We start from the raw sequence: 128,184 nt of genomic DNA, 5'->3' as shown, positions 1-128,184 counted from the left end.
TTTTCAATGTTTTTACCTTTTCTTATGATTGGAATAATATCTCCCTCTATCATACACCAGCAATAATATAAATAGTAAGCAGTCGCAATGAGAAGCAGCAAACCGTTTATTAAATGCAGACGATTGATGCGCTGGAGAGTTAAAGGGTTTATCCAACCAGTATGAAGGTTGAAGGCGTACTGACTGTCCGCAACCATACTTACAAAATCGGCCTGCTCGCCACTGTTGGCTTCAGTCAAGTAAACTTGGCTCAGTCGGCGATGCAAAAGGGAAAGGCGTTGCCATTTGCGAGAGTGGCGGTTCTTAGCATTCCAGAAAAAATAGCGAAAATCGAGAGAAGTATCGTCCGCCTCGTTTACGCCATTGACCGCACTTTATTTAGCATATTATAGGAATACTTAAGAACAAAAAATAATTAACTGGACATCGTCTCACGTGGGTATAGCCTCTCAGTAAAGTTGTTAGCATTTTCGAACAACGCGAACTGCGTAAAAAAATATAAAAAGTGGTCACATGTAAATTATATGGGAGGCATGTTTTGGTACATTCTCTTTGCCTATTCTTTGAATTCCAGTTTTGTAATTTTGAAGTTGGTTGCGGTCCTTTTCAAAGTTGTTGGAGTTAACAAGCTTATATGAATGAATAACCGCTTACCTTTGTAAAGTAAGAAACCTTATTTAAGAAAGATGACCTCAGGTGGCGTGTGATATTGCTGTAAACCTTAGTAAAGCCGTACAAAAAGGTTAACAAAGAAAGTCAAGCAGGCAAAATGTACGTACTGAGGTGTAAAGCATTTCGTTGGCAGCTTTTGGACCTGCGCTGACACTGCTCTGCCGTAGAAAGAAAAGTTAACTTTTTAAAAGGATATTACAGACTGAGCAGTTACAAAAATCTTTATATTATGTTGACGGGGATGTAAAAAAATGTCTTTTTAAACTAACAAGAAATAAAGGAGCGGAGGGAAGCGGGGTGGGAATAATGGTCTCGTGCGCCAGTGGGGTTTCCAAAGTGCAGGTGGCGTTTGCTTTACTAGAAGGCGCTTCCAACTTTTTTTCCAAATACTTCTTTAATAGCTACATAACAATAAAAAAAAAAGACAGCCATAAAAAGGTGCTCATCCTTAATAAATATGCACACCCTGTTTGACCGGGTCTTGCAGTCGTCAAGGCACGTGCAATCCGGGCAATAAAACCTGATGGTGTTTGAGTTCACGATGAGATAATATAGAAAGAAATACGGAAATTCGGAGCTGATAAGAGATTGCTGTTCCCTGTCAATGTTAAGACACACGAAGTGCACCCATTTGCAACACTCCTCGCACTAGACAAAATATATTAGAACTAAATTTTTATAGACATTTATAATAACGACTAGCCTTGACCATCCCCAAGGTGCGGATCTCGTCATAGACACTGTCACACACGCAACAAACGTGCCCCATCCTTCGGTAATGAGCGCATTCCCGGCAAACGCCGTCACCTTTGTAGTAGCTGTGATTTGCCAGCACACTGCCAGGTAGGATCACATAACAGACACGTGGAGAGGAAAGCTACCTGTTTGGTTCCCGCTGGCCGCAGTCTACGCAGCTCCCCCGGCACCTCAGACAGTTCCAAGTGCTCAAGTCCGTAGCGCCTGCACATGACCTCAGACACGCTATATGGAAGACACGTTGACAAGTCCTGCAGGATATGGCAGGTGAGCCCTCTCCTTGGGGGGGTTCTCCTGCAAACTCAGTATTAACAGTTTATATTTTTTAAAGTTTATAAATGGTACTATGCTGCTCACTGATAGCATTGTCTACTGGTTTAGGGACATTTTCATCAGAGATCTTAAAGTTGTTTTGAGCATAAATACTCATCACCCCCTTTCTTACGTTTAAAGTGTTGAAGCATATTTCACAAGCCTGTGTAACAGCTAGTATTAACTAAAAGAATAATGTAAATGAGGCAGCATTAGACAAACTCACTTGGCAACTGTAACACCGCCATCCACAGAGTAAAACATCGGTGTGAGGTCTGCCAACGCACGCGATATGGAAACACTCGCCTGAAGGTCTTAGTGGCAAAGTTACAGGTAAATGACATTACAAGGATACCACATTGGATGCAATGTATATAATCTGCATCATTTCCTTCACTTATGCCACAAATATAACAAAATTCCTGGAAAAAAACTTTTCATGAGAATCGAAAGGGAGGCTATCGTTACACCTTACCACGGCAGTCAAATCTTCTTGAAAGAACAAAATCCGTGCAGCGCCCTCTAATAGTCTATTAACCGTCTTTTGAGCGGCAATAACTTTACTTTAAAATTAAGTAGCTTTTATATTAGTTGCGCATTACTTCTGTGGAAACAATATCCCTAGAGTGGTTCTTCCAACTGGGTATAGTGGAACAGAAAACCAACGCGTTATCCACAAACAACTGCCGCTTATAAGTTTCTGAAGGAGTATTTTTTTGCTGGAGATATAAGCTTTTTTAGATAAAAAAAAAAAAAGTTCTAGTAGACACCTTTGAGAGACAAGCAGGACTGGCACAGACCCAGGAATCTAATAGATAGTAGGATAACTTGGCTCGCAAAGGGTGGCTGTAGAATACAAACCAAAGGGGGTTTTCCCCTCGCCAGGGGATAAGCAGTAGGTATGATAACCCCGATCACACACACTGCACACAAACAGAAGTTCAGGGTCCGAACCCAAGCTGCAGAGTTATTATGGTTTCACAATCTACTAGAGTTAAAGTGAACTCAAAAAACAAACCAGCAAATTGCACATTTTTTGCAGCAAAAACAAGAGAAAGGACCAAAAACAGTTGTATTATCCACGGGAGGTTCCTATAAACTTTTAAAAGGATCGACTAAATCTAAAAGCAAAGAACAGGACCTGGCATTGGCCGTGCAAAAAAGTGTCGCACTCCGAGCAATAAAGCAAATCCTTTAAATTGCCCGCGCAGGAACATACCCTTTATTAAAAGCTAATGGAGCACAACGAACAGATACTTAACGATAAAAACCTGCAGCTTACGTGGTTATTCATATATTCTTGTATAACATCTACATGACTACTACAATAATAAATTTTGGACGATAGCTAAATAAAATGGAAACTTTATAAATAAATGTAAAACTACAAACTTTATATATTTTACTTGAAAAGCTCGACTTCCTTGTTCAAATAAACAAGGATAGTGGAACATACGGCCGCAAAGATAAAGAGCGCATGCGTAGGTTGCTCCAATTTGACAACAATTAAAACAAAGCTAGTAAAAAAAATAAAGAAATTCTACAGTTTATGTAATTTAAGGGTTGCTTAAAGCTTGTAACTCATGATATATAATAAATTTCCTAAAGATGTAGTAAAAGAACTAAAAGATACTCGTTAATACTTTATTAAAAACAAGGAAAAGAAAACGACTATTATAGTAATATTAATAAATAAAGTTACAAGTATAAAATTATGCGTTATAAAAAAAATATTACTTGCTTCTCGGCGCTTTGAATTCTTTTATTAATTTCATTTTGTGAGAGATCGAAGGTTTCCAAGTTTAGACAATTTTCATGAACCCAGCATAGCTCTTCAGAGTGATAAGATAACTTATTAAAACAGCTGAAACTGTCTCCTCAATATATAGAGAACTATCATTGCGTGGGAAGGGTATTAGTTTTCCCTTTTGAAAGTTGTTAGGCTCAAATCTATGGCAAAGGCTAAAAAGAGGAAGGTAAGTAGTAATTATAGAATTAAAATTAGAAGTTTTACAGGCACGCTCCAAATTCTGCTTTGTTTTTTGAAGTCCAATCAATACCAGCTTTTTTAATAATATTCATCTATATTTTAATAGGTAACTTGGGAGAGAGCCGTTAAACTGCAATAGTATGAGTGTATAGTCACTATTTCTTCCAGAAAAGTTAAAGTTTACTGAAAATATAAAATAAGTAAACCTATTTTTTATATAAAATTTTCATTTATGAAGGTAGTGGACAAAAATAAAGATAAGGAACAATAAAAAGAAAACAAATATAGCATTAAAGTCGCAAAAACAATTTTAAAGCAGTAAACGGCCCAGCTTTTCAACAGACACCCTCTTCTACGGTACCCCTCTCTTAGTTAACCAGCTATTTTTATAGGAGATCGGTGCAGGCTACAAGAGGTTAGTTAAATACGCGGAGGTCGTCTTTAGTTCGAGTGCGCCAGACATAGAAAATTAGTGTTAATAGAAATTACATAATATATCACAGTTGGTAAATTATGTAAAATAGATTGTATAAAGGTACAACACGACCCTAACGCCAAAAGGAAAGCATTATGAAAAGAATCTAATATAAAACTAACACAACCCCAAAAATTTATTAAAAAGGATACTAAAATAATACAGGTAAGAGTGATATAAATTATTAACATTTTTATTATACCTTGGGAAAAAATTAACATTCTTTCTTATGCACAGATAAGGTGGAATTCTATAATCTTTGATAGGGAGCTTCTTACATATATTGTATAAAATAGTAACTTCCAGTAAAGCCTACAAGTCCACATTAAGTTAAAACCTGCTTTGTAACTGGAAGCTAAGATGGATACCTCTATATTATTTCGAAAGCACACTAGAAAATTGGATGAAGCTTGGCCCTAGTTGCTACTCACGCAACTCAAGGCGTTCGTTCTATTTCTAGGATTAACAACTTAAACTTTTTTATAATGGGTTAATACGGTAGTCACTAATTACTCTCATCCGATAAAAAAGTATTTCATATAATGGATGATATATTATAATACATTTACAATTAATAGTGGCAAATATATGATTTATTGCCGTCTTTCATTTATTACGTTGGAAGATGTGAAAGTAAAAATTCCCACATAAAGTCTACCTTTTGTGATTAATATGAAATTAATTTTCAAGCTATACATACTCAGTAATTAGGGAACACTATCTATTCTATTTCTTTCATGTACACTATAACGGTTGATATCATTTGAGAAACGTTTTATGCTTCACAGCGACTACAGTAGCCACCAGCCTTTAGACTTGGTGTGGCTGATTTATTAATTCTAATGAATGTTTGACCCAGTCGTAACCCTTAAAGTTTGAAGGTAAGCAAGGTGAATGCCAGCTGCGTTTTTAAGAGTTTTCTTGTTCCAGCTTTTTTCTATATTCTTTTTTTTCCCTCACAATTTTAATACCTATATATTAATTTTTTAGTTATGTTTCGTAATCAGTACGACAGTGATGCAATAACATGGAGTCCTCAAGGAAGATTGCATCAGGTAGAGTACGCAATGGAAGCAGTAAAACAAGGTTCTTGCGCTGTTGGTTTAAAGTCCAGTACCCATGTTGTTTTGTTAGGTTTAAAGGTAGCTTATAAATTTTGCATGAATTATAGAATTTAATATAATGGTGTTTTGTTAGAGATCCGCCCACGAGCTCTCGACTCATCAGAAAAAGGTTTTATACATTGACGATCATATCGGTTGCGCTATTGCTGGTTTGACTTCTGATGCTAGGATGCTGAGGTAGCACTTTTTATTTTATATTAATTTTACTATACTTGAGATTATACTTATTGGCTCGCTTTGTTTCTGTAAAAGTAAGTTTATGAGAACAGAATGTTTGCATTCCAAGTTTGCTTTTGAAACGCCGATGCCTATACAAAGACTTGTAGCCAAGCTGGGGGATAGTTCGTATTTGTGATCTTCTACTCAATATTAGTTTGATTCGCTTCTTTTATAAGAGGCCCAAGTCACAACTCAACAGTATGGAGGACGACCGTATGGGGTTGGGCTACTCATAGGCGGCTTTGACGTTAAAATTATTATTGTTATTTTTATATATTTAAAAAAAAGAAACTATGCTTTATAGAAGATTGCAGGACCGAAACTTTATCAGTTCTGTCCTTCAGCCAACTTTTTTGATTGCCAGGCCATGGCTATTGGATCACGCTCACAATCTTCACGAACTTATCTGGAGAGAAACTTATCAAAGTTTTTAAACGGTTATTTTTAAAGATTATAATATTTTCTTGAAGAAAGTGCGTCTAATATTATAATAGCCAAGAGGGACGAACTGATTATTTACGGCCTTCACGCACTAAGGGATAGTCTGCCTAACAATTATGAGCTAACTGTTCACAACACTTCAGTTCTTGTTGTAAGCGCCAACGAAGTTTGTAAACTTATCGAAGAAGAGGAAATTGCTAAGCTTTTAAGCCAACTGGAAAGTCGATCGAAAAGGGAAGAAACTATAGAAGGCGAAGAGGTCGGTACGAAAAAAGATTCGGAACAAGAACAACATGAGCGCGATTTATCTATGCAACTTGACGAATAAAATAAATTATACTTAAGAAGAGTAATGTTATTTGTTAGTAATTAATAATTAATAATTTAAAATTCCTTAAAGTTTTTGTATAAATATTTATAGGTTACATAACATATACAAGTGTTCATAATTGAAAATAAGAAAGTAGTGACAGAAACTATAGTGCACCTTGTTTTATCAAATTCTTCGAATACTGAGCATTGCAAGCTGCCTTCCTTAAAATAGCTCAAGTTCTCTATAGCACTAACAGTGGACTTTTCTTGGTCGATTTACCCGTTCTTTGCCTCTTTCAAGTCTTGTTGAGCCTTACTCAATTGATTTACAATATTGATATTTATTTCACTTTCTCCATTACATAGAATCCTCCTTAGCTATTAAGTCAGTTAACTGTGTTTTATATGAACACCCTTAACCGTTGGTAAAACTAATTTGTTTGTATAAGAGCTTCAATAACCGTTACTGATTACAGATATAGTATTTTCTATTGTGTTGAATTTACAACACAAGTAATATAGTATAATATAAAAGTACATTCTAGGCTATAAGATGTAATATGAATTTAGTAAGTATTCAGGTTTAGAGACTCCTGGTAAGCTCGACAAAATTACCGAAATAAAAAAACATCTTACTCGAGTTAAGTTTATTTACATGGCGCTTTTCCAAATATCAAAACTTGGCTAGATGGGCCCATCTTCAGAGAAGAGCTCAAGAGTAGTAGTTTATCAATAATTATACTTGACGCCTATAATTACTAGGCAGGTTTTAACTAGTAATCCTTAACTGCTTAAATCTATCTTCCCTTCAAATTTTTTTTTAAACCCTAGAGCGCTAACAGGTATTATGTGTTAACTTGCTAATAGCTATGCAAACTTACTGCTAACGCCAAAGCGTTACAGTATTCATATGTGACGATAAATAATCTTCGGGATTACGCGAAAGTACATATGGCAGTAACTGCGGAATTAAAAAAAAATCGTGGGGGCTTAAAAAGTAGCTGGGGTACTGCCTAATCCCGATTAGTACTCTATGGTTAGTGGTATTTTCTGGTGCTCGCTAAAGTCAGAAAAAAAACATCAAATTTTAGGCTAGTGTTAAGGCAGTTTCAAGTGAACATCTCTTAATTCTACCTTTTTCTCCTAGTATAATTCCGAGGCCATTTCTCGGTGGATGATAGCGCGCGCCATTCCATGTTTCGCTCATCTGCCAGTGTTCGATTAATGTGCTTGTTCATACATGTTATCAGCACTGTATCCAAAATAGTGGCCAAGGACTCTATCCAAAAGTCGAGAGACTCCCGTTAAAAAACGTAGCAGTCAGGCACGTAAGCCATAAGTGGCAAGAAACGTAACACATATAAGCGTCCCTTGCTGTGCAACGAGAGATAGCTTTTGGCTAAAAGTAGGGGTGAAGATTAAGACAGTTCGCTTTGACCTTCTTCACGATTAAGTTCACGTGCAGTCGCCACGAGAGCTTATTATTAATAATAATTCCAGTTATTTCGCTTTTTCGCTTAAACGCAAAGGTATTATCCTCTCTTCGAAAGTTTGGCATAAATGGTTGTGTAGTAGGCTTATTCGTGATGAAAAGGGTTTTGCTCTAATCTGCGTTTATAATGATTTTCTAATGACACCTAATTAGCAGTTATAACTAAGTAACACTACAAACAAAGAATAAATCGCTGTATCACTCACATATAAAGCAATTCGCGCGTGGAGCTCCTCAGGGTGTAGTGCGTCGCGACTTAAAGTACGAAGAGTAAGGGTGATTAAAAAAAGCCTTGAGGGTCGCCAACTGTTTGTAGTTTTAAAATAAGTGCTTATCGCCTACACAAAGTATTAAAAATGAGGCCCATTTGTAAAAATCCGGTGGGGAGAGCTGTAGTGCGAGATTGTAAGGTAAGCTGCTTGTGTCAAGCTCGCTCAAAAGAATTTTTGGCAACAAGAAAGATCACGCCTGACGCCTACTTTAAATTAAAGGCACGGATCGTCATTCTGTCAAGCGAGTAGCTATTACGTCAGGGCTTGTCCTTGTTTAAATCCAAATTTAAACTTTTCCAAAGCATAACTTGCGTCAACTAACAGTTTTAAGCGGTGCATGGCTAATTCAGCTATGTTGGCAACGAATGATAAGAGGCTGATTTGCCTATTTTACCAACTAAAAAACAAGGGAAGTAGTCGTTAATTCACCTAAGCTTTTATTAAATAAAACAATTTATTACTTTGAGCCTCAGTAAATAATCTTGTTCATAAAGATAGAAAGTTTTTCCCTAATAGGCATTAGTTACAAAGTTTCTATGGTTTCCGATACTATTTATTAGCACTATTGTCCAGCATCGTTCTAAAGTGTACCATACTTCACATAGAACTATTAGAGACCAGACTCAAACTAGCATACACGTGGAGTTGATCCAAAACAGTAAATTTAGTATCACTCGTACAAGAACCTACACGATTTAGGCTTATGGGTGCACAAAAATCTACTCGAATTGTAGCAACATCGCCCCTAACATCAATGTCCACTTAGTTTTTAGGGATCTACTCGATCAATTAGATAACAAAATGAGTCAAGTATGTAATACAACTAATATATCAACAATAGCAGCAGCAGAGGAATGTACAACATAGTGCTATCAACTTTGAGTTTTAGCATTTTGAGGAGCAGTTCTTCCAAACCCGGCGTAAATTACCACTTTGAACTCTCCGCGACTTCCCTCTTCTCTTCGGTTTCGGTTTTGCCATGGTAGCACTCTTTTATTAGTTTTACTACTTAAAGGGTAATAATAGAGATCAAGTGGCTATTAGTTAATATAAAAAGTATACTAAAATCTCAAATATAAGTAATATTTGTTATCTATAAACCAATTTATTTTTGAAAATAAAAGTTTAAGTTATAGCTTTAATATAATATATTAAGTTATCAAACATTTTCTAGTACTAACTCAACTACTTACTCTTCGGTAATATTTAAACAATATTTAGCAGCAATTGTTATATTTATTTCTAGCCCTTAGTTTTAAATTAAGTGACCTTCCTGAGGCTATCCGTTACTTTTTAAGTAAACTTTGCATCTATCTGTCATGGTTATAACAGAACATATATTAGCCATAATCTTCTGGTATTAAAACTTTTAGAATTAAAGCAGCATTTTTTTTAATAAATTTTGGGGGAAATGCACGAGGACCGCTATTTAACTCAAAATTATTATACTTTAGCCTTTCGCTAATTTCTATATTCTAAATTCTTTAAGATGGAAAAAATTTAACGACAGTAGAAAAAGAAGTATTAAATATTATTATATATAATAAAAAGGGGATTGTGCACTGCTAATATTTGTTTAAAGAGGTATCATCGTAATAAAAAAAAGTTTTGCTGGAAGTGAAAGCAAATATTTCAATTCTTCAGGGGACTTAAAATGTTTCTACTGACATGCACTACGGAAATATTTTTGGTTTTAAGACTTTGGTGTAAGCTGACTTTTCACTGACCACCTAAAAATTAAAAAAAATTTCCAAGTTTTTTAACAGCCTTAAAATTTTAAGAAAAACGTAAAGGTAAAATATAGAAGTATTACCATTATGACGTTATCTTTAAGGTAAAAGGATAGGATTCCTTTGTGCAAGCATCGAACATAACCTTTATCATTCACGTAAATAGAGCAAGTTAAAAAATATTTACTGAAATTATTGCTCAATTAAAAAAATATAAGTGCAGAGAAAATAAAGTGAATCCCAAATGTTAGCATCAATAATTTTTCTAATTAAATTTTCTTCAACTTTTGTAAGAGATTCTAAAACAACAGCACCATAAATTATAATATTTCAAGGATTGTGACGAAATATGGAGGAAAATGAACCGCTTATCCCCAACCAACCAAGCAAAATTACTTTGAGGATACTCGGTAAAACTTTCAGCATACCAAACCATGCAAGTTTGGCCTAAAAAGTACATTTTTGTAGACTTTTAAAAAATACTTAACCTTTTTTATAATATATACAGTGATCAGTAAAAAATGAATGATTTAATATATTTTCATAACTTTAAACAAGCATTACTTCAGAATTACACAACTTTTTATTTATTTAAAAGTAGTTAAAAAGTAATATTTCTCTCTATAAATAAACATGTCTTAAAAATCCAACAACTGTTTTATGAAATTTTAACCTTAAAGAAAATAAGAACAATTGTATATTTAAGTAAAGATGAAACGTTCACTAAACAATTGGTCTTAAATTATTCAAATAGCACACTGTCCTAAAATAGGTATTTTAAGCTGTATAATATTTTTATAGTTAAACTAAAATTATTTTATGTTCTTAAAGTCTACAGTTTTCTCAATGGCTACACAGATTTAAAATTTTTAAACATTTTTAGTAAGTAAAATTGACTTTTACCTTTTTTAAGGGATTATCATCAAGTTATATTGATTTTCAAATTTTATTTAAAAGATCCACCGCATAATATTAAAATGAATTTATAAGTTAAAATGAAATAATCACTAAACAATTTTAATATAATATTCTATAATATTATTAAAAAGTTTTCGTGTTTAATATTTAATAGTTTAATACTATAAAACAAATTAAAAAATTATAATTGGACGAAAAATTTTTAACTACTTTATCCAATCTATTTTATTTGTAAAATATTTGTTAAAAAGCGGTCAAAAGCAATTAACAATGAGCCTTTTTGTACTTGGAATGTAATTTTTATAGCCCACAACACACGGAACGTTTGAGGAGGTAATGGATTTTGCTTTTTTAAATTCTTTTAGAGCTCCTGTTCAAATAATACTATTTCATATTTATTAAATAAATTTTAAGAAAAATAAAAAATTTAAAAAGTCGGGAAGGGAATGTGATTAGTTGTTATTTAAATTATACTGTTATAATAAATAAATTATTGGAAAATTATAGGCTACCTTATAAACATGAAAGCAATAAGCCAAACTTAAACAGAATTTGTCAAGAGGCTATTAGATTTTATAACTACCATATTATATAAAAAATAAGTATTCGTATAATCCTAGAAAAGTTGAAGAACTAACAAAACATTTAATTTTTTAAAGCAAAAGTAATACTCACTCATTCACGTTTATAGTGCGATGTTACCCTCGTCTAAAGAACCCTCATAGTGTATTACATAAAGAAAAATGTAAAAATTTGATTTATGAAACAACAAAAAAGTAGATAAAATATATGAAACACTGAGTTAAAAAAAAACCCCTTTTTTTACAAAACTGTAAGAAAAGTTTACTATTATAACGCAAAAAAAAATCCTTATTAGTTTATCCACATGTTTTATTTTCACGTTTGGAAGCGTGTTAAACCGGTGGTGAATATAGTTGTTATGATCATAACTACTCTATAAACTCCTATAAACTAAGAGGATTATCTTATACTTGAAAGTCATATAAACCTAAGAGGAAAATATATAAAGCGAGACTTTTTTTTGCCGTAGTGGAAAGTCCGTGAGAAAGCGGGAGTGAGGCATTCAAGATCCTTAGTTGAATAAAAATTTCTAAATTTAGGGTTGTCTTTTCTTGCGCACTCCGACCTTCGTTTTCCATATACTCTCTGAGCCACCAATCGAATCCGACCTGAGTATAAATAATTTTATCTTTTACTAATTCCCAAGTGCGCTTCGGTAATAGATAGCCCTTAAAGAAACAGTTAAAAATTTTGTGAATTCTTCCTAACTTATTAGTACACTTGAATTATTTTTTTTAATATAGTTTTAAGCTTGCAACATCCGATTCTACTTTCAGCTTATTACTTAGCACTTTTTAACAATTAATTGTTGAACTAAGCCGGTGAAGAAAGCAGTTAATAGGGGTGTGGGATCAGAAGTGGTGTGGATATATTCATTATCAGATCAAGCGGAAGCACAAAACAATGTGGGGCCCTAAAAAAGTTTAATCCTGAGTTGTGAAAAGTAGGAGAAAAAACCAGGAGAAACAAATAATTCATATTCTAGTACTAAGCAAGTTTAATAAACTCTTTGATATATATTTTAGAAATGACTTCTTTAAGAATAATTCCATACTGCAATGAACTGTCAAAGTCAAAAAACGCACGTGACGTACTGTGTTACCTATATAGAGAGTGGAACTATACGTAAAAGCTCCTCAGTGAGGGAGCGGAAACTTACTCGAGATCTGGGCCTTAAAGCTGCTTAATGGCGGGTGCTCGGCAAAAAAACACGCGTAAGTCTTATCAAATTTACGGAATAAACAATTGATTTTAACAAATAAAAGAAGAGAAAACCAAACATTGGAGAGATGAATAGCACGTCTTGGTAGAAGCCATCTGAAATAATATAGACATTTTCTAGCATGACTCCCTTACATTGTATGTTCCATTAATAAAGACCAAGCCCTCAAGTAGAACAAGGACTGCAGAGGTTCATTTCAAATTGCACAACAACGTAGTAAGTAGTCCGCGCACTTGTCAGCAATAACAACAACGGGAATATTAGCTAAGTTCTGATGCTCAATGTCATTTGACCAACGGCAGGTTTGGCGATGGAAGGATTCCGGCACACACATGCTTTTTGTGGTGAAAAGTTTACTAATAAGTGAAAGTATAACTAAAGTTGTAGTACGTGAATTTGGGTTGAAAAACAGAATACTGGCTACAAACTTTACATAAAGTTTGTTTGCTAACTCAGTTTGTAAAATAACACCATATAAAAAGTTCCAAGGACAGCAGTAACTGCTATCCCCATTTTGACAGACAGCGTCGGTGTCTGTAACAATTATTCGTACACTGACCTAGGGAGTTAATATATATAACCTTTGCCTTTAGAAATTCTTTTTACGGAGTGCTGAAGGTAACTCCTGGAGAGCCGATAATAAACACCCATGCTATATCGATAGCATACGCCAGGAGTATCTATAGTTCAATATCTTAAAACCTTATCGATTGTTAGGAGAGGAAGCAAAACCTTATAGCCCCCTAATTTGATTAAATCCAACTTCGTTTTATTATCTGTTAAACGCAAAGAAAACAATTCAACATCTACATAGAATCAAAAATAAATTTGATGAAAAATAACCATAACTATAAAAGTAAGAGAAGGAATTTTATATCGATTTATTATAGTTAGAAGCTCCTAGTTTCTTATACCTTTATGATATACTTTTTTAACACCTGGTTACCTAAAGGGAGTAGTGTTTTTTTGCACAACTACCATGTATATGCTGCAACCTTCATTAGAAAAATTCAAAAACGTGTTAATATCTTCAATTTTTGAATTGTCAATAACCTGCAAAAAAGAAGTGTCACAGAAAGCGTTAAGTAAAAAAGGGAATTTTAAGCCGAAACTACTTAGTAAAAATTGAAGGTAATTACCAAAGGAGTAGTAAAAATGTAGTTGTTAGATAAACAAACTAGTGTATCCTTCTTATGATCGATAGGCAACTGCCCTGATAAATACTTGGAAAAAGTTATTAAAATAAAAAATACCTACTAAATACAATTCATCTTTAGGATTTTATTATAATCTTCGATGTGTAATGGAAATGTTAGTTGATCGTAAGTAGTGTCATAAGAGGATTAATACACTTCTCATGAGGCCTCAAATAAAAATTTTAATACCGCAAAGAAAGCAGCATCACTAAAATAGGTTTTTAATTTAATTTTAACTCAAGAAATACAGTAGAAAATACTAACATACAAAAATTAAAGGAGAGTAGGGTTTCGTAAACATTCTTCTCATTTTTAATCAGCTTTTAAGTAAAGTTGGGTGAGTTGTAGAAAAACCAGTCTGTTGGTCTACACAAATGATACCCATACATAATACCGGTCTGCGAAAATAGTTTTTACCTTTCAGTTGCAATGAATATTTTGGGTAAACTGTGCCTTTTTTATAATTAGTTAGTTTTTTTTCTCTTCATATACTAATATTTCGAAAAATGTCAACCAATGAACTCCGAGATCTTGGCCAATGAGCTTCCTTGTTTTTGTAATTAATTTAATTAGTTTTTTTTTTACGAGAATTAATTTTTCTCATCCAATAATCTTGCTTGCTGTGGTCATTCTATATTTGGCAATTTGAATATTCATTTTTGTGTTTAAGTTCGCGTTTTGTATGGCTTAAATTTCTATTTTATCATTATCTAATAGGAGCGCACTAAGGAAACCTAGTTGCGCACATTACTAAATTTGTTAATTATTCGATGAACTTATTGTTAAACAGATAGCAACTCTTTGAGTGTGGTGATTAGTACACAAATATCGAAATCCATTGGTGATTTCTTTTTAAAAAACTTGACAATCTCAATGAAACCAACCAAACCATAAGCATCATCTCAAGATACTCTCCTGAATGCCGTTGGCATTCGGATAAAAAAAAAACGGGAGCTCTAGAGATTGATCAACAAAATAAAATATTGACCTCATTTTGAAAATGGGCTACTATAATATATATATCAAAAAGATCGTGAAAACATGGGAAGTGAGAGGCGTAGGCATACTTATTGAGACATATAAAGCACTCCTTAATAAATTTACCAAAATATGAAAATCTGGTAACTACCGGTGGATGCATCACTTTAAAAACCTGGTTCAGCGAATATTATTCCCGTGATTAGTCGCCTGGGAAAGAATTATTGAAGGAGTTAAATTATTTAACAATACTAAACCGGTCATTGTTTGTGGAGACCTAAATAGCAAGCATTCTTTATGGAACAGCAAAAAAAACAATCCGAATGGCAAGGTTCTAAAATATTGGGCGGGAAAAAAAGGTGATTTTTGTTCTAGTCCCCTTTGAACCACACATCGCTCAACCAGAGGCTTTTTTGGTATGTTAGATATAGCTTTTTTAAAAAACATTCCGGTTCCTGTGCACATTACTAACCTTTATGATTTATCATCATATTATGACCCGGTGTATCTAGAGAATGCATTCTCGCGCGAGATTGGGCTTTGCGGAATTCTGCAGGATTTCTCGAGTCAATCCCGCGGCATCAACAAAATTTACTAGTTTTGCTAGTTTTTGGAAGGCCTATAGAAAATTAACTACTATTTTGCTAATTTGAAGGTTCTCTTTATATTAGGCGATCTACAAGACGAAAAATTTGAAAAGAAAATTTTAGCGCTGAATGAGTCCTATCCTACTTAGACGCTTTCCATTCCTTACAAGGTAGCAACATTTCAGAAACCTTCACCAAGAAAAATTTTAAAAATTATTAATAGAAAGATAAAACGAAAAAAAAAAAAAAACGAAAGGTTAATTAATTTTTTTTTTTCAGCGTCAAATTAATGATTTACGGAAATAGATTTTATAGCAAATAACACATTAATTTCTTACAAAAGTTTTCTGCCGTTGAAAATGCTCGATCTGCCTCGGTGCTTGACGGTGGAATCGTAAAAAGGTATTGGTACACCATCTCTAAATTTTTCTTTCGCTGGTGGCCCTTCTCCCATAATATCCTTCTTTACGATTGCACCCAAAATTTTCGGATTGCTTTAATTATTTCTGGTTTAGAAAGATTTTGGGCAATAGTCATGTCAAGCTGTTCCTTGATCGACAAATTCTCCATTTGCGGGATTGGTCAATATCTTTCTTGAATTCCTTCTAGCATTCGGTGGACATTCGTCCTCAAAGGTTAAATGTCTAATTTCTCTATTGTTTTCGGATAATATATTGCGATGGAAAAGTAAAGACCATAGGGTCAAAGATATACTTTCAAACGCTTTCGGATTATGAAGAAAAATCAAGACCGGCGCCAGTACAGTCCTTTTTTCAGTTATTTATTTTTTTAATCGCTGTAGATTATTCACTGCTCAATTTATTCTTTTGTGGGCTCAATTTTTTTACTGAAAATTCCGGGGAGATTTTTCTGTTAATAAATTCGCTCCTGCATAGGCCGAGAACCTCGACGGCCGCTTTGACAGGCTATTGCGCGCTATGGATATTTTTGGAGTAATTACCATTCCGATCCACAAAAACTTACGCAGCTCTAACATTGCTAATGTAATGCAGGTCCTTAGCGAACTAAATGCTTTTTATAATACCCTTTCGGATATGAAGCTACGAACATTATATCCGTTTAACAATGTTGTATGGAAGAATGATCGATATATCGCTTTCGATTGGTAAAGGAGAAACTCCTAATTTCAATAAGGAAATAGCCAAACATTTGCAAACTTTCCCCTTAGCGCAATCCCTCCACTATCTTTAATAATACAAATGAATATTTCGTGCATAACTGAATACTATTTTACTTCCATAGAGACGCATCACCTATTGATCTCAGGTGTTTATGGGTGATAAGGAGATTCAAACTGAAATTGATAAATTTAATATAATAAAAATAGGGGCCTTGATGGTGTATTAAATCGAATTCTAAAAAAATCTTTCTCCAGTGGCTATTAAGTACCTTTCAAAACTAATTAATCCTATTCTTTATCAGGGTTAATTTCCTACAAGATAGAGACAATCAAAGTTATTCTTATACCAAAAGGTACCCGTACTAGCCACTATGCTAAAGATTATACCGCTGAATCCGTAATACTCTCCTGATGACAAAAATTGGAAAATTCTACAATTCTTCTCGCACACATCAATTTGGCTGTCGAATAGGACACTTACAACACAGCAAACTTTAAGGATCGTAGCGAACACAACAAAAGCCTTTACTTAAAAGAAATTAACGGTTATGGTATTCTAAGATATTAAAAAACCTTTTTAGAGTCTAGCAAGAAAGGCTTATCTATTAATTATTTGTATATACAGTTGTCAGAATACCTTATGCGCTTGCTGTATTTATTTCTTTGCCATAGATCATTTGTTGTACGAATAGCAGAAGACTTGGCAGTCCCCGGGAGCTTTGAAGCTGGAGCCCCTCAAAGCTCTCTACTGTCGCCTTTATTATTCTCCTAAGCAAGTCTTCCTAGATTTATATACTAACGCCCCTGCCATTTATTGTAGTTCAAACTATTAAATGTGTGCAGGCTTTTCTTTATACACTTGAAAAATGGTTTGCAAAGCGGAAATTTACGATAAACCCTATTAAAAGTCATGCGATAATCATCTCAAGAAATTGATAAAAGGGGGAAATTAAAGCTCTAGCGCTATCGAAGACTTCTCTTCCTTGGTGCAATTAAGTAAAATATCTTAGCTTTATTAAGGACTCTAGTCTTAACTGGGAGCCTTATATTAATTTTTGAAAAATTAAGAATATAACTTCTGCTTGTATCCTCATGCAAAAGAAGATGTTTGGGTTTTAAAAATAAACTTCTTATGTATTAAGCTGTAATCAGACCTATTATGAGTTTACGTATCTGTTTCATGGTTTTACTTCTCGACTTTGCATATAAACCTAAGTTAGCCTCATTAATAGAATCTCCTTAGAATGTTTACAGGCGCCCCTTAGTTTGGGCGAATTCCCAATTACATTATGAATGTGAAATTGAACCTCTATTGCGTCACCTTAAACTTCGGGATATAAAACCTTTTTCTCATATGAAGAACACGCAAAAAATTTGATAACTAATGCCTTGGACTATACTTCCGCACATCTTTTTATTTATATAAATGACCAAAACATTTTTTGAATCTATCTTGGAAAACCTGGTATTGAAACGGCTTTAGAACATTTATTAGATAATAATAATATTCTAAATTTTTGGGAAAATAAATGTTAAATGCTTCAATTGCAAAGGCATTGCTGTTTTCATGTGAGAAATAGCCCGAGAGGCCTTAAATTTGATAAAAGGCTACCCTTCTCGGACCTCTCCATAAAAAAATGAGGGAATTTAGCTTAAGCAGTTTAAGTTATAGCAGATATAACGCCTGTAGTATGTAAAAACCATAGTTAAGTAAATATATATATATAGACAAAATATGTAATGTAGAGATTAATTAGGCGCTTGCACTACCACCCATGCACCCACAGGACACGTAAGTAGATTAACTTTGCCAGATTTCCGTAAGGATTGAATGTGACACTATCATTTTATATTACTTATCCTTAGCAAATATAACATTAAAATATCGCGTTTTTCTCGGCTGCTTTCGTCAATATAATGCTATATACGCTACTTGTCGCCACGTTTTCATATAATTCTTAAGGAAGTAAGTATTTTAAAAATCTCCCAAAAATCCTTTAAACCTTATAGGCTCGAGGATAAAGCTAGGACAAAAATTATGAAAACAAAATTAGACCGTTGCAAATAGAGAAACATTCAGGCCTTTAAATTTTCGTCAAGTTTATTATGGCACGATGAAAAAACCTTATTGAAAACTAAAAAGTAAACCTTCGTTTTAATAGAATATATTTACATTACAAGCCGCTGGAGCTTGCTAAGTATCTTAAATTGTAATGTGCATAAGAATTCCCAGGGCTGAGCCTGGGTTACGAATATCGTTGACACGCGCCCAAGCGTCGGATGCGACGCTTACAACCATTATCTTTCGGCAGTTAAATGGTGGTGGTGATGCGAGTTGCCCTTTATAAATGGATTCACGAGGACATTGGCCTCCATCGAGACGTCTTGCGGTTTTATCATTATATTACTCATAGCGCTTATAAAAAGCAGTGGTGGTGACAGTTACACCATTTAATCAGCTAACTAGGACAGGCTGAAATGCCTGGTATTTTTAGGAGATAACTGAAGTCTGATAAATTTTAAAGTCTATAGCTAGTTCCAGTTTACACAGTTCATTAGAGTGTAAAGTTGAAGAGGAAGTTATAATTAATTTTTACAGTACTATCCTTCATATAAAAATTACTATAACCTGCTTTATAACGGCCTGAAAAAAGGGCTCTGTGAGCACTCAATTAAATCATCGAATGTTTTTTGTAGACTAAAATTTCGGTGGCGTACACCTATAACTTTTACTCTAAGAAGCAAAAATTATAGTATTAAAAATTTGCTATGCAGAAATAACAGTTTTGATCACCAACGCCCAAACCTTTTGCCTCGACCAAATATTCAATTAAGCACATTAAAGTATTATTTTTCACTTAATGATTATGTTTATAAAGTTCTTAGATTAGATTTATTTCTTTACCTTTGTGTTATCATTTCCAAATTAATAGTTAAGTTAGTTTTAAACGAACAATTTTAAAGCAACGGGAACCGCAGATTGTATTCTTCGGCGGCCCTTAGCGACAGCCAGAAGCTTAAAGGGTATTAAACCTCGTGAAACAAATGTATAGAGCTCAAAAGCAAACTGGAGTATGAATGTATGCCTGGCTTGGCAGATTTAAACTCGCTTCATAAGTAGTCCCTGTGCTACTTTATAATAATACCATATAATACTATTTAATACCCCTCAGAATGGTTCGTTTAATTATACACAACGTACCTATCGATTTTCCCTATGAACCATACCAGTGTCAACTAGTTTACATGGAAAAAGCAAGCTCTTATTTACTATCTACTCAAAAAAACTTTGTTATTTAAAATTTATTTAAGGTCATAATTTCTTTAGAGAACAAATGCTTTGCCCTTCTTGAAAGCCCCACCGGGACCGGTATATATTTAAATTATATATACTCTTATTTTACTCACTAAGTTACAAGGTAAGACTTTATGTCTACTATGCGCAACCTTAGCTTGGAGAGAATATAAAAAGCGACAAAAAATTGAACAAATTGACAAAGTTTATAGAGGTACTTTATATCGTATCAGATGTTTGTAAATTCTACTATTTATTGCACTTCGTATAGATATTCTACGGATTATATACACTTCTCGAACTCATGCGCAACTATCCCAGGCCGTTAAAGAATTCAAGTCTACGGCTTACAATTCGTGTTGTATTTAAGTTAAACTTTTAAAATAATCTTATTTTGATATTATTAAGGATTTGTATTTCTGTGAGAGGTTCAAGGAATCAACTATGTATTCACGAAGGCATAAAGAATATTAAAAATCCCTTTCTACAAGTTTTTTTGCTTAACCTTGACCGTTTTTTAATTATTTATATTTATTGGCCTTTTCAATTATGTAGAGAAAGAAATGCACACAACTCCTTTCGCAATCCGGCTGTCTTTATCGAAATAATATTGGTACTTTTCTTCCTTCTATATATTTATTCTTATAACTAAATACTAAATTATAGGCGAATTTTTTAAATAACTAATTTAAAAATAATAATTATCGTTATTTAACATTATATATTTACCTTATTATCATATAATAAACAGCGTCTTTCGTTTATAATATACTAGTATTCGTAGCTGGCGTATTTATTTATCCTGTAAAATCTTGACTATTTACTAAAGCTTCAAAGACGAAAGACTATAAAAACTTGTGTATGGATATTGAAGAACTTGCCTTTATGGGCAAGAAGGACAGGTTCTCTATTGTTATTATTTTTACTACTATAAGTATTTTTGTTATTATTATTACTTGAAAAGCGTGTGTCCCTATTATATGTCTAAAGAACTGAGTGACGAAAGCGAGATTATCTTCATGCCTTACAACTACGTTGTTGACGCCAACATACGAGCTCAGCAGTCGGTCGACATCGATAATAGCATTATTATTTTTGACGAAGCACACAATATTGTATGAATATTTCTTCTGTGCACATAACCGGCGGCTATTGTTATTATTTCAGGATAAGATCTGCGAGGACGCGTGTTCTGTTGAGCTTCCGCTTTCCACTTTTGCCGGTTTGCTCAACTCCGTAAAAGCAGCTGCGGTACTAGGTTTTCTTTTGTGCATTACTGCAGGCTAATTACCTTCGCGAAGCGTTATATTAAGCAGCACCCTGCTCCAGCCGATTCACACTTGATGTCGATATCGCTTGTTGGAAGTCCTCATTATATTATATTTATATGACGAAAAAAACTGTTACTGATGTTTACGTAGCATTTGCTCACAACTTTGAGCTAGCGCTAGAGCACATAACTTTGTTTGACCCGAAGGCGCCCACCTTTATGGACGGGTGCCAATGTGTATTATATGAACCGTTTACTTCTCGGTAAACTGGCCTGGCGTGGTGCAGAAGCTATTTGTATGAGCTACTGGACCGCAGTTGTGGCCTTCGTTATGACTCTGCGCGCGAGTTTCTTTCCAGCCTTGAGTGTGTTTTGTCTCTTCTGGAAGGTGCTATAATCTAAATAAACAAAAGTTGAATTTTTTTATTACAAAGCGCATCTCTGGTTAGGAAATCTTGAAGGAACCGCGGTTCTTTGCTCTCTTTTTTATCTTTTTGCAACAACACGTAACTTTTGCTCAGCAAAGAGACGGGTCAGCTCCTTTTGGCCCGGACAGCGGCAGACAGAGGCAATTCGATGCTCTCTTTCGCATTATGGACTTTATAGAAACTTTATTTTCGGAAAAGGCGCTTTATTATATAAATAAAATTTCTGCATTTTTGAGGTTATTTTCTTGACTTAATTGCTACGCAGATGAAAAATACGGAGGAAGTGGCCCTCAATTTTAAAGTATGTCTCTCATTTAGCTACATTCTTTGCCATCAGGGGTCATTCAGTGATCGATAAGGTTATTCTTCACGCGCAAGAAAAGGACGATCTTCTTGTCGGCGACCGTAGCAAATGTTCAAGTATATTTTTATAGTTGCAAAAAGAAGCGTGCATCATTCTCATTGCTTTTATCAATTGTTTTTATCTAGGGGTTCTTTCATTTCTTTGCTTAAACTCTAAATTTGCTTTAAAAGATATTTTGGGGACGTCCCACAATATTATTATGACTTCCGGTTACACTCGATGTCTTTTTTAATATTTAGAGGGCCTTATGTTTACTACAGGCACTCTTAGTCCGCTTGCTGCGTATACCACCGAGTTAAGTTTGTAAGTTCAAGGAAGGGGCTTCATTTCTGCTCGCTGCTCCGTATTCACCCTCCCCTTTTTTTGTAGGTCGGCCTTCCTCACTTTAGAGAACCCTCATATAATCCAAAAAGAACAGTTGTGGGTCGGAGCTTTCTCCTGCGGTTTAGTCGACGTCCATTTACTTGTGTAGTTGCTACTATATATCCATCAGGCCTTAAGGGCACCCTCCTGAAGAGCACCTTCCGGACAAGAGACGAGTAATTATTATCATTTAGAAAATCACGGAGTTGAATTATACTCATACTAAAGCTATTATTAGCGTACAATATGTGCGTGAACTTGGAGAGTCTATTGGTATTTTTTACTGCGTTACTGGTTTTCTTTGAAGTTGTTAAAAAGATATATTCTCAGTTTGTTTAGCAAATGAGATTCCAGCTGGACTTTTGATTTTTTTCCCAACATATGGAGTGATGAACAACTGCGTCCAGACGTGGAAAAAGAGTAGCGAAGTACAGTATGCATCTTTTCTGCTGCATCAGTGTTTATTACATTGCTGAGGGACTTAACATTTGGGAAGCGTTGAACATGATGAAGCCCGTTTTTGTTGAAAGCGAAATCCCTGCGGAATTTACTGCCGTAAGCTTTTAGGGCCTTAGTTCCGTGTATGTTGTATGTCCGTCATAAGGCGCTCAGATCCTACTTGCAAGCCGTGGAGTCCCGACGCAATGGCGCTTGCTTTCTTGGTGTCTTTCGCGGGAGGGTATTCTGCTTATAACTGTTGATCTTTTTGCCTTTCTTAGTATTTATATTCGCACGCGCAGCTCAGTGAAGGTCTCGATTTCACTAATAGCAGGGCGCGGGGCGTTATTATAGTCGGTCTCCCGTACCCTCCCGTTTACAGCTATAAGGTTTTCAATACTTTCCTTTGCTTTGTCATCCATTCCCTTTCCTGTATCTGCAGGTTCTCTGCAAGAGACGATACCTTGATCTATACCGTTCCGCTCGGGTATTATTCTCGTTTTTAGAAACTTATTAAGGCTTTAATGTTTAATATCGACAGGTATCTGGAAGTGAGTGGTACAATCTCGAGGCAATAAGGACAGTCAACCAAGCCATCGGTGCTACCCCTAACGTTTAGGGGGGCTAACTTAATGGGTGACTAGAGTTCTTACTTCCCAGGGAGGGTAATCAGGCACAAGACGGACTTCGGAGCTGTTGTTTTGCTGGACTCTAGGTTTTGTCTTTCCCCTGTCCTTAAGCGCATATAAGAAGTCCCAAATTAGGTATACAAGCGGCACAGTCATTGGTAAACTGTCCAAGTGGGTCAGACCCCACATTCGCGTACAACCGCCTTATCAGCAGCTATTTAAAATAGTGATTCTATTAATATTATAGTGCTTCAAGACTTTTGAGGGCGTGTCCGAGACCCTGCGGGGTTTTTTCAGCACGTTCCGGTGCGAGGTTTTGCTTCTGCTGTCGTTGTTACGGGCACATCTCAATATAGTACTGAATTTTATCAGGGATCGATGTATAAACTCAACGCGCTTCCTAATAACCTCAGCGGCTTGAACTCAAAAGGTCAAGACTTGAATTCACATAGGTAATGCGCACTGTAGACACCCCCTTTCATTTTCTAGTAGAAAACCCTATACCACGCCGGGCACGTTTTACTGGCAAAAGGCCAAAGCTCATTATACAAAAGGAGAACTACGGTAACTGCAACTATTTACAACTCCCTTAATTTTTTTTTAATGTTTTTTATTAGAATGCACATTATATAGAAACGAACATTTAAAAGCAGTGCACTACGCCAGTATGGACAGCAAGAGGAGTCTTTATGCCGATCTTACTGGAACGACCCAACTTGATCAGTGGAGCGGCAGGTCGTAAAGCTACTTGCTTAACATATTTATTTCTTCAAAGTTGAAAGAAGTGGTGTGGCTTTTCGTTAACGACGTAGCTTTTATTCCTGGTGGCTGTGATGAATTTCTTCTATTCAGCAGGTGTGCTTCCGCACGAAGCCTGCAACGGCTCAATAAACCGAGTTTTTCGCAGATGCTGCTGAATGAGGGTCCAGAAAGGGATCAGTGAATAAACCGCTTAATCCGCGAATTTACTTAGTCTGTCAGAATGTTTTGTTTTTAGCTTACTTTAATTGACAAGCTTTGAAAATTGATATAGCAAGGCCTAACCTGATTAGATTAGCAATGACCTAGAAACTCATTAAATGTTCTTCATGATTTCGTGAAGTACATAGGACAGACACATGTTCCTGGTAGCCTCTTGGTCAGCATTGAAAGTCAGAGCGTTTCCCTAAATTAGAATAAGCTAAACTGGGGCGGTATACAAAGTAATTTCAAGACACTACCACTTTCTGGAAGGGAAATCTTTGGACAGCTAAAGGCATTGGCTTATTTGTATTAGTCAAGTGGACGTTTTCCGGCTTCCGTGATCCCTTTTTTTGGCCTTATAAAATTACAAAAAAAAATTGTCCTTTACACACACAAACAGATCGTTTTTATACTCCTTAGCGGTTTTCCCGTGTAGTGCTCGTACAGCTCGTCAAAACTTTTACTCCGACCCACGACCCTATTAGGAAACACATGTACTTTTGTGTCGCCTCTCTGCGTCCGTGTGACTCACCTTCTTTTAGCAGTAATGGAGTGGATCTTGCAGGTAAGCGATCTCCGACACGTGAAAACAGCCGTCTCGCTGTCGCCTTCATGGCTCTGAAGTGGACGGATAACTTCTACACCGCAGCGAGCGTCCAGGCCTTATAGGATGGAGTTTACGTTAGTGCAACTTTACAATTATCGATTCAAGTCCGTGCTTAGGTCTAGGTTCCTGCGCCTGAAGTAATTATTATTATTGGATCTCTTAGCAATGCTTCCGGCCGAATTCTTACTTTCTCCTGATTTTAGACGTTCTAATTATTTTCTGCACTTCTGTACCAGTGCAATTGTTGCAGTTACCTGAAAAATGTCCATTTTTTTTCTCGATGCCCGCTTTTTTCTCCCGAGGAATACTCTGTTTGTTGGTATAAAGAAACGATTGACAAGGAAAAGGGATTAGGTGTACTGCCAGCTCTTTATCACTCCTTGCGCTTCCCGTCTTCTTTGCACACAAGCGTTTTTTTAGTTAGAATGACTGCAGAGGGAATATAAAAGTAATACAGAAAACGCTGTCGGGCAGCCCAGCTGCTTCTCACTATCTTCTATGACCTCTTCGATAACTCCTGAACACGCCCCGTAAACGGCGGCATATATAGCAAGATATAAACGAGGGCCTCAAGGAAAAACATTTTTAAAAACTAGCCGTTTACCTTCACTAAGTATTATTTTTCGAGTTCCTAATAAGTTAAAAATATAGGTTTTTAAAATAAAAGAAAAAGTGAGATAACCTTCATAAGTACCAGAATTAGAATGGTTACAGCTTTGTCCCAGCGAGCAAAATGCGTATTGCTCTCCTAAATTATTGCTATTTTTTTGCAGCAAGTCCATCCACAAAAAATTTATAAACAAGAGATAAATATATTACAATATTTTAGTTGCGCGCATAGTTACATTTTTCTCTGATTCCTCTAAATTTTATACAAATAAAAAGTTATTAAAAAACCATTGGTAACTGCAACAATCACTGCCTGTATTATTGCAGTTACCGGAATTAAAAGGTCTAGTACCTTTTTCATTATGATTTTGATTACTCCTTTCAAAGCGGTTTAATTCAAAAGGATGAAGTATTTCTACGTTAAAAAGTATTTTTACTATAAAGACAGCCCCCGGAAACCTCGACTGCTTTTTTATTTCTATTATTACTTAATAATCACTACTATAATACCCATGTGCTCCAAAAAAGCCGAATCTTTAACAACTGTTTGGCACAAGTTGCACTTGACGGTAATAAGTTGGTCATTAAGCGGATCTTTACCGTATATCTTCATATCGGCGTCAGTTAGTTTAATAAAGGGTTCTTCAAAACTTTTGGTGGGGCTTTCAAAAATTTCACTATCCTTATTTTCTGTATTAAAAAAATATGTAAATTCTTAAGCAGGATACCACGTACAGCTCGTCATAGATTAAAGGAAAAGAGCATAAGTACCTTCCAACAACTCTAAAGTTTCAAGTAAACAGTTATATTTTTTTTTGTAAAGTGACCAGACGTCAGAAGTGCTAGGAAACTTCGTAGGAGGGGTAATTCTCTTTAACGAATAACGCTGCAATATCATAAACGTAAGGGCTAACGTAAGTAGAATAAATCTATAAACAAAGACAGTAAAACAGAACCTTAGTTTCCGATAACTGATTTGAGTCAAACAAATCCAACTCTACACCTTCAGAAAGTAATTGCAACTGTGGAGGGAGAAGTTTAAGTTTTAAAGAAAGTTCTGTTAAGTTGTCAATAAATTCGATTCTATTGAGCTGAATGAGATTAAAAACTACCTTCTTTTATTTTTTTGATTTTATTTTTTTGTTCATCAATTTCAGCCGTGTTTGTCGTTGTTCTAATGTGTTTTAAGTAACGACGACCTTTATCTTTCTTATTCTTAACACTTGGAATCATTTTATTTTTATAGCTGCATACCAATAGCGAAATTATTAATAAGAGGGACTAATTTTATTTTGTTATTAACTTTAATGGCTTATACACTTAGAATTAAAAAGATGCATTAATATCTCAAGCGAACCTATTCACTAAAACTTAGTACTGAACTGTTTTACAATAATAAATTCATAAGTTTCTAAAATTGGGTGTACCTTGCTTAAGTTCCTCCTACCGCATGCAAGTAAACTTCCAATATAGATTCCTAAAAGTTATCTTATATACAGTATTTTAAAATTAAAAGTTAAGATCCTCTAAACTACGCTATCATTAAAAATTAAAAAATGAACGCTTTCCTCATTATAATTAGCAACTAAGTACAAACTTGAGTGTTCCTTCTAATATAACAGTTTTTATATGTATGCCTCATAAGAAACAGTAGTTCGCTCTTTAATTTAAGTGAACTTACTTTTTTTATATATGTTTTTATAAGTTAATAAAGGTTACCAATATATTTGTTACAGCTAGATCATGTTCGCTAAAATTTAATACCATAAAAAGTTAATCAAAACTCTTTTTAATAAATATGAAAAATTAAATATAAAGTTCTTATTTAGTATTAAGCACTCCATACGCCCTTTAAAAGAGACCGCCCCAAAGTAGGCAAGTAGGCATCAGTATTAAAATTTCTTAATGCTCTAGAATCCTCAGAGGTACCCCGGCTTAATACCTCTCACGAAACCAAATGCTATAGCTTCTAACTGGTGCATGACACTTTGCGTGATGGTCTGGGTACTCTCTAACTGTAACCTTGACAGTTCATCGGCGTAATTTTGGTAGAGACGTACTGGACTTCTTACATGCAATGGATAGGACCGCGCTACCTAGTAAACAAAAGCGCCTACTTCTTTTCACGCGGATAATAACTGTTTACACTGAGCATACTAAAACCGGATTAATCTAACCCAGTTAATGACCCCCTTCTAAAGTTGCGAATTAATTTCGCCCTATTGAGACACCAGTTGGCAATTGCAACAAGGTAACTCCTGCAGACGTCGGTTGGTAGTGTGGACAATTTTGAGTTAAAAGGACGAGACCTGTATAAATAAAATATAAATCAGAGATCGTAATAATATTTATTTTAACGAAAAATTTGTGGCTTGGAAATAAAGGACTAAACAAAATGTAGTTATTAAAAATACTCGTAAATAAATTACCCTGAGTGAATCACCGTGTTTGCAGCCAAGGAGTGCAGCATGAGTGTAAGAAAGTGAGGGTGGGGGGTCACTTTATCATCTAGCTTACATGGTGATTTTTTTATAGCAGGTAATATCATCTTCGTTCTCGTTTTATCAGATAATAGAAAGTGCCATTTAAGTAGCATTAGTGATTTTCCCAACTACGTTATGCAAAAAATCAAGTAAATATATTTTTTTCTCACTACTGTCAGACTTTCATCTTTTTTTCATTAATTATTAGTTATAAAAAAAGATTGTGCATTCTGTATTACCGCGCAAAGTTTAATAAGTAACTAGGAAATTTAAACGCCGAGAAGCCACTAAGATACCCTACTTTACGTTAAACAAGCATTGACAACGGCTGCCCTGAATTCGACATAAGCCTCTTCCACCTCCTGGCCTAAAGTTAAATTTTTTCCAGTTTTTTAGAAGTTTGTAGATGTGTGTTGACAGCTTGTTGGATATCCACCCTTCTGCCAGGGGGATGACTTATGCTGTAAGCTAGTAATTTAGCATTAGTTTCATTTTCTGGCAATGAATCTCTAAATCGTTTGTAATAATATTTGCGTTTTTTCTTGCTCTAAGCTATTCTTAGTTTTACCTTTCTAAATCTCTTTTTAATATATTCTTATCTCTCAAGAGTTCGATTGCAGACGCTTACTATCTTCAGAGGGCCCTGCGATCTTAGAGCATAAAAAGTATCTCACTTTTAAGCTATAGATAAACTTTCCCAATAATAGCATTTTACTCATATTTTTAAACTTCTGCTCTAATTTAGTTCCCATTTCAGTTTCTATTTAAATGCAGTAGTATGATAATAAAAATTATGTGGCCATTATAATAGGTTCAAGTGTACCTGCACGGTAAAAGATAACTCACGGTTCCCTAATATTTAATATGTGAAATTCACTGTCGGTAAAAGAATGGATGGGAATGAGCACATATTAACTTCACAATTTAATAATCACAAAAAAAAATAAACAGTAGTATATACATAAATTAAAAGATTATTAAAAGTTTAATTTTATAATATATAAAAATATATAAATAATAATATATATATAATTGTATCATATAAGTACGTTTTAAACACAATAATTAGCTGCCATAACTAATAAATAATTTACTTTCACAAGTACAACATTAAGGTATATAAGGCCGAAGTTCATTAAGAACGAGATCTAATTTTTCATCGAAAGTGTATTCGTACAGGCTCTTTATTCTGAGCTTTTTTTGTTTTAATGCGTTTTAGTTATTGTCTGTTCCACCTTCTGCTTCCGTCTCTTGCCTCCTTTTAGTGTTAAGTACTGTTCTCTTTACTCTGAATTCTTGTAAACCTATAAAATCTAATCATGCATTACTCCCGAGGCTAGTTGTAAAGTTATTTAACCTATTCTATTTTTTTTATCTGCTAGTCTTATAGAATATTACTATTTGATAATCGTAACACTTAAGGAAAAGACCAAGTGCCTATTAAATAGAGTGTATGAGTAGAGATAATAGGAATCTCGAAAAAATCTAGCCGTTTAAACTTGTTGCTTCTTTAAAGGCAATTTAGAGGGACGTGTGACGGTTGTTACGATCATAGATGGTAATGTTTGTATTAGCAAGGTATCTGAAAGGAACAGGTAATATAAAATGATATTAGAGTAGGACAAGTTAGTCTGACACTATGACGTTTGATAACATTAGTAAAGCTACCTTAGAATCGAAACATCAAAAGAATTTAGAACAAAGGTTAACTTTAAGGGTAGGCTAGGGATAAACACAATAAAGGCTAAAGTGCTCAAAAACTACGAGTACAAAGAGATATGCTAAAATTCAAATAAAATTATAACCATTTAAGAAAAGGAAGATAAACGATAAATTTTAAAGTTAAATAAAAATTTAGCAACAGTTTGTAACAAAGGTATAATGAGTTAATTTTTTTTTATTGGCGATCAAGCTAACTTTGAATTTCAAAATAAGTAAAGAGTATACTGATATATATAGCAAATTAAATACCGCACCCCTAAATACCACTCATTTATTTCCTTTTAAGAAAAAATGAAAATGTAATAAAAGCAAGCTCCTATCAAAACAAATATTACTAAATGAATAACCGCTAATAATGTAAAGGTGGCTACCTGAGTTTATGAAGAGGATAAAAGAAAATACCCATAGTTACTTTCAATAAAGAAATTGTAAGGATTATGATCTAAAGATAACTCACAACCGAAATAACTTTGCTAAAAGAAGAAATAAAGGATATCCCTAAAAATGTAAGAAAATTACTTTTTTTAACGCATGCAGATGTTCACTAAATAAAAATGTTTAACCCTCAACTCTTGACTGAAACTATAAACCGAACCCTAGTCATTTTCATAGGCTATTGGCCCTCGTGTATAGCATCTCTAATAAGAGAGGCAGATTACATAGTGGTAGGAATAAAGAATGGGCTATATGCAGTTTAAAGGCTTTAAATAAGTGAAGCTCTCTTCTGTAGGCATGTATCTTTTAATAAATACTTTTATAAAGGTTCAGCACGGCAAAGTGTATTGCTAATACCCTTCCAACATTCTTACTCCTCACTCGTTTTCTAGCTACTATAGTTGGTTAAAGGGCTTAGAACCTTGAAAAGTTAAAGTTTTTTACGGCTAAAAAAGTTTGGTTTTTTTTTAATTAATTTAATAATCACATCTTAAAAAAATTATGAAGTTAATACTTGTTTAAAACTTATACTCCTAAGTTTTTATGTAAAGTTGCTTATGTAGCTTTATTTATTGTATACATCTGTCCCACTAATATAGGATCTGTAAATATGTAAAGTGGTATATATATATAAACTTAAAAATCGTGTGTTAATAGCTAGATTCGTTATTTGAGCTCAACAAATCCCTTCTTTTTAACTTTTTGAAGCTTATACCCTTTTTTCGATGTAAACCTGCTTTTAGAAATAACTATTTTAACAGCATCGACTGATATACTTTAAATAATGATGAGTGTGGACAAGGCTACCCTTGATGAATTACTTTCAGCTTTAGTGGATGAGCATCCCAACCAAACCTCCCAGGTAACAAACCAAAGGAACACCGCTCTTGATTTAAATATATAACTTTATATATTTGACCATAGGATTTTTTAAAAGCTTTAGATCGTTACAAATACTTCTTAAAGTCACTAGTTTCCGAGTCTGTACCAGTTGGCTGTGGTACTTTTCCTTTTAAAGATAGTTTTTGTACTACTTCTTGCACTTATTTTTTTTTTAAAATATAGCTGACACACAGCAACTTTCTGGGCTCATTCCCACTCTTAAGTTGTTCAGTAGTGTCATTGAATCTATTCCTCAAGTATTTGAAGTTGATAAAAAGTGTTTTTGTCTTCAAAAGGGCTGCCCGGACCCTATTACTTTTTCCGAGTCTGCAGACCCTTCGAAAAAATTTTGTAGAGAGAGCGCTCAAGACTCGTCCGATTTATATATTTCTTTTTTATTATCTAAATTTGCTCCTTTGTTATGCGTTTGCGAGGTATTTTATTATTTTTTATTTGCCTTTTTGTTTCTAAACTTTATTAGGAAGAAGTCCAGAAGTTGACCCGAAAGCTCTACATTTCCTTACTTTGTTTGGCGAGAGTTTATTATCCGCTGTACTACAGTTATATGGTGGAACAATATTGCCAGCAGCTACTTGGTGAGTGGCTTCTTTTAGTATGACATGATTTTCTAATCACCTTTCTTTTGAGAAGATCTTGTGACAGTTGCCTCGAAATTTACAGCCACCACTTTTGATTCGACTGCCCAGGGAGAAGTTGTCTTTTCCTGGCGGCTGGTATTTTACATCTTTACCTTTGCTGTGTTTCCTACTTAAAATTATTTTGATTTACAAGGGGGAAGATCGATTACTGAATTTAAGCGAGTACGCCTCCTACCTTTGCCTTCTCAGTAATCTTCTCGTGATTCTAAGAAGAACTCTTGAACCGACAGGAGCTTATATCGCTGGAACGCATTATCATTTTTATTACGTTGTTATTGCATTGGTGGACTTGCCGTTGCCTACCTCCCTCCAGCTTCTTTCTGTGCATCGCGTATTTTGCTTTTCTCATTTGTTGTAGCATGCTAGGTAAGGCGGTTTGTTATTTTTACTTCTTCAGGCTGCTTGGGCGTTGTTGCTGGTACTTTTAGAGCATTTTGGGTGTGAACTACAGCCCGCCTTCTCTGGGCTATTCGGCGGTGTACTCGGTTGCGTACTTTCCCTCTATATTTATTTTGTGATTTTCCTTTCCTTACCTTTTATGTAGACTACCTGTCTGACCTAATATGCGTGGATGATGAGTCTATTCATATGCAACTTTCTGCTCTACTTGAAAAACTTTTGAAACATCCGCTTCTTCTAAGGTGTTCCTACTCCATTTTTTTCAAAGTTTCAAAAGCCCTTAGCGCTGTGTTAAAATATTCGAAGACGAATAACCTCAAAGTTTGTCTGCTCAAGTTTTATATATCGTTAAGAAATTATTAAACATTCTCTACAGGAACACATATGCTCAATTGCTTTTAATATTGCGAAATTTATTAAAGATCGTAAATTTATTGCACAAGTTGTCTATCTTTTCTGGGCGTATGCATACGAAGATTTCTTGGCCGAGCAGTTAATACAGCTCATCACGCGCTATGCTTCGGTCGCATGGATAAGCCTCGTGACTAGATTATTTAATTCTAAAGCTTCCTCTTTTTTGTTTATTTTTGTTTGCTCAGAATGCTCCTTCTGAATATCCGGGATTATCAATATTAACGTTAACCTTTTTAATGAAATTATCTGTTTGACCATTTAGCTTGCCTGCTTATAGCTCCGATAGTGAGCCGCTCTGCATACAAGTTGTGAACTTGGGGACTTTATTGCTAGAACGCCTAAAGATACCAACTGTTACTGGCGCACCTGTTTTAGTATGTTTTCATATTTTTTTGACGATTTAATATAAACATTGACTTCTTTAGAGCGAGAGAACTTTTTCTGATTTTAAAGTTCTTGGGCTCATTGCCTGCGCTTCTTTGCGCGTGATAGTTGAGCAGGGCATCGTAGAGCAGAAGTGGACTGAAGTACGTCTGTTTGTACAGTTTTCCCTTGTACACTTTTGTTTACTATACCACTCTTAAACAGAAAATTGTCGTTTTTATTACTTCTACTATTGAATTTTGGTTGAGCGCCTTGGCGGTGCATGGACGTGTAAATAAACAGGTTTAACCTCTTATTGAGTATAGCATGGTGTTGTTGAAGTTACTTTTTTTGTACAGCTGCTCAATATAATTATGGGGGCCATTTCAAAGTTCCCTTGCGTTTCTTGTAAGACTCTCTAGGCATGCGCAGTTGACTTTTATTTCTAATTGGCGTAGACAAGGAGGGCCTTATATCTTCGAAGACACTTGATTCGCTAGGCTGTATACTCGGTTGGATATGGTTGTCAAACCATTTCCTGCCTCTCTTTCAGTGCAAACACAGCGATGAGGCGAGCCTGCTGATGGTTGCGTCCAGCGCCTTGTATCGCGCAGAGGAACTTCTCTCTTCCGTTCTTCGCGAAGCAACAAAGTTTGAGTGGCCCAGCGTTAGAGTGAAGGCTCTTTTTAGTGTGGCCGAGCATGAACAGACTCAAATTTTCAGTTGCCCATTCTCCATTGACTTAAAACATAAATGCGTGTTTGGCCTGGGTCTCCTACCCGACCATTTTGTCAATATCAAGATATTTATAATAAATTCTTTTTTACTCGACTTAGTTTCATTAGAGAGGTCAGTTATCATTTATATTCATTGGATTTTATTGACAACAATTGGGTGCAGCCATAAGGAGTACACCTGCAAAGACGGATCATTCAGTCTTGAGGGCTTGTTTCATCTACTCCACCCCACATCAACATTCACTCAACGGATGGAATTCATATCCCGCATTATCCGGTCCTTGTGGTATGTGTTTTCTTTATATTCGTTGTAATTAACTCAAAGGTCGTTGTACTCGCCTCTCAGCTACTGCTTGGGCTTGGATTGGTGCGCCTGTCCTGTCTTGGAGCTCTTTTGCGGTCTCCCGTGCTTTTTGTTTGCCAAACACGACTCAGCAGCAGAGGCTTGTCTTTGCAGAGCCAAGAAAACTTCACAAGACTCCTCCGTTTGTTCTGAAAGCGCACACGCCGTCGTGGATCTTGCTGGACTCATTATCCATGCGGCCACCTCGGACACTTCGATCTTGTTATTGACGGGGGAGCATGCCAAGAGATTATTCATTCTCTTTCTCGACACTCTTTTCCGCCACCTCACAATTCACGACGTATTTACCCTCGACGCTGGACTTGCCCGCCACATCATCACCACATGCACGACTCTTCTCCGAGACAGCAGTCCGCGTGTGAGATATCTGATGGGGTATTTTTCCTATAGGCTTTTACGCACGCTCTTCTCAACAAGTTTAGCAATAAACTGGGCATTCTTGTTCACAATGAATGGCATCAAGCAGCGGTGGATCTGGATAGAATTACAGTACGCCCTTCACATTTTCGCTGGTGCAGCTTTTCCCTTTACCTTTTTCATTGTTATTAGAGTCCTGAAAACACGTTTTTAGTAGAAACTTTAAATTGCCTTGCGGAAGGAGACACTCACATTACTATTGAGTTACGAGAAACACTCATTATTGCTTTAAGCTCCGTCGCCAAGTTTTTTTTTTCTACAGTTTCCCTTTATTTGCTCTGTAATAATGGCGCTGCTTTGCCTTGAGGGTTGCGGAGGGGAAGTTACTGGCATTGTCACTCGTGTCGATTGCCCAGCTGCTGACTTCTGAAAACTCCAAGCTTCGGGCTCTTTCATTCGACCAGGTTTTACTAGTATTATCAGACTTGCGGTTTGGGGCCCTCTAGTGTCATTCCTCTCTCACACAGCTTCAGGAAGTGGCCTCCGAGAGAGGGGTCTCTGTTAGTACCCTTCTTCTTCCAGCAATGGACGGACTAGCCGCCATGCTCGTGGACTGTTTGGCCAAGGGCGAGGGAACACTCCAGATATATGGTTCCCATTTCCCGCTTTGTTAACACCTACATGGGCCACATGTATTGTTCCTCTGTCAGTCGAGCTTTTGGATTGCAAGAATGTTGGCGACCTGCTGAAGAAAACGATGAAGTTCACGCTGCCGTATATGGTTCGGGGAAAGTTGACTACTGTTCTCGTGGAAGCAGCTAGGCTGGTTGAGCAAGGTGTAAGGAGACTGTACCTTTGCGTGGAGTCACTGAACTGTTTTTTAGAAGACGTTCCGGAACTGCTAGTGGAGAATATGCATTACATTTTAGAATTTATATTTATGAAAAAGATTAGTGATACGGAGGTAGCAGATATAATGAACTTTATTACCCAGCAGCTTAATAATCACTCGAACAAAGACACAAGAAGGTACTTATCTTCTCCACTTTTAATATTCTCTTTCCTATTATCTACGCCACAGGGCCACCGTGCGCGATCTGCTAAATTGTCAGCTGAGAAACCTTTTGAAGTTGCTTTTTTTAAGGAAAAAAGAAGAGGTGCGCCCGTATTCTTAGAGGCGAGACTTCCATAAGCTCTTACTTTGGGACGGTCTGTAGGTTCGCTGGGTGTTTGACTATCTGTGCTCGAGCCTATCGACCGATGGAAAGCTCTCCACTTTCCTTCGAGATCACTTATTGGCCATAATGGCGTTTTTTGTAAGCTATGCGCCGTTCATTGCAACTGATCAGCGAGTTTATTTTTATAAGAACGCTCAGCTACTGCACACTACCCTCTCTGCCCACGAGAAGCAGAAGGTTATTGACTTTCTCTAGTAATTAACGCACTTCTGGTTACCACTACTGATTTCCTAAAGGTGCTGAATGGCTTGATATCGCTTATGGAGATGATCTCACCAGAGCATCTCTACGGGATTCGTGCGAAAGCCACTGCCATTCTCAGGCTCGCCATGCAGTCCTGCCCCTTGTCAAGGTCTTGATTCTGCCGTATTACCTACAATATCTTTAACGCGTGTATATTACTGCAAACAGAACCGCCTTGCAAGGTTGGGCCATACTTATAAGGAAGCTTCCGGCTAACCATCTTGGACCAATGTTGAGCAATCTTGTCTATGTCACTCTCGGTCAGCGCTCTATTAGCCGAACGTATTTTCAGTCTCTCTAAAGTTTTTTTTTCCTTAAAGGTTTGGTTGACGCGTTCCCACAAGAAGTCGTGGCTATCCTGCGCTATCTTATTGTTGAGAACGCTGAATTGTATATTATTTATTCCTTTTTTTTTTTTTGCAGTGTGCCATATTCCTCTTTTGTCATGCAGCTATCCAGAATATCTAAGGAATATATATTTTCTTCCGGAACTTCCTTGCCTGCAGGAGCTCAATGCTTACTTGCGTCAGCACCTACCTGCGCGCCCTTTTCAACAGGAGCTTGGAGACCTCGTTGAGGAAAATCGAGGCATTACGAACGAGAGGTCTACTGCCTTTGCCTGGGCCGTTCCTTCTTTTTCGATTGTTTAGTTTAGCCTTACTGTGAGAATTGCTGCTCTCCGGCATTTGAAGTCGCTTCTGCATCAACACGTGGACGAACTTAGCTATTTGGTTCGGGATGACAAGTACGCCACCGTCATCCGGTTTATTTTTTATACTCTGACGCAATCGTTTTCTTTAGAACCACCCATCTCGTCTCCACCGCAGTTAAGCGCCTTTTTGACTCCACGTTTGAAAAAGACAAGACAGCCAGACTCCTTGTGGCCGAATGCCTCGGCGAATTGGGGTGCGTGGGGGCTGTAGACAGGCATCTTCGGTGATATTAAACAATTGGTTCCTTCTTTCTTCAGGGCTATTGATCCGGCAAAGCTGAGCGATAGCGCCCCCTGCGACAGACGAATGCGTCTTAAATCCTGTAGATGTGCTTCTTAGATAACAAAACCCTCGTTCCTTGAGCATTTCAATATCCTTTGGCAGCACCCGAATGCACATCTTCTCCCTTGGAGGAGGCCCTTGAGAATGCTGTGGAGTTTGCCATGCGTTTAATCAGTGGTCGGGACAGCATTTAAACGTCCGCTACTGTATGTTTTTGATGGTCACCTGCACAGACTTTCTGGTGCCCTCGTTTCTGGCCGCGGAAGACACACAGAAGCAAGACCGTGCCGCATACGTTATTCAAGAGTTTCTGCGCTTCTGCGCTTTCAATCCCGAGCTTCCTCTGGAAGGGTTTTGTCTTCGCACAGATGATTATGCGGCAAAACTTTTACTATAATAGGCCCGTTGACGAATCGGTTTCGAGTGTTAACTGGATGAAGTTTTCTAAGGGGGTTCGAGAGATTATCCATCCATACCTCAAGTCGGAATACGGGTTTTTATTCTGTCTATTTTTATTTAATAACGTAAAAATTGGCCAATGTTTGAAGTTTTACCGGTTCAAAGAAAGCAGCTATTCCCGGAGTGGTGTTTAGAGGTAGCCTACTGGTTGAATCATACTATTGTCTTGTTCTATGACGCGTAACCATGTGCTAGTGGGGCTTAGTTTTGATCAATGGATATCCGCATGGACTGTGGGGTTGATTAGCCTGGTTACTGGAAGGTCGGACTCCGCCCCGTCCGTTGCCTACTTTTCGAGACGTGAACCTATTTGTTAAAGATTTCAAGCAATTCTGGATCCATGCAAGACAGTCGTGAAAGATGACGTAACGCTAGCCATCCACCTGCTCCCGCATGCCGTACTGAATATCCTCCTCCAGAAGGATGAGGCTCTAGCCGACCAAGTACTTAATGAGGTTCGGCTATAACCAACGAGATTATCATAAGGATTCGCACTAACCACATCGACAGGTTAATACGGTGCTTACGGCTGCCGAAGCATGCGCAACGTTGCCAGATATAGTTTATACAGTTTCCTCTTTGGCATCTGCCATTTTTTTTACTGCCGTCACTGCTTGAAGGTCTACAAAAGCTCGCTTACAGTGTTTTCGATGATTGACCAGCTCACCCATTGGCTAAGGCTCAAATTAAGTTAAATATAGCTCTTTACCCTTTTATTGAAGCTCTTTTTTAACTTTCATAAAGCTGCGAACTTCAAGTTATTGGAAACAGACGAAGCAGTAAAAAACTTTTCTGTAGCTTGCCTTTTGTATTACTCCCTCTTTCCCTCGCAGTTGCGTGGCGTGCACTCATTTTTGAAAGGGATCCCTAACAAACTGCTGGCTGATGTTGCCTTCCGGTGCAATGCCTTCGATCGCGCACTGTATTACTTTGGTTCGCCTTTGTTCGAGCCTTCGTTGGCTTACCTCTCTTATTCTCCAAAAGAATCCTTTCTCCGTCTCGAGAGAAAAACTTCTTCCGAAAGTACTACTACCGCAGGTTTGCCGTTAGTAAGTCCCGCCTTCGTCCTGTCATAGTTTCTTTAGAACTGTTCGACCAGCATTTGGCGTTTCTGCACAAGATCTACGGGTCCATTGGCTCTGCGGAAGGTTTTTATTCCACATATCATATAAGCCGGCTTTGACTAGCAACTCTCTAGCCATGGCTGGCGTTTCTGCCATCCGCCTTTCTTATAACGTGAATGATGAGATACTTGACCTTGAGGCCGCTAATCGCTGGTTTTTTTAAATATGGATGTATGTTGGTTGCCGTTGTTATGTGTTATCCAGGTCCTACGCTCTTTCTTTTTATTCTAAAGAAGCATTTGACAACCCTAACGCTTTGTCCGCCAGAAAAGGTACTTTTTTCTTCTATAAGCTGTCGAAATCTTTAATTTAACTTTTATAAAACGAGGGCTTCTTCGCTGTCACATCAACTTATCTAATTATGAGACCATCATTTCGTACGTTAATGATGTTGAGGTTCGGCAACCTGAACTTCTTGGCGCTTTGAACCATTTTAGAGTCCACGCAGGTGTCCTTCGGTTCGCTCCATTCTAAGTGTGGGCTTATATCTGTGTATATTAGCGTGGCGCTTGGGTGATTGGTCTGCGCTAGAGCGGTCTTTAGCTGCACCTTGCTGCGACAGTTTTGAGGTGTGGGGGTTTTTTTTTTTCACTGTACTTAATTAGCGTGGTATTAAAAAAAAAAAGGTCGACGTTGGCCGCATCTTGATGGCCGCGCGGCTTCAAGAGCATGATGCCTTCAACAAGGAGCTATGCAATGCGCGTAGCAAGATAATTCAAACGCTATCTGCTATAGCCATGGAAACAGGCACATGAACCATTGTCCTTTTTGCTTGCTACTGCTGAATGCATCCCTTTCAAGGGCGCTACGAGCGAGCATACGGGTCAGTTGTCCATCTACACATCCTGCAGGGGATAGAGAGCGTTGCGTCCAAGTTGTTATTTTTGGAACCGAAAAGTTTGATGAGGGAAATAAATAACAACTGGAAGAAGCTTGAGTTAACAAAGCGGTTCGTTCACTGGCTTTTGGGCCGTTTAAAAGAACCTACATACTTTTCGAAGCTCTTTCGAAGTTCGCGAATCACTTTTGACTGTGCATCGGGCCCTTCTACAACTCGTGCTTCTCCGCTTTAGCACGACTTCCTCTCTGGCTTCTGGTAGGTAACGCGTACGGTTGTTGAACATTCACTGTCGTTCACTTCAAAGTGAATAGATATAAATACAGAAGTAGCAGAAAATCTGACGAACTTGTGCGACGGCCAGCTTGGTAAAAGCCGTTCAGTCGTTCTTCTATTTTCTTTACTTCCCTTTGGGTGTTTCTTAGCAAAGAGCTGGATTCAGAACATGAAGCTTGCTCGTAAAGCAGGGGCCTACGAGACTGCGTTTAAGTGCTCTTTGCACAAAGAATTTTTGGTTAGCGGGAGTGTTGGCGATGAGGATGGTACTCTTACTGAGTTCCAGTGTCCATATTCATTAAATTGTATGTGGTAGAGCTCGAACTTGAGCTTGAGAAGGCCAAACTGCTGTGGTCCCAGGGGTACCAGAACGACGCCTTGCTAGAGCTGCTGCAGTTCCAGCGTCGATCCCAGACCGATACGCTTAACGTCTCTGACTCCACTGAGCCATGTTCCAACTCCATGCCGGGCACTATTGAGCCGCGCGAGCCTGCTGTTTGCTGCGATCATAAACAGGCCAATGAGATGAGAATGCAACTGCTCGTTGCCAAATGGATGGTGCAAACTGGTCACTACCAGAATCACGTGATTGATCAGTTCAAGGAGGTTATCTCTCAAAAGAGTTTTCTAAATGAAAAAGGTACGGACGGCTTTGTAAACCAATAATATTTCCTTTTTTCCCCCAATCTCTTCCATCAGTTTGGTTCAGATTTGGCAAATACTACGACTCAATGGGCGAACCTTATGTTCTTCACGTTGTGGAGGTCTTCATTATTTTCTTGCGGGGAAAAATAAGCTTCTTACTACCATTTATAGAATTTTGGACGCTCTTTGTTATATGGCATCAAGTACTTGTTTCAGACTTTGCCTAGACTTCTTACTTTGTGGCTGGACTATACGTACACTCCTAATTATTGTTATTATACATATTAAATAGTGTTAATTGTTATAATATTTCAGCAAAGGCTTTCCTAAGTCGCAGGAAAACATGAAAGCTAACAGCTCTGACGGGGCGCAGAAAGGTTGATCTACAAAAAAACCCTTTTAAGCTCGCTGGTTATATTTCATAGACAGAACTCTACGAGAGAGACGTCAACTCCCTTAATGCGTACATGAAGAAGTGGGTGAAGCAGATTCCTCCCTTCATATTCTACACTGCTTTTTCCCAGGTGTATTCTACGTACTTCCTGTCCTTCTTCTCTTCTAAACGTATGTACACGCTCCTTTAGTTACTCTCTCGCATTTGCCACACCAACAGCAAAGTTTACCAAATCATAGAGTCCATCATTCTCAAAGTGTTAATCTCTTATCCCGATCAGGCACCCCTATTTCAAAGTTGAAGCGTCCATGTTTGATTTCTCTTACCACTATGTCATTATTAGGGGTTGTGGGCCATATCTCACATGTCCGTGTCATCCATTCCTATTCGTCAGACTCGTTGCACAGCAATTTTAAACAAATTATGTACGTTTTACTTTGAGAGACTGCCGGTGCTGCTTACTGGCTAACAGGTCTTCGGGACAGCGGAAGGGACAGCGGGCTTAGTGAGCTGGTTAAGGAACACAAATCACTGAGGCTCCTGTTAGTAGAGCTCTGCAACCGCTCCATAGCGAAGAACGAAAGCAAAATTTCCATAGAAAAAGACTTCCGGTAATTTCTTTCTTGTGTGCGTGCTAGCTGGGGGGGGGGGGGTGCGTAGCGGGGTTCTACTGTTTTTTTCTAGCAAACTTCTCCGCATTACTCCACTGCGCGTGATAATTCCTCTTCAGCGGTTCCTCATCGGCACTTTGCCTCCTCCAACGTCGAGGTGTTGCTCCCCCTCACCTTGCCTCTTTAAACTTTCTAAGCATTTCCCCACTGAAGTGACTTCAAAGAGCACCACCCATTTCCTTTGAGCCCCCCCCGAATTTTCTCTTTTAAAGATTCCGTGGAAGTTTTGAATTCTCTTCAGGTGAGCTTTTATAATGGGTTTCCTATCGCCTTGAAAGCTCTGTATCACGGTTTCTATAGAGGCCCAAAAAGATTACCGTTATTGGGGACGATGGCATGGAATATGTTTTTCTATGCAAGCCCAAAGATGATTTACGCAAAGACCAAAGAATCATGGAGTTCTTCTCAACAGTCAACACAATACTAAACAAGTACTCAGAATCAAGGTAGCTCCAACCATTCGGACTTTTTTTCTTTATAATTTTCTCTTCTATCTTGATCTTTTTATTAAGATTACGTTGTTTGCGCATTCGTACTTATGCCGTTGTTGTTCTCAACGAAGAGTGCGGTATGTTAGAGTGGGTTCACCATACGGAGCGACTCCGCCAGGTTCTTACTATTAAAGGGACCATTATCGTTGTTGGCTTTTGTTTATTTAAGCAGATACTGAACAACATTTACGAGTCAAGGGATGCTACGTTTACTAGTAGAGTGCGTAAAGAAATCAAAACTTATTTTTCACTAAAATCTGAACAGCGACTCAGCGTAACCGTACTATATATACAATTCCACTTGTATTGCTTTCCTTTCTCTACTTGACACACTCATAAGACGATGCTTCCTTTTTTAACAAATCTGATAAAACTTCACTATCCCGCCTTGTTCGAGTGGTTCTTGCTCAAGGTAGAGCTAGCAGACCATATGCTCTGGAGTTCTTACTATTTCCTATACAGTTTCCGGACCCCTCCACGTGGTATGCCAGCCGTGTTGCCTACACGAACAGCGTCAGCCTGATGTCTATGGTTGGCTACGTTGTGGGGCTGGGCGATAGGTATTGACTTCAACAGGCTGCATCGATGGTAGTCTAGATCGCAAACCCCTCCCGTAGACATGGAGAAAACCTCCTTGTCGACTCGACTACCGGAGAATGCGTTCACGTGGATTTTAACTGCCTCTTTGAGAAAGGTTTACAATACTATTGTGAACGCTGCTTCTATTTAACTTTCTCGCATATAGGAAAGACTCTGCCTCTTCCCGAGAGGGTACCATTCCGCTTGACTCACAATATGATTGATGCGTTGGGTATAACCGGCTATGAAGGTTTTTCTCGTTTTTCTGAGCCAGAATTTTGGTGACTTTTCTTTACGGCAGGTCTCTTTCGGAAAACGTGCCAGCTCACACTAAAAGTCCTTAGAAATGAAAAAAGTTCTCTCGTCAATATGCTCGCTCCTTTTGTATACGATCCAGTTGGGGACTGCGACTGTAAACTCCTAATGAATGTCTTGAAAAAATACTTTTTACTCATTAGCAGCTTCTAAAATTATCAAAACCGTTGAAAATAAGCTCCAGGGGAAGCTGGCAGACAACGGTTTGCCCCTCTCTACCGAAGGACAGGTCACTCACTAGTTTAAGGTTGTTGCTAAAGGCGTAACAGATTGGCGCTTCAGGTCCACCGGCTTATACAGGAAGCTACAGATCTGAGGAACTTATGCATCATGTACATCGGCTGGGCAGCTTACATGTAAAAAAAAAGTTAAAAAAAAACCTTCCGGGTGGGGTTTTTTTGAAGGATCAAATTTTTGTCTTTTAATTTTAATTTTTAAGGGCTTTTTGCGCTTAACTTAAAAAGTTTTGTAATCTATTAGCTTTAGCCAAATAAATCGTACTTTTTGGATTGTAGTAGCTCGACTTAACCTTGTAGGTCTCCCGAACTGCTTGTTGTTTTCTACAGACTACTTATAACTTTTTGTATTGCATGAACGGTTTAATAAATCTAAATGTTTATATATTTATTTCTCTATTGCGAAACTTATTTTATTATAAAAAGTATTTTGATCACAACTATAAAGAGCTTTAGCGGAGTAAAAACTACCGTTCATGAAGTAATGGCGGAAAACTTTTTTTTGAATAACTTAAGGTATAGCACTTTTGGTCCTTGTTTTGGTCGTAGTATGTCGTGGAGCTTATTATATTTTTTTGTAAAAGAGGAGGGAAGATATAGTGGCGTTGGTAGCTGAAAATAGATCTGATATCACGCCTGCTTTTAACGTTGTACATATTTAAAAACAAGACATAATAGGAGAGGACACGCGCCTTACTTTCCTTTTAAATCCTAAAGAGAACTTACGAATTAAGTGAGAGTTAATAAAAAAAAAAAGGAGCGGATAACAAGTAAAACTTAGGAAAGTAATATTATGCGGAACCTCTCCTATTTATACCTTATAAGTTGAAAAAGAAATTTATAGTCGACGGAGGCACACTTTTTTCTTTATTCTTATTTTAGCTATAAATTGTGAACTGTTAAATAGGTGGCATTATACCCATTAGCTTGCTTTTGTTAAAGAATCCATAGCTTCGGTATCTCTTAGAAGATAAGTTTTTAGGACCATAGGGGATGACAACACTAGATACATTAATTCCTGGATGTAACAAAAGATATGTTTAATTCCTTAAGCTAACTAAATGTTAACATCACTCGACTTAACATACCAAAAGGAGAGAAGAAATCTGCGCCTAATAAATAAGGTAAGGCTAAGTTACGTGTATTTAGCAGATGTGAACTACTAATGAAAATCAGTTCCAAGCCTCGTATTCCACTTGTTCTTGTACCAAACAGAGCCTAGTTACAAGATGAGGCTTCCTTACAAGCTGTCTTAAATATATATCTCAATTATAAAAAGGTTAAATCCTTTCCCTTGTTACCAAAGCATATTGAAATATATACAAGCTTACTTCTTCAAATTGCTTATAAGCTAGTGGACGTATAGTTTAAAGCTACGAAAAACTAAGGATATAAAATTTTTATATAAATTAAGATAGCACCAGTAAGGGAAGTTACCACAATAAAGATTTGGTGTAAAGTAAATAAACTAAACTTTCCCGCCGAGGCAACTGACACCTAAACGCTGCTGGGGTTCAGCCCTTAGTATATGATAACCTGCTTCCTAGAAATCACGTTCTTTCGGGCTTGGAGGGAAATTCCGCGTGCAACCAATAAGCCAACAGTTTTAAACCACCAAAAGTGATAAAACTGTAACAGATTAAACACGTAAAACTCGAGTAGCAGAGTCCCAACGAATTCAGATGTCTTTATTTCTTCTGTGAGATGGTGCAACGGCCCAAGTTACAGTTTAAAAGCCCTGCTGAATTTTTTGCTAATAATAAAGCGATCGCGGGTAAAGTTCTTTTTATTTTATTAATAACCGTTTTTTTGACTTTGAATTTCTGGTCTATTGTTATATGCCTAACCTGGCATTATAATGACTACCAGGATTTGATAACGTAAGTTTTGTCTTTAAAATTGCTTTTTTTATTTAATTATAATTATATGAAAGCCTGGAAAGTCCCTGTATACTTCCATAAGAGAATTAGTAGAAAATTCCCTGGATGCTTCTGAATCCATAGGGAAACTTCCTGAAGTTAGCGTTGCAATGTCGGATCTTATTTATGCATTTTATAGTACGAAGACTTAACTAAAATTATAGTAAAGAAGTTGACAAAGCAAACTTTCGTTTGGTGAGCGGTTTTGATAAAGTTGTTCGGAAACACGAAGAAATATATAAATATAAAACTTCGAACCCAGTTGAAGAAGAGACTTATCCTGCTAAAAATAAAGAAAAAGATAAAAAAACTCTTTATTATCAGTTAACAGTTCGGGTTAGTTTTTATTAGATTTTTATTGAAGAAATAAAAAAGTGTCGCATTCTTTTGTGCTTTTCGTAAATTATACGTAACTACTTTAAATAATAGTATTTCTTTAAAATCAATTCTATTTTATACAAGTCACTTTTTATATTAAATATTGTAATATTGCAAGGATAACGGATGCGGTATGCCTCATGAAGACATACCAAACATGTTTGGAAGAGGTTAGTAAACTGTGGTGCGTAGCTTATCAGTAGATTCGCGCTTGAAGAATTCCAGTTGGTCTGTGTGCGCAAGTTTTGCTCATGTTATTTTTTGCGTTTTTGTTAAATATTAAGTTCGCATTAGTTCTCTCCGGAACAAAATACTGCGTTAGACAGAACCGCGGAAGATTCGGACTCGGCGCAAAGATGGTAAAGCGACGATCTCTTGTCTCTTATAGATTTTATCTAAGTAGAATTACGCTTCTTTTTTCATTGACAGTTTGAACTTATGCCAAGTTTTTACTAAGAGCGCTACAAAATAAATTCGTTATTAGTATAAACAAAGACTATTTAAGGCAGTGTGTTAAAAGACGGGCTCTAACGGCATGAAACTTCAAATCAGTGTTTGAATGCAGCCGTCCGTTTGACCTTGCGCTTTTTCTTGCAGGTTCTCATCTGGTCGAAGATGAGCACCTCGCAGCCCATCTGCATCTTGAGTTCCACTGGAGAGAACGAGCCGGTCTCCAAGTGTGTCCTCGATATCAATATTGTCCAGAACGTCCCCAACATTCTCGTCCACGAGAAACTCGAAAACCAGGCCGCGTGGCGTGGCTCGGAAATTACGGTCCTTATTGAAGGGAGCTGGACGCCGTATCGGGTGCGTATACAATAATACTAGCCAGCTCACATAGCCACTGCAGTGCTCATTGTCGCGTCAAAGTCTAAGGTTCTGGCCTATATGCGGCAACTGGCTGTCATTACGCCCTACGCGGAGTTCACCCTCTCATTCGACTCTGCATGTGATGAGTACTATTTTTGAGTGTTCGTACTGTCCAGGTCTAAACAATCTTTTTATCTTGAACTAGAAAAAAGTCATTTACGGTGCGGTATGCGAGAAGGACGGACTACATGCCGCCGCCGCCCCTGGAGGTCAAGCATCATCCCTCATCAATAAACTTGATTATTCTGAAGCAGCTCTTGGAGTATTATTATTATTATTATTACTATTACTTTTATTATTCCTTCTTTGTAGGCAGGTAAGCAACTCCACTTTAGTAAAAGCTCTGAGGACTCAATTTTCTTCAATTTCATCCGATTTAGCCTCAAAAATAATAAGTTTAATATTTCCGTATTCTGTTCAGCGAAAGCTAACGATATACTCTCGCCAATAGCTGTTCGCTTTTAATGTTGTTTACTTATTGTTTGTTAGGCGAGCTGGGACTGGACAGCCACTTCCAAGTTTCTTCACTGACCAAAGAGCATTACCTCCAGCTGCACAGCCTTTTTAAGGAGGTGAAGTTTCCAGATCCTTCGCCCGAGGTCCTCATTCCCCCCTCCAACTCGCCCCACATGCTCACGGGTGTGGTGTAGTGCCTGAGTCCCGCAGGAGAGTACAATTTGCGTCTGGGCGTCATCAAAGAACTCAAACCGGACATGGTAGCCACTTCCAGTGAGCCGTGCGCCTATATCTGACCTAGACATCGCTGATCATTCATGCTATTGCCTACACCGTAGAGCCGATGTGGTTGGTGGCCACCCGTTTATAGTCGAGGCTGCCGTCTCTCTGGGAGGCCGATCGGTGGAGACGGTACTTTCCCTGTTAATGAATACCACACTTTTTGATGCGGAGTATATGACTACCGGATAGGGCGTCAATATATACAGATTTGCCAATCGCATTCCACTCTTATTCGAGCCTGGCAGCGATATTATCCGCGTTGTGGCGTTAAACCAGATAAAGTGTCGTTCTCTTTCGTCTGCACTAAAACATATGGCATAAAAATATAACTGCACTGCTTTTTGGCAGGTGGAACTTGTACAAAATCAACCCAAATAGTGATAAAGTTGGAGTGTTTGTGTCCCTCGTTAGCACCAAAATACCGTTCAAGGGGACCGGAAAGGAGTACATCGGTGACGACGACGGCCGTATAGGAAGCGTCGTGAAGGTTTTTCATCCGGTTGTGCCGCATGTGTGTCAACCACAACTGCGCCTTCTAGCGGGCTATACAGCAGTGCTGCGCGCAGCTACGCACAAAGATCACGAGGAGACTGCTCACGATGGAGAAGCAGAACAGGAAAACGGCGCTCAGCGAGAACATTCCACCTGTTTCGAAAGCTCTGTTCTCCATTCTGAACAAAATAACCGTTCGTCTTTGTAGTGACCCGAATCTTCTCTTACGAGATATCTAAAAGGAAGTGAAGGAGCAAGCACTCTCTGCGACCTGGTGTGTGTCGTGCAGCGACGAGGCTAAGACGCGGTTGGCTCCTAGTGATTTGCTAAAGAGGGTATCGCGGGAAGAAATAACAGAGAAGACGCTGAAACGGAGACTCGCGGAATACGTTTCCAAGGTGCGGCAGTCATTTGCCCTCCTTTCCATTATAATTTTGGTGCAGTTAGAGGCCAGTGACTTGCTGGAGGGCCCGCAGGAAGAGGCGCAGCAGGAGAGACTGAAGCTCTACGTGGCATATTTTGACCTAGGAAGGGAGCCCATGCTGGAAATGCAGAGTGATAAATTCATTTTCTACGCGCCGAAATGGCTGTTCTCATAAAAGTGACATGCTGCCAATGTAGAGTAAAATTGCGCTTAATTATAAAAGCTCTTTAGCTCATAAAAATAGCGCTTCGCATTCCACAGGGGGTGAGTAATGGCATAATTACGCAGTCTATTGAATTTAGGAAACAGAGAAGCAAAACATTTATTCTGCCTGTTTATTACAGGTTTTGTCCGTCTATGCCTGTCCGAGGCACGAGAGATCGCTACTGTATATATAAACCGAGCCATTGGAAGCTCCTGCAACAAATAAGCCGAGAATTTGCAACAAAGTCGGTAATACGGCACCGGTAGCGACGAAGCGCCCGTCCAGGGATACCGCTAGACATTCCAAGCGGGCCTCTAAGGAGCGGCTAAAACGAGCATATGAGTCATGAAATATTACGAACTACCTTCTTCTGGTTCGAGAGTTTTAATCTTTGTGAAGGAGCCCATGTCCCTTGTCATCATTAGTTGGGGCCTTTAACGCCGCTATTAGTAACCTTACCAGACGTCCAACTGACCTAAGACTGTCCCTGCTATGACGGTTTGTCCGTCGTATTTAAGACAGCTATATTGTAAATATTATCAAAAGTGGTTAAAAAAGCGAAAATGTAAGCAAAGCTGCACACGTGTAACAGTGCAGAAGATGCACTTGGAAGAGCCTCAGACCTCCAGTGGTCCACGAGACAAACCTCAAGTCCTCTCCTGCGCTAATCATAGAACACATGCGCATTAAAATAAGCAGTGTTAGAGAAAACAACCAATGGAAACAAAGCCAGAAGACTCCTGAGTCAAAGCGAGCGAGTAGACAGCCCCTTAGGGTAATCGAACCTAAATAGGGCTAAAAGGGTAACATACTAAGTCAAAGGGCACCCGCATGAGCATTTTCGATGAGTGCAAGAGCCGTTGACGCGCTTTTTACATACACTGAAATGCTTCCTTCGCTGGTTCCCACCACAAACGTACTAGCCTCGTGGTCTGCTCAATAGGATTCAGAGCGCATAAAAAGGTCAACTTTTAAGAATGGAGACACCAAGGTCTATGCAAGTGACGGAGGAGTATTGGTCCCGGTAAGCGCCTCGGAAGCTCTTGACCATGTCCCCTTCGACTTCCACGTCTTCAAAAATCTTAAAAAAAAGAGACAGATTGAGAAGAGCAGTATCACAGAGGAATGCACCGACCTTGACGTCAGCATTGCAGGAGCCTGTCACGAGAGTTTGCATTCTTGCCCCACATGGTAAGTGCCAAAGAGGAAGGTCACATTGACTGCGTACCTGACTTCACAGCAACTCACTGCATCCTCATGGACCAACCACTTTCGTAATACTTTCCCGTTGGAAATGGAATAGAAATATCTTTCGGGCCAATGCGAGGAGAAAGTACGGAGCGGCCAAGTATAATTATATATTAATATCGTACAAATGGCCGTCCAGAGAACCAACAACGACTTCGTTTGTCTTTGCAATAACACTGACGGAGGAGAGAGCAGAACGGCAGATAACTATCCTGAAGGCAATAAACACATATAGGAGAGAAGATAATGTTTCAGCCTTCATTTTGTCGAAGGTCAAATGTAATAAGTACAACCTAAAAAATGGTTAATATTTTATGGAACGCACTATATAAATAATAAGGTAATCATTCTATAAAACCGTGCACTATGAAACTTAAAAAGCGATAGTAAGCTTCGCTAAGTGCAACCTTCGCAACTGAGCTTTATTTGTGGTGTTGAAAATGCAAAGGGTGCCGTCTTCAGAAACACTGAACCAATGAGCTCCTTTAAAAAAATGCATAGATCAGTACAGTTCACCAGCAAACAAAAGCGGATTCTCATAGGCTGACCAGTGGTGGAGAGGCACAGGCCCGTTAATTTTCTGCAAAAAACATCGGCAACCATAAAGTATAGAGACAAGACAAGTGAAAAAAAGAACCGTCGGTGGGCCCGCCGACTATAGAGAAAAGACAAGCGGCTAAAGTCCCACAGTATACGCTCGCGCAGGAAGCAGCATTCGTCGGAGGCTCGGAGGCCCGGGCGCAGGTCTCTTGCTTCAGAGATGGGCGGAGCGCCCACTGGGCCTGATGTTGTAATACTATTGGTTCTTACGGAAGTCTTCCTTTCAAAAGTGACATAGGAGAAGTTCAGACGTCTAACACTAAATAGGACGACCTCTAAACGGGGGGGATGCGGCCTGAAAAACAACTGTTTGGGTGTCTGGCCGAATTCAGAGATTTGCATTTCAAGAGCAGCTAGATAGCAATAACAAGTGTTTATTGTGGCATACACTTAAGAATAAACCTCGTTCTTCTGAACTTTTAATAGAGTCGAAATCTACGGCCCCTTCATAAGTTAAATAGTAGAAAACTAGTAATGATAAAGGCAGGCTATCAGTATTGACATAAGACAAAGCAAAAACCATTTCGAGCTGCAACAGAGGGCTCTCCGGTTTGTTTAAAGCCTAATAAAACATATATTTTTTCAGCAACGAATAAAATTTACATGTGAACCAAAAATAAGATCAATCCACTCATGGAGATGGCCGGACACGTGCTCTGATTCTAGGGCAGCTCGCATGGTCTTCACAAAGTCACTGGCGTCTTCACGAAGAGTAAACAAAAGTATAAAGGAGAGTAACCCGCGGACCTTTTGACCAAGGCGGAAGTACCACGTCGTCCACCAATGAGTGATCCTGGGTGACCCCGAAAAAGAGGTTCTGCGTGTTCACAAGGAAGTCGCCGGCCTTGCTAGTATCGTAGAACTCTGGTATCAGTTCTTTGACATCTTCTCGGGCAAACAGAATAGTTTTCATCCTTAAAAAGAAATGTCATAAATTACCGGTTGGACTTTTCAAGACGTTCTCCCAAGTCTTTTGCACGCTGCTAAAGAGCCTATCAGGATGGTCAAACTTTCCGTTTTGGAGACAAAGCATATATTCGGGAACTTCAGCGGTATGCGGATAAGCAGCAACAAGAATAATATAAAGAACGAAAATAACCTTTTCTTACTAAATAGTAAAGTACAAACCCAGGCGAGGAGTAGTGCGTACCATACAGAAACTTGGGCTCGCTCATGCTAAGATAACGCTCCTACGTTTAGGATTAGTAGATAGAACCATAAATGGAATCGATAGTAACCCATAGCAGCTGAAGACGTAGCTCATTAAGCGCTCCTATTGGCTTTGAGAGGTCCCGATAGACGGATGGATCGTCGAGATCTTGTTTATAATATAGTTAAAAAAAAAATTGATTACAAAGCAGCAATGAGACTCAAAACGGATGAAGTGTAGTCGGTGAGAATCCAGGGAAAGACGGGGTACTGCGTCAAATCGTTCAGCGATCTGAAATATCCAGTTTAATGCCATCCGCAGTAAAGGCTACCATCCCGTGCAGTGCCTGTCGGCAGCGCTGTTTAGGTACATCAGATACTCAAAGTTGTCGATCTCCTTTTCCTGCCATCTTCTCGTCATCTCCCGGAGCGGCTCTGCTCCCCCCACGCCTTTAAGACGAAATGTTTGGCCCTCAGTTGGCCTGTTCACTTATAGCTCTTTACTTACCAGCGACTTCGTCTATGACTTCTTTGAAAAGGTCTCTTTCCTTAGAGCTTCGGAAGGCATAAAACACGCTGTTCCCCGTAGAAAAGTACAGCTCAACGCCCTTCAAGGAGAGACGAGCAGGTAACAGGCATAAATAGCAATTTAGCCTTTTGAATCTACCAAGTCTTGCAGGAGATACCGTCGAAGAACAGCCCGAGAGATACTGCGAGTCTTGTACTTTGCGACTACTTCTGAATGCATGTTGCTTAATGGTTGAAAATAAATCGTCTTTGCCGTCAGCACAACTCGTCCGTGTGAAATCACAAAAGCGTCAACTTTACGTACTGACCAAAATATATTAAATGCTCAATATATTACAAAAGTATATTCTTTTTATAAACCAATAAACTTATTAATTTCAATTTCGTCAGCATCTTCAAACCTGAAAGATTTAAATAAATTAGTAATAAGAAAAATAGTTAACTTTACAACGTAGTACCATTTATAATCAAAACACACCTTTCCCTCCTTTTTTGCCAGAATACTATCATATACAAGCTTTATTGTTAAAGTTAAGCTTACTATAAGTAAAGAATTAATAATTCAATTTACGATAAAACCTTTTGTTCTGATAAAGGCAAACTGCAGCACTTATAGAGAGTTTCCAGAAGAGGAAGAAAGTATGATAAAGAAGTATAATTAAAGGTAAACTTGTATTCGGCAGTAGCCTGTAGGTAAAAAATAATTAAATATATATACGAAGTATAATATAAGCAAGACTCACTTCTAGAAACTTGAAAGGGGCTATAACATTCTTTTCTCTCATTTTAATTACTTTCTTAGATCTCACAAAAAGAACTTCGCCCTAATAATTTAGTTTTTTATAGTTTTAACAAGCGGTATATCTTTCTGTTTTAATTATGAAGGGAGCAGGTAGCACACTTTCTAGTATATCTTATAGAAGTATAATGGTTAAGCGAAGTTGGAAGGCATAACCTCAGCGCCAATCTCTGAGAGCAGGACTCTTTTTTTATCTAAAGTTTCCCACCGTTTAATTGTTAAACAAAAAACAAAAGGAATCCTAAGTATAGGACTTTTAAGTAATATGGTTACGTTAAAACCCAAGTAACTTTTAAAATTATTACTACTGCACTTCCTTGGGGTCGAAAACCAAAGATTTCGAACAGAATTTTAAGCGTCCGTATTGCCTTCTAAAAAAAATTGTGTAGAATTTATTAAAGTTTGTAACAGTTATTTATATTTACTACTTTTCATATGACTCTTGATCATTATCCATTTCAGGGTAATAATAAACACTAGCGTCGTCAACACAAAACTCATAAGGTTCGAGAAGCAAAGGTGAAAACCTTTCCTCTTTCATAAATTCACTATATAGCATTAGTTTAAAAATTTATTCCATAATTTAAAAAAATATATATAAGTACAAGTTTAAAAAAGCAGCTTGTTTATAAAAAAATTATGTTATAAAACTAGTAAAATTTTAATTTTTTATTTAACTTATAGTTATTTGCAAAGATAACTTAAGCTGTAAATGACAGTCTTATAGAAAGTCTAAACAGTTTCTACGCGAATGTGGCGGTTCCCAATAAGCGTGTAGGGTTAAAAAGTGATCGTTTCGGTAGATAAAATAGAGTTTTTACTTAGCAACTTTAATGTTTGATCATAACATAAATTGGTTAGCTATGTAACTTATATGTTAGTCCGTAGTTATAATATATAATAATCTTGTCATTAGAAAGTTATTATGTGCTTCCTTTTTTTGCTGCCGCCATCCTAATTCTCTCGATTAATGATTAATGTTTACCGCAGTAGATGCCTTACCCTCCTTTTGATATGAAATACATCTAATTTCATGTACCGCTAACCAAGAGTCCAATTGTTAGTAATTTTTTAATAACTTTCGACCAGTGCCAGATAGGGAGTTAAATATCACGGAATTACTCCGGTTATCCCTTGTTCTTTAAATGTCTGAAGACCTGATGTTTTTGTATACCTTATTAAAGCTAAACTTCCTTGAGAATTCTGCTGGGGACAACTTCTAACCCATAAATGTTTACGTCTAGCAGAATTTGTGAGGACGAGGTTATACACGCAACCTTCTTTACTTAACTAAGCAAAAGCATTATCAAGCAATAATATAAAGAGAGTCTATTCTGTTAGATATGGACTTTTTAATTTTAAGAAAAGGTTGTTTAGTAAAGACAAGCATAAATAAGTGTTCTGCTTGCACGTACAAGTTGAGTGAAGTAAGTCTTTATTCATAACAAAAAAGTTCACTCTACTTCACCCCATAGTAACTTTTTGATATTTTCGTGGTTCACATAAGCAAGATTCTGAAATTTTCCCATCATTTCTCTTCCTTTTTCATTTATGAATTGGAGTCTGTCTTCGCTTGTAACCTATAATTGTTCATAATATTACGCCATAAAAGAGAAGCTGCTTAGTAAGCAGCAAGTAAAACTTTTATACTCCATATTATGAACCAAAAATGCATATTTTACATGGGCGAAGAAAAGTAGTATACAAATTCTATTTTTCAATAAAAGTTACCTCTCTCATAAGCGAACCGCTGTCCTCTTGAAAACCGCAAGGATCGGGGCTTCCCAAGCATTCCTCTACAGAGAAAACGGTGTAGTCTTCAGATCTTGTGAGAGGAAGCGCCAGTTTCTCTTCCTGTAGACTTTTGTTATAAACCTCAATTTGTTCAAGAGGAATATGCAGTGAAGGAAGGAGCGTTTTAGGCTCTGCAATATATGCAGCGGCATCTCCGTCTTCTATTGGGGCTGACGCTTCGGGAATATTTTTACAAGCTAAATGTATAAAGAAGGGCCAACTGTAGTACTCTTCAACCAACAGGCGGTTTGCTAAACCTAATACTCCAAAGAGATTGCTAGTTTTCAGTAAGCAAACGTGAACGGTCCTCACAAGGAGACCATGTAATAGTTTGAGGTCGAACGGATCCACCTACGCAACTACCAACTGAGTGTAGTTAGTCGCAAGCAGCTAATAACTTGATTACGTGATCCAAAATCTTAGAAAGTGTCTTTTCAAGCTGAGTTTTGTCAGAATCAGAAAGCGCTGAGTCGGGAAAAAATTACGGGCGCGAAGCTGACGCAAGTCAAGGACAATCTTAACCTGCTTCTTCCTTTAGCGTCGCACTGGCAAATAAGAAATCTACATACATCTGAATGGCACCTGCATTGGTTAGTCAGTCCGCACACAGGAAAAAGAGAAAAAAAAGTTAAGCATTACTTTTCTCACTTATCTTATTGATCTTAAGAAAATTAGAATAATGAGAAGTATAGCCCTTAAGAATAGTGGTCTTTAGTCTTTGCAAGGTGATATCGTCCAAAGCGAATCCAAAGCTATTCTTTTATTATTATTTAGTAAAGTAAGCGATTATAAAAGTTAATAAGTTGCAAAGCTTCACTACAAAAGGCAGACACGAAAAGTAAATTATTCGCAACATCCAACATCCAAATAAACCTTCACTTGAATACAAATAGTTTGAAAGAGAGCGTACACAACAGGAGTGCACTATTAATAGACGATGGCTGATGAGAACACCGCAGTGAAGAGTTTATACAAGAATATGAGCAACGAACTTCTGTAGGCATTGAAAGAAGAGACTCCACTTGTCTTCCTTCTTCGTCTTCTTCAGTAACTTTAATAACTTTCCAAGTCTGAAGAGTTTAGAATATAGTTTGCCCCGTAGAACCCGCCTTCATGTATAATACGCTCGTAAAGCTTTCGGATAAATACAAACTCGTTAAACTGTTCAATGTGCTGAGCGTCATGTTTACTACTGCACTAGACCTACAACGGCGAAAACAAAGTCCATACTTGCATATGGCTTGGCAGCGGTAAATAAAGGGACCACGTGTCTAAACAGGTAAAAAAGCTCTCAGTTAGGATGCCGACGGCTTCTTTAAAGTCGCTGTGGTAGTCCTGCTCGAGGGCGGTCAAGTGTTTGTATCTAAAATGTGAAGCGCTTATGAACAGGATGACAGACGGCTCTAGTGGTATGTATGCACCTTAAAAATTCCCGTCGCGCCTCTGGTAGTTCTTCTATCTTAAAATTCGTTGTAAAACATTCTATGCAAAAAATTGGTTAGTTAAGGGTAGATTTATCATAATTTTCCATCATAAAAAATTACCGGGCAAAGCACATGAGTGCCTGGCAATTTCGTGGCAAACTCGCCCAATGAATATAACTCGGTTCATTTTGTTAGTTTCCTGGAGTTAATAATAGAATCATTTCTCTCATTCCAACCGTTAATCAAAAAAAAATGGTTTACTGCCGGAATTCCATCGTTTATTATTGGTATAAGCAAATCCTGCAATGACCGAAGCAGCTCTAAACACGCCTCCCGTACGAGGCTGGCGATGTGCGAGCTGCTTGCAATTGGCTCCTCCGGAGGGTTAGCATAGTCTTCTCCAGCGGATATGTCGAGAACATCAGCCAGAATAGGCATAAGGCGAGAGTCAAATAGAAGCAAAAGTCTTTGAAGGGGTGGGCTAAGGCCAAGCCCTAAAGGGTAAATCTTACAAGTAACTAAGAACTTATAACTACTAAAGTACTGAGCTACGAACGTTTTAAAGTGAGCGTAGAGAAGTTGCGAAGTTTGTAGTTGCTGGGAGAAGCAGAGTTTTCGAAGGGAAGCACGACTTCCAGGTCACTCCCATCTTCGCAACAGAAGCTGTCGAAGAGTTTTGCAGGCGACATAGGAAACGGAATAGGGGCTTTAAACCTTCCAACATCCCAACTGGAACTCCCACTCTCACGAAAGAGAAGCTCCAATTCTGATGAAATTGCTTGAGCCACCGCTGCAAACTTTTGATGAATTGAACAACTGTAGTCGAGTAGGCTCAAAAAAAAGGTTCAAGCACGTGTTCAGGTACCACCTTAAACGGTGCAGAAGATGAGGCCGGAAGAGCCGCAGCAGAATATCGAACTGAGAGCCAAGCACACAGTTGCAAATGTAATCCCAATCATACTGATACAACAGTTATATGATTGTAAAGAAGTTAGCAGCAATATGAACCTTTGCTTCGTCGTTTAATTCTAAAAAAAAATTTCCAATTTCACACCGTTCAAATTCTATTAAGTTTACCAAAAGTAAAAATACTTTCAAGCTCATATGTATTACCAACTGCAAGAGCCCAATATTCCGTTTGAAGACGTTTATTTATACGGTATAATTCACTACAGGAAGAAACAGTTTTCTAACAAAAATTTGATATAAATGGCATATAATAAAAATAAGGGGAGGGGGGGGACACAGGCGTCTGTACCAACATTTCGGGAACGAACTTATTCGCAAGCTTCACGCACTCAGAAAGCCATGTGTTTAGTAAGTGACGCGTCTCTTCGTCTCCCATGCGTCCACTGATGGTGAGTATACGCTACACAAGAGCAGACGTATCAGAAATAAAGAAAACTTGAGAATTTCTTTTTGAGTGCTGCCTAATAGAGCATTAACTCCTTCATCAAGCCACGGGGCCACACTACAAAGTTCTTCATAGTGCGTCGCATAAAGAGTGTCGGGAAAATGGCGAAGAAGCACTTCTCTCCTTGGCGTAGCCAATGCCTCTGTTAGTTTTGTGCGGTAGAAGCCCTGCAAACAAGCAAAATGGAGGTAGAAAGTGGCGACATGGGTCGCAGCAATACTTTGAAAAACATAAGAAAGGAATCCAGGACAGTATTAACAATACACCTTAAACACTGAGCCAACGCTGACGAGCCTGATGAAAACAGTATATAAAAAATAAACTCATAATTATGCTTAAAGTACTTGAATTATTAAGGACGACCTCCTGTAGAAATAGAAGACGGTTGCTTAATAGTGTTTGAAAGGTCTGCTTAAGCATAAACTGGTATCATAGAGTGTTTAAACGATACTAGTCTAACGATAACCTCCCGAGGGCCAGTCCCTTGTAGTAAAGCGAGCGCTACTAAAAAGTCGCAAGTTTTTGTAACACTACCTATAAAGAAGTTATAAAGTCGCTTACTCTGATTTTAAAAGTGGGGCAATTACAAACATAAATACCTATATATATAAAAAATCCATATAGAAAAATATAAACTACAGATTTTACTTAAGAATCACGAATAAATAACACAAAGTTAAGGTTATTATAACCTGACTCTCCCTTCACCAGCGAAGTACCTTTGTTGATGATAGCCTTTCCATACATATTATAGTAATAAAGTAAGCAGGATATTTCTTATATATAAAAAAATTAGTAAGCAGGCGCCACTCACCAATTTAACTGATGAGAGAGCATCGCATTGTAAAGGAATAAAAGGAAACCGTTTAAGTAAAGTTTCGTTATAGAGAGAACCGTCAAGTAAAAATTTAGCAATAGGAGTTTCCGTTAAAAACCTTAACAATAAGTTGTCCTAACTGTTAGTAGTTATAACTTCTCTATTCATAAAAAACAAACAATATCGCCGCTGCGGTTAAATTTTTCTGTTCGAGTGCTTCGGCGATAAGATCCGGAAGATCTAATAAATATTTCATTTCTAAGGCGGTGACAAACGATATTTCATCCTGGCCATCGATATCTTTATAATTAAACTTTATAAAAAGAAAAAATACAGTGCCTGAACAAGTAAACCACTATCAACTTTAAAGGCGTTAATAGGACCTGTCCCCTTACTTGATCTGGAGATTAATTAGAAATTATTCAATAATTAAAGATTAGAGATGGTGTTAGCGTTAAGACTCACTGCAAAGATGTAACAAAGTCAAGGTGGTTAGTGAACAGTCCCGAGGTAGTAGTCATCAATTCTTCTAGTTTTACTGAGATCTGAAAATGGTTAAAGAGGAAAAATATATTTTCTTAATTGAAAATTAGGAAACTTCTTCCATCCTAATTATGGAATCCGATGCCTCTATCAAGTCACGATAGCGCTCTCTAAAAGAGGCCAGAAGTTTTTTTTAAATAGTTTTGAATTATTAAGTTTACAACTAAAGTTTTTTCATACCCTACAAGTCTCCGAAGTTCACTTTTTTTTATCTTCAATTTTCCCTCTAAAGATTACGTAATTTAATATTTTTAATGTTTGTTTTTTTAAAATAGTATAAAGCGTACAATAACTTTTAAAATTCTACAACAGTTATAATAAAAATAAATATTTTTTTGTTAACCTTACTAGCTTTTCATATACATTTATCTCCCCTATAGATTTATTTTGGAACAAATCATCTAAAATATCCAGTTGTAAATTATTTCCCATTTTTAGGATACAGAAGCTCGGCTTGCAATTTACTTTAGATATATAACCCCATAAACAGTGGGTCAAAGTATGGACGCCTGCACTATTTTCGTGGAGGGCCGCATGCAATTAAGATAGCATTGGTTAAAAGGACGTTTTCTTTAATAACATTCACAGCACAACTATGTCAAATAAAAAAACTGAAGAGAGAAAAGAAAATTAGCTGAGTTAAAGATTGGGCTAATATAATAATTTAAAGATACTATTAAAAAAAGTTTGCTAACATTAATTTAAAATTTATAGAGGCCGAGAAAGGCTTGGCCAGTCAGTGCTGTTAGCTGACCATTTTTTTGTTTTTTAAATTTCGTACTTGCGGTTCCTTCTTTTCAAGCGGAAGGTTAGTTCAAGAGGACAGACACGGCACTAAAAAGTTATAGTTATATTCCTTGACTTTTATATCCCCAAATATAATTTTTGTATTATACAATATATATGTAGCTAAAATGGTATTAAACTTTGGTATAGCTGGTGTATAAGGGTGTCATCGCAGTTAAAAAAATTGCTTTAATTTATTTTCCTCATATGCAGGTGGGTATAGAATCGTCATATCACATTCTCTTATCACACTCGTTGTGAGTTTTTCTAAATTCTGTTTATTTGTATTTCGGATCTATCAAACTAATTAGTTTTGGTTTACATAATTTCTCTGGGGCAAAATGTTTTAATAACCCTGGTAAGACCTCCTTCAACCCATCTCTTACGTTAAATGTAATTATACCACCCACTTCTTAAGGCGTACCCAGTTCTGTTTACATTGTTGAAATGTGACCTCAGCAATTCAAGAATCAAGAATTTGCAATATAAACTTTGAATGCTTCTCTTATTAAGTTTATTTTAACCTTACTCACTATAGAGAATTTTCTCGTAATTTATTTAGCTTCTTGTGTCAAGTTTTTCCTAAAGAGCTGCTCTATGCCACTTGGCATATTAAGGCTCTCTCACTTAAGAGATAACGCCAATCTACCGGTGTCAAAGAAGAAATTTAGAAGAGGTTGAAGGGTGTGACCCTTCTGAGAATACTTTAACAACTTAAATCCAATTAATAAGGGAAATCAAGGAAGTTCAAAGATGCTTATAGGATAGCAAGGATAATGCTAAAAATGTTACCCTCAATAATAATTACTTCACTTATACCGCTGATAATATTAAGTAAAAATAATAGTAATAATAAAACCAGTTGTATAAATACTGACTCTAAAACATTAATTGAACTAGGAAGTCCAGTTATATAAACGCTATTAATGATTATATAGTTAATCAGACATAAAAACGCTCTTTCGTGATCAAAAAGATGGTGTAGATAAAAATACGGGTAGTGCTCCTATTAACGTTCTCAATCGTAAAAGACGCAGAACTATTGCAGCTTCTTCTTCGAGACTTCAAATGAGATAATTGTTATTTTTTGGTGTAAATAAGGTGTGCCTTGAATACTTGAAAGATGCGTATATGCAGTACAGCTGATATTTGTGGCAGGAATTTAGCTAATACACAAAATTGTAGGATAATTCTTAAATATAAAAACTTTTAAAGAGACCCTGAAAAGAATGAAATTGAACAGGAAACCTAATACCTCTTGCGTAATGAGTCAGCGAATTATTGAAAATGCTTGAACTAAATCTTAAGTAAAGCAAGTCAAATGAACTAATGAACTTCAATAGACTTAAAATATTCTAATCTTTCCTCAGCTGCCTAAATGACGACTAACTTTTTGGTAGCGGCAAGAACTTTAAATGTCTAGGGAAAAGCATCAAATTACCAAATTAAGATTTAATAGCTAGTTCCTTCATTATTCAATTAGGAATGTTTATTAATAAAGAAATAACCCTGTGGTAATCAAATTAATAACGTACTTGTTTTTGGTTTAAGTAAAAGGTTTGCATGAAAAAGAATGAACTCAGATTGTATTATGGCTAAGATAATGGAGAAAAAAATTTATAGAACTCCAATAAACAAAAAATCGGGGAAACCAAAGCTCGAAAATATCTATAATAAAAAATACGTAACAGTTCCGCTTTATAAATAATCAGAAGAGGCAAGCGTAAAAACATGCAAGAGATCTGAAAAGATCTTATCATGCCAATTCTAGCTTTTGTTAATCGATAACATTAGCCAAATAATTTTAGGTATAATACTTAATAATTATATAAAGACAAAATTATCTTGAGGTGAAATATTCTTGTTTACTAAGAAACATGAAATTTTTTTTTTTATCTGATTCTAGTGTATAACCTCACCCAAAGGCTATGATATCAAGTTTGTAAGTGTTAAGAAACTCGGCAAGAGAATGAATGTTAGCTGTTAGTCAGAAGTCATTGGAGTACTAAACAGGTCTCACTTTTTATTTACCAAAGAAGTACCTATTAATAAAAACACCTTAAAGCGTGTATAGTGGTACTAGTACAGTAGTTAGTAAATCTTTTACAATATAGATGGGTTGAAATGGATATGACAATTTAAACACTGCCATAAGTCTGGTTGTATAAAAAGCAAAATACCTTTGCAATTAATTGATGTCGTGCCCGAGAAGAGCTGCTTCAGCTTTATGCTTATGTAAAGCGCGACCAAAGCAGTCAAAGTAATATTTTACAACTCCTCTAGTCGTAGTGACCTTTTAAAAAGAAGGATTTAGTGGGAGCTACTTTGTAAAGAGTAACACAGGAAAACCAAGACTAGTTTTTAAAAGTCGTTCAAAGACGACCCAATTTACTTAAACATACGCTAGTTGAAATGTGATAGTTACTTTTGGGATTAAACTAATTTGATGTTAGAGCTTTAAAATTAAGTAAAGAAAGAAAAAATTGATTTTTTTAATAAAAGCTTATTGAAAGGATGATTTTCTACGATTTTAAAGTCTACGCTCATTATACTAAGTGCTATATATGCTTTGGGTGAATATTCAGGCAACTGAGAAGGTCTTTTTACTCTTATCAGTGAAAACCAGCGTAAAAAAAATGTATGGCACAAGGAAAGGAATCTAAACTCTACATCAAACTTAGCAATAAGCTTCGAGGTAGCGCACCTATTGAAGAGACAAATATGAAGCACTTAAACAAGGTTCAATAATCTTTCTCAAAAGAGTATATTGAAGGAACTGAATACAAGCTCGGAGCCTTTTAGAATTAAATTGGAAAATAAATCGGTAACTTAACTTGAGGCACTTGTTTAGTAATTATAAGGCACTAGTTTAAATCTAGTATTTGGCTAAGCAAACCAATTGTTTTATAGCAAGCATACTTATTAACGAATTAATTATGGGCTTATTGTGTGCTAAGAAATATTTTCAATTACTAAATACATTGCTTAGTGATGAGACAAGATTAAAAAAAAAAAATTGTGCACAAGTTGAGGGCAAACATACTATCAAGAGTGTCCTCTCTTACGAATCTAGTATTGCTGGTCATTTTTTATCACTCAAACGAGCAAGCATCCAAGCCTCAAAGCAAACAAGCAGTTTTAAAAATTATTGACTTTTTATTCTGCTAGTGACATTTTACTGGTTTACGGAGTATATTTGTATTGGTGTGTGTTTGTTTATTACAACATGAGGCATACCTCTATGCCCTTGAGGCTTTACTTGTTAATATATTTTATAACTCCTTTCAGCTTTAGCCCTATAGTTTATAGATTGGGGTCTTAAAAAACTACAGCAAATGACAAGAAAGTGCAATGCAAAACCGAACTGCTTCACCGACAATGGTATACAGATATATATATTATAAAGATAATAATGTCCAACAGCAAATTGCCTTCTTTTAAATTTGGCAGGATCTCAGAATATGTTACCGCAATAATAACTTAACCATTTTACAATAATAATGTAAGAAACATGGCTGTTTAGGCAGTGCAATCAGAAATTATCTGGCGATAACTTGAAATCAGGATTATTATCGTTCGTTTGGTTAAATGCAGCTATGATTGCGCTTTAGGGTTCATGAGATATGTGATGGTTCCTTGGCTACAGAAAGTGCCAGCTATTGTAACGGTTGGCTCTTTGGTTTCAACAAAGCTTGCCTTAAAGCGTAGCAATTCTTTCTACGCTACCTTCATAGTAAAGAAATTAAAGATTTTCAACTCTTGAAAGAAGCGTTGAAGAAACTAGAAGTGAACGCTGATAGAATTGTGATGATAGTGTTAAAAGTCATTATCGGTCTACTTAATCCTCTAGCAACCGTTGCGGTTACCTTAAACTTAGTTGCTCAATGAAAGTAGCTATAATTTCCGGGGTTAAGCTGATCTGAAAAAACAAGTCATGAAAGCATTCTGTACTGCCACTGGCACTCCCATTTAGACTGTTTTTTTTTTGTCATGCATTAGTGCCATTGTTGTGGCAAATAGGAAAGTTGATGCTTGCACAACTCCCTTCTGGCCTTCACAGGAGAATAACTTTTTTTCCATTAATTGATGATTGGATTGGCCTCTATCACCACTAGTGTTGTAAACCTGTATAAGAACGCCAAATAGGATCTTTCAGCCACAAAAGAGCATGTTTATGGCGTTTGCACTGGGCTCTCTCTGGGGCAAACTTAAGCGCACCATGCGATAGTTGAAGTTCTAATTAACAGAATTATCCTAGTCACTAATTAGAATGGAGGTCCTCTTTAAGTCTTCTGAGATAAAAGACCTATTTTATAAATATTCTAACTTCTCTACAGAGGTTGACAATTTAGTACCTTCTAATAAGGCTTGGGATTCAAATCACGCAGGAGTTAACGAGAATTTCGATCTTACTAAGGTCAGGTAACTAAATGATGTTCATAGCTCACACGGTAACGACAGAATTATGTTGCTTATAAAGCATGTGTTATGTTGCATGCGAACTAATAAAGAGGCGTCATTAAAGACATTAGGGCATGACGTATCTTCGAAAGTGAACTTAGAAAAAATTGACGGAAAAATTATGTTTCCTGAGGATGTGGCCGGTGCTAGTTGAACTTACATAGTCGACATGACCAACTACGAAATATTAAGATGTGAGCCTTCTTCTTCCCATAGTGAGCAAACTAGTGTCAAGAGCGCAAAGAGGGGTGCAAAAACCAAGGGAGAGATATAATTTCCAAGGACGTTTATCTATTTTTCACGCATCACCCAAAGTTGGATGATGAGCGAACAATTGCCTGCTTACCAGTTTAGAGTACTTCAGATTAGCAATGCTCTACCGATTAAGCTATGGAGGCCCTCATCCCGGGAGAACATAGCTTCCGAAGGCGATCTTATACACTAGCCGATAGCAACTTTGCCATTCTTAGGCTCTTGTATTTCTTCACTTTTTTCTTTACCTATAATATTTCCGTGGTCAAATATAACGGTGTATGTGACCTTCCATCTACAACTTGAGTATCCTGCACCACATCCAAGAACCACTTTGGTTTACACCCCTTGTTAGCAAAACCATGTAGTATATCTACTCTAAATCTTATTCAAAACTAGTTTCTATCTTCTTTGTGCTACTATTTTCGCAAGCGAAGCTCTGCCTCTTTCCTTCAGTAGGATCAAAAATTACTAATTTACCCTCGTCACACGGTTGTCCCACACTAACCAGGTTCTCCGACGCAGTAGGTACATGGAGAGCTTCATATTATAGAATTTTCCGACACCTAAGGCCGGTATATGACCTTTTATGCTCATGACTCTTTCATTCGTGGGTCTTATGTTGTTAAGTATGTGGCAACTCGCATCCGTATCCAAATAAATTTTACTTGAGTCAATATGAACTTGAGAGCTCCCCGCTTAAGAGGATTCTTTCAACCCCCGGCCCTGCACTGCCTTGGTATATGCCCAGCTTTTCCACACTTAAAACATTTTAATTTTTTCGTAAGCCTTGCCTTTGTAATATTGTCACTTGTCATACTATTGCTAGATCCTTCGTCCTTCTTCTCTATGGACAGCTTTGACAAGCTTGCGCTCAAGGTTGCACAGCCTAATGTATCAAATACTTCTCTTGAGATATGATCTCCCACGTAATAGCAGAGGCTACGACTCCCTCTTAGCTTAATTTAGATACAGAACAATTTCGGTTATTAATACCATCTACTTAAAGGAGGCCCCTACACCATCATGTGGTAGGGCTCCCGAAGTCTAATAAGCTTCATACTTTCCCTAATCCTTGCAACCTTGTCTTGAAATTCAATGCTGGGGCTTGAGACATTTATGCGGTCCAGTTAATTATCTGACGTCTTCTTCATCCATTTCTTTATGTTCACAAACACCTCTTCTAAAGTGAAAACCATGCCCTCTGTGACAACATAAAACTTGTACAAAAATTGAAAAATGGCTTCGTAAAACTACCCAACTGTCCAAGCTGCGTATCTCCGGACGATATTCATTAAACTCGGATTAATGCTTTAAATAATAGCGTGCCATGCCAATCCGAGTTTCCTCCTATCGCAATACTTAGTATCAATAACTGCTCCAATAGCATCTTAACTGATCAGCTAGGATTCTAAGTAAATACTCCACTTTGCCCAGTCCTTGACTAACTTCAATTTACTTACTACAGATGCGTAAGTGGCGCTTTGAAAGGACATAATTGTAAATAAAGCTTGGCTGGGAACCTATTAAGATAAAGGGGAGAATATATAAAAGAACAAATTGTACACGAAAAAAAAAAGACAAAAACCAAGAGAGCAAAAAATAAAACGAAAGAGGAGGGCATATTCAAAGATTTGTATTTGCTTTAAATATACATTTAATATGTTATCCAGCATTGTTTAAATTCTTTTACATTTTAAAAAATAACAAGGATGTCCATATTTAGGCTTTGCATTAGATTGTCCAAATCTAATTTTCACAAGATAGCTCGTAGTCCCGACGTGCGCCTGTATTGGTCACTTCTGCATCTGACGAATGGGCCATCTCGACAAAACTAGTTTTGCTTAGGTTACAGTCCAACCTCATACGGATTAAAATTGTAACTTTCAGATTTGGCGTTGTCTTAATGCCAGTGATCTTCTATGAGCCGAGGCTTCCTAGTATTGTGAGACGAGATAACATTGAATGCTAGAAGAGTACTGTGCTACAAATACCAACACCGGATATGAACTACGCATGATACATGTACTTAAACTTAAGGTCAGCAAAGGTGAACTATAATACGATGTAACCCCCAGATTGATAGACTTGCTCTCAGTAGTAGCAAAACCTTCATTGGCGATAGTATATTGAAAGGTGCTAGATGCCTTTTAAGAGGGGGAGTTTGCTTTACCCTTATAGTAGACAATGGCGTAGTTATACTTACGTTTCTATTCTATTAATTATACAGTTTGTCGTTGAACTGAGCTACTATTAATCTACCAGAATTATTGTCTGCCCCCCTGACATAGTAAATGCACCTGTGGTCTGGTAGACGCCCAAGACTAAAGATCTTGCTTATATGGACAGTCTTAGATATAAGTTACCTTTATACTATGTCAATAGTAAATAGTTACCAACAAAGGCTAGGGGTATCGTAGGGATAAATTGTTCTTTCAGATTCACATTTTATAAGTTGTGCTCCGAATTTTTTATATATTATTTTTACAATTTTTTGTTTGCCCAACTTAATAGGCACCTTAATAATATGCGAGCTAATTGGATGCACAGTTTTTAAATTTAATTTTGTGAATCTGGTTACGCGCTAACGCAAAAATACGGATATTAGATGAAATCAATATTAGCTTAAAATTATATATGGAAAAAAAAATGCAAAGATAGAGTTTTAAAGAGAAAGTGAATCTAATAACTATGGTCAATAATATGCTATTAATTAGTGTTAATTTGAATTAAACAGTAAAATGGAGCAACATGTATAACAAATACTGTCTCATTTAACGGAGAATTCCCGTCCCCCATCTCTTAAAGTGGTCACGAAACTTTGGAGGCTAGCCCTGGGCCGGCCATATAGTTTTGTAATAGCTTTTTAAGGGGATGCGTACTACCGCTATAGTTCTACAACTGGCGTTATTTTGTACTATTTTTTTCGGGTGAGATGCAAACTTTATTTTTCCTTTCTTTGGAGGCTCTCAAACGCAAAATACATATTTATATAAAGTCTGCTCTATTTTTTGACTATTCTTTTTTCATCTTACCTTTTTAACCCTACAAGTTTAAGCGCTCTTCCTGTTAAAGTAGCCAATCTTTTGTTTGAGAGCTTAGTTTCCACAATACAACTTTCTAACAATCTACTAAGGTCTAATTAAGTATATATTTTCTTAATATTATACAATAAATAGTATAAAAGGCTTTTGCTGTCACAAAATTTAAGGCTAACAGAAATTAAATGTATGAGCATTACTTCGCCTTGTATAGATTTGAAAATTGTCGGTGAGTTCCATGAGTTACGCCATCTGCAGTTATCTGGGTATGACTATATTAGCTGGGAAGAACTTTCTTTACTTAACCCGAACATAACTTTAATTAGGCCTAATACCGTGCTAAAAAACGTTACATCTTTTTTTACGAAGAAACGTTGTTTTGATACCCTTATTCTAGTAATTTGTTTTTATTCTGTAATTAATTAACATTTAATTCTGCTTAGAATAGTTTTAGACAATTAAATGATACCACCGCTAAATATCTCACAAACTTTGTAGATCTTAAGAAATTGGGTTTACTTTTTTTTTTGGTATAAAATGGTTGCCGTTGCTTTACCTTTTAAAATATTAAAGGCGTAAGAGGCTGGAGTATCACTGAGAACGGTACCTATAGGTTAAGCTCTCCCTTATTAGAAAGTTATCTGAATCGGCTGCCGCAGGTTTAAACTTCATATGTAGCATAGAAGGACTAGAAAGTTTGGACGCTAGCCTACTTAAATGTCGCATTCAAGTCACTCACTTGAAGAAGTTAAGGAATGTGGAAAGTCTTCAAATGAACTGGACGAGGCTAAAAGTTTTGGATTTATGGTGACACGCCTCTGTTGATACCTCTATGGATTTATTATAACGTATTATTATTATTTAAGTGTGTCTCTTCCTGAACTTAGCAATTTAAAGCATTTAGAAATTGACGGTTTAAATTTTTCTGATAAATATCTCAGAGTAATTCTTTCAAGGCATCCCACTTTGTTAACAAAATTTTAGCACTCGCTTAATAAATAATTGTTATTAGATTGCCCCACTTGAGACACTTTAGCAACGCCTTTAACATCAGCTTGTTAGACTTTACCGCGCTCAACGACACCACGCTTTTTTCTCTTAATCTTTCTAATACTTACTTCCCTCAAAAGGTTGCTTTTTTGTTTATTTTCTTTACTCGCACTACAACTACAAATTGTTATGATAGAATTGTTCCCTTCCCGTCACGTTAAAGTTTCTTGACTTGTCCTACACCAGAGTGGGGTCCTACTGTTTTTTTTTTGTTGGTGTTAGTACGCCAGCTTCTTATAACTCGTCCCTTTAGGAAGGACGACCTCTTTTCCATTTTAAAGCGGTGCGTCTCCCTAGAAAAAATTATCCTCTTCGGCACAGAAGTCGCCTCAGAGAGGTTGGACGCACTTTCGCAGACTTTCCACTTGGACATTGTCGTGAGCGAGAGATAAAAGTAGCGAATAGGAAGTTTATTGCCTAAATTAGCCAGTCACACTCTGAAGGAGACTGCTTGCCCGGTTACTGTGTCCACTATCAGTGCGTTGTTCAGGGGGTAGAACTGGCGGGTGAGAACTTTTATCCCCTCCTGTGCAGCGATGCCTGGTTGCACCCCTCCCATAAACCAGCTTATAAAAAAAGATAATGATAATATGTACGAAACCGCTGGCGCACGCTGCCACGCTGTGAATCTCGCTCGCTCCAAAGCGGCAACTATACGCCCAGAAAATTATTGGATCAACCTACAAATACTAAAAAACCAAACTTACAGTTCAATTAAGTATTCGTCTTCTATTTTTCTATTCGACTTCATTTCGTTCAAAACCTTCAAGCAGAGTTTAGTGAGTAGAATAAAAATGTTTATATTTCAACAGGACAAAAAATACACCTCCGCAAGACAACTCTTTAGGGTCAGCAAGTCGCCTAAATAATTGCTAGTCCCCGTTCCTTCAAAATTAAATGATAACTTTTGTTTTGTATAAACGCACCGGGCTGGCTGGTGTACCAGGAGAGTGCCCGTATCTACGCTGAAAGAAACGAGCCGCCTTTAGACAGAAGTACCAGGAAAAAACCTCTGCGGCTATCCTCAATAATAACAATTTACCTATAAAATTAGAAATTTCCGCTTTAAATAAACTTACGCTGTACATTAAAGTCGTCTAAACGAGCTTCTTCATGCTGAAGGGATGTACCTAACTAAGCTCGTTACTGTTGAAACCAAAGAGGAATGATAATGCGAGATACCTTCAAAACACTTTAAAGTGGCCGAGTTTTCGCAGATCGTTTTGATCTCCTCGTCATCAATATAGTCCTCTGGCTTCGTCTAAATATTAATATAACGACGGTGTCTTAAAGCGCTAACTTACGAGACCGCAGCGAAGCAGCAGGTTGTGAACCCTTGCGGAGACCATCGATGCGTGTTTAACTGCCTCTTGTTGGTATCTGAAGCGACCTTGAGTGGAGAAAGACTGAGCATGGTCAAATATACTGCAATGTACAGCAGTAGTAGCTGGCTGTAGTTGGCCGTTCCCGCCGTCATATCGGGCAGCACACCTCTGATGAAAAGTTATTTGTAGAGATCGAAGGACACTTCGCTTGAGCAACCTCAATGGTAAACGACCGTTGTTATCGTAGAAAGTGAAGTCCCTGACGGCCCGCGCTAGGAACCAAAATGTGTCGCTCTAATAACAGAAAAACAAGTTTTGGGCAGCCTTCCCTACTTTAATCTTTTACACGTGCGACACGTAAAAGCATCTAATATATTGCTGATTCCCATGAACAGCGTATAATTACACAATCTCCGCAGTAGGATACTTGATAATAGAAGCAAAGTTTTTACTTTTTTGGTTAGACTATCACAGCACGGATGCCTAAAAACCTCGAGAACGTTTGACGGGATCTTCGGAAGTAAAAGGTTCGTTGTAAATTGGGAAAAAACAAAAAAAGACTAGTTGTACTTCTGAACGACGCCAAGCGTAAAAAGCAAAGGAGAAGGCCTCCTCAAAATTCACTTCGTTGCCTTCAGAAAATTTCTTGCCACCTTTTCGAGTAAAATAACGTATTATAATAGAAGACTTTTTCAATCTTACATGATCAAGCAAACTATATAAACCTTCTTGAATAAGTTTTTTAAACTCATCTTTTTCTATTCTTGTTTCGGGAGGTCGACCGGAATGCTATTGCAAACGAGCCTTACATAACTTTGCAACTATTTTGATCTCACATTTTACCAATTCAAGCCATTTTTTTAAGTAAAACAAAATAATTAATAAATAAGGCACATCCCGAAGTTGCGTTGAGTCAAGCGAATCTTTTAAGTAAAAATAAGGACTTCGAGTTTGAAAATTACCCCCGAAAATGCCTGATACCGAGATCGGTAGTGGTAATTAATTTTTTCAGAGCCGGAAATGGGGCATCGCACTGAAAGTCGTGGGGAAGGTTATCCACATGCCCTTGGACCACTTATAAAAGTAATATAAAAATCTCAAACACTGCCCGAATGAATGCAGGAAAACCAGTGTGAAGAGCGTGGACTATACGGACGTAGGCGATCATCCCATAAGCAAAGACCAGTATAAGCGGAATGTTTTTGTCCCATAAATCTCTCCCAACGTATTGTAGAATTCTACTTATAATAAAAAGACATGTAGAGGAGATCTCGAGGAGCAGGGAGAACCTCTCTGTTAAGTTAGCACCAATTACCAAAGAAAATTTATCAAAAAAAGTTGGCTCGGTCTTTAAAATGGTTAAAACACCCTAATAAATCGAAGATCATCATAACAGAATTTAATAATAAGGCAACAATCGAAAAAAAACTTCGGAAATAAAGTTTCCAGTAACTTCGGGATTTAGCTCCTGCAATAACTCGTAAGTGCATTCGGCCCTAGAATGATCAAGCTTACCCTTTTAATATTTAAGTTGTACGGTTTGCCGATGTGGTAAATTTAATTTACCTCTGCTATGAAAAAATTGTTGCCGTAGTCAACTTCCTTAACTGTCGTGTCATCCACAATTGTAAAAGAACCAACTCCTTAATTTTTAACAAAAAATTTAAGCAACCGAATTTTTCAGTTTTAATTTAGAGTATATATTCTATTTAAATAAATAAAAATTGATCACACGTAGAAACCAAAAATTGATTCTTAAATTAAATATTAAAAAAAATATATGAAAGCTGTACTTTAAAATAAAAGTTTAACTGTAAAGTATTTAGCGGTTACTTTTATAAGAAACGTTTTAAAGAAAAGATGAATAAAATATAAACCTGCTAAAATTAAATTTTTGAGGGCTTCAGTTCCAGTTGCGTCGGCATTTATCAAGCAGACTTTAGAATTTCTAAGCGATGTTTGACCTTGAACGCCCCATAATCTTCAAATTACATAAAAAATCTTCAATTCATATTTGCTATAAGTAATAAGCTACTAATAATAATAACATTAACTATTTCAAAAGGCGCTCAGTTTATTAATTATTAAAATATAATTTTATTAAAATTTCTTAAAAGCTAAGGTAAGCCGTATGCTATACAGTGTGAAGGAAAAACAATAAGTATAAGGCAATACTGAATTTGTCTCTCGTAACGCTTTTCGGTGAGCCCATCCATTTTAATAATTATTTTTTACTTCGGTATGATAAACAAATATATATAAGTACTATTAATGGTATAGCTGTATCTAACATTATAGGAAGAATATACTAGTATCTAACTTACAAACTGATACGTGTTTAATATGGGCGAAAAGACAGCATCCTGGTGGACAGTGGTAATTTTAGCAGCCAATCAGGTAGAGTAATGTTCGTCTGGGTTGGTTGTTAAGAAACTGCTAGACGAAACTACCAGGGGAAGTGCCCTGCTGTTAATAGGTCCTTCCCGATTAGCTGTATCTATTCCATAGTTTCGCGTGTAAGGTGCCGTCTGGCCTTAATTATATAACTTCTTTACTTTTTGTATTGATTAAAATATTTCGAGGTGATGATAAACATAATAGTGGAATGTGAATTTCCTAGGGCAGCGCCCTTCTATTTGTTGATCATTAGGGACTTTCTAAAAGCGCCTGTCAACTTTTCTTGGAAAATCTTCAGTGGATAATCGCAATAGACTTTTGAAACTAGTTTACCATATTATTAATTAGGTGTTGTGTCGCAGCAGAACTATTATTTATGAGTGTTCGCTCTAATAATTTATCTTAGCTTACTTGGATGCTATGTTTGTGCACAACTTATGGGAAGATAAAGTACGTTTATTTTAGGGCGTTAGTTATATTTAACTGATATAGCGCACATTCATTAATATCCCTATACTGATGTAGTACTTGGAATGAACTACCAATGTCTATATGGCAAGATGGCAGTACCAAAGGTATGAAGAGCCTCCCGTATAATTGTTTATACAAGTTTTAAAGTTCTACTTTTAAGGGCGACAAAGATAATTACAACTAATAACGATAATAACCCGACGTCTCTAAAATTAATGACAGTAAAAATTTTAAACAGGCAGTATTGTAAAGAATATCAATATATAATGAGCATGAAGACAACTGTAACACTGATTCTATAAATAAATATAAGGACAAATTTGAACCATTTCGATTATTTGCTTTTCCAAAAATATATATTACAAGAGCGGTTAGCCCTGTTTAGGTACTTCTACTCTCTAACACTATATTTTAACCTTAAACGAATTGTCAAATTTCCTAACGTAAGTTTTTGTGAGACTAGGAATACACTAACTGAAAACAACTTAAATTAGAGTTCGAGATCCCATACGACTGGTACCTACTCCCCAGAATTTTAATTCCTGGAAAAATAAATATATAATACTTCTTTTTATTGTAACTAATCAACTTTAGGTGAACCCTCAAAATTATAGTTATATTTTCTAAAACTTTTGCTGCTGATAATAGATATATGGTCAACTGACTTTTATTTAATATTGCATTAAATGTGTTAATTATGACCTTAAAACACTAAAAACGGAAGAGAACTCAAAGTGTACAGTTTGCAGCGAAGAACATCCACTTTTGAGACTATTTTTTACCCGAAAAATGCTGGACACTCAACCGTCGCGACAAATATAATATTGTAAAAGGTAGTTTTTAAATTGCTGAATGGGATTAATCCCAAAAAAAAATTAAAATTTACTTTAGTAACCTTTATTCCTGCACGCCAAATACAATCAATTATACAAACCATCTTAACAACCCAATTTAAAAGATAATTGTATGTTACTGACACACATTATACAAAAGTGGTAAGTAGCCCTATTATGGAAAAAATGTCTAGGAGTCATTAAGACAGTAGCCTTCTATACAAAAGCTTACAAAATTGATGTAAAAAATAATCTTTCTAGAGTCTCGAACAAATAATTCCTACTAAAATTAATATAAACAGCCTTATCAACTCTTCCTACTTAAATGAAACAGGCAAAGAAAAAAAATGGCAAAACCTTAATTGTCACTATGACGCAACGTTTGAACAACTTTCTAAAGAGAGGATTAGTTTTATTCATTTACTAAAGAGCTAACTTATTCGCTTATAATTCTTAAACGCTCTTATGATCGATATGAAGATATTTATATATCCATTAAAAATACAAGAAGCTTCCTCTGAACACATTTCTTTGAAGAACTACTTAGATCAACTTACCTTTCTAAAAAAAATCAAAATTGCTGAAGAAAAAAACCTTTAACGATAAACTGTATAAGTCTACCAATGGGAGAAATCAATCAAGAAGAACCACAGTCAATATCGACCCATGGCACACTTATTATTAGACAAATAGCATTTTATGAAGCAACTTTATTTGTTAGAAGTCAAAAAAATTAATCACACAACCTATCAACTAATTTTTTTAATAAAATCGCAACTCTATATAAAGTTCTTAGAAGAGAAAACAAAGTTCTTGTAACATATGTAAACTCCTTGTGATCTTTTATAAATCCTCTTCAAGAACAGGTCAGACGCCCAACTGGTTTAACTGCACGTCCTTATATATAAAGAGGTGCTTGCGAGATTATATAGGAGAGCTTAAATAATTAAGCGAAAACTCACTTTCAAGCGAATAAAAAAGAATATAGATGTAACCATAAAACGTAAGAAAATTAAGCCAATCTCATTAGTCACATAAAAAAATTATACAGTATCATGTATTAAATAGCAATAAGGCTGAACCAAATCTTATACAAGACGTAACTTTTTCGGGCACCTATATACCAAGGAAACACTAATATCATTATGCAATAAATACAAGCGAAAAGTTTATCGGTGCATAAGCCGCTCTCGTGTTTTATAAATCACCCAGTACAAAAGGTATATAAATACTAAACACTTCAATAGGTCGCTTCTAAGGAGCCTCGACCAACCAATCTAATTACTTGCACTTGTAATTCTTATAAAGTACGTAAAAGTTTAAAAAATTTATAATGACAGAGAACTACAATTAATATATATAGCAATATCACCAATATTTCTCATTTCATATAAACAACTTCCAAAACGATCCACAATAATATATCACAAACATTATGTACCCATTAACAAGTGTAAAACCAATCATAGATGTGTATTTACTTTAAGTGATTTGTATAACCAATTTCTTCCATGCTTTCTCAATAAGCTGATATGCGACCTGCGAATAGACAGCAAAACGAAAAATACCGGGAAACGCAACAGCCTTTAAAAGAATTCCTATACTGCGCTACTTAGGTACAAAATTATAGCAAGCCCTTCTTAACTACGCATACTGCTAACCATCTCAAGTTCTAAAAGTTTTAAAGGATAGTAAATAGATACAAAAGCCTTAACCCTTATAAAAAAATTATTCACCACAAGCAATAATCACTAACAAAATTTTTCTTTATTTTTCTTTATTTAATAATAATAAAAAAAATAAATATCAACATAACGGAATTAAAAGACTATAAACTCAATTTTGATTATAAATTATAATTAGAAAGCACACTCGATGCATATATATACAAGTGGCGGAGAACAAAGATACTCAGCCCAAAGGCTATTCCTATGAATAAATAAAATAATTAGCTATAAAAGCAGACCAAACAAAAAGAAGCAAATAAAGTTTTAATTTATAGGCAACAAAAGTTAAATCCTTAAAGGGAGACGCGTTGTAGTTAATATGCTATTAATTTCCAAAATGAATTTTTATTCATAGCTTGCAGACTTTTTAATTAGTGGAAGTACCAACTACTAATTATCGCCTCACTTTATTAGTTTCTCACCAGCCCAGTGTTTTAACACATAACAGGCTGACTCTACAGCGTTGTAATTCATTGTGCAAAAAATGTTTAGCAAAATAATAATTATAACCAACGCATGAAAGCTTGTATAAAAGAAAATGAACTTAAAAAAATAATGAAAAAATATAAAGAAACTAAAAGGCTAGAGTTGCAGATAAATATAATAAGGTATCGAGGTAAAACTACGGAAAATATAGTAAATGCCAATAGGAGAAGACCTTGAGTGTGGCCAGCATGATCCGCTCCCCAATCAAAATCGGTGTTATGAAAAGTTATGCCAAACACTGAATACCTACAAACACCGAAAAGTAAATATAAAATAATTATATATAGAACGTAAAAAAGTAATAAATTAAATACTCTATAACTACTAACAAAGTAAACATACAGTAAAAGTGTATAAATATATTAAGTATTTCACTTAAATCTTCAATAGCCAAGCGCACCAAAATCAATACCATATGTCACTAAATTGGCGCTCTTAGCTTTAGTAGTAGAAACTAATAAACCAGAAGTAATAATATTATGCTCTAAAGAGTTTAGCAAAAATAATATAACCCAAGAAATTCTCCAACTTATCAAAATTTTTCCACTTAAATAATAATTAGTTTGTAAATAATCTATAAGCTAGCAAGTAAAACATTTTAAAAACTGCCTCAAGTTATATATTTTTTCAAAGTGATTGTTATATTATAATAAGCTTACCAGGGCGTCCGTAGCTGCAGAATTTTTACTAAACCAAGAAAATAACCAAAACTTGTACAATTAAATACTTAATTATTAAAAATAGAAAAATAAAATTTAAAGAACTTAAAAGTTTTCCAAAGTAGATATTAAAAAGTACAATAAAAAACTTCTATAATGCTGAAAGGATGTTATATATATGCAAAAAAAACTATAGTAAGAAAAAGAAAGTTATAAAATAAGTCTTTTTTAAATGTATAATAACACAAAATTGCAAATAAAATTCTTCCTCTTTTAAATGAAAATTTAATCTTTTAAAATTCAAAGTTTATAATATAAAAGTTTATAATTTATTTTATCTTTATTGAAACCAAACACTTTATATAATTTTGTTATGTACTTAAAGCTATTAAAATTCTAACTAATAAAATTTAATTAAAACATTTTATTCTCTTATGAAACAACAAAAAAAACAAATACTTTTAAAAAGCCTCAAAAAATAGTTATATAATAACTTTAAACCTGATAATGTTAAAAAGATCCAACAGATTCAAGGCGGACTTAAAGCAAAGAGTTATCAATCTTTTCTTGTCTACAATATACATATTATAAATAAACAAATGCTTCATGTAACTTTTTTTCTTAGATATCAAAAAACTTATATTATTATAGTACTAAAAATATGTGAATTCAAATAATCCTGTTCACCTTTAAATATAAAAAGAAAAGCGATTAATATTTAGTTTTTAATAACTAAATTTTTACAAGCAAGTCTTAAACTTTTCCGAATTATAATTGAACTTTTCTTACGAAGAAGTTAAACAACAATAAATTATCTTATTATATACCTAATTCCTTGTTGAAATTTATATAAACGTTCAGTGTTGTATACTTAAACAAATGTTATTAAAAAAAAAGACTTAAAAGTCTATATCCTCCACGGGAGACAACGTCTTGATAAAAGTAATTAAAATTAAAAAAGTTAACTATGTTTTACCTTTTTTATTTCGTTGTTCCGCCGGGCGGGCTAGTAAAGTATACATTTTCTTCATCGTTAAACAGAGCTCCAACGATACAACAGCACAAACACCTGCAACAGTGAAGATATATAATCCGTTACTTTTAAGGGGATGTAAGATATAATATTGGCGGTTATTATATTTAGAATCATTTAATAAAATTTCGTAGACAAAAAAAAACCCAAAAAAACTTTTATAGCTATCCTGCAAAATCTTTTAGATTTACACGAGAATTCTCATTGTCAATAACAATGTGCACCCGGAATTAATATTAAATTTCAAGAAATATAATATATAATAGTTCGTTGCAGAACGACTTTAGGTGCTTTTTAAAATTGGTACAATGGCGTCTTTGTGTAAAAAATCGTAACACTCTACAGTAATGGTGTGTACAGCTAAAATTTATCGATATTAAAACATAAAATGTCGGCTTTATTACCGGAGCTAGCGCCAGCGTAAGTACAGTAAGCCAAAATCCGGGGAGCAATAAAGATAGAAAGGCTTTTAGAAAGTTCATTAATCCACTAATAAAGCAAAAAAGTAAGAAAATATCACGAAACTCAATAACGACTCCAAATAATTCTAATAAAGATTTATAAACTAATATATATTATATAATATAAAAAAACAGTTTTAAAAGTGTTCACTGAAAACTTTAGTAATAAGGGAATCGCCTTTCAAGTAAAGTATTAGAGAAAGCCGATCGCTCAGTTGAGTCTCTTTAAACCGGGTCTCAACGGCGCCCGCAATACCTTAAAAGAAACAGAAAATCATAGAAAAAACAAACAACTATAAAAGCTTTTACTTAATCTAAAATAGTACATTATAAACCTTAAAGGTTAACATGTTATCATATTTAAAGTAATAAGAAAAAAATAAAGAAAGCGCACCTCCCCCTAAGTAGGCAATTAAAAGACCTGGTAAGCCCAATTCTTGGTGAACTGTGTAGCCACCAAAAAATAATCCAAGCAAGTTGGTATACAAATGCAGCTTATCCTTTAAGGTGAAATTAAAAAAATTAAGTAAAGGAAAGCTTAGTCTTAAATAATCAAAAAAAAAAATGTTATTAAACCTTATGAACAAACATGTACAAAAGTGCCGTCCAGTAGCGCTTGTTACTCCAGTTAGCTCTTGAATATATAAAATTTTCTAGATAAAATTAAGCTATAGTACTATTCAAACATAGTATATATAATAATATAAGTATGAATAGTAATATATAATGAAAATTATTACAATACGAGATCAGTATTAATAAAAAAGTAAAAAATACTTTGTAAAAAAGACAAGTCACGCGGCCATGAAATAGTGAGAACTGGTCCTTCCTCCAAAGTCGGTACCAACAGGTGACAAAAAATAAGAGGTGATATTTCAACGATATAATCGAAGAGCATTTCTCTTATTAGAAAGTTAATAGAAACACTAGCATTACGAATACTTCCTACGTCGTTAGGGACAAAGTGAATGGATAGTTTATGACTTCCAGGGTTCCACGAGGGTTACTGGAGTTTGCAAACCGCAAGGCGAGATCTAAGTATGGTTTATCTTATGCACCGGTCGTAACCCCTGTAAGGTAGGCCCCATTTTTTGGCTTGGTGAAAAAATCTAAGATATGGCAAGCAAGAAGCTCTAAATAAAAAATAAAATGAAGTTCTTCAAAGAGAAACAGTAAAAAGTGTAACCCCCATGAATATATAAAAATTATTATTAATATTTCTTTACATAACTTCTTCTATGTACGGCCATTCTGATTGAATGTTGCGTAATGTAGCCTCTTAAAAAAGAAAATATAACCAATATGAATTTCTAATAGCTTATTATTAATATTTCTTTACAAAAGTTTTTCTGGAGTTCATTAGCATTACTAAACTTTTCGCTTGTATACTTACTAAATATTGATATAAAATTTCTATTAGAGTACAATTTAACTTTAGTAATGCGTCTTTTATAAATATTTTTTTAAAAGAACAGTAGTACAATTAACTTGTGAATTATTTTTGTGGTAAAACTTATAAATAACCAATAAAAACGTAATTGTGAAGGTTTGGGCTATCTAGAATCAGGTATAATTGTTTTACTCTTATACCTAACTTCTGTGAAATAAGTTCTGTTTTGTAATGAAAGAAATCAGTAACTACCAAACAAATCATATATTCTTCAACACTTATAACTGAAATAATCTGTATATTGCTATTAAAACAATTTGTAATCACTATTAACATATTAATTATAGTTTTTAATGAAAGGAACTTTAATTTGGGAACCGAATTTTGTTTAACAAAAAATCTAAATGAGTTTAGAAGAGCATAGATTTAGTGTTTTCCTCTGACAACTGAGTATTATGAATAATAGTCTTATAATCATGATTAACAAATAGTAACTTTTGTTTATTTTTAAGATAACCCTTATTTTAGTAGAATTTAGTATTTTTTTAACAAATTTCTGGATGCTTGTCTACGTTAGTTAATCTAACTATAAATAGTGCTTAACGGTATGTGCACTATTATTTAGTTTAAATTTTTGCAATGGTCTCTGTTTATAATATCCTTTAATTCTCTAAACTCTTGATGACTCGCTCTATTTTGTCTAACTATCCTTTAAACAGTTGGCAACGATAGAACTTTTAGCCTTATAGACTAGAACAATATCGTGGACTTACCCTTTTTAATCATGCAATACTTCCTCCAACTTTGAGACTGAAAGAACCTCACAAATTTATTGAACTAAAATTTTTTAGTTAAGATAGATTTGACATATATACATACAGGTTTAAGATAGTCTAGATAGATTTAGTCTAACAGATTATTGTTGTAACGGATAAGGTAAAGATGGATTCGTAAAGCACATCTAAATTAACTGCGTACTGGCAGTGGGCCGTACACTGAACAGCCTGTAGATCTTTAACGTTAATTAAAGTCGTATATTAGGGTGTGCAACACAATTATACAGGTTACAAAAACCCTTCAGACACAGTTCAAAACACAAATTGCAAATACACAAAATACGGAAACCCAGAAAACATGAAACCACTAAACAACAGAAGCAAAAAAGAGCGTAACCACCAAAAATAGAACGCAAAAATAAAAAGTATAATACATTAATATTTTTTATATATTAGTAAATTGTGCAGATGTTCGGTAATATCGAGCGCAGACTGCTTAATCTCGCAGATAATTATATTACAAGGTTAGACCGTAATCAGTTTTGGTAGATCTCCCACAACAAACTTTCTGCATGTGTTAAAGGTACAACAAGACTGCGCTTAAAGCGCATCGTGGGGCCTTCCAAACTGTGAGCCTTCCCAGAGTTCGTTTGTAAGTTCTTGGATCCACTGGTGTTTTGGATGGCTACTAACAAGTTCAACAGAAACTGAAGTTGCATTTCGGAAAAAGACCTCAAGTCGTTCTCAACCCAGGTTGTCATGTAACGTAGTGTTTCGCACGAAATAAGGTGCGACGGTTATTATTCCCAAGAGCTCGTTTAGCTGGATCGTATGTCCAAGCAATATATGCATAGGCCATAAAAAGGCGTACGCATAATTTATAAAGGTGCAGCTTATTGCCTTGTGTTTTTAGCACATAGCGGGTAGAATGCGCGAATTGCTGCTTTGAACTTAGTCGTAACGAACTCTACGTGTGAACTTCAAGTTAGTCGCATATCGATGGTGACTCCAATTATTTGACCTAAGAGCCCCATGGGATCTAAACATTTTCGAGGGTTGGAGGCGGGAGATGCATTTTCTTCAGATGAGGGTTGTCTCGTTCTTTGTTTCAATGTTTACTCACTGCCTACACTAGTGGTCAAATATTTTCAAATAGCTCTGTAGGCGTTGCCATGGTAATGAGGGACTGGCTTCCTTGAGGTCGCATAAACTGCAGTGCCATCGGAATAAAGTGCTCGCGGGGTGTGAGGGTTCGCAGGGAGTGGAATATCTCGCACGTATAGCGCGAAGAGTAGAGGCGAGAGCAGAGAGCCTTGCGGAACACCAGCTGTCAGTCGACAGTAGGGAGACAGCGCAGCCTCAGCTCTCACTCGAAAGGCGCGTCTGCGTAAAAACGACGCAATTATGCTGTAGAGGACTAACGGGGCACCTAATAAGCGTAGTCTGCGTAGGAAACCCTCGTGTCACACACGCCAAAGGCCTTGTCAGCATCGAGAAATATGACCTTCGTGGACAACTTAAAATTGAAGATTCGAGTTGTCCACTCCACAGAGCGCAAAAGTTTTTGTCATTGAGTGACCTCTTCGGAATCCAAAAATTGGAATTCTGTAAGTGTTTTGTGTCCTTCTACAAAATTCTTCTAGCCTGCGTAGTAGAACTACCTCCACAGTTCTGCCAAAAGCTGAAAGAGGGTTAATGGGAGGATATTCGCTGGGGTTCGCTGGAGCCCGTGGAGTCTTGGGAAGCATCACCACAGTAGCCGTTTTCCATCACGTGGGGAAGAGTCAAGCGAGATTGAAGAAGACCGAGAACAGGAGAGTTGCTTAAGCGCCGCCGGCAGCAGTTTTTTTAGCATTTCGTTAGTAATACCGTTGAAGGCGGGTGCTTTCCATTGTGAAAGTGCAGAAACTATATCAGTGATTTCATCAGGTGAGCTCTGTTTAATAAGCCCTTCCACAATAATCGTAAGACCCTGCGGTGTCTTGCCTCGGCCTCAAAGTTTGTCCAAGTGGGAGATACACATTGAGCAGCTAAATGGTCGGCAATGAGCGTCACCTTGTCTCTGTCGTATCACACCATTATTAAGTGGCGGAAGTGGTGTGTGGTAATGGTTTTTAACACGTTAAGCGCCAAAAGGATGACCGGCTTTCCTCCGCCGATATATTAGGTTAAGATACACCACTAAATACACAAAAAACAAACCCCTGTAATTTTTCACAGGAAAAATGATCGGTGAGTAAACCAATTAAGAACCTGAAAACAGCCAAATAAAAATTTAAGAAAAAAATAAATTAATTTTCCTAGAGAATATTAAATAATTTGACATTAAATGGATACAACTAAGTAAAATTTTATAAAATCTAATTTGGTTTAATTAAATTTACAATGCAAATATGTAAGCATTTATTGACCTTTCGTAAAGGGGTACAAATACACAAAAAAAAGTTTAAAAATTACCTGCCTTGATATTTTTTTTACCATCTTGCATACTTTGTTTTATGTAGTACGTCAGCTTACTTAATTATACCCTTAATATATATATCTATATTTGAATTCTTTTATGTAATTTACTTTTTTTATATACATTTAATATAAATTTTGATAGCGCGTTTTTTATAAAAACGTTTATAAGTCATACTAAGTTCAAGTTTGACCGTACATCCTATATTGCAAAATATTAAAGAAAAAAAACAATTTTTCGGTATGTAGACATATTTGTTTTGTACATTAATTTTATTAATGAAAAAATTGCCAATAAATTTATTGGTGTAGATTTACTTTGTCGATAATTTTAAAATATTTATTCTTTTATCTCTCTCACTAAGAGGTCAAAGATGACCTACGTAAGCGGAACAGTCGTATCTCGCCCTAACCATCATTCGGTCACTTAAGGTTGTACAAAAATCTATAACGAGAACCTTTTCATAAGCGCCATGCCTAGTTTAAAGCTTCGCGACTAAATTACTGAGACCCGGATTATTTCTTTCACCCTTGCTCTTTGCACTTTGTGTGCGCAACATGCCAGAGTCGACCTCCACACTCGAGTTACCTTATAAGCAGAGGAGACGGCAAATTACCCTTCGTCAGAGTCGCCGGCTTTGCTGCGCCAGCATTTGCAGTGCTACCTAGTCACGTTTGCCAGCCGGTGTTGTCGTCGGAAAATTGCTGTTACTATGGAAAAAAAGCGGAACACCTTTTAAAACGGTTCCCTGCAGCGTCACTGCTAGTCTTCAAAAGCGCGGAAATCCTGTAGTGTTTCCGGAGAAATATTCGGGCGTTCGCACGTAAATTCTAAAGCGGCGGCTCAAGCTCTTTATGCCCTTTGTGCCAAAGCAAAGTTTCGTTATGCAACAGGCAACGCTATTATGTGTTGGTGCATCCGGCTATTATGACATTAGCACTGCTTGTATTATTGGAAACTGCAATACCTATTTATAATACTTTGAAGCCAAACTTTCTAGGGTAATATGGAAGAGTAGAAGTGAAACTGCGTTAATATCAGAAAGCTGGATGTACATTCTCTATGGTCCGAAAAAGAATTGGCTAAATAAATTGTTGTGACACTACGAGCTCAAAAGAGAGAGGAGAAGCAAATAAAGTTTATTAGACAGCGGCTGCACCCGAAATAATCTCAATTAGTTCGTTTGTGATTACAGCTTGGCGGGTGCGGTTGTAGGACAAGGACAGCTTATTTATCATTTCTCCTAAAACAAAAACATTATTAGAAAAAGAAAGCCTCAAAGGTTTCACTCCAACTCTACCCGCATTTTTAGTGGCATTATCCATAGCGTTCATCCGAGCCGACTGCTCGCTAGCGGAACCTTCGTTACGTAAATGCATTAAAAGTTGGTTACAAAACTCCTGCGAATTTTCGCTATAGAATGCTAACTTTCAACCATAGCGTGGTAAAGGGACAAGGCCATGTGAAACTCCTGGTACGCCTGCAGAGTGTCTTCTTCGCACTGATATCCGATCAGCTTTTCTATGTATCAACAATATGTGATTGTAGAGCAATATTGCAAGCTACTCTATAGGGCCACCCGTCTCGCTCATTGCAGTGTGGGAGTAAATCGGAGAGGAGGCAGGCTGGTAGGACAGGGCTGATATAAATCTGTATATATAGAATAACTGGAGAAATCAGCGCAAGTGGAGAGCACAAGAATTATGTTACTTGCTGAAGATGATATTTCCGACAGAAAATTCACAGGAACTATTAAGTATTTTAGTTGCAATTGCAGACGCTTCCAGAAAAGAAGGCGGTCGCTTGTTAATTTTATAACAAACAAAGTCGACGATGCTTTAGTTATTAAAAATTGAAACTTTTCCATAATCGCTTATTGAGAAGAAAAGGCGATCGCCATATGATCTTTGAAGCTGAGAGCGAACTTTTTCCCCAATAACAACAAGTTGAGCTTCCTTACAAAAATTTATGTTTATTAAAGACTCCTTATAGAATGCAGTAAAACTTTGTTCGTTCACCAATATGCTTATTACTAGTTCATCAACTTCACTATGAGCAATACCTTATCAGCCTCTAGAAGTGGCTTAACAACTTTAGTGATGGAAGAATGGATCCCACCGCAGAGACCGCGATCTAAGTTAATATAAATGAACATATAAGTGAAATATAGTAGGTCGGATATACTAGGAATTTCTCTATTTAGGTAAAAGTCATCTACTTAAATTTATAATGGAGTTGTATAAACATGTAAAAAAACAATTATTTACCAAGAATTGCAATAATAATAAGTTGTTAATAATAACAAAAAAAGTTAATTTGCAAATGCCTACGAAAATATAATAAACTTAGTGAAGTAATTTAGCGTGTTACAGAGTGCAGAATGGATAAATTACTTATAAAAGCGTAAAATTCAAGTAAATTTACCGGAAGAAAGTGCAATAATTAATTTTCTTTTATTATGAGAATCAACTTGTAAATCAGCTTGAAAAGTTAGCGCTAAAATTTAATTAAAAAACAATAAATTAAAAGAAAGTTCCTTTTTTATAAATTTCGAACCTTGAATGCTTTGCACAAAACCTTTTCCGTTTCTCAATTCTCTTTCTGCTCTAGAATACTTGGCGGCAGACACCATTTTCATAGACTTGGTAATTTTTTGTATAGACTTGACAGACTTTAATCGAAGAGCAACTATAGGCAATACGTAAGAAAAAGAAAAAAGTGTAAAACATCTGAATAAAGGTATCATTTACTTTCTTTTAAAGTTGCCATCCCTCTACTATACTGAGTAAAGTTTGCGCCGAACGCCAGAACATTTTTTGTTAAGAACATGTTACCTTAAAATAAATTACTCCTGAATAGAACTAAGAGCGCTATTAAAATTATATACACAGCTCTGAATAAATTTACAAAACTCAAAAAAGAACTAAAGTGCAGACAAAGTTTTGGTTCCTACATATATTACCATTTCCCCCAGGCAGCCTACTACCCCTCGAGGAAAACTTTAGATGCTAACCTCTCAACCTCAGATATAAACAGGCACTTTTTTTACAACAGCCAAACCGCCATGTGTCTGTCTAATATGTTAAGAGCAATCTGAGGAAGGAGATTTGAAAAGTATAAATTATTTCTAATTTAATAAGTATCGACTTTTTCATTCTTTTACCTGGCGAGTTCACAACTATTATTTAAAAACTTAACGCTGAAATTGCTCTCGGAAAGATCTTTTTTAACTTAATAATATGATTTGAAGCGTAGTCAATAACTGGAACATTTTTTTTTTTCAGGAAATTTGCGTAAATGTTATGACGTAAGCAAGTTTAATAGGTTTAACAAAGGCTAAGTTTAAATTCACTTACCATAGGGAGGGGTTAACCATAAATAGTGTCAGGCATGACTGGAATCCAGCAATAGTTCTAAAGTGAATTTTTGGATTTTTCCACGAGAAGTAATGAAAAATGTTAAAGAAAAATGCCATTAAAGTGGGAGAATCTTCTGTATGTGTCCAATTTCTATTAGTTTTTTATTTTATTATAAGGATATACTATATTTGTCTAGCTTATAGATTTAAAAGTGGAATTACATAAGTCACAGTTAAACTTTGATAAAGAAAAATCAAGTACTTCTCAACCAACTGTAAAACCAACTCCAATAGAAAAGGTTTTCTTTGATAATAACTTTTTAAATTTCCTTAGAATAGTTTTATACTTATGCTTTTATAAACTTAAACTTTTAATTTTTTAGTTAATAAAACTTTTGTTTTATATTTTAATATTTATACGGAGATATAGCGGCTTTGTGTGTATTTGTTTTTAGTTTACCGATTTACCTGGTTTTACGTTTTACAGTAATGGACAGTTCGCAGTTTTTATACCTATATTTTTTTTTAATTTGTTTTTAATTTGTTTTTATAAAATTTTAGGTTTATAGTTAACAATGATAACAGCTTTTAGATTAATTAATTATTATAAATAGTCTATTAAAGGTAAAATTATAGTAGAAAAGCCAAAACAAGAGAAGAAAGTAGAAAATGAGAATGAAGATAACAAAAAGTATTTATATTATTGTCTTTCAATATTTTACTGGTTTATCAGTAAATTAACCAATATTGAGATTTGAAGAAATCAAAATTAAACTGGAGCAAAAAGCAAAAGTATACGAGAAAATGATGTTAGAAGGTTTGTTAAAAATATTATATATAGATATTTACCAATTATTACTTTTTATAGGAGCTCCAGAATCACTGGAAAATGGTAAAGGGAATCATCCTTATTAAAGAAGCTTGATTATTAATTTATATGCTTAAATATTGTGAAACCGTAGAGGATGGCTATCTGGTGGATTTTGAAAAGAAAAAATGGGAAAATGTTATTTTTATACTTTTCCCCATACCTTGTTTTTAAGTTTATAATTGTAATTAGGAAGATAAAATCAATGAATTATTAGAAGACCGGGAACAAATTTATAAACAAGAGTTATTAGAAAATTATGACCCAAGTATAGTTTAAAACGTTTTTATCTATTTGTTTGCTATAAATATTTACTGCCCTTAGAGACCGCAGTCGCCAACGAAGATGACTGGATTGAGTTTGTTGATTCTCTTGGCCGGTTTGTCTTTTCTAATAAATGTTTTCGTTATATATATATTTATTCAATAACTTTTTTTTTTAAGAATTATTTATTTATTTATGTACTTTTTGCAAAAATTTATTTACTAAGTATTGGGGTAATTTAAAAATCTAGTCTTTATTTTAATCCTTAGCTTTGTTAACGCGCTCTTCTTATTATCAGGATCTGAGTTTTTATGAAATTATTTGATGGTTTTGTAGTTTTAAAAAAGTAGTGAACTGTAAAGTCATTGTATTTCTAGTTGACCTTTTTGTTATTTAACTTGTAGCATTTATCCTTCTTGTGTCGTTTTCAATATCCTGCTTTCAGTTTACTGTTAAAATTTAATCAATTATTATTTTTGAAGATTGTATAGTATATTAATTCACTTATTACAGTTTAAGCTTGTCAACTTTTTATATTTTCAATCGTTTTGAATAGTTTTTATTAGGATTGTTATGTTTTTCTGTAGTATGTTTGAATTGTAGCACCCATAACATTTGCTCTTCTTGGTGATATTATAAGCTTATTTTATTGAAAGTGCGCACATCAAATTTTAAATGTTTTTGTTAACTTAAAAGTTTTTTTAAGAGAAAATTGTTAATTGTTTTTTTAGAACAAGAAAATGCCTTAAGGCTGATTATGAGGAATTTAAAAAAAGAGACTTGGAAATCCGCCCTCTGGATGGCGAGTAAGTTTAGTGGTGATTAAATTATTAAGTGTATCTCTTAATTTTCAAATAGATTATTGAAGTTATTTAATGTTCGTTTTGAACAAGTTTATGATAACACTAGTAAGCAAAATTGCTAGTGAATTTTTTTTTTTTTTAAAATTTTAGAGATTTAGTTGATAAAAGGAAGCAATGGCGAGAAGAAATAAGGGCGAAAGTGCTAAAGCTGGAAGAAGAAGAAAAAGAAAGAATGTCCAAGCCGGTAACTTTTTTGCACTACACTGAAGCCAGTCGTGGCGGTAACATAGTTTATCATTTACTTCATAAAATTAATAATTTTGCTTTTTTTTTTTATAATTCTTTTATTATTAAAAATATTAAATCAGTTTTTTACTATACTGAAAGTTTTTTTAGAATAATAATAATTATGTTTTATTTTTAATAAATGGTCGGGCGACATTTCTTATTTACTTTTAAAGAAATTCGACAATTGGGAGTTGGTTATTATAAATTTTCATCAAATGAAGAGGAAAGAATCAAGCAAAGAGAACTTCTGGATGGTTTAAGAAATAAAGTATAGTTTTTTTATTCATTTTCTGCAATTCTTATGTAGCTTATATTACAACAAAAAGATTAATTCAAAATAAAAGCTTATACTTTGTACTGTTAGACTGTCAACCAAAGGAAACGAGTACAAGATATGAAGCAGAAAAGAGAAGACACTTTGCGAAAACGGCTTGAAAAAGTAAAAGAGCGGAAGGAAAAGCGAGAAAAGCAATCCCAGTCAAATCTTTCAGCTCTTGATGAGTCGATTCTTCTGGTGAACGTTAGTGAAACTACTAGTGAAAATGGACCAAATCTCCTTTAATCTCTCTGATTTCATCGTAGTGTTCGTATAATATTTGTTAAAATATTTATACGTTGATGAACAACGGAAGCGATTATAAGCTTTTTATTAAGTCTGTACTTTGTACATACCAAATTTGCAATTGTTCAAACTTTTTTTCTTTAAACTGGGTACGTCATAGTACAGTTTAATTTAAGGAGTCCATTTTTACTTTTCATATACTTTTCTTAAGATTTCATTGATTTTTGTAGTTTCTTTGCGAAAGGTTTCTTAGTTTAAAGAACTCACTCTGATTAAGGATAAATGCGCAGCAACAAAAGTAGGGGGCAAGATAACCTTACGTATGGTGTAAGACCCTCGGGATTAAACGTAAACAATATATTAATTGTTGGCGCAAGAAGTGCTTTTAAAGCCTTGAGACTGTGCTTGAGATTCAAAATCGGTCAAGTGCAATGCGAAGTAAACTCTAGAAGAGTTCTGGTTATACGCTCCACTTTGTTAGTTTAAACATAAAAACCTACTCCGACCGCCACACTTGTTACTGAAAAAGATCTGTCTGACTAAGTGCTGGCAGAATAACAGAAAATTTTTAAGAGGTTACTCTCCTTTTAAGAAGCCGTAAAAAACATTTTAATGTTTTCTTTTCAGTTTGGCAAACTAAAGCAAACTTAGAAGGACTTTTTACTTTAAAGCAAAGTATCTGTAAAAGCTCTTGCCTTACTTGTAAAGATAACTTTTCTACTTTTAAAGTTTAAAGTTTACGTTCTCTTACTTCATATTAAATATTCTTATTAAGCATCAACTAAAATCACCATAATTATGTGCAACTACCTTTGCTACGTGGTTTTCTTAAAAAAATTAACGTTTAAAATAGGGCCAGCAAAAATTAAATGAATTCATACAATATAGTTTTAAAATAGAAATTACTCTTATTATCGCTCAAATATTTAAGCGATGGCTAGCCTGAGCGCCAGCGAAAACCATTGCTAAGGTTACAAAATGTCTAGAAACACGTTCATGTATTGTCGTGGTCGGTACAACACGTGCTGCAGATTTACATATATTTATTGGGACTCAGTACTAATTAACTTTATAGTTTGTACTTCTTCTCATCCTGCCCCTTTTTTCTTGCTTTCCATATATTGTTTATGTATATTACTAAATGATCTTTTTTAATATGAATAACAAGTCAACAAGGGTGACATTGTCAGACACAAATTTACAGCTTTGCTATTATATCTCGTAAAAAAAAAAAAGTAAATAGATAATGGAAAGTTTGAAAACAGTTATATGATAAATCGTGTTAGGTAACATTAAATAAGCCTGTAGTTCGATAACTCGCCTTAAATATTTGTTTTTTTTTTAATTTTTTGATACCCGATTTAAGTTAGTTTTCGACAGTGACTTCTTTTTTTTTTTATGGTTTTGGTGAAGCATATATCCTTCATTTATAAATTATTAGAATTTACCGGTTTTATGATTAGTGACTTATTAAGTTAACCTAAGAAAATTTGTTTACTTTTTATTTTCTGCTTTATTTGTTATATTAGCTATCAACGTTTACTGTACGTTTATTAATTGTCCTCCATGTCTAGTTTGACCCCCAACTGCTTTACCATTTTTTTCCAAGTTTTAAACAAGTATTTTTAAATAGCGAAGACGCGTTAGACTTTAATCATTTTTCTATTTTTGGAAGTTCTGAAGTTTAGGTTTAACGCTAATTTTAATTTCAGCTGTGTTTAGCTACACAAATAGTTTAAAGCTTTTTTAATTTTTTGGAAAAGAACTTTTTTTAAGTTAGATCTGACAGAGTCTTGTATATAAGGTTTTTGCTTTTTTTAATAACATTGCTTGTTTTTCTATGTTCTTTTACAACGATTTAAGTTCCTTGCCTGTTCGTATATGGACAGTGCAATTTAAATAAATCGAAGAGCAACAAGCACTTGATATTCATTGCAACGCGTATTTGGAGTCGTTTAATGTGTTTTATATCAATTTCTGACATTACTTGTGGTCTTTTTTCGTTTTGCTTTAAATTTGCAAGTTTGATTATTCTTATGTAGGACTGCCTGCACTCTGTGGAATTACATTCTATATGGTAATTTAATTAAAAAATTTACATCGGTACTATGTCCGTTTTGCTTTTCCTGTGAATAAACTTTAAATGCATTTTTAAGCGCAGCTGGAAGGAGGATTATTTCTACAACGTTTTAAAGTCGGTGTTATTCATTGTAGACAACTTTTTTGGAAAGCTTCCTCACTGTATAATAAGAGCTATATTAGAGTGGTTGCTATTTTCTTTTAAAACGAGCAAATAATAAAATAACTTTTATGTAGTAGGCTAAGTGGACATGCGCCTATCAGCCTTTTATTTATTGTGCGTGGTTGCTGGGGATTGATATAATTTTAAGATCTCTGCGTTAACTACCGTAAGAGTTTCCAAGCTTTATTTAAAAATATTTTTATAAATAATGAGGCATTAGGATAGAAAATAGTTTTGTATAGTCCGCTCTTTATAAAATTATATTTTAAATAACATTATAAAACTTTCTTGCAGCGAAGTTTAGCAAGATAAACGTAAAAAGACCCAGTTTAAACTTGCTTTTATCTAGGAAAGTTATAGGCAGCATTTTATAGTTTACAATTTTTTTATTATACAGCTTCTTAAAAATGAAGATTGTAAATCTCGAATCTACCTTTAGTTCCCTTTATATTTTTTATAATTTGTTGATAAAAACTAAAAATTACTTGAATGTACATTGTATTCCTATGCAACATAGTTTGAAAAGACTATACCTATAAAATTTTCAGTTGCATAGTTGTATACTGAGGGCATGAATCAACTAAACTAGTTCTATCTTCTATCAGCTCACTGCTTTGAGAAAAACTAAACTAATTATTAAAAAAAGCAAGTCTAGAATTGGATGTAGACGCAAAGAGAGTAAGGAAGCAAACTTGTGCGTTGTGCGTGTTTCAAAGCTTTCTCTCTTACTGATTGAGGCATTATGTAAACCATAAGGCCATATAACCAATTCACCATTTATTCTATACTATAAACGAGTTACCCTCTCCCACTTACACATACACTGATCTTGTATAAAATTCTTCTTTTAAGCTAGGCTAGCACAACCAAAACTTCTACGATATACTACCTTTAAACGCAAGTCTTCTGGTTTACTGGTTTCCTACTAAATTTGCGGTTTGGGATCCGTACAAGATAGTTGTCGAGAGTTAACGCTTTTTGCTCAACTATAATAAAGAGACAGCCTTTTCATTTTTCCTGGGTTTAAAAAGTGGTTTAGGTGTTATTAAAAAGATTGTGTAGACGTATTTCTTATCATGAAGAGAGGTTTCGTTATCCTTAGCTGCTTCATATTTGTATTTCTTTATAGACTGAAAATAAAATTGGCCAAAAGTTACCCAACTACTAGCAACTTTTCAAACGTAAGGTTAACTGAGTTACGCTGCAATGAGGAAACACTTCAAGTTACTACCTTAAACCAAAAAGTTTATATTAACCCAACAATTATCGCTTTACCATAGTGTTTTCTTTGAAACATTTTTAGATTTTACCGAACACGTTGGGTGTTATTGTTCCATTTCGAAATCGGTCCAAGCATATTCGACCTTTTATTACTCATATGACCAAGTACTTATCTGATAAAGGCATTCCACATCAGTTTTGGGTCATCAATCAAGTTAGTCATTTAAGTCTTTGGTATTGAACTTTTGTAAAGTTTTATTTTAGACAGATGCTTTCCGATTTAATCGGGGCAAACTTTTTAATATTGGGGTGAAATATGCTAGTTATGCTGGTTTTCTTTTATATAAATTCATGGTACAAACACTTAACATACTTTTTTTTACGTTAGGTTGTGACTATTTCGCTTTACATGACATAGACTTGTTACCAGATAACCCAAATTTAGACTATGGAAAGCCGGTGAAAACAGGTGTTACCAAATAGCTTTTAAAAAAAAAGTTATAACAAAGTTTATATATATTAAACTTTATTTTTTAAATGAAATATACCCACTTTTATTCTATTAGGGGTTTACCATGTCTCTAGACCCGGGCTACATCCTCTGTATAGGCACTCAAAATTCTTAGGAGGGATCATCACTATAACAAAAGAAGCTTTTATTAGTGTAAACGGCTTTTCAAATGATTACTGGGGATGGGGAAGAGTATTAATAGTTGTTTTTAATAGACTTTTTCTTTATTTTGCGTTTCTTTTGCTAATCTCACTAATTTTAGACCCGTTAAGACTAACTTGATGCTAATTTTTATACGTCAATCTCAATTCTTCTAACTACTTTTTTAAATTATTTTTAATAACGAAGCGTGGCCCCTCGTTTATTTTTTTTAAATATGTAGGAAGATGATGACTTTCGGGAAAGGATTAGATCAAAAAAAATAAAAGTTGATAGACCTCCCTTGCTGAGCACGGGAACGAAAAAAACTTTTATTAATTTACATTTAAAAGAAGATATTAGGGACAAGAGTAAAACTGAGGAACAAAATAGATATGCGAAGCAACATTTTCCAGAGAGGGGTATTTTTTATTTTGAGGTTATCTCTTAATCTAACCCTCGCTTAGGATTTAACGATACTTCGTTGAGTGAGACGTGCTTCTGGGAGAAAAGTTTAGCTGGTATAGTGTACTTCGTTGTAGATGCCAAACTCAGTTGCGATGCCAAGACCACTCCCTGGTGCCTCCCCCTTTCTACCTAAAACCCGTATCCGGGCTTCTATAAAAAGTAATATCTATTTTTATAATTTCCATCTTACTTAGACAGTTTTACAAAAAATTAGAACTTTTTTTTTGACCCTGAAGGTACTATGGCGTTTCCAACTACATCGTATATAAATAAAGGATGTTTGTTAAATCTTCTGCACTCGCTTAACACATTGTCATGCTACGACCAAGTATTAGACCCTTTTTAATTTGCTTAATCCACATTACCTCTTCCGTTCCGGACTGGCGGCTTTAGATTGTCCTAAATAAATAAATAAAAATTTCTGTTTTAAAATTAAAGTGAATTGTTACATATAAACTATGACCACTGTTAATATAGTAAAGCTCCTTTACGTGGGCACCAAACTTATCGAGCAACTTATTTGCTTTTAGAGCAGAGTGGGAGACCAGGCGTGGCATAATACGGTCTCGAAGCAGTTTCGAAACTTTATTAAGTTGTACTCGTAGACATACGAAAAAGTTTTTTTAGTAGGCGATGAACATTTGAAGCAATAGAAAAAGCAAAAGAGGCATAAAAGATTATAAATTACTACCATTTCTTTTTTAAAAATTATAGTAGCTTTTTCTATAATATGCACTGTTTTTAACAGATTGGCGCCAAGGACCTTCATTACATAGCCCAAGCGAGCTTAGGAATTAAACACGAATTTCGTATATTACAGCTGGACAACAGGTAAAACAATATTTTTAAAATTTTGACGGCCTTCAAAAGGAGACAATCTTGAAGCTTTTTTAACTTTGCAAAGTTATTTGTTAACGCTCGAACCCTAATTAAAAGATTGCCTGGTCCTTCGAGGTGTGTGCTTACCACGAGGACGTAGTAGGGGTGTTAATAAACCCAACAACTTTCTAGTGATAAGCTCGTGATCATGACAAAACGTTCGCTAATAACCCGGGTGAGATCATCTACTAGCTATGTGGATTACGTTTTCTCCGAATGATGTGACTAACCCTATCCCTAACCCTAAAGTGGCAGACTGTCGTAACGATCACAACCGTAAGACGTCTTAGCAACTTCGGTAAGGCACACTCTAAAGAACAATTGGTGTGTGCGTGTAAAATGTTCTCATTTTTCTTAGTCTTACTATTTTCGAAGCAAATTATAGGTGAACGATTTTTAAAATCTGGAGGCATATTAAACGGTTAATACTTGTAGCTAAGGCCTTTTAACTTAAATAACCATTGAATGCAACTTATGTAGTTCGCAAGCAGCGATGGCTGAGCTTCGAAAAATTCAAGTTGCGGGTAAGTCAGCAGGAGGAGTGTCGTTGTTCGAATAACACGGCTTACCGGTCAGCAGCCTCAGTAGTTTGTTTTAATGTGCTTACAACTGCTCCAGTTGACTGTGTATCTTACCTAAGCAGGTAAATCGTAATCAAGGAGGAGTTGTTAACAGACGATATATAAGTGCAGATTGTTGCGTTTATACATAATGCTTTTTGTTCAGTATCGTTGTAGGTGTGACCTTAATAACGAAGGGCTCTTTGAGGACGCGTAGAACAGCAGGTTCATCGACTTAGAGCTCGACGCGAGTGTGAAGGTTAGTAGGATTATAATGCCTCGCATACAGCACGAAGAGCGAGGGAGATAGCAGTGAGTCTCAAGGGACAGCAGCTGTCAGTCGAGGGTATGAAGAAAGCGTAGTACCACCAATTTTCACTCGCAAGGAAAGTGCGCACACAACAACGCAAGTATGTTTAGGTTGTACCTAATGCACCTAGTTTACATAAGAGCAGCTAGTGCCTATGTGGTCAAAGGCTTTTTCAAAGTGTTTTTCACCTTGTCCACAAATAGGGGTTGTACGGATCTCGTTTGATCAGTTTAATAATCTGTGAATAGTAGCTGAGGGTTACTAAACCAGTTAAAACTTAAGAAAAATGTTTTTGTACAAGTATACAATAATCCATCGTCAAAAATTTAATAAAAATCCCTATTTATAAAGGTACAATTAAGTGAGCTCCCATTAGTCTTCCAAGAATTTTAATAAGAAATGAAGGTATATTAAACGCGAGTTGTGCTATAAAGTATACGTTAATCACTACTTAGTTATATACATTTTCTTAGAACGTAAAATCCTTCTTTTAGAGACTTCGTCTACCATTTTTGTTATTTTTAATTCTCTTCGCAAAAGTTTTTAAAATAATTCTAAATAAATATTTTCCTTAAAACATCATCATTTATACCATATTGTAAAGAATGTGCATGAGCACCACCCTTAAGGCTTTGTAATCGATACTAAATGACTTTTTTTTGCTCCCCTAAAGAAGGGCATCTACTTTAAGGGGTGATAAGAAATCTAATAGCTCAAGAGTGCAAAGCAGTTTGGTTGGGTCCACCACCTTATAAGATCTATTTTAAATAGAATTAATTAATTGCAGAAATAATTGATAAATTTAAATATAAAAAATTGAAATTATTACAAAGTTCGTTAAAAAAACGTGTTTCAGCATAGCTAGAAACTCGAAAGATACCAAATTAGGTAATTATATTAAGTGTGCTTTTGACTTTTAAGATTCCCCTTTCTGAAAGCTTAGTTATTATCGCCTACAAAAGTAGTGCTGAGCTCCATAAACTTTATTATAAATAGTTATGGTCGGAAAAGGTTTTTACCTGTTTCACAGTGTGACCGTTATCTTTTTTATCTACTTTTTTCACTCAGATACCCAACCCTTCAGACAACTTCTACCTAACCTTGTGAAACCTATAAGTTATGACATAACCATTAAACCTGATTTTGACCAATTTACTTTTCTTGGAACTTCTTCTATTGAAATTAAAGTCTTCGAAAACACTCAAGAAATAATTTTGCACGCTGTAGATCTTGAAATTTTGGAATGTACACTGAAGAGTGGGAAGGACAGTTTTGATAAATCTCGTTTAAACTACAACAAAGTAGATAAGTTTTTCTGAGTAGACTGTGCAATTCATACAATCCTTAAATTTGGCCATTATAAATACATAACAAAATGCATGCTTTAGGATGATGAAACGGTCACACTTTACTTTAAGGAAAAAATCACTGTTGGGAAATATCAGTTAGACCTGTCGTTTAACGGTGCCCTCAACTCTATCATTCTATACTAAATAATCTCATTGATTTTCCAAAGGCCAGCTGAATGATAAAATGGTAGGATTTTATCGTTCTAAGTACGAAAAGAACGGCGAGTACAAGTTTTGCGGGGGTTAATTTTAAAAAATAACTTTATTCAACTGTATTTAATTTTGTTTTTACTCAATAGTTACCCAGTTTGAGCCTACTGATGCTCGGAGAGCCTTTCCTTGCTTTGACGAACCTTCATTGAAAGCAACTTTTGTCATCCGTCTCGATATCCCCGTTTCATTGATAGGCCTTTCCAACATGCCTGTAGACTTTAGTGAAACACGCGGAGATACCCAACTTATTACTTATAAACCAACGCCCGTAATACTTTTATTTAGGGAAAATAATTTTATTAATTATCAATGTGTAGATTATGTCAACGTACTTGATTGCTTTTGTTATTGGAGAATACGACTTTGTGGAATCAAAAACGGAGCGCGGTGTTACCGTCCGCGTTTTTACGGAAGTAGGAAAGTCCAAGAAGGGTTTCCTTAATTTTTTTTATTCTACGGCTTCTATATAAAGCAAAATAGGCAAGTTCGCTCTAGCATGTGCCTGTAAAATCCTGGACTTTTACACGGATTATTTTGATCTTGGCTACCCGTTGGAAAAAGTCGACATGATAGCCATTTCCGACTTCAGCGCCGGCGCAATGGAAAATTGGGGGCTTATAACCTACCGAGAAACTGCTCTTCTGGTCTTTACCAAGCTTTCTTCAGTAATAATGTATATTCCTTACTCGCACTCGGGTTCCATAGATTGACGAGGCCACCTCCTCGTTGGCCAGCAAGCAGCGCGTCGCCTACGTGGTTGCGCACGAACTTGCCCACCAGTGGTTCGGTAACTTGGTCACAATGGCATGGTGGAACGATCTCTGGCTCAACGAGGGCTTTGCCACGTGGGTTGGCAACCTTGCCGTCGACTTTCTCTACAAAGAATGGGATGCGTGGCCTCAGTTTGTCCAGGAGTAAGCACTCTGTTTAAGGTCGTCGTGCACGTGGAGAAGGAACATGCCTTTGTTCTTAAAGATACACGTCGAGTGCTTTGCAACTTGATTCTCTGCGTAGCTCGCACCCCATCGAGGTCGAAGTGCGACGGTCTTCCGAGGTCAACGAAATCTTCGACGCCATCTCGTATTGCAAGGGGGCCTCCGTTATCAGGATGCTCGCAGCTCATCTGGGAATGGATGTTTTCCGGGAAGGCCTCCGGGTAGCTTGGAGCCCGGCTTGTTACTGTCCCGCTCTTATATCTTCACTGTGGTTGCACAGGGATACCTAAAGAAGCATCAGTACGGCAATGCAGCCACTAAAGACTTGTGGTGCTCTTTGTCTGAAGCGGTTTCTTCTCGTCATTATGATATTTTTTTTTCTAACGTGCCTCTTTTATTATAGAGCAATAAGGACATTGTCGAATTTACTTACAAATGGACGAAAGAGACGGGCACGACTTTTGTTCGCTGCGTTATACTTTTTTCCCTGTAGATACCTTTCCCACTCGGTAGGCTACCCCGTCATAATGGTGACGCGCACGGCCAAAGACACACTCTCAGTCACCCAGAAGCGCTTTTTAGCAACCGGCGAAGCAGTACTTTTAGCTGCCCACCTGTGCATCTACTCTGCGGTCAAACACACCCGCCTCTTAAGCTAAAAGAGGAAAAGGCATGGCAAGTTCCGCTCTCGGTGACCGGGGATGGGACCAATACCGTGTTTAGAAAAGTACTCTCGACTTTTGAGGACACCCTACGCTTGCCGGAAGACCTCGCAAAGTCGACGTGGTAGTAACTGGCCGCTTCGCTGTCTCTGATTGGCTCTCTCTTATCGTACACGAGGCTTAAGCTCAACGTGGGATTTAACGGCTTTTATCGCGTCAAATACTCGGATGAACTGTTCTCGGCTCTGTCAGATGCCCTGATAACCCAAGTTTTGCCCACCGTGGACCGCCTCGGGATAGCCAACGACGCCTTTGCGCTCTCGCGGGTAATGCGCACATGTCATTGGGTTGCTAGTGCCACTAACTTTCCTTTTGTACACTTAGGCCGGTTACATAAGGACGGACAAAGTTCTTAGCTTAATCGAATATTTTAAAGAAGAGAAGGTAAAGGAGGCCGATCCCTATTCGTTTCGGCCGACCGCCTCCACTTTTATTAGGAGTACACTGTATGGGTAGACATAACAGAAAATTTGCGCCAAGTCCAAGTTCTTTATGAAGAGCATGAGGCGAAGGAGAAGCTGCAGACCTACATGCGCCAGCTCTATTCCCCCATAGCGCACGAGGTTGGTTGGGAGCCCGAGGAGAATGAGCACCCACTGCGCTCGTTGCTGCGGTCCGTTGTTATCTCCGCGCTCGGTACGACGCTTCTATAGTTCCTCGTGACGACCGTGCTTATATATTTTTAGGGCTCAACGGGGATGCCGCTATCATTGATGTCGCTAGAGATCGGTAATATAGAGCTTCTCTCTCAAGCTCCGCGGGGCTGAAAACTATTGACTTGCAGATTTGCAAAGTACCTAGAAGATCCTGCATCGCTGATTCCCGACTTGCGCTCCGCAGTGTTCAGCATTGTTGTAGCGAACGGGGGAAAGCATGAGTTTGATAGTGTCCGCAGTATCTTCTATAATGCTGATATGCACGAGGAGAGGTGCCGTAGTAATTGGTTTGACTCTGCCAGTATTTATGCCCGCCTGTGACTTTAGAATGCGCGCACTATCTGCATTGGGCCGCACGGAAATTCCGCAACTAGTCGACGAGCTGTTAAAGATGGGGCACAGTGAAGCCGTCCGGCCGTCTGTGCGTCGACTTCCAGTCCTCCCGACTCTCCATTTTGAGTTCCATGCCTTCTCTCTAGGACCTGTGCTATGTCTACGGTTCCCTAAGCAGCAATGGCGTTGCGCGCCCTCTAGCATGGAAATATATGAAAGAACACTTCCCCGCTTTGAAGCAGCAGTTTGGAAACGGTTTTTTACTTTATTTACCTTTTCTTATTTGTATTTAGAAACTACTATCCAGGCCAGTTCTTACTCTGTAGGATGATCGAGGTTGCTACGAAAAACTTTGCCTCGAAAGAAAAGTATTTATACATATTCAATGGGTTCGGCCTCGCACCTCTTCAATGCTTCGTTTACATAATAGAGCGCAAGAGATTCGCGAATTCTTCACTGTCCATCCGACCGAATCAGCCTTGCGCACTATTGAGAACAGCATCGAGCGGGTCATGAGGTAGTGCTCTATGCGATCATCTTCCTTGCTCTCGTGCACTCTACTTGCCTTCCTGCCAGCAATGCCGCATGGCTCGAGCGTGATCGCCAGCACGTGTTTGAATATCTAAGGAAACGCTAGACGGCCCCCCCCTCTTATCTCGTGCCTGCCTGCGTAATAAACTACTATACTCTCTCCTCTCAGCCAACGTGCTTTCGCTTTATTCAAAGTTGATTGGTGCTACACACATAGGCCAGTAAGTAAGGAATTTTCCTCCTTAGTTACTTTCTCTGCTGTTCATCGATTCTGTGCTTCCACCATTTTGGCGTAAATGCCTAATAACGAAGCTTCAGCTACCGAGCGGGCCCACTTACAACAGTGCCCGTAAGTAACCTTTTAGTCGTTTTAGTTCGCCGTGTTTTCCGGACTCCGCAACCTTCCCATTGGCTATAACGCAGATCTTGTCCGCGGGCTCGATAGTCGTCAAGCGGTGGGCAACAACGATGGTCGTCCTGCCTTCCCTGGCTTGGTCCAAGGCTTCCTGAACGATCCGCTCGCTCTCACTGTCCAGCGCCGACGTGGCCTCGTCCAGCAGCAGGATCTTAGGGTCTCTAACCAGCGCGCGGGCTATAGCAACTCGCTGGCGTTGCCCGCCAGACAGAAGGCTACCCCTCTCACCCACGTTGGTATCGTATCCTCGAGGGAGCTCTAGTTATTTCGAGCATGGGTCCTAATTTAGGTGGTACCTTCAGGCAGCTTCATAATAAAGTCATGCGCGTTGGCCTTCTTGGCAGCTTTTACAATCTGCTCGTCTGTGACGACCGTCGTGTCCAACTTGGAAAACCCGTAAGCAATGTTTTCCCGAACAGACTTTTGAAACAGTTCTGGCTCCTTCAATAACGATATAATAAGGAAAGCAAGCAGGGTAGCGCTGCTAATCCTACTTGACTGACGATGCCAATCATCGAGCGTAGCCATTTCAGGTTGTAATCCTCAATGTTTATCTCTAAAGACCAGGTAACAATCTTCCCTGCACGGAGTGTCGCTAGTGAAGTACTGCTTACCGTCCAGGAAGATTTCGCCCTTTTCCTGGCAGTAGAATCGCTCGAGTAGTCCCACCAACGTGCTTTTCCCACAGCCGCTCTCTTGTATAGAAGGGAGTGAAGGCAAAGTAGGGAGACAGAGGCGGGTCGGCACCTCCAACCAGCGCCAGGGTCTTCCCGGAGGAGACGGAGGTGCTCAGACCTTTCAGCACCTTTACTGTTCAGGAAGGGCGCCTTACAACTTGGTATTAGAGCAGCCAGTAAATAAGCGCAATACCATTGGGACGGGTCGGATATTTAAAGTGGGTGCGAGAAAAACTTATGTTTCCGGAACACGCGGCAGGCTTTTCGCCTAATTACGAGAAAATTTATGGGCTATCATTGGACGCAGAGAAGTAAGCCGGACCTTTTTCGTCGGTGATGTCAAGCTCTGACTTTAAATCCAAGTAGTGGTATATATGGGCAGCTGAAACTTTTCCCTGCAGGAACAAGCTTTAGCACGCAAAGGGTCTGAAAATTTCCATTTATAAAACGAGACTGTGGCCATATCTGGGAGCATGGCGGATACTCGGCCTAAAGTGAGGGCACCAAACACAATTGAGGTGATCTGTGGTTGGAAATGAACCTCCGAATCCGTAAAAAGACGCAACTGTGGTATACCGATTTCATCATTTCCTTAAACTGGCAGTGGCCCTCTGTTACAAGTCTGGTTCCATACCAAAAAGAGAGCGCCCATATAGCTGTAGTAGAAAAGAATTGTAGTGGGCGAGAGATGATGTGACCAACAGCACGTACCAAAGGTAGAAAACTCCGTGAAAGCAAAAGAAATGGCAGCAACCTGTGGGTATAAGACATAAGAAAGACTACACATGAGGCCACGTGTACAAACAGACTTGTGTTTTCTTTCTGTTGTCGCTGGCGGGTTGATTGAGCTTTTCTGTGTACCGCTCTGTTTACAGAAAGTGGCGTGAAATCAGAGGACCAGAGGACAGGGGTAACATGCCAAGAAAATGGTAGCCCACGCTTAAGGAAGCCACAGTCCGGATGTTGTCAACAGCCTCATTCGCTAGTTTACCGGCTTCCGCGTAAACCCTGGCAGAGGTGATTTATAGGAAGGGAGGACAACAAGCTAAATGTTGGTACTTTGCACCGTTTTCTAAAAAACCAGACATCAGCTTCATCTGTAACACCGCACCAAGCATGATGACAGGCACACAAGCAAGAACTACGGCGGACAGTCTAAAAGAGTGTGTGTAGTAAGGAAATGTCGGGCAGGCAGGCGATGTCTGGCCAGATTACTTTGGGCAGGCAGTAAAGGCAATAACAATGCCAGAGGTCAATGTAGCCATCTCCGTTAAAAAAATACTAAAGCAGTCACCCACGAGGTTTCTGTTAAACAGGAAAATTATAGCGCGTGCAAAACAAAACAAAAAAGCTAGAGTCGACCGGACACGCGTGGCATCCGAGCTAAGACGTGTCTTTATGATGCCCACGGAGTGTTCCTGACTATCGAACCAGTAGACAGGCTGGCGCACGAGTTTCTCGAAGCAGGCGATGCGCACACTGAGGGCCAGGCTAGCGGTAGCGGGGATGAAGAGATCACGGAGAGTAAATCGCGCATACCGATTAGTGAGTCTTTCACCCGCTATACCCACGCCAAAGTGGTTCATGAAGTTTGCAAGAAAGGCAGCGAGGCCGAGTCCCACAAAGACCAGCACCCACCTTCGTTCGAGTGAAGTGAATGTGCGCAGAGTCAGGGAAAAGGAAAAGTGACTTTTCGACTTGGTCTTTGTTATTCAACGTAAACGAGTCGATCATCTCCGAAAATGCAATGGAAAACACCGGCCAGATAACGCCAGAACACATTGCCCCCAAGTACCCTTTGTGGCACGACATGGGCTCGGGGCACCTTAAGCTAAATATGGAGATGCGCAACCGATGCATAGAAAGGGCCAATCGGGCTTGTTAAGCTTAAACGCCCGGAGATAGACGCCCGGCCCTAGTCGCTTTGCCTTCTGAATAACCTTCTCTTTTGCGGACAGCTGCATAATACGATAAGGTAAACGAAAAGATATGATGGGCGTTTCAAGGGGGGCCGTACAGTGTGACCAAGGGGTACCTCAGCGTCCTCAGGGAGCTCGTCTAGCTGTTGATCCTGTTCTAGTAGCACTGGCGAGTAAAAACTTTCCTTGGACAGATCACTCGAACCACTTAGCTCAGATTCTACAGCAGATATGAGCTCACGGGCAAAGTTGGTGGTGAAGGAACAGTGTATCACCTTTAAGCTTCTGCAACTCAAGCATTTTGGAATACAAACTCTGAGGATTCTGCAGGAGCTCAGAGTGAGAACCTGGAGCGGGTAACGTCAAAGCTAAGCTTTCGAGCCACAGCAAAAATAAGGAGAGTACCGAGTTCCGAGATCGCTCCATTTACCACCACCGCTATTTTGGTGGCGTGCCTTATAGTGGAGAGCCGATGGGCTATGACGATGGTCGTTCGACCCTCAGACGCCTTGTCCAGCGCTTCCTGAACCACCCTCTATTTTATATAACGGAGACTGCAAACGTGGCGCTAGCAACGATGAGGGCGCCCTCAGCGTTACCTCGCTCTCGGAGTCTAAAGCAGAAGTAGCCTCATCAAAAAGCAAAACTCTGGGGTCCCTAACGAGTGCCTACTGCCGAAGAAAAAAAGAGCGGCGGCGTAGAGTATATTAAATTCACTACTCTTGCTATGGCAATGCGTTGCTTCTGCCCGCCGCTGAGTTGCGTCCCCCGTGGCCCTGGAACATGCTCTCATTAGGAAATAGTCTAGCACGACAAGCGCATATTGGACGTGCCGATGTAAGTCTTATAGCCATTCGGCAAGGTGGAGATGAAGGAGTGGGCATTTGCCTTGAAGGAATGACATTAGCTAAAGAAGAGGCCATGCTGGCACCAGAGCCAAGCGATAGTCTTTAAAACTTTCTTTGCAGCCTCCACTATCATGTCAATTGTGACTTCCTGCCTCCTGAACCTCGGATTGTTCAAACCCCCCGACCTCGAGGGGTCATATGCCTGCTCGAAATCAACGTCATGGCCTGCAAAAGCGAGGTATGCGTGCAGCTTACTTCATTGAGAATAAAACCAGCCCCGAGCGATATGTTGTACTCGACGGTGCCCTCAAAAAGTGTCGGCATCTGACTCACTAAAGAAAGGTTGCTGAGCATGGCGGAAAGGGACGAGGAGAAAGGTGGCAGGGGGTCACCATAGCCAATCTGTGAGCGAAGCCACTGTATATTCAGCTCATCTATTTTAACGCCGTCCAGAAGAATATCCCCGGCTGGAGATGATGAGATTAAGCGGATTAAAGAGTGCCCGAGGCATGCACAGAAACAGTCAATACCCGTCGGAGAATAAAACCTTTCAACCAATGACACGATTGTGGACTTACCACAACCAGACTCGCCTATCAAGGCTATCGTTTCGCCGCTAACATATTAATAACTATGCGAGCGCGCAGAGATTTAAAAAAAGCCCACCTTTTTACTTCAAAGGTCATATTTTCAAGAACTTTTTTACCGTTTTCTGTTAAAAAAAAGGCGTAGTACTTATTACAAGTTAAAGCAAACCCAATAACGAGTATAATATGTAAAGCATAATTTAATGGCGGCTTGCGCATGTGCTTATACACGAGCGCCGCAGTTTTCAATAAGCAAGGACCTTTATACTGGAAGTGAACGTTATTGAAGGCCAAGTCTCCTTTGCAGGGCTTTTCGGGGACTTTCCCTTCGCACGCAGCGCGCGTAACAAAGTAGGTAAATCTGTAGCGCACAAGAAAAGCGCAAGTAGGCAAACCCGCATTCGAAAAGTTGTCAATTTTGGGCTCTCTGCCAATGACGTCGAAGATAAAGTAGGCGGCTCCTTGGGCTTGTGCGGCAGTAGAATTAATGAAAGAAACGTTTGCGCATCCGCAAGTCACCTACCCTTTGCCATGGCGGTGATATTCGGGGAGGCGTTCCCAATAGCCATGGCTCCAATAATAACAGAGAAAAAGACAGTTAACACGCTGCCGGTGCTCATTTCGTTCTTCTGGACAAACGTGTAGCCGACCCTACAATAAGAGCGGGAGTCACAGTCAAGAGTGGTACAGTAACCCGAGCCACAGCACCAGAAGCCTAAAGCGTAGGCCATAATAACAATAGACATGGTGATGCCTAGCCCCAGTCCCGTCGCAATGGCGGACTTCCTGCCAGACTTATACGAGCCTAAAAAAGAGGAGCCACTTAACCCTTCTACCAGGATGGGCTGGCGGAATAAAGACCTTGCAGTTCAGCTCGATAGCGGTTGACCTCGTATTCCTCGCCGCTGAACGCCACTACAGTTCGAAACATGCTGAATACTTCGTTCGCGACGCCGTCAGCTTTGGCATATGCCTTGTTGCCTGGAAAGAGGGGGGAAGACCGGCTGGCAAGAAACGGGTAAACAGAGGAACCCTCGGAAGACGCTCGGGATAACACGTGGGCCATGGCTCCAGCGGCAATGACCAGGAGCGGCGAGGCTGCGAGTATAATAAGAGTCAGCTTCCAGCCTATGCGAATTGGTATGAGCGAGCTTCGCAGGCCCAAGCGCGCAATAGAGAGAGGACCTTTTACGAAGCCGATGATGAAGCCAACCAGCGAGAGAGAGGAGTAGTGAAGAAAACTACCGAGTTTATCAGCAATGCCCTGCTCGACATCAGCCACGTCACTCAGGTTGAAGAGTCAAGTTAGAAACCCGGCAAAAGTCTCTTATAGAAACCTCGTGACTCTCGTGGCAAGCTCGCCGGAATCAATGTCGTCATACCAACTCATGTCTTGGCGAAGGAGCGAACTGATATAACTTTTTTAATAAAAACTCGCTTAATTGAAACGAAGTTGAAATTAAAAAAAAAAAAAGGACTTTTGTCTCATGCGGTGGGCTTGGTTTTGCGCGGACGTTAGCAAGCAACCCACCTGTATAATAAAAGAGCTGATAAGTCAAACTTGCCTAACTCGAAAGAAAGTAAAAGGGAGGCCAAAACAAAAGAACTAAGAATTCTATGGCAGTGCTTCAAAAGAATTTTCTTAAAATCGTTAAAGCAACTATTAAAACTCCCGTAATTAAATGAGTGCAACCAAACGACTATTAGCAGTTGAATTTGCAAAACCGTTAGAGGAAAAGTAAACAATACATAGCTAGAAAACCTGTAAGTAAGAACAGACTCCAGCTATGCTACCAAATATTAGGAACCAAACTGCAATATCTTTTACTTGGCTCAAAAGAAGATCCGGATCTAAGCAGTAAAATACATAAAAGTTCGAAAGACAGCGAATTTAGGTGTACTTTGCGTTTTGAATTCATCAATAATGTTGCCAAATAGAATTGTAAAGAGGGGGGTCATCGCACCGTGGCCTAGTGATGCCAGACAACCTTAAAGAAGTTATGTGTATAATTAGATGGCAGGACTATACACCTTTACTAATTGCGAGTTTACCTACTATGACTAAAAAGATGTCAAATCGGGTTGCAAATCTAAATAGTTTAAAGTAAGGTACTGTTTTAATTTTCTCTTTCTTAGTTTCTTTGTTTTTACTCCTTTTAGAGTCCTTATTAAGATCCTTCCGTGGCAAGCTTTCCTATAAATAAAAAAGATTTATATAAAGTTTATAAACTAATTTATAAAAGTTACCTGAGGTAATAAAGATATATTGGAAGGTATTCCCTCTGTCGGGACAACCGTGGCTTCAGTCATGAGGGAAATTTTAAAGTTACTTCTGTCAATCCGCGACCACAAGGGCACCAACTTAGAGAACACTAGATATTAAGCAACAAAAATTCACTCTTTCTATAAAAGAACAAAAATATGTAACTTTTAAGAGACAATACTAAATGTGGGAGCAAACCAAAACAAAATAGGCAAATATGTTAACTAATGGGGTTAATTGAAACTAATGATTTAAAATCTTAGGAAATGCGCTTTCTTAAAAAGTCATGCAAAGCAAATTTAAACAGATGTAGACAAGTCTGTAATTATACTTAAAATTGTTAATTGGTCTAAGTCAAGTACTTCCTGGCTTAAAAACTATATCTTTCTTTTAAATAAAACCCGTATTAAATAACGCTATCTTTTTACTTAAAACAAAAATAATACTCTGCACTCCACATACTCATATACGTATTGTGTGAGTTTATATGAATGAGCTTGCGTACTGCTTATATCAATTTATAGTTAAACAAAAAATTTGAACAAAAATTAGTACTCGTGTTAAGGCAGTTTTTGTGTGAACAGAAATTTTATAAATTAAGCTGTGCAAAACTAAAAATTAGTCTGATTAAAGTTACAACTCTAAACCAATATCAATTTATATATGAACCTAAGCATACCTTAAAACTACAGTTAGATTTTTATGTTAACCACCTGCTCGCACCCGAAGTTATTGCTACGTAATTACCCAAAAACTCATAAAGATTATGATCTAATATTCTAGTGGTAAGGTAGATCATAAACTATGTGTGAAGAACAATTGATTTGATATAAAAATCTCAGTACATATATGTCTTGCTTTAACAGAGAATATCACGACACTATAATAAATAGGAAGGTGCAGCTGGTATTATATTGTTAATATTGAACCAAGTGATCTTTACCACCTCTTAGCTAATCTTTAGACCCTGTTGTAACACCTTTGCAGGGGAAGGACAATAAAGACCCCTGAGTTTGCAGTAACCTAGACTTGATGGCCAGTAATAAGGACAAGAGGGCCATATCCTGTTTTCAAATATTTTAAAAAATTTAATCTCAAATTTTATTAGCAGATATCAAGGTGTTTGAAGACTACTCCAAATTTATCCTGAATTTGGCTAACACAGACATTGACGTTTAATCATCTTCGCGGTTAAAATTAGCGCAAATCAGAGCTTTTATTTTATCCTAAAAATGAAACTATTCGCCATTTTGGCATACTCTGTCATGGCCTTGGGTGTGCAACCTTTTGGATAATACTGGAACACTCACCTCGGGACGGTCACAGCTCACCCTGTCTGCAGACCGATGTGAACGATGTGCGTTGTGCTAATAAAAAAATTAACTAAGGCTTTTTCTTTTTTATTCGCCTCGTTGCTAGCGTTTTTAATTCTAGTCTTGTTCTAGGTTCCAGTCTTGAGAGCTGTGAACAATGAAATATATAACCAGAATAACTAGTAACCCGCTTATACATATAACGAACATAGTTTATGATTCGCACTTTATAATTTTAGTACATACAAAAGCTACTCTCACCAAGCAATGAAAAGGGTAGGTTGTTTAGCCCCGTTAATGACTTAAAACTACATGGATCGTCTGCGAACTAACTATACCACCACATAACAGAATTAAAAGATCTACCAACGCGGGACAGGTATCCGCTATGTAATGTTTGCCTTTGTATTGTATCAAGACGCAAACACACGTCTTATTTGAAAGATTCAAATACATTAAGAACCCACTGCACGTAAATGTAGTAAGCCTTGCTTCTTTCTCGCTACATAAATTTTTTTTCCTTTCAAATTGTCTATTTTTTCTTTAGACATCCACAAACTAACAATGCGTTAACATTTTTTTTTTAAAAAAAGTTAAAATTGGTAGGCAAAGAAACCAACGTTTTTTTCTGTAGTTCGAAGCGTACCCTTTTCAATTTGTTGGTGGGCGCCTGCGCAATTGTTATATGTTATCAATGAAAATTAAGGTTGTGTTAAACCAATTTTTGAAAAATGGAAACTATTTGCCAGTTTTTGTAATTTTTTGTAAGGCGCAACTTGAAAAACTTTCAAAATCTAACTTAAACCGCTATGTTATTGCAGTAACAGATTGCGGTTGGCTACTCTTTTATAGGTAAATAAAGCAAAATCCGAACTCTCATGCCAATTTCTAAAAAAAGCGAAAGGCTGCGTAAAAGTTTCTTCCTATGAGGAGGGCCGTAGTAACCTAAGAATTTAACAATTATTACTCTTGTTCGCCTTGGTGCTTGTGCTATTGCGATTTAGTAATATTCGCAGCGGAGAACTAAAAAGTTACGTGTAAACATAAAAAAATAAAAACCAGTAATTTAAAGATGTTACAAAAAAAGATTCACACATAATATTATTTAAAACTACATCCCCGTCCAAATATCACTCAAAAACTACGACCATAATTTTAGAAAAGTATAAAAGGATATTTTTACGTTTTATTGCCCTGAGAAATCTGTAACTGGATCTTCTCAAAAATAAAAACTCTTACTGCTTAGCATGTGCAGCACGCGGTAGGAAGGTTATTTATCAGAAAATTTTAATTAACTGACGGATTATTCCTAGTTAAAACTCTAAAAACTTCTCTAGGGTTCCCTCTCAAAACAATACTTAAGTTCACTACTTCTTTTTTTTCTATATATGTTACAATAAGAAAAAAAAAGTTACTTTAAAAAATAAAAATAACGAAAAAAATTGGTAATAAGGCGCCTACAGTAGTAGAATATAAAGTTAAATTTGAAAAAAAAAAAAAAGGTCGAAAAAGCGGAAAAATAAAATTAACTAAAATATGAAAACCGTTACTCTAACAGGAAAATATAAGTCAGACAGAACATTCTAAAAAATAAAGCTCCGCTAACTTTTAAAAGACCGTAAGAGTCATAGCATACTAGAAACATTAAGTTTTTATGATGTAAGAGGAAAAAAGATTTGTAAACAAAAACTATTAGCGAGATAAATAAGAAGGGAGCGGGACAAATAAGATTTTAATGTTAAAAAGATAGAAAGAGAAGCAGGAAAGGAGGGTATCGAAAAAAATAGCGATTAATCTGGAAATTGGCTTATCAACAAAAAGCTTCTATTCAAAGATTTAAAAGGAAGCTATTAGAAAGATGAAAACTAAAATTAGCCCAAAGGGATCGCAATCTGCGATTTGACAAACTTTGGTTGCATATTAGGTTGGCCTCCCCGCATGATAAATGCTCACCCCAATTTTTTTCTTTTGTCCGGGAGGTTTGGGGTCTTGCCTACACCATCGCTAGCAGTGACATTGACCCCTACTTCACTTAATGATTTCAAGTTAAATTTAATTCTTAAAATGAAAGTAAAACATACAGAAACAAAAAATACTTGCTCTGTGGCAGTTGCGGAAGACAACAAAATTTTGGGTTTTTAAAAAAAAACTATTGATTAACTTTTGTACTTTGTTGGCTGAGACTGATATTATATGTAGCTCTAAAGTACTTACATCTTTGGTTTGAAAAGAGATCTATCTGGAAGTTTAAAAAAAATAGGCAAACTTACCTTTTACGAAATTTATATGATAAAAGAACGGTCTTGTATATATTAAGAGCCCTTTAACCTACCTTGATATAACTTTTTTAAATTGCTACAATTATAATAAGATCTCAAAGTCTAATTTTAAAATACTTCTTGGATATTTAAAAGATGTTATGGGATCAGCTAAAGAGGTTTATCAAAACCCCAAAAAGAGCTATTTGTTTATAATTATTATTTTATTAACAAACAGCGAGTTTTGAAGGAAGCCAAAGAAATTATAAATAGCTACAAAGAGGAAAAGAGTCAACTAAATTATAATGAGGGGAAAACCTCGCTTGACTTAAGATCAAAGATTATGAAAAGAAAAATGCGACGGGCTAAAAAGGTTTTAAAACTTTTATCGTAAAGCAGAATATTCTTAAGGAAAAATAAAAAGGGGCGGCTATCCTATAACTACTATGAGCTTAAATTGTTTGTAGTAAGAGAAGTTTTTCTTTTAAGTCAAGCTGCTCTTTCTCGGAAACATTCCTTTTCCCAGGTAGTCAGCTACTACTGCGTACCCGTCCTTCGACTTTTCCAGCTTCCGAGTTAAATTTTAGTCATAACGTTAATCTTCAAGTGAACTTTTCTATAAGTATACTTGTTTAAAAAACAACTCGTGTTTCTTGTGGTTTTCCTCCTGAGAATGGAGCATATCTACTACTTTCTGGTACCGCGCCGCGCACAGTGGACAATCCTCGTCAGGAAGACAACTGCCAATTATAAAAGTCGGGGCTAGCGGTCTTATTAAAAAAAAGAAAAGGCCCAAGAGGCACCTGGGGTGGTAGGAGTGGTCGCAGAGAAAGTGATGGGCGGGGAGCCCTAAAGCCTTCTGGCAGGCGGTACAGTGACCCGCCTGGATGGTCCGAGGCCTGAACTTAGTGGCACAAAGTTCCAATGTCTACTGTCTTATAAGCTTACTCGGTTCGTAGTGTTTCTGCTTGTTGTTCCATCTTTTGGGCGTCCGCACGGTATTTTGCGATAAGTTGCGCGTCCTTAAGGCGTCAGTAAAGCGACAACTCTGCGTAATCTGTTTATTCCAAAGTGCACCTCAGCCATTTCTTCTCTTTTTCTTTCAACCTTTCGGCGGAGATAGTTTTTGATAACCCCAAAAGTTATAGCTGGGTTTCTACTCAAAATCTTCACTACGATAAGGGGAGGAAGTAAGTTCAGCCGCTCTACGTTCTCCTTCACGGTGTAAGACATTTATTTATCAATAATATACGGCATCGATATGTGATACCAAAACTTCTTTTATTTCAGCCGTGCATTCTTGAGTCTTGGAGGCAAGGTATACCAATAGTTCCGTCCACAAGTTTGGGTCATATGCGCTAAGCAAACTGCACGTTATACTCTACTTCTTAAGCAAGCAAGCAGGCCCGCCGTCAAATTATCAACCCGTATTGTCGGCACTTCGAGAGGAGGTGAGCCCGTGCGTCAATCTCCATCAGATACTTGATAACTCCATGGTAACTGCTTAAAGGTTAAGTGGGTCGTTTGCAGCGTAGGGAGGGTGGCTCACTCACTGCTTCTCTTTCTCCAGTAAGTAAACAACTCCTTCCCTAAACCTGTGCACCTGGCAAAGCATAAGCGCGTGATCCCAGTCGTAAGAAACCTGCAGGACAATAGCACTTCAGCTAATTTACATAAAACACATTGATAAAACAGCCTCGGGGTTCCTTAGTAGACTCATGACGAGCTCACGATGCCTCTCCTTAAGAGTGTATACAGCTTTTTGAAGAAGAAAATACTTTTTTTTTAGCCACCACTTTAAAAAAGAGATTACAGCAACCGTCTTGCTCGGAGGGGACAACTGTTCTCACGTCTTCACGGAGATAAAGTTCTAGCAGAGTGTTGACGGCAACAGATTGGTAATGTCTTCGTGTGAAGACAACGTACTCCAGAAGTACTACGGGAAAAGTATGTGTAATATAAAAGGATTGCCGACATGAGGAGCAGTTGTAAACCCAAAAGCCATTCTAGCCGGTTAATAAATAAAGGTATGAATTCTGCAAGGCACGTTAGTGGTAGATACACTCCTTTCTTCAACTCAAATGCTCCAGCGTCCATCTCCCTGGTACTGGTTAAAAGTACATAAAGCACAGTGCAGAATTTTTCTGATAATTTAAAGTTCATTCAACCCCTGAACAGTCTCGCTGGAAGTGCTTACGGAAGATTTTGTTTCGTAGCGGTTCGTTTCTATGATTGACAAATTACAAACACCTAGAAAGGGAGGCTATAAAAATAGTACTGGTACAGTAGATGACGGGCCACTGGCCGGTGCAAATAAACTTAAGCAAAGTTGTTGTTTCCTGTGGAATGTTTTCTACTAGAGTCTTTCCGTACGCCCTCATGCAGGCCACAGCCTGGCAGCTCTCATTATTACGCTGCTTATGCCTGGAAGTAAATTCCGTGCCTCCTCCACTGAGAGTATTTCCATGTGCCTCAGCGCTCCCACGTAGTCGTGCTGATCTTCAATAATTATTTTTATGTAGAGGTCGTCTCTTCTGTACTTCTTAGAGAGAAGAACGGCTTGCTGAACATAGCCAGCCTAAACCAAAAACGAGGATAGAGGTTAGGCCTCCTCTTTTTCATGCCATACAGCCGACCTGACGAAGAGCGGTGAAGGCGGACTCCACGTTGAGCGCGAGGTGGGTATTTGTCTGGCATAAGCCAAGAGTTATTAGCTCCAGACGGCAAGAAGCAGCGTAAATACCTTTATAAATAGTTCCAACTCTGCCTCGTCTTTCAACTTTATAAGACAGTTTAACAAAAGTGTGGTGTATTCCGGTAAAACGTAACAGTTGTCTTACAAATAAACAAAGCAAATAATGAGAAAACAGGGAGTAATAAGCCGCGCAGGGAGCGCTCATTACCTTCTTGACTGCTAGCACCCTCATGCAAACGCTGGAGGTACCTTATCATGTGGGGAAGATGATTCTCATCAAGAAACTACCGGAAAATAAGCGTTTCCCCTCCCACCCGCTAGGAAAATGAGGGGACCTTCCTTAACACGTAAGACGGCTCAACTATTCCAACCGTGCGAAGATACTGGTCCACAGCTCTATTAAATTCGCCCTTGCTGAAGGACAGAAGGGGCTCAGCACGTTTTTCGAGGCCGACACACCAAAAGGACGAACCTGAAGAGGTGATCCCCGTACCGCTTGTGTATGTCAGCAACGGTGGCTTCCCTGAGGCCATGATCCGTGGCCATCTTGACTGCTATCGCATAAAGATGCTTGCGGAATAGCAGCTCGAGTTTCGTGTGGATATCCTTCTCAATTAGCGTGGCTAGCTAAAAAAAAAAGAACTTTATTTATTATAGGAGTTTTGCCGAGCCAAAGCTAATACCTTGTGCTCATCATTTACTAAAAGATAGAGGCTCCCCCAAGCCGTAGTAACAAAGGATACAAGCGGGAAAACCCCAGAGTAGACGATGATTTTATTGTCGAGATCACATAATGTCACCAAGTCAGTTTGCTCTAATTTTGAAAGAAATATAAAAACGAACTGCTGCATGAGGAAGACGAAGAGCATAGCACATCACCATCCTTCGGGGCCACCACCAGGAGATAAGAGCCAAACCAGTGCAGCATCTTTATGGGGCCCTCAAAGCAGGTGGTGGCTTTCTTGCCGCTCTCGTCGTAATGATGAACACACTGAAAAGAAATTTATTGTTTTTTTACAATAAAAGCACAAACAATAAAAATTAAGTATACATACCGATAACTCCGGTGCGTTCTGCGTTTAAAGTAAGATTATATAACAAAGCTCAGAAGTAGTAATAATACCTTGGAAACAGCTAAGGAAATATCGCCGGAAGTTGTACCTGCTGAGCAATGCAAGGGAGCGCCTTGTATATCCAAACAGCTCTATAAAATATAGATTTTATAAATAAAAATTATAAGTTATTTTTAATATAAACAAGCTTTATATATAAAAAAAGGAAAATACTATTTTAAGGTTTTTGTCATCCGTTAGCTCTACGCAAGAAACAGAGTCAGAGGTGACGACAAAAAGGAGTAGATGTAGATTTTTCTGCTGAAACACCAACCCTAAGAAATAAGGGCAAAGTTTTCAGAAGTATAATTTATGTGCCTTACAAAAAACAAACCAGTCACCGGAGAAGAACTTTCACTAATAATCTTTTCGGTAAGTTTTTTTTTCTTAGTCACATCCCCAAATAATATTAAAAGTGAACCATCATTAAAGCCAAAGGCCATTAACGAAATGTTCAGAATGCTGAAGGCGGTCACCTGAAGAAATATTAATCAACTTAAGTAAAAAATAGAATCAAAAGTCAAACGAAAGCAGAAGGAGCTGGTTTCCGAAGTTTTACAGTACGACTCGCGCTAATAGTAGTAAAATTGCCATCTTGTTTACACGAACATATAACTTAAGTAATATAGAGATTGGCAAATAATAAACTGACCAAACTTCCAAAAACGTAAAAGCCAGGGTTTAGGGGCGGGTTCATCGTACTATAGAAAGTTAATTAATAGTTTATGTGTGTAAATTTTATATTACTCACTCCTATCGCTAATATTAAATCCTTTGATAAAACTTTTATGTGTGTTAAGCAATAATTAAAGCCAGTAAACGCACTAATATATGAATTTTTATTCATGATATAAATCAATCCAGAGGCATCTATGTTATATATATTCGTAGAAAATAGAGATAGTTTATATTGGTCAAGGTAAATTCTCTTATACCTCCAAACACTATGAAAGCTTCTCCCCCATACATCCCCGATATATTTGCTACCTTTAACTGGTTAACATCAAAGGCTGTAAGTTTTACTTCTTTAATTGAACTCGTAACAGATTTACTTTCCGAGAAATACCCTTTTTTTAAACTCGACCCGGTTTTAATAGAAGGCGCTTTTACAACCTTAGAAACCTCTTTAGCTAAAAAAGCCTCACTAAATTCAAAAGCTTTATTAATGGAATCTAACAAAAAATGCTTATCAAAAAAAGCTAAACGATTCCACTGCAGCATTATATGCAAAGCAACTGCTCAATTACGTTTTGTAATACCCTAACTTAACGGTGACCCACCAAGGGAACGCGGTCCGATATAAGAAAAACAAAAAATTCGCTGATCGTATAACCTACCCCCACTTCCGACTTCCTATCAACAAGGCGCAGTTGATAAGTATGAGAGCTTACACCGACAGCTGCCTATGCTGCGGCGATTTTGCATATAGTTTGGTTGTCTACAGAAGTATTTAATAAAATGATGCTTAATCGTGTAAGACACAGTAGAGAAAAGCTTGCCGTTGTTCAAAACAGGGTTTGGGAGACGGAACTTTAGGAAGCATTTGAAGGAGCTGACAATGAACGCCCATTTTTTGGTTCTTTGTCATAAGAATTAAATAAAAACAGCTAAACAATATACGCTCCAACTTACTCCATTTAACAACGTCTTAATGGTGGCTTAAAGCGACGAAAATAAGGTGGCTCTTTGACGGCCTGTCTTTAACTTGGTCCTTCAGGGACAGAGTAAAAACACCACATGACCCCCTGACGTAGGTAACGAATTTATCAAAGCGACCATACTTTCGCGACGAAAAGCACTCGACCACAACGGCATTACTAAAGAGATGCTAGAAAAGTTGTTGCGAGGTGGCAATTAAGTATCTTGCCTGTTCTAACTGCTGCATATCCGCCTGGTTCCTTTTTCACACCTTGGAAAACAGCCACTGTTGTAAACCCCCCGCATATAACACCCTATAATCTACTTTCAGCTATGAGCAAAATAGTAGAGACTGTTCTACTAGGTCACTTAGAAGAGTTTGTAGAACACAAGAAGGGCATTCCTAAACTTTCAAGCAATTGGATTTTAAAGAGTCATGGCACTTATTGAGTAGACAACTCGGAACGTCACCTTTAAAAAAGTTATGGACATCGTCCTTCTAAATGGTGAAATAGCCTTTGGACACATAGGCCCTAGGGCCTCTTACGTAAACTATGTGCATTAGGTAAACACTACAATATACTTGCGTTGTGTATGTGTACACTTTCCTTTCGAGTGAAAACTGGCACGCTTTCTTCAAACCATCGAATGAAAGCAGTTATTTCTCAAGGCACTCGGCTATCCCCCTCGCTCTTCGCGCTGTACATGCGGGTCATTATAATTTCTGCGAATCTTCATACCCCCGTCAAACACTACACCGATTAACGTGCTGCTCACACGCCGTTATAAGAAGCCCTCATTATTACCGCTGGAACCTACAACGCTACTTAAAAAACACTCGCTAAAGGGTAACCATTAGATGCAGAGAAAAGCAGAACAATTCTTACTTCAAAAAGATGAACTGCACTATCCCGGTGTAAGGGTAGATTTTGTCGGCAAAGAAGAAATCTCTAATTAGGAAACCATTTTGAAATAAACTAAAAAGCAAGCGACGATGGTTACTGTGTCTCATGGAAATTTCGCTTTACTTCACTGGAATATGAAAGGCTCTTTTTACAGCTAAAAAGATAAACTTATTAATTTAAAACAGTAAAAAAAACTAAATAACTTCTTTTCTGCTCTAGGTGTAGTTGAAATAGGAGAAAAGGGGCACATATAAATAGATAACAAGGTTTAAACAGAGTGAGAAAGCGAGGCTAACATTATTAATCGAACGAAGTGGCTGTCTAGAAAAATAGAAATAGGCCTTCCTTGTTTTTATCAATTATTTAAGTTATTCTTGTAGGGCACAGAAGTCTAACACTACTCTTTGTGGGGGCTTACCTTGATATCTGATATCCTGCGCCTTCAAACTGGCGTCCACTTTCTAGTGGGGTGAGTAAATTTTTTAAATTTAAAGTTAAAATAAAAACATACTAAATTAAGGGGGTGTATTAGGAAACGATTCTTTAATAAATAAATGCCTCCTTAAGTTGTGCGACCACATTTTAATGAGGTGAAAGAATAAAAAACTCCTTAATTATTAAAATTACATGCAACCACTAGCCTCAATCTTTAGCTCTTTTATGTCGTATAATAGCAATATAGTACCATGTGTTGTATTTTTGTTACCTTCATATAAAATGCTGAAAAGTATAGGGTTATGTATGTCTTAGATGCTTGTTTGCTATATCAGTTCTGCCATTTACCTATAATTAGTCGTTTTTTTGCGTTATCGTTCCTAGTCAACTAACCCGTAACTATAGATAGTATTTAAATTTAGAATTTTGCCTGTACAGATCAAAATTTGTAAGTTATTATTTAATTTCGTAGAAGTAAATAACTGAGTGCATTTTTTTCATTTTAAAATTCCAGAACTCATCGGTAATTATGGGAGCTTTAGCAGGATAACGATTTTAATATTAATAAAAGTTTGCTCAGTTCTAATGACCTAAATCATTGCAGGACCAACCATTAAACTACAAATTTTAAATCAGGATAATGATTTCCATTAAAAAAAATGAAATTAGCTATTTTATCAGACTATATTATAGACCTAACGTCTAAACTAAACACCTATTTTTGTTAAGTTTTTAGTTGTCAATATGTTTCTGTAAGAGTGTATACTTTAATGGTGGGGCCGAGTGCGGATGTAACCAAAGGTTAATTTTAAATATTTTTTAAATTTTTTAAAATAATAAACATTCTTAATTCGCACCACATAACCTCTTTTAAGTATCTAGAGAGTCGTAAATAATTAAGTTGTAGCTCGATTGGTCGCTCAAAAGAACTATTTGTTAAAAAAACATTTTTAGTTATTAGAGAAGTTTTAGGGGACATTTGAAACTAGGAGTAAGCAATTTATAAACTATTTCACAGCAGTTAACCTTGTCTATGATTGAAAGGTTTGAACTCGGCTTTTTATTCTTAAAGCATACAATGTTTTTTAGACAACTATGGAGAAGTCGTGCATTAAAAAAAAAAAGTTCAGCTGTAACCTTTTTATTATTAATTTCAGGTGAATTTTTTAAACTTTTATGTTATTAAGATGCCAAGTTTCCAACACTTGCTTTTACTCCATCCTCCATCTTTAATATAATAAATTGTTAATCTTAAAACCTATTCTAATTCTCGAAAGGTGTGAAACCAAACGTTCTTAGCTTAGAAAAAAGACTATCATTTACTAATATTTGCTTGGAAATGATGCGCGGGACCGCCAAGACGGGAGCTGTTAAAACTGGACCAATGGACTCGAACCCACGTTATGGAAGCGTTATGCTTTTTCCACTAAACTACGATGACAACTCTTGTTTCTGGCTGTTTGACGACATTCCAATTTTCGGTTATATAAAGTTATTGTAAGTTACTTTTAAAGTAAAAGCGTTCTTCTATGAAACCGATGCTTCATTTTTAAAACGCTAATCCATCTGTCTTAAACTCGCAAAAATTAAAAATTTGGCTATATGCTCAACTAGAACTTGTAATTTTAAAAATTGAACACTTGTTGTAAACGAGTATTTAGCAATTTATAATTAACGCTTTGAACCTTTTCCCTCTACATTTTTAAAGGACAAATTCAGCGCATAATTATAGTAAAAATAGCACATAGACTTCCAAAAGTAGAACTCTTCCGCAGTGCCTACGCCTTCTTAAAATTTATTTTAACATTATCACCTCAATACCTATAACCTGTAATAAGTCTTTACTGTTTAACTACAAAACTTTACCAATCTTTTATAATTATTATAAACAATTGAATTCTTACTTCGGGACAGCCGTTATACTTCTTTCGCTCCAACCTTTAACAAAGGGGGGTGCATAAGTTAACTGGTTTTATAACCCATTTAAAAAATTTAACGTAGTAGGACAGTGCTAAAAAATAGAACGGCTAAAAGAGAAATAATGCTAGATAAGCTAAAAGGTATTCAACTGTCACGACATTATAACTTATTATAAATCAGAGTAAGCTACGTAAATGTAGTGCATGGTCGTTACTGTAATAGGACAGATTTTTTCTATCTTAACTATAGCTTTTTTTCTTATTGGTGGAAAAGTATTACTTTATACCCCAGAGGGCAATACGGGATATTGTCTTAATCTATAAATCTAAAAGTTGTGCTAATATTAACTCTTCAGTGGGCGGCGAGAAAGAGTTAGTCTAGCAGTTAAAAGATGTTGTACAATTAAACACTAACTTTTATTTAATATTGTTAAATTTTAATTATGCATACTGATCACGTACGGCTTTTTAATTTAAAGGTAAAAATATTACTGAGCGACTGAACGGGACCTAAATAGAATTAACACTGAATTAACGTTTATCGTCAATTCATTTATTTAGGGAAGTGTGTAAAGGCATAAATTTATTGTTCCTAGGTAGTGTTTGATAATAACTACCATAGCACAATAATTGCTACATATAACTAACCATGTGACCTGAGTTAGGCGCCAAATTAATAAATTTCTATATTTGTTAATACTTCTTCCCCTCGATCACGTGTCCTTTTTTAATATTTATTTTGAAGCTGTTTAGTTAGTGTATATTCTTTATCCAACAGGTACCATTAAGCTCGGTTAGGTCTAGATATGAAGACCAGTATTTTCGACTGATTAGTTGCTTAATTTATATCACGTGTGGTTAAGAAACTACAGACACACTTTAGTTTTACTGGGGGTTTCTACCTCTTACGTATTAAAAAAATTAGTGGTGGCTAGTGGAAGACAATTATAAGGTGACACTATTAGTATGTCTACTACATGTTGAGGCTTACCTTAGCCTACTTAGAATTGTTTTATTTTAATCGCTGGTCACTAATATACTTCAAAAATTGCAATATATTTTATTTTATTAACTTTGAACACCATACTTGAAGTCTACTATTTAAAAATAATTAGAATAAAGTTGGAAGTTTTAAAAGGGTTTTAAAGAGTGTTTTTTTTACATATGAATTCTTTTAATCTTGAATATACACCTCTTGCTAACTTAAAAAGTAACTTTGGCGACAATAATAATAATAATAGTCATAATAACAAAAATATAAATAATAAAAATTTAAAAAAAAAGAAGAGAAACAAAAAATTCAAGTTACAAGAACACGTTTCCAGGTACTCTTTAGCCCAACTTCTTGAAGCGAATAATGTTTTAAATCCAGTTAAAACAACTGACAAGCTTTTTAATCATAACTTAAATAGAGACTTCCCATCTTTTGGCATAAATAAACGTTTTTTAAGAGGGGGGAAAGTGGTTAAAAATCCTTTTGGAAAAGCTAATATTAAGTATTGGTCTCAACGCTTTCGTTTATTTTCAAAATACGACCGGGGCGCCTTACTTGATCGTGGTATGTATTCATTTGAGTAACTAATTCACTTAATGTAGGTATCTGTGTTAGTTTAAAACCCACTACTTAAATCCTTTTTTTTTAAGAAAGTTGGTTTTCTGTGACTCCAGAAAAAATAGCTCTGCATATAGCTAACAGGTTGGACGCAGCCACAAATCTTTAATATTTTTTCTAAATTTGTTTATGAAGATTTATCGGTCATAAAGTTATTGTAGATGCTTTTTGCGGTGTTGGTGGAAATACCATACAATTTGCTAAAATTTGCGATAAAGGTACTATTTTGGCTATCTATTTTTTGTAAGAACTTTTTGGCTAGCAAGACAGAGAATATTTCTTTTAATCATCTTTTGCAATATTAAAGATGCTCAGAAGCATTTTACTTTTTTCCTCAGCAAGGGTAGCAAATCTTAATAAATTTATCAAATCTGTTAAAATATAAACCTATATAGTTTCTTGATATACTTTTTTTTAATAAGTTAATTAGTATCCTCCTTGAAAAATCTTTAGTGATTGCTATCGACTTGGACAGCACAAAAATAGCATATGCTAGACATAATGCTAAAATTTATAATGTCCTTGAGAAGATTGAGTTTATTGAAGGCGACTTTTTTAAGTTGTGCCACGAAGTTAAAGTCCTTTTTTTTTATATTACATATTATCTAAAATAGTTTAGAGTTTTACTTTAAGATTGACCTACATGTGTTTTGTAAAAACCTTTTCATATTTTATAAGAGAGGCAGATCAGCTAAATTAACTACTCCAGTAAAAACAATGTTTTGATAATTTGTAATACTGTACAAAATTTTTAATGGTGTCTTGCTTCTAACGGAGTCATTTCGGCTAACCTTCTGCACTTTTCCTTTTAAGCACAGACAATTTTTTTTGAGTAAATATTCTTTTTTTTTAATATTTTTCTTAAAGGAATTTGGCAATTTTCATATGCCGATAAAAAAAAATATTATTACATTAAAAAACTACAATAAAAGCAGAAACTTTTTCTTTTATCAAAGGCTTTTTTTTAACTACTTCGCCCATAAATTATAAAGTGTTTTTATTTTTTGCTATTGTAACTTTTCTTTCCTTCTGCTCGCCTCTTCCGGCTATTTTTGTTAATATAATTTGATAATTAAGTTTACTCTTATTATGGTTTACCTTTTATAAACCTGTTTGCTACTATTTTTACTGAATATAATTATTGTTATTATTATTATTTGTATGTAGGGAGATGCCGTATTTCTTAGTCCTCCTTGGGGTGGCCCCCAATACTCTAAAGCTTTTGTTTTCAATCTAAGGATGTTGGGACCGCCTAACGGAATAGAAATATTTAAGTGCGCCTCTCTTATAAGCAGCAATATCGCTTATTATATGCCCAAAAATTGCAATATCCACCAGGTAAATATATAACCAAATTTGTATTAAAAATCTGCTTAGTTGTGGCACTGTTCATCTTGTATTTTAGTTTTTGGTAAAGTTTTAAACTTTTATTATTTTTTTATTATTTTTTTATTAGCCAGTTAATTATTTTATAATCTTAGTTAAGTCAGTACTTAAAATATAAAATTTGCGTAGTACAACTGTTATGATAACTTTATACATATTTATTATAAGTTAATAGAACTTGCCGGTCGCTATAACTTGTGTGAAATAGAGCACAACTACCTTAACAATAAACTAAAAACGATAACCGCATACTACGGGGATCTTGTTCGTAGTTGATCGCTTTAAGCTTCTTAAAGTTATCAATATGTGTATAAATTAAAAATAATTATAAATTTTCTTTATGAGTTAAGGTCTATATCTATACAATTTACTTAAAATACCCTCCTGTTTTGGACTTCATTCCTCTTGTTAGTTGAAAGTACTGCGTATATAAGTTATAATTACTTAAAGCGAAAAGGATTCAAACGGTCATTCTTAACTATCGAGAGAAATTTAGCGTAGAGTTTAACGCATACTAGCCCTTAGAAAAATTAGGCGCCTATTTTGTTTGTTAGTTGATTGTGTTAAGGGTCGAAAGTTTAACAAACTTATAAGTTTAGAGAATAGAAGTGGATGGGCAGCGAATATTTTTAATGGACAGAGCAGTATGCGAAAGTTTACTTAAATACTGTGGTTAATTTTCCTCGAGAAATCTTTAAATGATATACCCGCGTACAACACTGTTGTCTTTTTAGAAACTAAGCAGTATGAATACTTTTGATTACACATTACGAAAAAGAAACTTTTGAACAGTTCAATAATATAGTAACCGAGCTTCACTGTATTAGCATAATATTGTGTCCTTAATAATAAACCTAAGAACCAACAAAAATGCAATAATTTTGTGAATTCTAGTAAAAAAATTTATTAAAAAAATATAAAAACTCTCTCGGTGCATAATACAGCGAGGTCCAGCTCTTCTTAAGAGGCATTAAAACAAAGCCCATGGCGGGACTTGAACCCGCAATCTCCTCCTTAGGAGGGAGGCGCCTTAACCATTAGGCCACACGAGCGGAATGCTACGGGTACCTCTTAAAAGTAAGTAATAATGCATCAAATCTTATAACTATATCCATTTCCCTACGTATTTAGCTTTCCCTAACTTTTTTATGACAATTTAATGATTTGAGTTCTCACTTAAGAGTAACAATGCGCATAACAATTTATTTATCGTTTTTTAGTCAATGTATCCTCTTATATTTCTTTTTTCATTTATAATCTAGTAATTTAAATCTTTTGCAGAAAAATTAACTTTTAGAAACCTTTAATTTCTTAAGATAGCTGTAATTTTTTCTATCAATTTAATGGAAACCTAATGTGATTTACAAGACAATATAATTACCCGACAGTTTTTAAGTTTAAGCATTTTAGCAGATCTTGAGTATCGCCAAGTTTTATGCAGTAATTTTCTCACTCAAAGTGGTTAGACGGCTGATAGTGTATATGAACTTTTTGGCAGAAGCTCTATCCCTCATTTTTAATGTAACCGTAGTATGCACCATTAGTCGAGTGGCTACCAATATTTCAGTATTTCCTTTCTTAGTAGGTATTGACAATAAAACAATTCCTAAAAATTTTCTTTTAACCAGCCAAATTAAATAAACTGCCGAAGCTATATATTTAAATATATGTTATTAGTGAAAGTTTTATAATAAGCTTTCATGTAACCCCAGTTAAAATCTATGTATCGTATCAGGAAACACAATTAATTATATGTAACTTAAAGGGTGATTTAAAATCTTAACTAGGCCTATTAAATTTAAAAAAATACAAAAATATGAATATGTTATTTAAGTTAATAATAATTGAAGAGTTATATTGAGTAGTAAACTTCTCCATTTATAGTTATCCCACCAATAGGCATGAAAAGACAAAGTACTGTTATACAAAAAAGTATTACATAATAAAACGACTCATAATTTAATTATATTAATTAAGTATTAAAATTAAAACGAATATGCTTATCAAACAGTTAAAAAAATTTTAAAGAAAAGAAATATTAGCACAGGTATTTGATTATTAATAATATCGCCAATTTTTTTTTTTACAAATTTAATTTACGTTATTTAATGTGAAATTATGAAAAAATATGATAATCTTTTATTACCAAAATTTCAAACTTGAAACATGCATAAATATAAAAAGGTATTAAGACAGAAAACTCCAAAATATTCAAACCATGGGTTTGAATACTACGTGAGGCACCTTTTTTTAGCAAATATTGTAGTTTGTCCATTTTATTAACCTTAGTTAAAATATAATGAATAACCCTAGATGTTTTTATAAAAATAGAAAAAATATTGGAGAGAGCCGGATATCCATGTGAAATCTGGTGCACTACGCGGGTAACATTAAGCTTTTGCTGGAAGATAAACACACTAAACTGCAAGGTCGAATTGTAATTTTCTAGACTATTTTTTGGAGTAGAAGATTGGCAATGGATGGAGTGAAATCATAAATTACGTTAAGCGCACTTCACAAAGTACGAAAATTAATTGCTTATCAATAATTTTAAAAAAATTGCATCATTTATATTTAAGCGATTGATTATTTTTAATTAAACAATTTAAGTAGCCTACGATGTTGCCATTAACTGGTAGTGGCATAATTTAATTTATACTAGATGTGCATAATAATTGTTTGGTTATATCTAGAAAGCTAAATGATCGCAACACCATTTTAATTAATACTTTTTACCAGCTATCTATTAAATAACTAATATAATTTCTCTAACCGCTATATATTGTAAAATTTTGAAATGCGGTAATGCTTTGTTTGAATATTTACATATAAACTATAAAGTCTAAGGTTTCTTCGTTGGGCCTATTGGTTTTTGTTCTTATTTAGTGTATTGTGATCTTTTTAGTTAACACGTGTCATAGCCTAAAGAATTGAGGCCTACCGTTTAGAGGGCGATCAAACGTTAAGGCCCTAGTTTGGAAACCTAATGTGTGTAACAAAAAATTCGACATGTAGAGGGCAATGAAACTGTTGGTTTTTAGCATTTATAAAATGAGAAATGCTAGCCCGATGTACAACCTTTGGGCTACGTATGTTAATATAAAGACAATTTAAAAAGATTTTATTAACGCTAACTAGCGCTAATATTTTAATACAAGTCCTTACCAATCTCCATGACCAAAACAGTGTGCAAAACAACATCTTAACCCCAATTTTCTGTTCGGGGCGGTGATTTTCTTTTCCAGAGGAACTTTAAGCGCCCGACAGTTTTTTGAGTCCCTGAGTTACTTGGGAGATCTGATTTCGAAGGTCACACAAATAATAGCCAGTAAATGCGTATAAACTGTGCAAAAATGAGTATATCTCATTGTTATATGACAAATAAAGACTGTAGATAGTGACTGATAATTTTATTATGCCGTTTACTGCGTACAATTCTAAAGCTTTAACTTCACGCGGCTATAAACCTCTTGCTCTCGACCTTAGAAACTTCAATTCGAACAGCACAGCAGCTGTTTGAGTGCTAACGTATCTAACCTTCCATGGAAAGTGAAACCTGCGCTGCTGAACGAACGCCTTTTCCATGCTATTGCTCTAATAGCACGATAAAGATATATACACCATAAACTATTAAGCAGTAGTTAGTAAATATAGATTAATAACTATTTTGACGAGCCGTTCTAAAAAATAATAAAAAACTGTTGACGCAACAATATTTATTTAGAAGTTAAATGCTGGTGAAAAATGCTTAAAGTTGTTTTTGGTCCCTACAGACGTCTGGGTGGGCATTACCTAATATTTTTAGTAATACAGATCCATAGCGTAATCTCTGTGTGCAAACGAGGGTAATTTAGTAGTCACAATTTGAAGAATTTAACAACTTGCAAAGTACTCAGTTCTGTTTCTGCTATTTATTTTTACACGACAACTAGGAGGGTGTGGATCTAAATCTTGAGTATTCTCGTTGTAAGACTTGCCTGAAGATTTCGCTGCCATTAAACCGGAAGGGACAAGGCCAAAATTAAAAGATCATAAAATGCTTATAAACTGGATACTACTTAAGATCATCAGTTACTTAAGATATTTGCCACGAACAAAATGAGTATATCTAAGGATGTACTCATTTCCAATACAAACCGTTAACTTGAGTAAAAGATTGAAAAAGTATTACGTTGAAGACCAAACGCCTTAAATTTCTCAAAATTCCAATAAAAGAAATTTTAGTTCAAGTATTTATAATCTAAATTTATATTATTAAGCAATTATATAACAACTATTTGTAAATGGAAAGTATGTGCTACCCGAAGTAATGCAACTACCATTATAATGAGAATTGTTACGAGCCGCCCCAAAAACATACACAGCCAACACATGCTACAGGTTTGTACGTTCTCAGACTTAAGGATGAGCAGCAGTTGAATGCCTTGTATGCAAGCTCAAGCGCGCTCCGGCGCATAGAAGCCTTTGCAAAGTTAATGTGTGGCAACTTTATTATGCTTGTTTAGAGTGCTAAACTGTATTATTACACGTCGACCAGACGACTTAGCTTTTGAACACGGTTTAAGAGAAAGTCGCCGTGCTTTAGGATTTGCTGGTAAAAATTAGTGTCTGACGCACTGTTGTTAGTGGCGACGATCCCAGCAACCTTATCAACTTTGCACTTGAGGCGTCCTGCAGAGATGAAGCGAGAAAGCTCTCTAAGGTCGCAAAAGAGTCAATCATTTACTTATAGACGTAGTAAGGAGCTATACTTGTCAATAAAATCTTCCGAAACACCAAAGGAGCTGGCCATGGACTTTAGGGTCACGCTACTGTATGACTCAAGCAGTTGGTTATATGCTGCAACGCGCATCTCTAACAAAATATCCTGATAACATTTGCATGTAAATGCCCCTCTAAGAACATACACCTCGCACGTAATATCGGTAGTGAGCATTAAGATAGCGGTCGTATTTAATTTCCTGCTCTACTTTTTCTATAGTTTTTTTGAAAAAATTAAGCAGAAATTAAAATACTTGCAGACGATGTACCAAGATTACTAAAAAATGTAGAATATTTGCAGCCGTAGTAAGAGTCCATAAAGTCCTTGATTAGCGGTTTTTTCATAGAAGCTTGAACGAGCTCCGGGCATTTTAAAAGTTTGTTGCTCAAAGTCACTCGGTCTTGTGGCATAAAAAGTTTAAATATAATAAAACTAGTAAAATCTGGATAAAAAATGGCCAGAGAGACCCAAAGCTAGCAACGAGCAGAGGGCAGTGTAAAACATAAAAGTGTCGTAGTCCAGAACTTCGTACGCTACAAAAGTGGACACTGCAGTACAATTATGAGATAAACGTTTGACTCTATTCAGTTGTATAACCACAAGAGCTACCTGTGTCTAAAAAAAGCAGAGCCGCTCCGGAAAAATCTCGAATGGACATTTTGTAAAGACCTTCGATAGATTATAAGTATAAGAACAAAATAAAAGTATGAAGTATAAAGAAAACCTTGATAAACCTTAAGCCTGTTTTTTTTATCCCAGTCTCCGCCTTCTTCAACGAGGCTTATAAACAAATTAGTCGCAAAAATTTGAAACAGGTTAGTATAACAAAGCTTACTTAGTGGCCCTCTTTATATTTTTAGTAATCAGCTCGTGATCCATATAAAAAAAGCCAGTCCTTATTATGGAGAAGACGATATCGAGACGAAGACCGACTGAAGCACTTTTCTTTAACGCTTCCTCAAAGTACTCCAGACATAGATCCTTAATACGTTGGTCTTTTTAAGTAAGTGAAGTTATCTTATAAGCCAAACAATCTTAACTAAGACTTTGCTACGTTATTATAATTTTAAGTATAATAATTAACAAAAAAGGTAGGAGGGAAAGATAAGTTCTGAACACAAATAAAAAAAATACCTTATTTCCTATAAAACATAAATATTCAGCTCGCGCGACCATAGCATCTCGCATTTCAGTCTCACCTAAATTTTCTATAGCGTCCTCTAAAACGGCTGTTAGTCTTGATAATTCTTTTTCATTATCGTTTTCCATTACTTCTAACAGAACCAAGTCTTTGGGCCAGTTGAATTCATTAATTAAATCTTTGTATAAAGGAGCCATATCTTTTAAAAAGTATCTTTTGTCAAAAGATTATATAAAAAAAACTAGACTGGTATGTTACTGTTTTCGGTGAGATAACTTCTGATATCTTCAGCAGCTTAAAAATAAACAGTAAATAAAAAAAAGGTAAAAGTAATGATAGTGTAACGAAAAAAGTACATCTATTCAATTTAAGAAGGAAAATTACATAAAATCCTTATATTGGTGAGAGCAAATTAAAAAATAGTAGGTTAAATAAAGAAAAAAGCAGAAATAGTTTATACTTTTTGCTAAAATGCAAGCATCTTTCTTCAAGCTTATACCCAACTTATAACCAAAAATCTTCTGAGCCAAATTTAAGTTTGGAATGGCCTTAGTAGTAACTTCAGTCATTTAAGAAAAAATCAGACGTTAGAAGAGAGAAATGCAAAAGTAGCAACTTGAAAATTTACTAATTCGAAAATGACTGTTTCCCGGTGCTCGATCGAGTCAACACTTCCTAGTACTTCGAGCTTCTATAAGAAAAAGTGACCAACAATTTCCAGTAGTTACGTTTTAAAATTCGGATAAAAAGAAGAGCGCAGTACGCAGTAGCTTGTCACTATATTTTAAGATTAAAGGAACAAAGTGTGGCGGGGTGCTCTTCCTTTAGAAGAAGCACTCAACTAGCATAGTTTTTTTTTGCGCTCCAGCCCCCTTTTAGTGGGTGATACTCAGCGCACCCACCATATGGCTTGGTCGCCTAAGTGTTGACGGTGACAATGAGATTACTTAAATGGGGTGGAGGTGGGAGGAAGCCAAAAAGCTTAGCTGTTTTGCTCCATGCTAGACCGGATGGCGAGTTTAACAGATCGAAATCCCATATTTTTTTTCCTATTCCATCAGTGTATTATTGTTATTAATATTATATACTATATCTCGTATTATCTTTAAAAAATTCGATGATGATATATGGTTTGTCGAAATTTCTTTAGTGTTCATTGAGTATTACTCTTTTGTCACTTATTTCATATATTTATTTATGAGACGCTATCGCTACTTCTTACCAAATAAGCAATAACCTTTTCAATAAAATTGTCATAAAGATTCTTAAGATGCTTTATAGCTATATATACCTTATTAGTTTTAAAATAATAATAGTTTACACGTTATAGAAGCTATCTAACAAAATTATATATGAAATTAAATTAGAACACTAGGTTGATTAAATAACTTACATGGACTTTTTTGCGCAATATACTGTGTGAGTAGGCTTAA

At 36.5% G+C, this 128,184-nt stretch overlaps 21 protein-coding genes, 5 long non-coding RNA genes and 1 other non-coding gene across 50 annotated transcripts in view; 13 read left to right on the top strand and 14 right to left on the bottom strand.

Annotated features, from left to right (window-relative positions):
• The window catches only part of LOC135120398 (uncharacterized), a 6,233-nt gene extending 2,369 nt beyond the window's left edge, over positions 1-3,864 (bottom strand). For 2 of the 3 annotated variants that reach the window (XM_064044699.1, XM_064044701.1), the window contains exons 1-25: positions 3,755-3,864; positions 3,635-3,702; positions 3,478-3,572; positions 3,147-3,257; positions 3,012-3,088; positions 2,882-2,960; positions 2,759-2,832; positions 2,602-2,699; positions 2,511-2,548; positions 2,343-2,459; positions 2,216-2,281; positions 2,096-2,162; positions 1,967-2,046; positions 1,774-1,903; positions 1,554-1,722; positions 1,376-1,490; positions 1,238-1,320; positions 1,138-1,192; positions 942-1,073; positions 780-830; positions 655-720; positions 546-602; positions 426-484; positions 104-372; positions 1-46 (exon numbers count right to left, since the gene is read on the bottom strand). The exon at positions 1-46 is cut by the window's left edge and continues 66 nt beyond it. In XM_064044699.1, coding sequence (XP_063900769.1) covers positions 1-46; positions 104-372; positions 426-484; positions 546-602; positions 655-720; positions 780-830; positions 942-1,073; positions 1,138-1,192; positions 1,238-1,320; positions 1,376-1,490; positions 1,554-1,722; positions 1,774-1,903; positions 1,967-2,046; positions 2,096-2,162; positions 2,216-2,281; positions 2,343-2,459; positions 2,511-2,548; positions 2,602-2,699; positions 2,759-2,832; positions 2,882-2,960; positions 3,012-3,088; positions 3,147-3,257; positions 3,478-3,572; positions 3,635-3,702; positions 3,755-3,822 — 2,270 coding nt within the window. In that variant the 5' untranslated portion in view covers positions 3,823-3,864. The remainder of the gene's footprint in view (positions 47-103; positions 373-425; positions 485-545; positions 603-654; positions 721-779; positions 831-941; positions 1,074-1,137; positions 1,193-1,237; positions 1,321-1,375; positions 1,491-1,553; positions 1,723-1,773; positions 1,904-1,966; positions 2,047-2,095; positions 2,163-2,215; positions 2,282-2,342; positions 2,460-2,510; positions 2,549-2,601; positions 2,700-2,758; positions 2,833-2,881; positions 2,961-3,011; positions 3,089-3,146; positions 3,258-3,477; positions 3,573-3,634; positions 3,703-3,754) is intronic. The other variant, XM_064044700.1, reaches the window with a different exon arrangement.
• A 1,134-nt stretch (positions 3,865-4,998) lies between these two features.
• On the top strand, positions 4,999-6,543 carry LOC135120387 (proteasome subunit alpha type-1-like). The gene is made up of 8 exons (XM_064044686.1): positions 4,999-5,086; positions 5,196-5,347; positions 5,403-5,506; positions 5,582-5,670; positions 5,725-5,795; positions 5,853-5,985; positions 6,043-6,338; positions 6,411-6,543. Exons 2-7 carry the CDS (start codon positions 5,198-5,200, stop codon positions 6,315-6,317), a joined length of 822 nt encoding a protein of 273 aa, XP_063900756.1. The 5' UTR covers positions 4,999-5,086; positions 5,196-5,197; the 3' UTR covers positions 6,318-6,338; positions 6,411-6,543.
• Positions 6,544-9,641: 3,098 nt separating this feature from the next.
• Positions 9,642-11,292, bottom strand: LOC135120364 (uncharacterized). The gene is made up of 4 exons (XR_010278586.1): positions 11,226-11,292; positions 11,000-11,097; positions 9,879-9,940; positions 9,642-9,795 (listed from the first exon to the last, which is right to left on the bottom strand). It is a non-coding gene; the product is annotated as an uncharacterized LOC135120364 (long non-coding RNA).
• An 8,222-nt stretch (positions 11,293-19,514) lies between these two features.
• On the top strand, positions 19,515-24,178 carry LOC135120396 (regulator of telomere elongation helicase 1 homolog). Its single transcript, XM_064044697.1, has 35 exons — positions 19,515-19,536; positions 19,593-19,674; positions 19,732-19,789; positions 19,839-19,928; positions 19,986-20,070; positions 20,123-20,204; positions 20,270-20,327; positions 20,544-20,616; positions 20,679-20,829; positions 20,882-20,965; positions 21,016-21,079; positions 21,136-21,211; positions 21,272-21,372; positions 21,434-21,453; positions 21,506-21,610; positions 21,678-21,713; positions 21,772-21,832; positions 21,902-21,985; positions 22,037-22,079; positions 22,146-22,219; positions 22,270-22,315; positions 22,378-22,412; positions 22,470-22,567; positions 22,617-22,694; positions 22,744-22,818; positions 22,880-22,966; positions 23,020-23,064; positions 23,119-23,176; positions 23,238-23,292; positions 23,342-23,399; positions 23,454-23,519; positions 23,579-23,636; positions 23,696-23,770; positions 23,824-23,941; positions 24,059-24,178. The coding sequence occupies exons 2-35, from the start codon at positions 19,594-19,596 to the stop codon at positions 24,147-24,149; spliced, it is 2,469 nt and encodes an 822-aa protein (XP_063900767.1). The 5' UTR covers positions 19,515-19,536; position 19,593; the 3' UTR covers positions 24,150-24,178.
• Positions 23,833-26,029, bottom strand: LOC135120397 (uncharacterized). The gene is made up of 14 exons (XM_064044698.1): positions 25,896-26,029; positions 25,738-25,800; positions 25,596-25,638; positions 25,459-25,535; positions 25,381-25,407; positions 25,232-25,293; positions 25,137-25,172; positions 25,031-25,085; positions 24,889-24,969; positions 24,702-24,831; positions 24,583-24,647; positions 24,427-24,524; positions 24,251-24,371; positions 23,833-24,180 (listed from the first exon to the last, which is right to left on the bottom strand). The coding sequence occupies exons 1-13, from the start codon at positions 25,996-25,998 to the stop codon at positions 24,282-24,284; spliced, it is 930 nt and encodes a 309-aa protein (XP_063900768.1). The 5' UTR covers positions 25,999-26,029; the 3' UTR covers positions 23,833-24,180; positions 24,251-24,281.
• A 5,399-nt stretch (positions 26,030-31,428) lies between these two features.
• On the top strand, positions 31,429-31,787 carry LOC135120426 (uncharacterized). The gene is made up of 3 exons (XR_010278607.1): positions 31,429-31,503; positions 31,559-31,641; positions 31,700-31,787. It is a non-coding gene; the product is annotated as an uncharacterized LOC135120426 (long non-coding RNA).
• Positions 31,788-31,850: 63 nt separating this feature from the next.
• On the top strand, positions 31,851-34,414 carry LOC135120376 (uncharacterized). Its single transcript, XM_064044675.1, has 12 exons — positions 31,851-31,897; positions 31,964-32,051; positions 32,111-32,286; positions 32,342-32,506; positions 32,565-32,602; positions 32,657-32,753; positions 32,805-32,906; positions 32,968-33,045; positions 33,102-33,150; positions 33,201-33,591; positions 33,643-33,765; positions 33,826-34,414. Exons 3-12 carry the CDS (start codon positions 32,155-32,157, stop codon positions 34,412-34,414), a joined length of 1,764 nt encoding a protein of 587 aa, XP_063900745.1. The 5' UTR covers positions 31,851-31,897; positions 31,964-32,051; positions 32,111-32,154.
• A 388-nt stretch (positions 34,415-34,802) lies between these two features.
• Positions 34,803-43,044, top strand: LOC135120375 (serine/threonine-protein kinase ATR-like). The gene is made up of 55 exons (XM_064044674.1): positions 34,803-34,851; positions 34,911-35,036; positions 35,085-35,229; positions 35,282-35,357; positions 35,418-35,516; positions 35,568-35,615; positions 35,675-35,790; positions 35,850-35,941; positions 36,002-36,071; positions 36,133-36,285; positions 36,337-36,426; positions 36,483-36,587; positions 36,652-36,716; positions 36,779-36,853; positions 36,910-37,027; positions 37,077-37,169; positions 37,225-37,271; positions 37,331-37,397; positions 37,455-37,590; positions 37,646-37,696; positions 37,756-37,825; positions 37,880-37,914; positions 37,969-38,068; positions 38,120-38,173; positions 38,221-38,283; positions 38,334-38,412; positions 38,464-38,531; positions 38,588-38,707; positions 38,761-38,828; positions 38,886-39,006; positions 39,061-39,208; positions 39,261-39,355; positions 39,412-39,465; positions 39,523-39,639; positions 39,690-40,013; positions 40,073-40,137; positions 40,190-40,272; positions 40,334-40,395; positions 40,448-40,542; positions 40,603-40,692; positions 40,756-40,837; positions 40,885-41,023; positions 41,097-41,180; positions 41,237-41,324; positions 41,384-41,529; positions 41,596-41,692; positions 41,747-41,854; positions 41,915-41,986; positions 42,037-42,134; positions 42,192-42,268; positions 42,320-42,403; positions 42,455-42,565; positions 42,615-42,697; positions 42,751-42,855; positions 42,908-43,044. Exons 1-54 carry the CDS (start codon positions 34,803-34,805, stop codon positions 42,826-42,828), a joined length of 5,079 nt encoding a protein of 1,692 aa, XP_063900744.1. The 3' UTR covers positions 42,829-42,855; positions 42,908-43,044.
• A 1,364-nt stretch (positions 43,045-44,408) lies between these two features.
• Positions 44,409-47,785, top strand: LOC135120374 (uncharacterized). The gene is made up of 18 exons (XM_064044673.1): positions 44,409-44,478; positions 44,574-44,584; positions 44,638-44,735; positions 44,788-44,959; positions 45,120-45,171; positions 45,296-45,360; positions 45,599-45,808; positions 45,872-45,957; positions 46,017-46,133; positions 46,184-46,266; positions 46,361-46,470; positions 46,522-46,607; positions 46,666-46,738; positions 46,799-46,890; positions 46,958-47,096; positions 47,149-47,295; positions 47,344-47,499; positions 47,545-47,785. The coding sequence occupies exons 1-18, from the start codon at positions 44,409-44,411 to the stop codon at positions 47,698-47,700; spliced, it is 1,923 nt and encodes a 640-aa protein (XP_063900743.1). The 3' UTR covers positions 47,701-47,785.
• Positions 47,786-47,828: 43 nt separating this feature from the next.
• Positions 47,829-52,557, bottom strand: LOC135120422 (protein FAN-like). 6 transcript variants are annotated; one of them, XR_010278606.1, is made up of 31 exons: positions 52,483-52,557; positions 52,360-52,425; positions 52,211-52,307; positions 51,999-52,079; positions 51,835-51,942; positions 51,714-51,772; positions 51,616-51,656; positions 51,395-51,558; positions 51,236-51,335; positions 51,075-51,177; positions 50,949-51,019; positions 50,817-50,896; positions 50,678-50,768; positions 50,518-50,622; positions 50,326-50,463; positions 50,190-50,279; positions 50,099-50,140; positions 49,981-50,046; positions 49,527-49,931; positions 49,386-49,461; positions 49,104-49,271; positions 48,959-49,039; positions 48,866-48,908; positions 48,718-48,811; positions 48,558-48,662; positions 48,446-48,499; positions 48,314-48,389; positions 48,190-48,252; positions 48,095-48,141; positions 47,991-48,055; positions 47,829-47,942 (listed from the first exon to the last, which is right to left on the bottom strand). XR_010278606.1 is itself a non-coding variant. In XM_064044730.1 (31 exons), exons 1-31 carry the CDS (start codon positions 52,509-52,511, stop codon positions 47,881-47,883), a joined length of 2,859 nt encoding a protein of 952 aa, XP_063900800.1. In that variant the 5' UTR covers positions 52,512-52,557; the 3' UTR covers positions 47,829-47,880. The 6 variants fall into 6 exon arrangements, 5 of the variants coding, with proteins under 5 accessions (XP_063900800.1, XP_063900802.1, XP_063900801.1 ...); XM_064044730.1 differs by having other exon boundaries at positions 47,991-48,044; XM_064044732.1 differs by having other exon boundaries at positions 47,829-48,044; positions 49,527-49,558; positions 49,616-49,931.
• An 894-nt stretch (positions 52,558-53,451) lies between these two features.
• LOC135120409 (uncharacterized) lies at positions 53,452-58,474 on the bottom strand. Of its 5 annotated transcripts, XM_064044717.1 has the most exons (31): positions 58,390-58,474; positions 58,227-58,272; positions 58,102-58,156; positions 57,969-58,048; positions 57,857-57,903; positions 57,683-57,803; positions 57,501-57,621; positions 57,379-57,421; positions 57,153-57,220; positions 57,031-57,094; positions 56,907-56,980; positions 56,678-56,853; positions 56,531-56,624; positions 56,386-56,461; positions 56,281-56,336; positions 56,141-56,232; positions 55,987-56,088; positions 55,829-55,935; positions 55,534-55,766; positions 55,393-55,471; positions 55,270-55,330; positions 55,113-55,211; positions 54,973-55,051; positions 54,841-54,918; positions 54,722-54,772; positions 54,488-54,605; positions 54,371-54,430; positions 54,255-54,313; positions 54,106-54,199; positions 53,786-54,045; positions 53,452-53,634 (listed from the first exon to the last, which is right to left on the bottom strand). In XM_064044717.1, exons 3-31 carry the CDS (start codon positions 58,108-58,110, stop codon positions 53,509-53,511), a joined length of 2,727 nt encoding a protein of 908 aa, XP_063900787.1. In that variant the 5' UTR covers positions 58,111-58,156; positions 58,227-58,272; positions 58,390-58,474; the 3' UTR covers positions 53,452-53,508. The 5 variants fall into 5 exon arrangements, 4 of the variants coding, with proteins under 4 accessions (XP_063900787.1, XP_063900785.1, XP_063900786.1 ...); XM_064044715.1 differs by having other exon boundaries at positions 53,786-54,199; XM_064044716.1 differs by having other exon boundaries at positions 53,786-54,199; positions 57,860-57,903.
• Positions 58,475-66,604: 8,130 nt separating this feature from the next.
• On the top strand, positions 66,605-66,989 carry LOC135120439 (uncharacterized). The gene is made up of 3 exons (XR_010278610.1): positions 66,605-66,681; positions 66,733-66,852; positions 66,913-66,989. It is a non-coding gene; the product is annotated as an uncharacterized LOC135120439 (long non-coding RNA).
• Positions 66,990-67,104: 115 nt separating this feature from the next.
• On the top strand, positions 67,105-68,157 carry LOC135120437 (uncharacterized). The gene is made up of 6 exons (XM_064044751.1): positions 67,105-67,189; positions 67,246-67,393; positions 67,453-67,542; positions 67,599-67,716; positions 67,773-67,828; positions 67,890-68,157. Exons 2-6 carry the CDS (start codon positions 67,359-67,361, stop codon positions 68,026-68,028), a joined length of 438 nt encoding a protein of 145 aa, XP_063900821.1. The 5' UTR covers positions 67,105-67,189; positions 67,246-67,358; the 3' UTR covers positions 68,029-68,157.
• On the bottom strand, positions 68,058-71,201 carry LOC135120395 (NEDD8-activating enzyme E1 regulatory subunit-like). Of its 2 annotated transcripts, XM_064044696.1 has the most exons (21): positions 71,137-71,201; positions 70,839-70,942; positions 70,528-70,604; positions 70,391-70,477; positions 70,251-70,330; positions 70,090-70,199; positions 69,943-70,035; positions 69,805-69,884; positions 69,687-69,750; positions 69,532-69,614; positions 69,414-69,473; positions 69,179-69,255; positions 69,073-69,129; positions 68,941-69,016; positions 68,819-68,891; positions 68,716-68,766; positions 68,580-68,654; positions 68,463-68,521; positions 68,344-68,399; positions 68,238-68,287; positions 68,058-68,176 (listed from the first exon to the last, which is right to left on the bottom strand). In XM_064044696.1, the coding sequence occupies exons 1-21, from the start codon at positions 71,175-71,177 to the stop codon at positions 68,067-68,069; spliced, it is 1,563 nt and encodes a 520-aa protein (XP_063900766.1). In that variant the 5' UTR covers positions 71,178-71,201; the 3' UTR covers positions 68,058-68,066. The 2 variants fall into 2 exon arrangements, with proteins under 2 accessions (XP_063900766.1, XP_063900764.1); XM_064044694.1 differs by having other exon boundaries at positions 68,058-68,287.
• Positions 71,202-74,508: 3,307 nt separating this feature from the next.
• LOC135120373 (uncharacterized) lies at positions 74,509-77,945 on the bottom strand. Its single transcript, XM_064044671.1, has 9 exons — positions 77,806-77,945; positions 77,605-77,681; positions 77,423-77,528; positions 77,187-77,284; positions 76,972-77,056; positions 76,511-76,603; positions 76,036-76,105; positions 75,048-75,121; positions 74,509-74,591 (listed from the first exon to the last, which is right to left on the bottom strand). Exons 1-9 carry the CDS (start codon positions 77,924-77,926, stop codon positions 74,509-74,511), a joined length of 807 nt encoding a protein of 268 aa, XP_063900741.1. The 5' UTR covers positions 77,927-77,945.
• A 4,828-nt stretch (positions 77,946-82,773) lies between these two features.
• On the bottom strand, positions 82,774-84,641 carry LOC135120414 (ATP synthase subunit gamma, mitochondrial-like). Its single transcript, XM_064044723.1, has 11 exons — positions 84,618-84,641; positions 84,406-84,489; positions 84,212-84,343; positions 84,080-84,151; positions 83,718-83,788; positions 83,515-83,610; positions 83,366-83,457; positions 83,235-83,305; positions 83,084-83,176; positions 82,956-83,015; positions 82,774-82,898 (listed from the first exon to the last, which is right to left on the bottom strand). Exons 2-11 carry the CDS (start codon positions 84,482-84,484, stop codon positions 82,798-82,800), a joined length of 867 nt encoding a protein of 288 aa, XP_063900793.1. The 5' UTR covers positions 84,485-84,489; positions 84,618-84,641; the 3' UTR covers positions 82,774-82,797.
• Positions 84,642-85,067: 426 nt separating this feature from the next.
• LOC135120431 (coiled-coil domain-containing protein 174-like) lies at positions 85,068-87,840 on the top strand. 2 transcript variants are annotated; one of them, XM_064044743.1, is made up of 12 exons: positions 85,068-85,149; positions 85,211-85,312; positions 85,628-85,704; positions 85,766-85,830; positions 85,882-85,905; positions 85,976-86,019; positions 86,074-86,149; positions 86,206-86,260; positions 86,877-86,951; positions 87,099-87,229; positions 87,410-87,504; positions 87,601-87,840. In XM_064044743.1, exons 1-12 carry the CDS (start codon positions 85,111-85,113, stop codon positions 87,796-87,798), a joined length of 981 nt encoding a protein of 326 aa, XP_063900813.1. In that variant the 5' UTR covers positions 85,068-85,110; the 3' UTR covers positions 87,799-87,840. The 2 variants fall into 2 exon arrangements, with proteins under 2 accessions (XP_063900813.1, XP_063900815.1); XM_064044745.1 differs by lacking the exon at positions 85,068-85,149 and having other exon boundaries at positions 85,244-85,312; positions 85,650-85,704; positions 85,774-85,830.
• Positions 87,841-90,167: 2,327 nt separating this feature from the next.
• LOC135120393 (beta-1,4-galactosyltransferase 7-like) lies at positions 90,168-94,421 on the top strand. 10 transcript variants are annotated; one of them, XR_010278594.1, is made up of 13 exons: positions 91,090-91,284; positions 91,344-91,475; positions 91,526-91,592; positions 91,650-91,730; positions 91,828-91,964; positions 92,155-92,332; positions 92,378-92,537; positions 93,127-93,209; positions 93,283-93,332; positions 93,390-93,432; positions 93,507-93,555; positions 93,616-93,678; positions 93,738-94,421. XR_010278594.1 is itself a non-coding variant. In XM_064044693.1 (8 exons), the coding sequence occupies exons 1-7, from the start codon at positions 91,117-91,119 to the stop codon at positions 92,509-92,511; spliced, it is 897 nt and encodes a 298-aa protein (XP_063900763.1). In that variant the 5' UTR covers positions 91,090-91,116; the 3' UTR covers positions 92,512-92,537; positions 92,909-92,971. The 10 variants fall into 10 exon arrangements, 2 of the variants coding, with proteins under 2 accessions (XP_063900763.1, XP_063900762.1); XR_010278591.1 differs by having other exon boundaries at positions 93,390-93,555; XR_010278593.1 differs by having other exon boundaries at positions 93,264-93,332; positions 93,390-93,555.
• LOC135120436 (uncharacterized) lies at positions 92,607-93,005 on the bottom strand. The gene is made up of 3 exons (XR_010278609.1): positions 92,842-93,005; positions 92,744-92,777; positions 92,607-92,696 (listed from the first exon to the last, which is right to left on the bottom strand). It is a non-coding gene; the product is annotated as an uncharacterized LOC135120436 (long non-coding RNA).
• A 559-nt stretch (positions 94,422-94,980) lies between the features above and the next one.
• Positions 94,981-99,000, top strand: LOC135120391 (puromycin-sensitive aminopeptidase-like). Its single transcript, XM_064044691.1, has 24 exons — positions 94,981-95,015; positions 95,066-95,138; positions 95,196-95,428; positions 95,516-95,591; positions 95,644-95,718; positions 95,776-95,957; positions 96,007-96,121; positions 96,170-96,333; positions 96,395-96,603; positions 96,665-96,845; positions 96,905-96,973; positions 97,028-97,076; positions 97,138-97,220; positions 97,280-97,410; positions 97,465-97,612; positions 97,671-97,730; positions 97,784-97,982; positions 98,033-98,075; positions 98,131-98,274; positions 98,330-98,423; positions 98,482-98,590; positions 98,643-98,703; positions 98,766-98,852; positions 98,912-99,000. The coding sequence occupies exons 2-24, from the start codon at positions 95,126-95,128 to the stop codon at positions 98,970-98,972; spliced, it is 2,586 nt and encodes an 861-aa protein (XP_063900761.1). The 5' UTR covers positions 94,981-95,015; positions 95,066-95,125; the 3' UTR covers positions 98,973-99,000.
• Positions 99,001-99,034: 34 nt separating this feature from the next.
• Positions 99,035-105,644, bottom strand: LOC135120390 (ATP-dependent translocase ABCB1-like). Of its 2 annotated transcripts, none has more exons than XM_064044689.1 (43): positions 105,560-105,644; positions 105,365-105,506; positions 105,214-105,300; positions 105,075-105,163; positions 104,791-104,843; positions 104,650-104,730; positions 104,498-104,598; positions 104,345-104,440; positions 104,174-104,293; positions 104,021-104,117; positions 103,836-103,963; positions 103,708-103,779; positions 103,573-103,638; positions 103,392-103,437; positions 103,256-103,341; positions 103,118-103,192; positions 102,981-103,057; positions 102,835-102,927; positions 102,711-102,765; positions 102,598-102,653; positions 102,477-102,545; positions 102,283-102,412; positions 102,153-102,224; positions 101,976-102,097; positions 101,811-101,916; positions 101,649-101,754; positions 101,498-101,596; positions 101,321-101,437; positions 101,174-101,263; positions 101,018-101,113; positions 100,878-100,966; positions 100,768-100,823; positions 100,670-100,712; positions 100,535-100,614; positions 100,413-100,481; positions 100,281-100,353; positions 100,152-100,226; positions 100,029-100,091; positions 99,896-99,976; positions 99,776-99,837; positions 99,578-99,722; positions 99,225-99,527; positions 99,035-99,166 (listed from the first exon to the last, which is right to left on the bottom strand). In XM_064044689.1, exons 1-43 carry the CDS (start codon positions 105,620-105,622, stop codon positions 99,129-99,131), a joined length of 3,867 nt encoding a protein of 1,288 aa, XP_063900759.1. In that variant the 5' UTR covers positions 105,623-105,644; the 3' UTR covers positions 99,035-99,128. The 2 variants fall into 2 exon arrangements, with proteins under 2 accessions (XP_063900759.1, XP_063900760.1); XM_064044690.1 differs by having other exon boundaries at positions 101,994-102,097.
• A 3,238-nt stretch (positions 105,645-108,882) lies between these two features.
• Positions 108,883-109,581, top strand: LOC135120402 (uncharacterized). The gene is made up of 4 exons (XR_010278600.1): positions 108,883-109,022; positions 109,088-109,188; positions 109,260-109,325; positions 109,385-109,581. It is a non-coding gene; the product is annotated as an uncharacterized LOC135120402 (long non-coding RNA).
• On the bottom strand, positions 109,533-110,996 carry LOC135120400 (uncharacterized). The gene is made up of 9 exons (XM_064044702.1): positions 110,960-110,996; positions 110,700-110,904; positions 110,572-110,649; positions 110,417-110,504; positions 110,224-110,361; positions 110,095-110,168; positions 109,950-110,045; positions 109,775-109,886; positions 109,533-109,714 (listed from the first exon to the last, which is right to left on the bottom strand). The coding sequence occupies exons 2-9, from the start codon at positions 110,759-110,761 to the stop codon at positions 109,631-109,633; spliced, it is 732 nt and encodes a 243-aa protein (XP_063900772.1). The 5' UTR covers positions 110,762-110,904; positions 110,960-110,996; the 3' UTR covers positions 109,533-109,630.
• A 244-nt stretch (positions 110,997-111,240) lies between these two features.
• On the bottom strand, positions 111,241-114,174 carry LOC135120372 (vacuolar protein sorting-associated protein 11 homolog). Its single transcript, XM_064044670.1, has 18 exons — positions 113,889-114,174; positions 113,705-113,823; positions 113,606-113,654; positions 113,480-113,547; positions 113,288-113,429; positions 113,128-113,228; positions 112,965-113,045; positions 112,897-112,914; positions 112,721-112,832; positions 112,525-112,655; positions 112,314-112,468; positions 112,177-112,255; positions 112,050-112,125; positions 111,890-111,981; positions 111,783-111,836; positions 111,431-111,724; positions 111,315-111,372; positions 111,241-111,253 (listed from the first exon to the last, which is right to left on the bottom strand). Exons 1-16 carry the CDS (start codon positions 114,172-114,174, stop codon positions 111,524-111,526), a joined length of 1,764 nt encoding a protein of 587 aa, XP_063900740.1. The 3' UTR covers positions 111,241-111,253; positions 111,315-111,372; positions 111,431-111,523.
• Positions 114,175-117,270: 3,096 nt separating this feature from the next.
• On the top strand, positions 117,271-121,124 carry LOC135120371 (trimethylguanosine synthase-like). Its single transcript, XM_064044669.1, has 7 exons — positions 117,271-117,428; positions 119,176-119,408; positions 119,495-119,546; positions 119,598-119,680; positions 119,916-120,034; positions 120,630-120,800; positions 121,017-121,124. Exons 1-7 carry the CDS (start codon positions 117,271-117,273, stop codon positions 121,122-121,124), a joined length of 924 nt encoding a protein of 307 aa, XP_063900739.1.
• Positions 121,125-121,827: 703 nt separating this feature from the next.
• On the bottom strand, positions 121,828-121,900 carry Trnar-ccu (transfer RNA arginine (anticodon CCU)). Its single transcript has one exon. It is a non-coding gene; the product is annotated as a tRNA-Arg (tRNA).
• A 3,420-nt stretch (positions 121,901-125,320) lies between these two features.
• On the bottom strand, positions 125,321-127,470 carry LOC135120428 (26S proteasome non-ATPase regulatory subunit 6-like). The gene is made up of 12 exons (XM_064044739.1): positions 127,380-127,470; positions 127,212-127,310; positions 127,010-127,045; positions 126,745-126,950; positions 126,446-126,591; positions 126,335-126,390; positions 126,220-126,279; positions 126,078-126,158; positions 125,879-126,010; positions 125,758-125,823; positions 125,600-125,702; positions 125,321-125,545 (listed from the first exon to the last, which is right to left on the bottom strand). Exons 4-12 carry the CDS (start codon positions 126,946-126,948, stop codon positions 125,371-125,373), a joined length of 1,023 nt encoding a protein of 340 aa, XP_063900809.1. The 5' UTR covers positions 126,949-126,950; positions 127,010-127,045; positions 127,212-127,310; positions 127,380-127,470; the 3' UTR covers positions 125,321-125,370.
• Between the last annotated feature and the right edge of the window lie 714 nt (positions 127,471-128,184).

The sequence above is a fragment of the Zophobas morio genome, unplaced genomic scaffold (genome assembly GCF_036711695.1).
Source record: "Zophobas morio isolate AGI-343-1 ecotype UQ-CSIRO unplaced genomic scaffold, CSIRO_AGI_Zmor_V1 ptg000379l, whole genome shotgun sequence".
Lineage (NCBI taxonomy): Eukaryota > Metazoa > Arthropoda > Insecta > Coleoptera > Tenebrionidae > Zophobas > Zophobas morio.
Note: the sequence above shows the minus strand (reverse complement) of the source record. Positions and strands in the feature narration are given on the sequence as shown.

What these genes read in the sequence shown, in the direction of transcription:
- LOC135120374 (XM_064044673.1), top strand. Translation starts at nt 44,409, where the DNA reads ATGGTGCAACGGCCCAAGTTACAGTTTAAAAGCCCTGCTGAATTTTTT. An exon ending in ATTCTGAAGCAGCTCTTGGA is followed by an intron (nt 46,134 to 46,183) that starts GTATTATTATTA and finishes CCTTCTTTGTAG; the next exon opens with GCAGGTAAGCAACTCCACTT. An exon ending in TTCCAGATCCTTCGCCCGAG is followed by an intron (nt 46,471 to 46,521) that starts GTCCTCATTCCC and finishes GGTGTGGTGTAG; the next exon opens with TGCCTGAGTCCCGCAGGAGA.
- LOC135120390 (XM_064044689.1), bottom strand. Translation starts at nt 105,622, where the DNA reads ATGACTGAAGCCACGGTTGTCCCGACAGAGGGAATACCTTCCAATATA. An exon ending in TGGAGCGATCTCGGAACTCG is followed by an intron (nt 102,225 to 102,282) that starts GTACTCTCCTTA and finishes TACCCGCTCCAG; the next exon opens with GTTCTCACTCTGAGCTCCTG. An exon ending in ACAACAGAAAGAAAACACAA is followed by an intron (nt 100,713 to 100,767) that starts GTCTGTTTGTAC and finishes TTATACCCACAG; the next exon opens with GTTGCTGCCATTTCTTTTGC.
- LOC135120397 (XM_064044698.1), bottom strand. Translation starts at nt 25,998, where the DNA reads ATGAAGATATACGGTAAAGATCCGCTTAATGACCAACTTATTACCGTC. An exon ending in TAATTCTGGTACTTATGAAG is followed by an intron (nt 25,408 to 25,458) that starts GTTATCTCACTT and finishes TTAACTTATTAG; the next exon opens with GAACTCGAAAAATAATACTT. An exon ending in CACGGGAAAACCGCTAAGGA is followed by an intron (nt 24,525 to 24,582) that starts GTATAAAAACGA and finishes TAATTTTATAAG; the next exon opens with GCCAAAAAAAGGGATCACGG.
- LOC135120428 (XM_064044739.1), bottom strand. Translation starts at nt 126,948, where the DNA reads ATGGCTCCTTTATACAAAGATTTAATTAATGAATTCAACTGGCCCAAA. An exon ending in AATATAAAGAGGGCCACTAA is followed by an intron (nt 126,391 to 126,445) that starts GTAAGCTTTGTT and finishes TTTGTTTATAAG; the next exon opens with CCTCGTTGAAGAAGGCGGAG. An exon ending in CAGGCTTAAGGTTTATCAAG is followed by an intron (nt 126,280 to 126,334) that starts GTTTTCTTTATA and finishes AATCTATCGAAG; the next exon opens with GTCTTTACAAAATGTCCATT.
- LOC135120373 (XM_064044671.1), bottom strand. Translation starts at nt 77,926, where the DNA reads ATGCTCTTCGATTATATCGTTGAAATATCACCTCTTATTTTTTGTCAC. An exon ending in GCGATTCCCTTATTACTAAA is followed by an intron (nt 77,057 to 77,186) that starts GTTTTCAGTGAA and finishes TTGCTTTATTAG; the next exon opens with TGGATTAATGAACTTTCTAA. An exon ending in GGAACAACGAAATAAAAAAG is followed by an intron (nt 76,106 to 76,510) that starts GTAAAACATAGT and finishes TGTATATTGTAG; the next exon opens with ACAAGAAAAGATTGATAACT.
- LOC135120387 (XM_064044686.1), top strand. Translation starts at nt 5,198, where the DNA reads ATGTTTCGTAATCAGTACGACAGTGATGCAATAACATGGAGTCCTCAA. An exon ending in TCTGATGCTAGGATGCTGAG is followed by an intron (nt 5,507 to 5,581) that starts GTAGCACTTTTT and finishes TTTCTGTAAAAG; the next exon opens with TAAGTTTATGAGAACAGAAT. An exon ending in CTTATCAAAGTTTTTAAACG is followed by an intron (nt 5,986 to 6,042) that starts GTTATTTTTAAA and finishes ATATTATAATAG; the next exon opens with CCAAGAGGGACGAACTGATT.
- LOC135120400 (XM_064044702.1), bottom strand. Translation starts at nt 110,761, where the DNA reads ATGCTTTGCCAGGTGCACAGGTTTAGGGAAGGAGTTGTTTACTTACTG. An exon ending in GCAGAAACACTACGAACCGA is followed by an intron (nt 110,046 to 110,094) that starts GTAAGCTTATAA and finishes CACTAAGTTCAG; the next exon opens with GCCTCGGACCATCCAGGCGG. An exon ending in ACGAGTTGTTTTTTAAACAA is followed by an intron (nt 109,715 to 109,774) that starts GTATACTTATAG and finishes TTAACTCGGAAG; the next exon opens with CTGGAAAAGTCGAAGGACGG.
- LOC135120422 (XM_064044729.1), bottom strand. Translation starts at nt 52,511, where the DNA reads ATGGATAATGATCAAGAGTCATATGAAAA. An exon ending in TGCCTTTATCAGAACAAAAG is followed by an intron (nt 51,773 to 51,834) that starts GTTTTATCGTAA and finishes TTAACAATAAAG; the next exon opens with CTTGTATATGATAGTATTCT. An exon ending in CATCTTCTGCACTGTTACAC is followed by an intron (nt 48,253 to 48,313) that starts GTGTGCAGCTTT and finishes TTTACAATATAG; the next exon opens with CTGTCTTAAATACGACGGAC.
- LOC135120437 (XM_064044751.1), top strand. Translation starts at nt 67,359, where the DNA reads ATGAACTGGACGAGGCTAAAAGTTTTGGATTTATG. An exon ending in CTAAAAGTTTTGGATTTATG is followed by an intron (nt 67,394 to 67,452) that starts GTGACACGCCTC and finishes TTATTATTTAAG; the next exon opens with TGTGTCTCTTCCTGAACTTA. An exon ending in ATACTTACTTCCCTCAAAAG is followed by an intron (nt 67,717 to 67,772) that starts GTTGCTTTTTTG and finishes TTGTTATGATAG; the next exon opens with AATTGTTCCCTTCCCGTCAC.
- LOC135120371 (XM_064044669.1), top strand. Translation starts at nt 117,271, where the DNA reads ATGATGCGCGGGACCGCCAAGACGGGAGCTGTTAAAACTGGACCAATG. An exon ending in GGGCGCCTTACTTGATCGTG is followed by an intron (nt 119,409 to 119,494) that starts GTATGTATTCAT and finishes TTTTTTTTTAAG; the next exon opens with AAAGTTGGTTTTCTGTGACT. An exon ending in AAAATTGCAATATCCACCAG is followed by an intron (nt 120,801 to 121,016) that starts GTAAATATATAA and finishes ATTTATTATAAG; the next exon opens with TTAATAGAACTTGCCGGTCG.
- LOC135120372 (XM_064044670.1), bottom strand. Translation starts at nt 114,174, where the DNA reads ATGCTGCAGTGGAATCGTTTAGCTTTTTTTGATAAGCATTTTTTGTTA. An exon ending in GGTGGTGGCCCCGAAGGATG is followed by an intron (nt 112,656 to 112,720) that starts GTGATGTGCTAT and finishes TTTCAAAATTAG; the next exon opens with AGCAAACTGACTTGGTGACA. An exon ending in TAGTAAATGATGAGCACAAG is followed by an intron (nt 112,469 to 112,524) that starts GTATTAGCTTTG and finishes TTTTTTTTTTAG; the next exon opens with CTAGCCACGCTAATTGAGAA.
- LOC135120431 (XM_064044743.1), top strand. Translation starts at nt 85,111, where the DNA reads ATGTTAAAGAAAAATGCCATTAAAGTGGGAGAATCTTCT. An exon ending in AAAAGAAAAAATGGGAAAAT is followed by an intron (nt 86,020 to 86,073) that starts GTTATTTTTATA and finishes AATTGTAATTAG; the next exon opens with GAAGATAAAATCAATGAATT. An exon ending in TGGATGGTTTAAGAAATAAA is followed by an intron (nt 87,505 to 87,600) that starts GTATAGTTTTTT and finishes TTGTACTGTTAG; the next exon opens with ACTGTCAACCAAAGGAAACG.
- LOC135120414 (XM_064044723.1), bottom strand. Translation starts at nt 84,484, where the DNA reads ATGTTCTTAACAAAAAATGTTCTGGCGTTCGGCGCAAACTTTACTCAG. An exon ending in TTTTGTGCAAAGCATTCAAG is followed by an intron (nt 84,152 to 84,211) that starts GTTCGAAATTTA and finishes ATTAAATTTTAG; the next exon opens with CGCTAACTTTTCAAGCTGAT. An exon ending in TAATGCCACTAAAAATGCGG is followed by an intron (nt 82,899 to 82,955) that starts GTAGAGTTGGAG and finishes TTTTTGTTTTAG; the next exon opens with GAGAAATGATAAATAAGCTG.
- LOC135120396 (XM_064044697.1), top strand. Translation starts at nt 19,594, where the DNA reads ATGGTTCGTTTAATTATACACAACGTACCTATCGATTTTCCCTATGAA. An exon ending in ACCTTCCGGACAAGAGACGA is followed by an intron (nt 22,316 to 22,377) that starts GTAATTATTATC and finishes AGCTATTATTAG; the next exon opens with CGTACAATATGTGCGTGAAC. An exon ending in CGTGGAAAAAGAGTAGCGAA is followed by an intron (nt 22,568 to 22,616) that starts GTACAGTATGCA and finishes TACATTGCTGAG; the next exon opens with GGACTTAACATTTGGGAAGC.
- LOC135120393 (XM_064044693.1), top strand. Translation starts at nt 91,117, where the DNA reads ATGAAGAGAGGTTTCGTTATCCTTAGCTGCTTCATATTTGTATTTCTT. An exon ending in GAAATATGCTAGTTATGCTG is followed by an intron (nt 91,593 to 91,649) that starts GTTTTCTTTTAT and finishes TTTTTACGTTAG; the next exon opens with GTTGTGACTATTTCGCTTTA. An exon ending in GCAACATTTTCCAGAGAGGG is followed by an intron (nt 92,333 to 92,377) that starts GTATTTTTTATT and finishes ACCCTCGCTTAG; the next exon opens with GATTTAACGATACTTCGTTG.
- LOC135120391 (XM_064044691.1), top strand. An exon ending in ACCGAGAAACTGCTCTTCTG is followed by an intron (nt 96,334 to 96,394) that starts GTCTTTACCAAG and finishes CGGGTTCCATAG; the next exon opens with ATTGACGAGGCCACCTCCTC. An exon ending in CAAATGGACGAAAGAGACGG is followed by an intron (nt 97,077 to 97,137) that starts GCACGACTTTTG and finishes CCCACTCGGTAG; the next exon opens with GCTACCCCGTCATAATGGTG.
- LOC135120409 (XM_064044715.1), bottom strand. An exon ending in ACTCAAAAAGAAATTCTCAA is followed by an intron (nt 56,625 to 56,677) that starts GTTTTCTTTATT and finishes ACTCACCATCAG; the next exon opens with TGGACGCATGGGAGACGAAG. An exon ending in GCGCGACGGGAATTTTTAAG is followed by an intron (nt 55,212 to 55,269) that starts GTGCATACATAC and finishes TTCACATTTTAG; the next exon opens with ATACAAACACTTGACCGCCC.
- LOC135120376 (XM_064044675.1), top strand. Translation starts at nt 32,155, where the DNA reads ATGCAACTTTCTGCTCTACTTGAAAAACTTTTGAAACATCCGCTTCTT. An exon ending in CGGTCGCATGGATAAGCCTC is followed by an intron (nt 32,507 to 32,564) that starts GTGACTAGATTA and finishes TTGTTTGCTCAG; the next exon opens with AATGCTCCTTCTGAATATCC. An exon ending in GACTTAGTTTCATTAGAGAG is followed by an intron (nt 33,592 to 33,642) that starts GTCAGTTATCAT and finishes AATTGGGTGCAG; the next exon opens with CCATAAGGAGTACACCTGCA.
- LOC135120395 (XM_064044694.1), bottom strand. Translation starts at nt 71,177, where the DNA reads ATGGATGGGCTCACCGAAAAGCGTTACGAGAGACAAATTCA. An exon ending in ACGCTTGGCGTCGTTCAGAA is followed by an intron (nt 69,474 to 69,531) that starts GTACAACTAGTC and finishes TTACTTCCGAAG; the next exon opens with ATCCCGTCAAACGTTCTCGA. An exon ending in TGCTGCTTCGCTGCGGTCTC is followed by an intron (nt 68,892 to 68,940) that starts GTAAGTTAGCGC and finishes ATTTAGACGAAG; the next exon opens with CCAGAGGACTATATTGATGA.
- LOC135120375 (XM_064044674.1), top strand. Translation starts at nt 34,803, where the DNA reads ATGCTCGTGGACTGTTTGGCCAAGGGCGAGGGAACACTCCAGATATAT. An exon ending in TGGCCATAATGGCGTTTTTT is followed by an intron (nt 35,517 to 35,567) that starts GTAAGCTATGCG and finishes TATTTTTATAAG; the next exon opens with AACGCTCAGCTACTGCACAC. An exon ending in GCGCAACGTTGCCAGATATA is followed by an intron (nt 37,697 to 37,755) that starts GTTTATACAGTT and finishes CACTGCTTGAAG; the next exon opens with GTCTACAAAAGCTCGCTTAC.